The sequence below is a fragment of the Hemiscyllium ocellatum genome, chromosome 40 (genome assembly GCF_020745735.1).
Source record: "Hemiscyllium ocellatum isolate sHemOce1 chromosome 40, sHemOce1.pat.X.cur, whole genome shotgun sequence".
NCBI lineage: Eukaryota > Metazoa > Chordata > Chondrichthyes > Orectolobiformes > Hemiscylliidae > Hemiscyllium > Hemiscyllium ocellatum.
Window position 1 is genome coordinate 11,190,446 of NC_083440.1, and position 144,179 is coordinate 11,334,624.

Here is a 144,179-nt window from a genome sequence, read left to right on the forward strand (position 1 = left end):
TAACATAATGAGATGTGGGAGGCAGATGTATTTCCACAGAGGGTGCTCAATGCCAGGGGAAGTGGCAGAAACAGACACAATAGAAATGTTGAAGAGGCATTTAGACAGACACAGGTCGGAATAGAGGGATCACGTGCAAGTCGAAGAGATTAGTTTAGAATGGCTCCATATTTTGCACAGACCTGACAGGTCGAAGGGATTGTTTCTGTGCTGGACTGTTTTAAGTTAAACCAAGGTCAGTTTTCTCTAAAATTTGGAATATCTGGCAGCATTTGTGCAGAGAGAGAACTATGTTACTTAGTTTTAATACATTTCAGTGACCACGAAACATTCACTCTGATTTCTCTCACCAGATGCTGCTGAGTTTCTCGAGTGATTTCTGTTTTTTGTTTGTTTCAGATCTCCAGCATCCGCACTTCTTTTCTTTTATTTGGAAATGCACAGTGCCAAGAGAGGTAGGAAATGAAGCCCAGGAATTCATGAGATTGCAAACAGATGTTAGAAACAAACTTAACAAGATTAGCCAAGACCACTAGAACTAGAGACAAGACAATTTATTTTAAGATCCTGCATAAAAGGGCCTCAAATGCTAAAGCCAATGAGCAATGAGCATTGAAACAAGTACACAGCTATACCTTTGAGCTGCGTGAGGTCACCTCTCCTGATTCCTACATTACCCAATCACCCTAGTTCTCTGCCTAACTTGTGACCTGACTGCTCCTACGTGACTTCTCCTTATCTTGATTAGATTCTACTTCTATCTCCTTGGGCCTGCAACCGTTTTGTAACTATATTAACACTTGCTGTGCTAGTGTTTTCTATTGTTCTGCTTTTCTGCCTGCACAAACTTGTTTTTCCCAGAAGTTTGCTCATCTGATCTTTGCCTGCAGCTGCCCTCTTTACTTGTTTGTCAGCGCTATGCTTAAGCTTATTATCACGACTCTTTTTGCTACATCTGCGAAAACAACACCCTTCCTCATTTCTCACACAGGTTAAAGACAATTATGCTCCAGTCCAGATGAGTAATTGAACCAAAACTGAGATCCAATATTTCAAACAGAGACTACTTTGCACTTGTTTTGGCTTTAAATGATCCATAAAATCAGTAACCACTGAGATTTCAGCACCATCTTCAGCTCCTCTCTGAACTTACCCTGTGTTGCAGCAGAAATAAATGTTTTTTGGCAGGAGCTCAACAAAATCAGTGTCATTCCAGTTTCGATGGCGATATTCCCATGTATTTTGAAATAATTTAGATGATCGTTTCTGGCATGTTTTGGGAACATTTTCAAGGAGTTCCATATTCTAGAACTAACGAGAGAGCAGGCAATACCGGCAATTATACAAAAACGCTGGATTGTTCGTGACATCGTCTTGTAGTCAGCCTGAGGTAACAGTGATCATAACAAGGTTTCACATTAGGATTGATGGGGAGTTGGGTGGATCTAAAGATGGTGATTCCAGCTTTATTGGGGCGATTGTGAGGGCATAAGAACAAAGAGAATTGGGAAATCAGGTTTTCTGTCAAGTTAGTAGAGGCAGTGTCTGATTTTGAAAAAGATATTTCGGAATACTCAGCAGAAATACAGTTTATCGAGATCAAAAGGTTGCAAGGGAACTACGTTAAAGTTAACTGAAGAAGTGAAACTTTGAAAACGTGGATTAAAGAAATGGGAAGAATGAAAAAAGGGTAGGCATAATGGAAGAATAGATCGTAGATAAAAATTGATTAGTCAAAATTATGTAGAAGGAAGGGGAACTTGAGCACAGAGAAACATATCCCTGAACATATAACAACAGATAGCAAGCATTTCTACAGACACTTTTGAACAAAAAAGAACAAATGGCCAATATCTGATTTTCAGCAGTGTAGTTGGGGGATATATCTTGGAAAATAATGAAATGACTGATGTTAAAATCCAAATTAGAAGCTGAAGTAGATCATGCTCCATTATTCAATAAAATCATGTTTGAACTGTTTATGTTCCACGTTACTGTCTACACCTGATGACCTTCAATGCCTTATCAAATTGGCATCTACCTCCTGCAACCAACAGCATTATTCAATGAACCTGTGTTAACCGTTGTCTGATGCACGAAGTTCCAATATCAAATAACCTTCTACAAATTTTTTTAATCTTGTCTCAAAGCAGCACTTGCCATCACACAGAGCTCAGAAGGATAGTGCTTTGAGAACAGGGTGCTTTACTTAACTGAGTGCCAAGTCAGGAATATAGTGTAAGGGAGATCTCTCCAGACTATAGATCTCACATCAAGACTTAAGATCTATTTTAGCATTTTAAAAGGTTAAAGCAATGGCAGGTTGGTTCAGATTCTGAGATCTCACAATGAATATAGAATAATCACTTAGATAAATCTAACTAACTGCGTGAGGAAGCTAATCAGCAGGTGTAAATTCTATCAAGCAGGAAGTATTAATCACTGCACAGGGAACTGAAGTACAAAGTGCTTTCAGCTCACAGATTCTGAAGTAAATCTTATGTCAGTGCAATTAGATATTCAGTACAAGGTAGAAATGCAATTTTTTCTATGTTATAGTTTTTCTCAATAAGGGGATAGACAGATCCCAGTTAGTAGTTTATCACCCCTCCCCACCCGTTCAGTTCCTTCCCACAACACGGATGGGTCCCCCTGGTTCTCGCTTCCTGTCCTACCAGCCTCAGCATCTATAGGATCATTAGCTGCTACGTCCACCACTTCCACTTGAATGCCACCCCAGATATATTTTCTCTTCCCCGCCCCTCCCATGTCAGCTTTCCACAGTGTCCATTCCCTTCGGGACACCTTGGTCCACTCCCCCATTCCCATCCACACGGCACCTTCCCTTGCAATCACAAAAGGTGTAACACCCGCCTGTTTCCTTCCTCTCTCCTCACTATCCAAGGCTCCAGACACACATTTCTCAGGTGAAACAGTGATTTATCTGCACTTCAGTCAATGTGATCTATTGTGCTGGCTGCTCACAATGAAGTCTCTCCACTGTCTGCAGTGTCACCTAGACAAGCAGAACTAGGAATTATACCCTACTGAAAGAATCTGAGATTTCAAAGTTCAAATTAAAGCAAAAACAACGATAAACACTAACGGATTGTAACCTGAGGAATAGAAAGATGGGTGAAAATTCAGTTGTGTGAAAATGTAGACATCTAAAGTGTATAATGATGCAATGCAATAGTGCCAGGATTTGCATGAAGGTAAAATGTTGCATAGTCTACTGGTAATAATGAGTCAGCAAGCAAGGTATTTATGAATAAGAATAGAGAGAAAAAGACTATTTAAGTGAAGTTGTGAGACTTTTAAAAAAAAGATATATTAACAAGTGACAAAAGTAGAGACAAGTCCATCACAGAAGAAATTTCGGATATAAATATTCCAGGATGCAGAATTTTCTAAATGTTGGATAGAATGGAAATGACGGCATATCTTCAAGACAGTAAAAGATTGCAGCACTGAAGCAGTGAGAATCCTTGATAATTTTGAAAAGAATAGGAAGGGAGATCACTATGTGGTTGGAGCTTACTGATATTGAAGATCGGAAAATGGTGGTGGCTAATGCCAAATTGTAGTTATACTGTTGTACAGAGCAGCAAACAAGTAATAATTAGTCATTAATTCAATTCAACATGCATTGGAATCATCTAACAGATTAGACTAGTGCATTTATATAAAGTGGCCAAATATTTTTTGTTTGGATTAGATTGAATTTCCTGCAGGCCCTTTGGCCCAGCAAGTCCACACTGACCCTGCAAAGAATAACCCACACAAACCCATTCCCCTCTGACCAATGCACCTAACACTACGGACAATTTAGCATGGTCAATTCAACTAACCTGCACATCTTTAGACTGTGGGAGGAAACCAGAGCGGCCGGGGGAAACCCACGCAGACACAGGGCGAATGTGGAAACTCCACGCAGACGTTCGCCCGAGGTAGGAATTGAACCCGGGTACCGTGAGGCAGCAGTGCTGACCACTAAGCCACCGTGCCACCTTGTGGGATGCTTTGCGCTCGTATGCTGGGTGAAATGGTATGTCACTGAAAACGAACCACGTAATATATTACAACTGTCTGTGGAGTGGCACACTCCAGTTACCAGTACAAACTTGTAACTGAATCAAAAGTAAATACATTAGCATGACAGGAAAATTAGCTAAGGCTGATTGATTAAATGAATCAAACGTTCAAGCAACCAATGGACAAGTGCTAAATATTTGAATCAGTGATTCAAAATGCCCAAGACTATATTCCATTTACAAATAAATTTTCAAAAAACAATAATCAGTGAATGAAGTTGAGGATGGTATTACACTCAAAGATGCAGTTAATCATGTTGATAGACATATCGGCTTTAGAAACCATTAAAGGGAAACCAAAAATTTGATATAACACAGGGGATTAAGAACACAAGACTTAACTGGCTATAGATAGAGAAGGGACAACAGTTGAATTAAACATAGTTCCTCAGATATCACAGGAGGAGTTATCATGGGGTATGAGAAGTATCTTCAAAATACAAGTGTCAACAATAAGCAGTAGCGATCTCAAGGTAGCATGTTTCCTGGATGCGTGCAACCTCTTCAACACTGAGGAGGTTTAACACCATCCAGGACAAAACAGTCCATTTGATTGGCACCAGATCCACAAATGTGCAGTCCCTCTCCAACTTAAATGCGCAGGAAAATCTATAATACATGAAATAGATAACTGAGGCCATCCAGGGTAGAATGAAACTGCAGGATATTGTAAAAATTAAAACTATCGACTTTCTGTGGTTCAGGAGCTCAGGATGTTTGTCATTCTTGCGGTAATTCTGATCCCAGAGTTCTCCTCCGAGCCTGGCTATTAACTGAAATACATTTTCCAGTGAGAATATTCTGAAATAAAACCAGGAGAAATGGAATCACTGGAGTCATCAGTTGTTCAGCAAAGAAAATGCTTTCCATGCGCCTGCGACATTAAGGTTTGATAGTACATGACACCCGCATTGTGTATTGTGAATGACAGGATAGATCTGTACACAAAGGGCCGTGGGATTTTCTTTCAGCCGAAAGCATGGTCAAGGTCATGATAACGACACCAGCTGTCTTCTCAGTGCAACGTCTTGTTTTCAGATTCTGGCAGCAAATAACTACAAAGCAATTAGTTGAAAGTGACAGTGAACCAGATAGAGCAACCAACACTTATGGGAGAAATGGAGAACAAATTTGCACACTGAAGTGTGCAGGGAGATGGCCTGCCAATAAAATGCATACACACAATAAAATATTGCATTGCAGATCATCACCATGAGATCTGCTGTAGTCATAGGCACGAGATAGGGAATGATACCTTTGGAGAGACTACACCTTTCCCAAGACTAGACGCCAATTGTCAGTAGGTACACTGTGAGGAAGGAAAAATAGCCAAACAATCAGAATCACGATTTGTCTTTTTAATTAATACGTGGGATGCAGGAGTCACTGGGCAAGCCAGTATTTATTACAGAATCCCTACAGTGTGTAAGCAGGCCATTTGGCCCTTCGGGTCTACACTGATTCTCTGAAGAGTATCCCATCCCTGAGGTTCTCCCTGCATTTTCCATGGTTAATCCACCTATCCTGCACATCACTGGACACTTTAACTGCAGGATATTGTAAAAATTAAAACTATCGACTTTCTGTGGTTCAGGAGCTCAGGATGTTTGTCATTCTTGCGGTAATTCTGATCCCAGAGTTCTCCTCCGAGCCTGGCTATTAACTGAAATACATTTCAGAGTGCGAATATTCTGAAATAAAACCAGGAGAAATGGAATCACTGGAGTCATCAGTTGTTCAGCAAAGAAAATGCTTTCCATGCAAAATTTAGTTTGGTTAATGCTGTGAACCTGCACATCTTTGGTCTGTGGGAGGAAGGTGGAGCACCCAGAGTAAACCATGGAGGGGATACACAAACTTCACATAGACAATTGTGTGAGGGTGGAATCGAGCCTTGGTCCCTGGCACTGTAAGGCAGCAGGGCTAACAAATGAGCCACTATGCCTCCCTTGACCATCTCTTATTGCCCAGAGGGAAGTAAAATTTCAAGGACATTGCTGTGGGCCTAGAAACTCATGTATGAAACCAAACAAACATACAAAATAGGAACAGAAGTAGATTGTTTGATTCCTTGATCGTGCTCCACCCATTCAATGGGATCTTGGCTGATCCACCATTCCTCATGCCCACTTTCCTTATCCTCCCCAATAAGCCTTAGTTTCCCAACCATTCAAGAGTCTATCCCACCCTTACATATACACAAGGACTCTTTCCCAACAAATCTCTGTAGCAAGAAGGTCTGAAGACTCACAACACTGAGAGAAGTAATTGCCCTCCACTTCAGTCTTAAATTGTCCCTCCTTCATTCTGAGTTAATATCGTCCCATTTTCGACTCTCCCATAAGGCAAAGCGTCCCCTCAGCATTTATCCTGCCAAGTCCCTGATGAATCCTTGATAGTTCAATGAGATCACCTCTCATGCTTCTAAACTCCAGAGAGTAGAGGTCCCAATCTGTTTAGCCTTTGCTCAATATGCACACATCCCATACATGGAGAAAGTGAGGACTGCAGATGCTGGAGATCAGAGTCAAAAAGTGTGATGCTGGAAAGGCACAGCCTGATGAAGAGCTCATGTTCGAAACATTGACTCTCCTGCCCCACGGATGCTGCCTGACCAGCTGTGCTTTTCGAGCATTACACTATTCAATCCCTCCCGTACTGGGGATCATACTGAACAAAGCTTCTCTGAACTGCCTCCAGTGAAGATACTGGGAACAGAATTGCTCGTCGTGGCGCAGATGTGCTGTTAATATCATTTTGTCCAGCTGCAGTTAGATTCTTCTGCACCATGTGTCGGCTAAACGAGGTAAAGACAATAAATATCCTTCCCATTAGCAAACCAGGTGAGTTTTTCAGCCATTGGTGATGGATGTGTTGTCCCTGTTAAACTTGCTTCTCATTGAATTTAACTTTCACCACGTGCCATGGTGGAATTTGAAGCCCTGTCCACAGAACATTATCCTGGGATTCTGGACTATTCATTCACTCACATCATCGCCACCAGTTTGACTGATCGCTATCTAATAGACAGTAGGTGCAGTAATAGTCCATTCGGCCCTTCGAGCTAGCACCACCATTCGTTATGATCATGGCTGATCATCCACTGTCAGTATACTGTTCCGTCCTTATCACCATAACATTTGCTTCCACTATCTTTAAGAGTTCTATCCATCCCTTTCTTAAAAGTATCCAGAGGCTTGGTCTCTACTGCCTCATGTGGCAGAGCATTCCATATATCCATTACTCTCTGGGTGAAGAAGTTTCTCCTCAACTCTGTTCTAAACGAGGAAACGTGCTTCCTGCCTCCAGAGTGTCCAATCTTTTAATAATCTTATACGTCTCAATCAGATCCCCGCTCATCCATCTAAACTCAAGCGTATACAAGCCCGGTCGCTCCAATCTTTCAACATATGCTATTCCTGCCATTCCGGGAATAGACCTCATGAACCTACATTGCATTTCCTCAATAGCCAGAATGTCCTTCCTCAAATTTGGAGACCAAAACAGCACACGCTACACCAGGTGCTATCTCACCAGGCCCCTGTACAGCTGCAGAAGGACCTCTTTGCTCCTATACACAATTCCTCTTGTTATGAAGGTCAGTGTGCCATTAGCTTTCTTCACTGCCTGCTGTAACTGCTTGCTTTCATTAACTGATGTACAAAAACACCTAGATCTCATTGTACTTCCCCTTTACCTAACTTGAATCCATTTAGATAATGATCTGACTTCCTGTTCTTGCCACCAAAATGGATAACCACACATTTATCCACATTAAACTGCATCTGTCATGCATCTATCCACTCACCTAGCCTGTCCAAGTCACCCTGTATTCTCACAACATCCACCTCACATTTCACCCTGCCATCCAGCTTTGTGCCATCAGCAAATTTGCTTATGTTACTTTTAATGCCTTCCTCTATATCATTAATGTATATTGTAAACTGCTGCTATCCCAGCACCAAACCTTGTGGTACCCCACTGGTCACTACCTGCCATTTCTGTCAGCCAGCCGATTTTCAATCCAAGTCAGTATTTTCCCCCAGTACTATGTGCCCTAATTTTGCTCAGTAATATGTGGGACTTTGTCAAAGGCTTTCTGAAAGTCCAGATACATTACATCCACTGACTCGCCCTTGTCCATCTTCATAGTTACATCCTCAAAAGCTTCCAGCAGATTAGTCAAATATGATTTCCCTTTCGTAAATCCATGATGACTCTAACCTATCATGTTATTGCTATCCAAATGAGGCGTAATTTTATCTTTTATTATTGACTCCAGCATCTTTCCCACTACTGAGTCAGGCTAACCAGTCTATAATTCCCTGTTTTTTCTCTCCCTCCTTTCTTGAAAAGTGGGACAACATTAGCCACCCTCCAATCCACCGGAACTGATTGTGAATCTGTAGAACTTTGGAAAATGATTACCAGTGTGCCCACAATTTCTAGAGCCACTTCCTTAAATACACTGGGATGCAGGCCATCATGTACCGGGGACTTATCAGCCTTCAGACCTAACAGTATATCAAAACCATTTCCTGTCTAATATAAATTCCCTTCAGTTCATCCATTACCTTCAGTCCTTGAGCCACTATTACGTCTGGGAGATTGCTTGTGCCTTCCCCAATGATGATTCAAAGTACCTATTCAACTCTTCTGCCATTCCCTTGTTCCCCCATAATAAACATTCACACATTTCTGCCTTCAAGGGCCCAATTTTAGTTTTATACAGTTTTTTTTCTTTTCGTTTCACGAAATTAAAAATGCTTTTTATTATTTTCCTTCATATTTTTGGCCAGTTTGCCTTTGTACCTAATTTTCTGTCTCCGTGTATTGCCTTTTTCGTTATCCTCTGTTGCTGTTTAAAAGTTTCCCAGTCCTCTGGCTTCCCACTCATTTTTGCTATGTTATACTTCTCTTTTATCTTTATACAGTCCTTAACTTCCTTCGTCAGCCACAGCTGTCCCTGCCTTCCGTTAGGCTCTTTCTTCCTTTTTGGATTGAACTGATCTTGAATCTTCTGCATTATACCCAGAAATACCTCCATTGTTGTCCCACTGCCATCCCTGCTTGGATATTGAAGCATTGAACTTTGGCCAGCTCCTCCCTCATAGCTCCGTAGTTCCCTTTTCTCAACTGCAATATTGACACATCTGATTCTTCCTTCTCCATCTCAAATTGCCGATTAAAACTTATCATATTATGGTCACTACCTCCCAATGGCTCCTTTACTTCGAGGTCCCTGATCAAATCCGGTCCGTAACCCAACACCAGATCCAGGATTGCTTTCTCCCTGGTAGGCTCCAGTATAAGCTCCATTTCAGAGGCGCTCCACAAACTCTCTTTCTTAGTGTCCAGTACCATCCTGATTCTTCCAGTCTATCTGCACGTTGAAATCCCCCATAACAATTGTAGTAATACCTTTGTGACAGGCCAATTTCAACTCCTTATTAATCTTACGCCCAACATACTGTTTGGGGGCCTGTAGGTAACTCCCATTTGGGTCTTTCTACCCTAAGAATTTCTAAGCTCTATCCATACTGACTCTACATCCCCTGATTCTAGGTCCCACATGCAAGGGGCTGAATATAATTCCTCACCAACAGGACAACCCCACCCCCTCTGCCCGTCAGTGTGTCCTTTTGATAGCACGAATAGCCTTGAATATTCATTTCCCAAGCCCTGTCCACTTGAAGCCATATCTCAGTTATCCCCACAACATCGTACCTGCCAGTTTCCAACTGAGCCTCAAGCTCATCCACCTTGTTTTGTATGCTTCATGCATTCATACATAATATTCTTTATTTGTTACTCCCCTCACCTTTCCAATCAATCCATATTTCACTTGACCCTTCTTGTAAGATCCCTTCTTTGAGTTTTCTGCTCCAATGATTTTGTTGTCTTTCTTAACTTCTCTTACTCTCATTTTCCTTTTAACTTCCTTCTAAAGTTTGTTCCCTCTCCCCCACTGCTTAGTTTTAATGCACCTGTTGCAGTGGCAAACCTCCCTGCGAGAATGCTGGGCCCCCACCTAATGCTGGCAACCCGTCCCTCTTGTATAATTTATCATTACCGCAAAACGCACCCCCCGGATCCAAGAATTTAAATCCTTGCTTCCTGCACCAGTTCCTTAGCCACACATTCAAGTCCATTATCGTCCTGTTCCTGCCTTCTCCAGCCTGAGGAGCTGGAAGAAAACCGGAGATAACCACACTGTAAGTCTTGGCTTTCATCCTTCTTCGGAGTTCTCTGAAGTCCCTCCTCTTCTTCCCGACATCATTTGAGCCGACATGCACCGCCACCTCTGGCTCTTCACCTTCGCCCTTGAGGATCCCTGTACACTGTCGATGATGTCCTGGATCATGGCACCATTTCAGGCTATTCTCCCCACATTCTGCTTTGCTGAGGTATCAGGTCACAGAGATGTGGAGGGTTGCAATCAAAGTGAGGAACAGCTGAACCTTTATCTGTGGGTTCTGCAACTGAAATAAATGTGGCAGTCCTGACTGAGAAATGCATGGCTGTGTCCAGGTCACATTTTAACCTCAGAACACTGAAAGAATAACAAAAGGAATGCATGAGTTGGAGATGGCGGTGTTGGACTGGGGTGTACAAAGTTAAAAATCACACAACACAAGGTCCAACAGGTTTGATTGGAAGCGCACTAGCTTTCAGAGTGATGCTCCTTCATCAGGTGATTGTGGAGGGCTTGATCGCAACAGAATTTACTGCAAACATTTACAGTGTGATGTAACTGAAATTATACATCGAAAATTGATTGTGTGTTAAGTCTTTCATCTGTTAGAATACAGTGATAGTTTCACTTCTTTCATGTGTAAATCACAAAAACTTTTTTTTAAAAAAGTTGCATTCTTGGATTAGCTGTTAACAATGGTGATAGCTAGACAATATGTTGAAGATGTTAGCCCCCTGTATTCTCTGTCTATGACTTGATGTTTAGATTGATTCTAATCGAAAAAGTGAGATAACAGAGTTTTACATAGATTATTGTAGTTTTTAAGTTCAGAGTTCTACATGAATGCATACAGTTTTTCAGCAAAGTACAATGTAACACTGCAAGTACAAATTCATCCCACAAAATATATGTGTGCATGTGGGTCTTTGTCTGTGTGTGTGTGGGGGGGGGGGGGGGGGAGGGGGGGAGGGCTGTAAGTGTAAGAAATTGTGTGTGTGTGTGTGTGTTGTGGGTGCAGAGTGTCTTAAGTCTGTGAGGGGGTGCATGTGTAAGCGTGGGAGTTTGTGTGTGTGTGTGGGTGTCTGTGTGCGCGTCTGTGTGTACCTGTGTCCGTGTGTATGTGAGGGTGTATGTGTGTAGTGCAATGGTGATCACCTGTAATGTGGTATGAACCCAAGGTCCCGGTTGAGGCCCTCCCTATAGGTACCAAACTTAGCTATCAGCCTCTGCTCGGAAACTTTCCTCTGCTAGTAAAAAGTGAGGTCTGCGGATGCTGGATATCAGAGCTGAAAATGTGTTGCTGGTTAAAGCGCAGAGGGTCAGGCAGCATCCAAGGAACAGGAAATTCGACGTTTCGGGCATAAGCCCTTCATCAGGAATGAGGAAAGTGTGCCCAGCAGGCGAAGATCAAAGATAGGGAGGAGGGACTTGGGGGAGGGGCGATGGAGATGTGATTGGTGGAAGGAGGTCAAGGTGAGGGTGATAGGCTGGAGTTGGGTGGGGGCGGAGAGGTCAGGAATAAGACTGCAGGTTAGGAGGGCGGTGCTGAGTTCGAGGGAATCGACTGAGACAAGGTTGGTGGAGGGGAACTCAGATTTCTCCAGTTTCCTCATTTACCCTGCCCCACTTGTGCTTGGGAAATCATGTTCTCACTAACTTGATTCATTATTTTCAAGAAGTAACGAAGAGTATTGATGAGGGCAGAGTGATGAATGTGATCTTTACAGACTTCAGTAAGACATTGAGGGAGAGACTCATGTGTTTGCACTGTGTTTATCCCGATTGAGGTCAAACCAGGGGCAGCTGTTTGAGTAATTGTGGAGCCAGACTTTCAAATATCTGCTCGGGACCCCAACCCTTAATTGGCTTCGGACTTCAGCCAGGCTGAGAACCTATCCCAGGGAACCTCAACAAAACAAAAGGGACATCTTCGGTTCTGGTTCCTGATGAGAAATGGCTGTTTCAGTTGCCACCAATTGATCCAAAGGCTGATAGTGGGATATTGGGAGAAAAAGACTCAACTTGATTGGCTCAACGCTATTCAATCAGAAAATGGTTGCCTGAGTGCAGTCCGAATTAATTACCCGGTTGTTTTTCAGGAAGGTCTTGGGATTCCCAAAGCATCCACGGCCACATGGCATGTCGACCGGGAAGCAATTCCCCGAATCTACAAGGCCCGCCCAGTGCCATTTTCCTTATGATGAAAAACAGAGGGAGAAAGCAGGAGACTGGAAAGGGAAAGAATCATCAACCCAGAACAGTTCGCAGAATGGGCAGCACTGGGCATACCGATTGTGAAACCTGATTGATTGCTTTGTCATTGTGGGGATTTTAAACAAACTGTAAACCAATTCTCACAGCTGGATAAATACCCAATCCCTCCTCAAGCAGGATGGAATTTTATTATGGGGAGCAAGAGGGATTGGCCCGAGCAAATATCTCCCAAAGCTATTGGCTGAATACAAGCAGGGACATCCAGGGGTTTCCAAAATGAATAGATTGGCAAGAAGTTACATCTGGTGGCAAAAAAGATTGGTTGCCAACACAGCTACATTAGTCAGACAGTGTCAATGACATAGAAGACCAATTAAAGGCGTATGGTGGCTCAGTGGTTATGACTGTTGTCTCCCAGCACCAGGGGCTAGGGTTTGATTCCAGCCTCAGGAGACTGTATCTGTGGAGCTGGCACGTCCTCCCTGTGTCTGCATGGATTTCCTCCAGGTGCTCTGGCTTTTTTTCCCCACAGTTTAAAGCTGTGCTGGTTAGTGAATTGCCCGTGCTAAATTGCCTATAGTTTTCAGTGATGTGCAGGTTAGGCGCATTCATCCTAGGTAATGTAATCAGGAATGAGTTGGCGTGGGATACTCTTTGGAAGGGTCGGTGTGGGTTTGTTGGGCTGAAGGTTTCCAAACTCTAGGGATTCTGCTCTTTTCTATAAAGGAGCACTTAGAAAATGTTGACATCGTACTTAAACATGTTTTCCAGGCGGGATTACACCTTACATGGGGAAGATGTGTTCCATGCGTCCCAGTGACCTACTCAAGCTGCAGAATCAACAATACCAGATCCCACAAGCTAGAAGATCAAGTGAGGGTGATCACAGCTACCCTGCCTCCCACATCTGTACCGGAGCTGAGATCTTTCATTGGATTGGTGATTTATATGCAAACTTCTGATCTCCATCCAGGAACCTTTACATCTGCTATTGAAAAGGGGTCAGTCTTGGAAATGTTCTTCTAACCAAGACAGAGCCTTTAAGGAGGTGAAGAAGCAGCTATTCTTGTCTATGCTGTTGGCACACTGCGATCGCAAGCAAGAGATGGTGCTGTCATGCTAAGGGGGCACTTTGTAGGCCATCAGGATAGTCTTTGCTCACTGGTGGCCTAGCGGAGAGGAGCATCCAACAGCATGTGTTTCCTAGATTTTGCCTGATGCCAATGCAAATACGCACAGCCAGAGAACTAAGGTTAGAGCTATGCCTCCCATAGCGTCTGGTCAAATTCACTGGTGAACCTTTATTCTCAGTGCTGACAATTACAAATTAGAAGACCAACCTCTAGGTCAAGAGCCACCTCCCACTGACAAATATTCCTTAAGTGGATCCTTGCCTGAAAGAGTTCATTCTGGTTTTAAACTTTCTGATCACCATTCTGGTCACCAATGACAATACCCAATGTGGGACACCGAAATATCACATCCTGGCAAAGCCGAAACCGAAACAGCTGGTGGCGATGGGGAAACTGAAGGCCCATCACAACCAGGATTGCGTCACAAAGCTCTGACCCTTTTGGTCTAAAAGCTGTTCTGTTTCTCAAGGATGCTGTGTCCTTGTGTTTTCTTCAGGGTGGTCGTGAATGGGCTAGGCTCTGAAACGGCTGGATTTGGATCAAAGATGATAGGCCTTTTTATTTATACGTAAACAGATGCGTCTTTAGGCCACAGCTTTTATGTTTTTCTAAGTAACCTGTTTCTGTCAAGGGTCGTGGCCAGCTCTCAAGCTGACCGGTTCAGTCCAGAACTAGTTAGGGAGGTCAGCTATAGATTGCGTGGAATCAGGCTGCTAGACCCTCTGTCCTTCTGCTCTTCTAACTATGACCTGTAAGCCTTTGTTTCATTTTTACTGTGTTGAAGGTGTTTGCTTATTGGGACTGTTGTGCATATTCAGAACAGCATAATTGCGTCTAGTTTAGATAGACTCAGTTCTGTATGGGTTCTTTATTCTGTTAGAGTCATAGAGTCAGAGAGATGTCCAGCATGGAAACAGACCCTTCGGTCCAATCCATCCATGCTGACCAGATATCCCAATCCAATCTACTCCCACCTGCCAGCACCCGGCTCACATCACTCCAAACCCTTCCTATTCATATACCCATCCAAATGCCTCTTAAATGTTGCAATTGTACCAGCCTCCACCAATTCCTCTGGCAGCTCATTCCATACACGTACCACCCTCTGTGTGAACAAGTTGCCCGTTAGGTCTCTATTATATCTTTCCTCTCTCATCCTAAACCTATGCCCTTTAGTTCTGGACTCCCCCAGCCCAGGAAAAAGACTTTCTCTATTTAGCCTATTCATGATTTATAAGTCTCTATAAGATCATCCCTCAGACTCCAACGGTCCAGGGAAAACAATCCTAGCCTATTCTAATCCTCCAACCCAGGCAACATTCTTGTAATTTTTTTTCTGAACTCTTTCAAGTTTCACAACATCATTCCAATAGGAAGGAGAACAGAAATGCATGCAATATTCCAACAGCGGCCTAACCAATGTCCTGTACAGCTGCAACATGTCCTCCCAAAACCTGTACTCAGTACTCTGACCAATAAAGGAAAGCATACCAAACGCCTTCTTCACTATCCTATCTACCTGCAACTCCACTTTCAAGGAGCTATGAATCTGCACTCCAAGGTCTCTTCCAAGGTCTCTTTGTTCAGCAACACTCCCTTGGACCTTATCATTAAGTGTATAAATCCTGCTAAGATTTGCTTTCTCAAAAAGAAGCACCTCACATTTATCTGAATTAAACTCCATCTGCCACTTCTCAGCCCATTGGCCCACCTGGTCCAGATCCTGTTGCAATGTGAGGTAACCCTCTTTGCTGACCACACCTCCAATTTTGGTGTCATCTGCAAACTTACTAACTGTACCTCTTATGCTCGTATCCAAATCATTTATGTAAATGACAAAAAGTAGAGGGCCCAGCACCAGTCCTCGTGGCACTCCACTGGTCACAGTCTGAAAAACAACTTTCCTCTGTCTTCTACCTTTGAGCCAGTTCTGTATCCAAATAGCTAGTTCTCCCTGTATTCCATGAGATCTAACGCACTGTATACTTTTGCAACAAAAAAGCATTAATTCATGCAAATTATCCAATTTTATTACTTAACTACTCAGTATCATCATTAAAACGTATTCTATCACAACCGTGTTTTGATACAGATTTATTTTTCCCAAATTATAAAATAAAACTCTTTAATAAATGTTGCAATCCTCATGTCCCCCTGGAGATTTCCAGAGAGTATAGATAATGGGCTTCATTAAGCCTTGTGTTTTTCATTGTGTAATTTTGTGAATAATTTTTTGTCTGTTTTAAAACCTGATAGTCAACCTAAGTGTTGGTTTGATTGGGTAGATTAAAAACTTGAGAATTTAATGGTTCTTTCAGTCGCCAAAAGTCTTCTTGAAGTGGATGAGGTGACTTTAGAATTTTTGCAAAAGGTGTATAGTACCAAGCTGCATAAATTAGCAGACAAGCTGGGATTGGAACTGTGACTCTATTTGAGGAAAGGAGAGATAATTACAGCAATAGCTCAGCATTTAAACTTGCTGTAGAAACCATCAGAATATAACCTCCATCAGAAAGTCGAAGGTAACCTTAGCGAGAAATGAATGCAATCTCATGTGGAAGAGCAGAGAGTTAAAACAGCAAGTTAGCAGCTGAAGTGACTGATTATTATGAGCTGGTCCATAAAACTCAGTTTGGTTTCCAAAATCAATTTCAGTCCATGAGGGATAGAAATTGGGACAAAGAGAAATCCTCACGTGGAAAGGGAAAGATAGATCTCAATGAAGATAATAAGGATAACTTACCACAGGGTAAAAAAAAAGCCCTTGAGGGGGACGAAGAAAAGGCTCTGGACTTTTTATTGTAATGAAGTGGGCCACACACAGTATTGATGGGCTAGGAGAAAATCAGATGTAGAAAAACCTGACAAGCCTGGAGGTTTTTTTGGACAGTAACAGAAAGCACAAGGGAAGTTAGACAACTCCCTCCGAGTGTACAAGATGGTCAGAGGTTGGTTAAGGAGGAAGTGCCAGATCTGCTTTAAATATATACATGCAAGGGTAAAGTTTATTCACATAAGCCATGTAATAGGTAAGGATAAGGAGGTTACAATATTAAGGGACACAGGATCCTCACAGTGTATAATACTGAAGGATGAGGAGATGGCTACTCCTGAGGGACTATTGCCAGAAAAGGTACCAGTAACTGGGATTCATGGTGAGACAAAAAAGTGCTCAATTATGTAAAGTGAGGCGAAAGAGTCCAGAAAAAAAAAAGTGGAGAACTTGTGGTTGGTGTACTGGACAAACTCTCGGCTCCAGGAATACAATTTATCCTTGCAGCTGATTCACTGGTAGGTGTGCTGCCTATTCTAGTTGAAAGGCCAGTGGAGACTGAAGACTGAAGAAATGCCGAGCATTTATCCGGGGATCTTCCCTGATAGTGTGATCACAAGAACACAGAGCACAAGTTGAAGCAGGAGGGATCAAAAGGCACAGATAAGGAAGCTGACATAGCTTTATCAGAGACTTTCTTTGACCAGATAAGTGGGACTGAACAGGAGCAATGAGGTAAACATGCAAGTTTCTTTAGCTGTGATAAACTTGTTGACTTACAGCAGAAAGATGAAGAGTTAAAACAGTTGTATCAAAAGGCAGATTCAGAGAAGGAAATTGAATGCATCACTGTGTGGTATTACTAAACAAATGATGTCTCAATGACGAAATGGAGACCATCACACATTCAAGCAGATTAGAAATGCGCAGAAGTTTATCAGATTATTTTGTGAGTAGGGTATAGAAAGGAGATGCTGCGAATGGTACATGAGCTACCATTTGGAGGGTCATTTAGGGGTGAGGAAAACACAGGCGAAAATACACAGACAGTTTTACTGGGCTGGACTGCACAAAGATGTAGTTGAATTTTGCCAGATGTGTCATACATTTCAGCTAATTGAAAAACATTAGTAAAACGCGAACATTTAATACCTATTCCAGTATTTAAGGAACCTTTCACAGGAATCTTGATTGATTGCATCAGTCCCCTACCTCAAGCAAAAAGTGGGAATGTATCGACTAGATTTCCAGAGGCATTTCAAAGTATCACAGCATACAATGAAACAGGAATCAGATCAGAAATCACAAATTCACAGTTTTGCAATTGGGGGTAAGATATTAGTTTTGTTTCCAGTAACAAGTGAGCCTTTAAAACAAGGTTTAGTGGAACATATCAAATTGAGAGGAAATTGAGTGAGGTGAACCACTTGGTAAGAACTCCAGACAGAAAGAAATCTCACAGAGTGTGTCATGTGAATATACTCAGAAGTTTTATTTTGATAGGGAAGGAAAGCAAGAGACGAAGGTGTTAATGATTACAACACAGAAGGAAGAACCAAATTCAGAGGATTCTGAATTGCACATTTCTCCAGTCAAATTGAACAATGAGGAAGTTGTCAAAATTGGGATAAATTATCCACAAGAAAATTATCAAGCATGGTGATATGCCAAAGCAAACTGGGAAGTACGAACCTAATTGTGCATGATATAGCTATAGGAGATGTTGTCCAATTAAGCAAAATCATTAGAGGTTACGTGTAGACTATTGCAAAGTCAACCCCATTGCAAAAACTGTTGCATATCCAATTTCACAGTCGGACACTGTGTAAAAAAGGTGGGAAAAGCAACTTAGTTTTCCAAGTTGCACTTGCTCAGAATCTCCTGGTAAGTACCGCTGTCAGAAACAGTAAGGCGATTTCAGCTGTTGTAATGCAAAATGGATGATATCAGTTTAAAGACATGCCATTTGATGTGATAAACGCACTGGCCTCATTTCAGAGCCTGACTAATAAGGTCATTGCCGAATTACTCAACTGTGTGGTGTATTTCGATGACCTGGTGATAGTTAGTCATCATGGAAGGAACATTTACAGCATTTATTGGACTTGTTTGAGTGACTTCGGAAGGCAGGCTTGTTGGTAAACCGAGCTAAAAGTGAATTTGCCAAAGCCCAACTCACCTTCCTGGGCCATGTTATTGGACACGATTAAATGGCCCCATGGGGTGTGAAAACGAAAGTAATTGGGGAATTTCTCACACCATTGACGAAAACAGCAGTAGTACGGTTCTTGAGATTGAGTGAACTTGACCAAATGTTTGTGCTGAAGTTTAACAATGTGGTTACTCCACTCAAAGGATTGTTAAGAAAGGGCAAGACGTTTCAGTGGACAGTGGTCTGTCAAAAGACATTTGACAGCCTAAAAACTGTGTTAACCACTGCCCCAGTATTAGCCCCACAAAGCCTTTCATGGTTGCTATCGATGCCAGTGATGTGGGGATCAGTGCGGTGCTCCTGCAGGAAGATGATGAAGGAATAGTGAGACCCATCGGGTATTCTTCATCAAGTTGAAAGTTCATCAGCCAGAATATTCAATGGTGGAGAAAGAGGCTTTGAGCCTGGTGCTGGCATTACAACATTTCATTGTTTATATCACCAGCAATGCATCTCAGCCAAATGGATGCACTAATCATAACCCATTGACATTTGTGGAAAAAATTAAGGACAAAAATACCAGACTGTTTTGATGGAGCTGCCATTCAATTTGACAACTGTGCATGTAGCTGGTCATGAAAACATCTTTGCCAATGCGTTATTGAGACTCGAATGTGGAGATACAGAGGCATTCGGTGGGGACTGAGCCATGGCACAAATTCACATGTGCTTGTGCATGTTTTTATGTGTATAGTTAGTATCATGTATATGTGTGTTTTAGATGATGAACCAGTTTGTTTTTGAAGGGTTTTAAAAATGAAGCCATCTTTTGATATTGATGGCTCATTTTTCTAAGGTGTCATTGCTGTGGACTTACAGGAAGACGATGCGTAGATAGAAAGACCTACGGGCATTTCTCCAGGGAATTGAACATTCATCAGCAGAAATATTCGACAGTTTAGAAGGAGTCTTTGTGCTTGGTGTTGGCGCTACAACATTTCATTATGTTACCAGTAAGTATCTGAGGCAAGCATATACACTGACCAAAACCCATTGACGTTTGTGGGAAAAAAAATTAAGAACAAAAATACCAGACTGTTTAGTTGGTGCTTGTTATTACAGTGATTCACTTGACAAATGTGTATGAGGCAGGAAGGGAAAACATGACTTTCAACGTATTGTCGAGACTTGAATGTGAAACAGAGGCATTCGATGGCAGGAGTAAAACGGACTGGAATAAAATGTAGTAGTGCGTGTTTGCATGATTATAGTCAATTTAATGTGTATGTGGGGTATTGTGAGCTACAATTTAGGATTAAGCAGTTTTAAAATGAAGTCATCTTTGGACATTGATGCTTCATTTTTTTAAGAAGCTTCGTGTGACAATGCTGCTCCTTTAACAAGGTTATGGTGTGCTTGGCCTTTTTTTTGTCAAAGAGGTCATAAAGGACACAGACTCCAAAAAGTCTGAAGTTGAAGGGTTTTATGGGCAATTTGATTATAGTTAACGGATACGCCATCAGGTAAAAGGCTTGTACAATGAAAGGGGAGTGGCCAGTTCTCCCAGCTCAGCTTATCTCCGGTTTGGTTTTTTTCCTATTATTAGCAGTAGTGTTGTAAAAGTTGCAGGACCCAAAAACAAAAACAGCTCCAGGCTGATTCTCCTCTCTCTCTAACCCCTCTCTTGTTAGACCCTGGATTTGATTTTACCTTTTCTGCGAAGGGATGTTTCTGGGGATTGACGCAAGTGCTAGGAACAGCATCATGATGTTGGGATAATCTTTTGGCCTTTCAGATAGTTCATGGTATTCGATACTCTGTTCTCTTTTGTTTGTGTTTCATTCAGTAATCTTGTAAAAAAATTGTTTTGATTAAAAGTAAGCGGTTTGACCAGTTGCATCACTCCTGGCATATCCACTGTACAACTGCTTAAGGCAACTATCAAAAGTTAGTTTAACTTTTAGCTTAAGTTAGCTTAAGCAGGGGGTCTGGCCTGGTCCAAAACAGACGGGGAACTGATGTTGTTCCCTTAATCTGTCAAGGTTCCTCAGGATAGGGTCTCCATTCAGTCAAGGTCTTCTAAAAACATAAGAGTTAGAGTCGCGAGTGAATATGTCTTGAGGCGATGCGATTGCATTCTCTCAAGTGCTGTCTTCCAAGCCCAGTTGGCCTGGCGAAAGTGCCCACTTCCATTGGCATACCTGTAACTGAGAAAATCATTCAAAATGCCTAGTTGAAGTCCAGTTGGCATTCAACCGGTAGATTACTTTGCATGGAAACACCATTGATGACATTCCCGTTGACGATGAAATACCTCCACAGAGGTTGGTATCCTGTCTCCAAATCACCCTTTATTTAAATATGTTAAGTACTTGACACTGGTCTGTTTTCCTCAGAGGAAGCTCTCAGAGTGATCAGAACCCCTGACCCTCCTATTCTCACTGTCAGCAAAGGCTCGCTGATTGGAACAGGTTAACAGCACCAGTCAGGGATCTCAATCACTACACTATCTACATCCTAGTTGGCATTAAAACACCTAAAGACTTGGCACCTTGGCACCCTCACCACCTTGCACCCTATTCACCTGTTGCCCTACATCATTAACCACCTGGCACCTTACTCTTAATGCACTGTCACACCACACATACTTTATGCATCATAAGACAGTTCTAGCCAGGAACGATCTGTCAGGACAGAAGTATGGTTGCACATTCCTGAATCTCCTCTCAGAAACAAAAGGGCCCAATCAACAATCTGTGTGAGATTTCCAATCACTGGAAAACCTGTTCCAGTACTTTGTTGATTTAGAAGGTGATAATGAAATAAAAGCTACATCTGGTGCAGAATAGCTTTACTGCACACTGCAGTGCATTCCTCTGTCTTTCAAAACTATTTCACAACTAATCATTGAAGTCTTACCTTTATTTATCAATGATGTATGTAAGATTTTGTACCGAAGTACCTTTGTATCAAAAATGGCATTGGGATTGGGGCCATTGAACACTTTTCACTGTACTCATGTACTTCTGTACTTTAGTACACATGGCAATAAAATCTAATTCAAATTCTCAAGAAGTTAATGCCATTTTATTTTCAAAACAGGTTCGATTGCGTAATAATACTTAGAAGAAAGTGGCTAATTTGCTCCTTGGTCAGATTGTTGCAACTCATGTAATCTGTGATGCAACTAGATTTCTTGTCTCACTGGACATTTAGCATCCAAATAAAATGACTCTGTGGTGACAATATTATTGTATTTTGGCGGACAGAATCATTGACTACACAGGAACAGACAGCCTTGACTGGGACATTATGAAATACTCAGCAATCTTGCAGATAACATAGATTTGTGACCCGATACTTGCAGCTGTTGGCATTATTGGTAAGTCCTTAAAGCCAGTTATGTTTCTGTAAACAAAAACAGAAGTTTCTGGAAAAGCTCAGCAGTTCTATACCATCTGGCAAGAGAAATCAGAGTTAACATTTTGGGTCCAGTGACCCTGACTCAGAATGTTTCCAACAACTTCTGTTTTTGTTTCTGATTTACACCATCCACAGTTCTTTCAGTTTTTATATTTGAGTAAAACCTACTCAATCTTTATCAAAATTTGACATACTTTCCCTGGCTTTGGTTATTTCTAATCAATGTTATCCGAGTGGTTTCACCAGTAGTTCAGTTTCATTGTTGTTTCTCTCTGTCTGCTGAAGTACATTTATTTAATAATGTTTTAAAGAGAATTTAGTTCCAATGCCGAGCAGGCTGAGTCAGCATTTATTCCCCATCCAGAGTTCCAAGACAGAAGGTGGTGGTGAGCTGCCATCTCAAACCACTGCAGACCATTTGCTGTCAGAGCACCCACATCGAGTCACAGAGCATGGAAACAGACCCTTTGGCCCACTCATCCATGCTGACCAGATTTCCTAAACAGAACTCCCTGTATTTGACCTATAACCCCCAAACCTTTCCTATCCATGGAGCTGCCCAAATGTCTTTAAACTGATCCAACAACACTGGAGGAATGGTGATATATTTCCAAGCCAGAGAGGTGTGTCCTGAAGGGAACTTGCAAGTGGTGTCATTCCCATCCATCTGCTGCTTCTGGACAGTAGCGGCTGACAGGGTGAGAGGGAGCTGTCTCAGGGACCTTGGTGAGCTGCTGCAATGTGTCCTGTAGATGGTACACCCTGCTGTTACTGAGCAGCAGTGGGGGAGGGGAACAGATTGAAGGTTTGTGGGTGTGGTGACAATCAAGTGGGCTGATAATTCTGTAATAAAAGCAAACTATTGAAGATGCTGGATATCTGCAATAAACAAAGAAAATATTGGATAAACTCAATAGATGTCAGTTTCTGTGGAGCAAGTAACAGAAGTTACATTTTAGATTCAGGAATGTCTCTTTTTCAGAATTTTCCATGGTACTTGATGGTGTTCAACTTCTTCAGTGTAGTTTGAGCCGCACCCATCCAGGAAAGTGGGGAGTATGCTCTCACACTCTTGACTTATGCCTTGGAGATGGTGGACAGTCTTTGGGGAGTAAGGAGGTGGCACTTTTGCAGCAGAATTCCTAGTCTCTGACCTACACTTGTACCAACAAAACTTGTCCTGCTGTACTTTTCCAGCAGCACTCTGATCTCTACATAAGTGAGAAGGTGTACGTCCCCAGTGACCAGTCAGTTCAACAACCAAAAGCTCATAGTTAACCAGCTCAGTTCCCCTTCAGAAAGTAGATATTGTCGTGGTTGCTCATGTATTACACCTCTGATTGGGTCCATTGCTGTAAAATATCTTTTCCTTATTACCACTCTAATTTGTGGTTTTTTTTTTCCCTAGGGGAAGGTGAGGACTGCAGGTGCTGGAGACCAGAGTTGAAAAATGTGATGCTGGAAAAACACAGCAGGCCAGGCAGCATCCGAGGAGCAGAAGAATCAACGTTTCGGGCATCAGCCCTTCTTTTTCCCCTTAACAGTTTAATCAACATGAAAAATCTACTGAACATTTCGGTGAATCTGTCAGCATGACATACTGACGTCAAAATATTTCATTAATTGGAATTTTTATTCCTCATTGACTTGTTCATTTATTCTGTTTGCTCAAAGCATGCATTTATGTCATTCTAGTTTGCTTCATTCATTAATTCCAAATTTTCACCATGTATGGTGTAATTATTACTCTATTAATCTAAGGCAATTGGTGTGATTTAGCAGATATATTAAGCTGATTATTTTGCTGTGACTCTAATCATAAAGGAGTGTACCTTTCTTTATTTTGCTTGCAGTTAATATAATGGGAATTGTGATCTTAAATTGACGCAATTGTGGGCTCTCCAAATCCATCACTTGCTATTTGTTGGCAATTCCTTTAGCAGATCTACTTCTTGTCATCCTTATTGTCTTACTGGTCCAAATCAACAATCTTTATTTCCAGTTACTTTCCTCTCCATCACTCCTGGGTGTGCCTTGAGAGCTATTTTGTATATTGCAGCCCTGACCTGATCGGTTGGTTCACATTTGCTTTCACATTTGATCGGTTTGTAACAGTTTGTTGCCAGAACTGTGTTTGTAGTTATACTGAGTGCGGTCAGCGGTTTGTGGTAAGTTATTTGGCATTTTGTCAATAACAGTTGGATGAATAAATACAATGTACCATGGTTTTGCATCACAAAATCAGAGTATCATACATCATTATTTTGGAAAGTGTATGCCTGGATTAATGTTATAATGATGCCATTCCTTCCAATTGCACTGATTTTGGAATTCAACATTCTGAATGACAGAAATATTATCAGAGACAACCACATCCATTGTCCTCCAGATCCATGAACCTAGACAGTGTAATACTCAGCGGGTTGTGATCTTTACTCAGCGGGTTGTGAGTTCATGGAATGCCCTGCCAGTACCAGTGGTGAACTCTCCCTCTTTATGGTCATTTAAGCGGGCATTGGATAAGCATATGGAGGTTATTGGGCTAGTGTAGGTTAGGTAGACTTTGGTCGGTGCAACATCGAGGGCCGAAGGGCCTGTACTGCGCTGTATTTTTCTATGTTCTATAATACTGATCTAGAGGTGATTAACTGGAGAGAATCCATCATCTTGCTTGTCACACTGTCTGCTAATGCTATATTGTTGTGGACACTATTATATGAGGTTTAATCCAGCGAGACACAAACCATAATTATAAGGACAAGACGTTGAATGATCCAATATTTGTCTTTCAAGAAATTGGTTTCATGCTCCGGCTTGTGAGTTCAGACACAAGCTAAATTGAGAAACGAGTAAATCAACAAAGTAAAATATCCATTTACCCAAACTGTTAAACTGTGTAATAGGTCTGACCGCTAGTTGAAGATGTATTTCCAGTCTTACAACAGGATTTCCAGGTTGAAAGAGCTTGTGGAATGAAGGGATGAACTCAGATTTCTCCAGTTTCCTCATTTCCCCTCCCCCCACCTTGTCTCAGTCGAATCTCTCGAACTCAGCACCGCCTTCCTAACCTGCAATCTTCTTCCTGACCTCTCCGCCCTCACCCCACTCCGGCCTGTCACCCTCACCTTGACCTCCTTCCACCTATCACATCTCCATCGCCCCTCCCCAAGTCCCTCCTCCCTACCTTTTATCTTAGCCTGCTGGACACACTTTCCTCATTCCTGATGAAGGGCTTATGCCCAAAACGTTGAATTTCCTGTTCCTTGGATGCTGCCTGACCTGCTGCGCTTTTCCAGCAACACATTTTCAGCTCTGTGACTAGTATTATTCTCAGCTGGGACCCCTAACATACAAGATTTAAATGTGTTCCACAATTCACATTCAGTCTCTGGCACTGTTACCTTAAAAACACTTGTCCAGTTGTACCCATTGTCGTATGCCATCTCCCACCCTCCACCATTGAAACTACCCCATTGTCAACATTACCGAACCTCCTTTGCATCTGCCTTGCATTTTGTTTCGTTTAATCTGCGATAAAATGCCAGTTGAGGTTTCAGTTCTTCCCTACAATTGTGACTCTTTATTATTACTTTCTCCCTTTTATGTCCAGGCACATTATTTACAATGTAGAATGGATTGTCACTTACCACACCATATCTAGGCAGCTCCCTGAACATTGGGACTTAGCACCCAAGACTTACTGTGACAGAAATACTGAGCACTAACACTAATTAGGAAGAAAATTCTTAACCACTGAGACTCAACATGTAGGAAATCCTGAAGCAGCCAGGATGTGCTGAAGGAAAAGTAAGCAAAGGGCATGATCTCCTTTGCTGAGCAGACAAGAACATGGTAAACTCAGTGACATACACCTTGCTGGCTATAAAATAAACTGTTTGATGATTGGAATGGAACTGGGTTTTAAGTGATTGTCTTCAGTCATTCCTCTCTAACACGGAGTGTGTGACATTTGGTGGCTCAATGGGACATTGTGGTCTAATAGAGCATCTACCCAATGCCATAATAAATAAGAGCAGGAGGAGGCTGTTCGCCCCTTGAGCCTGCTCCACTAGGCTATAGGATCATGGTTGGTCCTACAGTCTTCATATCCACTTTCCTGTATTTTCCCTGAGAACCAGTCATTGCCCAACCGATCAGGAAGGTGTCTCTCTCAGCTTTAAATATGGACAAGGACACTTTCCCAATATCTCTCCGAGTCAAGGAGCTCCCAAGTCTCACAAGCCTCTGAGGGCACAAATTCCTCCTCATCTCAGTCCCCTTAATCTACGTATCTGCAGGAGTACAGACCGAACAACACTGAAGCAGCTTGACACCATCCAGGTCAAAGCAAATCACATGATTGTAACCACATCCAGCCTCTCCACCACAAACATTCAGTAATAGCTGTGTGTACCAACTACAAAGAACACAGCAGATATTCATCGAAGATCCTGAGACAGCAACATCCAAACTCAGGACAATTTCCATCTTGAAGAAGGGAAGGAGAAACATGGCAACACCACACTCCACTCTAAGTCACTGATTCATTTAACACTGAAATAACTGCACAGAGGCCTGTATCAATTCACCCAAGTCAGCCTTTATTCACAAGCTCACAGTAGGTGGGCTCTAACCAGCCAGCTCAAAGCCAGTGCCTAGAGTGAGGAGACCCTCCTGTTTTCTTTTTTTATTTTCCTCTTTGCTATTTGTTGATTTATTCCCGACAAGACAGCAGTATCACTTGCATTTCTCCCACATCACCCGTGTACCTGCGGCTGTGTGCATAAACACACTCAGTAAAAAAAGCACCATTGTGCCTGAACTTTATACTGTAATTCCACCACCTGGGAAAAAGAAACACTAATGTGGTCAGGGAACCATGAACAAGCAAAGCCCAATAGGGGCAAGGCCTACGTGAGAAAACAACAGGAATGGTAAAAATGAAATGAAAACTCTTATCGCCCGGAGTGATAACCTCTCCCTAAATGCATCGAGGATATTGGTGGACACCGCATGCTCCCCTCTCCAAGGACCCTCAGCCTCCAACATCACCACAGAAGAGAGACAGGCATTTGGCAGAGACAATCTCCATTTGAACAGTGAGCCAGGGCACCCTGATTGGCTCTGGTTAACATCAAGGACAGTCAAGGATGTCATAGTCAATGTGATCCACCTGGCCCTCATCCAGTGATGACCTTACTCCCCCACCAAATCCAAGGACGTGTGCCTGCTCTTTTGTCTTGCAGCTTCTTCCGGGACGTTTTTACCACAGGTCTGGTTCCTCCAACTCTGACTCGGACACAGGTGATGTTTACTGAACCATAAACAGTCTCTTGTCCCTGGAGCATCTCGGGCGAGATTCCTCCTCTTCTTCAGGCGTAACAGCAGCAAGGCTGCAGCCATCTCAGATTCAAGAGGTTTCTTCGGCATGCCACAGAGGGGGAGAACACAGTTTCTGACAACCTTTCTCGCTGCTCTGAGGGGGGGCAGGGATGTTTTGCTCCCTCCCCGTTTGCAAGGGAGCTGCTCTCATGTGATCGCTACGTTTGTTCAGGACTGCCTCACTCACCCAAGAATTGCATGTCATGAGATCTGACCTCGCATTGACCTCGCCTCCATTCAGGGCCATTTCTGTGGTTTTGACATCAAACTTCACCCCCTGAAGTAAACTGTCTTGTCTTGCTGCGAGGAAGCATGTGGCTGGTATTGGTGTTTCTGATGCTGTTTCAGCCTCCCAACCTCCTATGTCTGGGAATATCAGGTTTAACCTGGTGCATCATCTCCTTCCCATCAGCAACTCTGTTGGAGCTATCCATATGATTGAGTGAGTATTGGACCAATAATGAAACAGGAACTGGGACAGTTTGGTATCAAGTGAAGCCATATGACGTTTCTCTAAGCCTGCCTTCAATGTTTGGATTGCTCTTTCTGCCAAAACCATTGATTGATGGATGGTACCAAGACAGCGGAACATGCTGAATGCCATTCGACATCTGGAAATATTCAAAATCCCTGCTGGAATATGCCATCTCATTGTCAGTGACCAATATGTCTGGAAGCCCATGTATCAAGAATGCTGCTCACAACTTGCCAATCGCTATCATGGAGATCGCCGAATGAGCTCTAACCACGTTGAATGGGCATCCAAAATAAGCAAGAGCATTGAGCTCACATGTAACTGAGTCCATGGTTTACCCAGCTGGTTCCATGGGTACCTGCTGGGAGGCAATTTTTGTCCTTGTTGGTACTCTGGGAACTGCCCCACTAAGGTCGCTATCTTGACATCCAATCCTAGCCAGCAGACATAATGTCACACCAACATCTTTATTTTGGAAACCCATGGATGAGCCTGCTGGTGTTCAGCCAGTAGCTGGGGAGATTTTGCTCAGGACAATTCCCCCAGGCTCCTGATAATAAAATGGCATCCTCTACCATGGAGGGATTTTTTAAAAAAATCTAATTGAGAGAATTGCTTCAGTTTGTTTAACGTCCCCACAATTGGTACGCCTGGTCCTGCCTATTCTGCAAACTGTACTGGGTTGACGATTCCTTCCCTTTCCAGCCTCCTGAATTTCTGCCTCTGCTTTTCCCCGTAAGGAAAATGGGCGGGCCTTGCAGAATCAGGTGATTGCTTCCTGGGCAACATGCAAGGTGGCCTTTGCTCCTTTGGTAATCCGGAGACTTTCCTGAAAAAGCTCTGGGTACTTCATTAGGACATTACCCAAACAGTCATTTCCTATCAAAAAAATGCTGAGCCAAAAAGTGAATCTTTCTCAGCCAATTTCAAAGCCCCACCCTCCTCAGACTTGGGGCCCGAGCCTTTTGCTACAATCAGTAGAAACTGAACCAGCTGCTTCACTGATTAACTTGCTATATTTTCATCATCTTTGCCTCTACTGATATTTTGTGCAGCCAGGTATCACACTGCAACATTCTCTCCTGATTTCCACAACCCTACTGATAACCCCTCACACAGGCAGAACAAGTCCCAGGAATCTGAAGCACTACTTCCTACATCATCTTTTCAGCTAAGCCTCATAGTCTTATTTCTAAACTTGCTTTGGCGTGGAGTAATCCTCAGTTTACCTTAGAGATCCTGTTTGCTAACCATCTACCTATCTTCCTAAATTCCAATTGCAACACCCTACCTCTGCTGCTGCCTATGCTGTTGGCTCCAATGGAGACCGCGACCTCTGCTACTCACCCTTCCTCTCAGAACATCCTGCAGCCACTCTGTGACACCCAAGACCCTAGCAGCAGAGATGCAATACACCATCTTAAGAGTCACACTGACAGCCACAGAAATGCTTCTTTGCTCCTTTAAAGGGCTCCTAACACTACTGCTGTTTTTGAGATGGGTATTAGGGGTTAGTTGGTAGGTCGAGTAATTTTTAAATTGTTAAATTTAAAAATTAAACATTGTGGGCGGCACGGTGGCACAGTGGTTAGCACTGCTGCCTCACAGTGCCTGAGACCCAGGTTCAATTCCTGACTCAGGCGACTGACTGTGTGGAGTTTGCACGTTCTCCTCGTGTCTGCGTGGGTTTCCTCTAGGTGCTCCGGTTTCCTCCCACGGTCCAAAAGATGTGCGGGTCAGGTGAATTGACCATGCTAAATTGCCCGTAGTGTTAGGTAAGGGGTAAAATGTGGGGGTATGGGTGGGTTGCGCTTTGGCGGGTCGGTGTGGACTTGTTGGGCCGAAGGGCCTGGTTCCACACTAAGTAATCTAATCTAATCTAAAATCCCTGACCCTGCCCTTGGTTAAGGTAACATATCATTTAATTCAAAAACAAGCAACAACTTGTCTCAGTTCTTTACTTATTTAATCCAGGCAGCGTGATGCAGAGGTGAAGTTTAACAAAGTAGGAAACATTTCCAAGTTGTGCATCATTATACAAAGCCACGCAAATACAGGTTTATACAAGTCCGTTCATTAGTACCTCCATTTTGCAGTATGTTCCATGGGATCATCAGCTCTTTTGAAACATCTCACGATCCACAACGAATCCATTTTAAAATTCAGTCTGCAGTAATTCTAAATTTCCTTGGGTAACACCGGTTCCCATGACGACGCCAGAATTACAGGAAGATCGGGGGCCTGAAAACTGCAAATGCCCACTAAACAACCCCACAAGGGCAGATTCCCACGTAGCCGTTTGCTGCTTTCTCCTCTCGGCTTGTTGACCCAGCATGGGGTAAGCCGACATGAGATGCTCACCGCCTCTGGATGATGGAATCAATCCCAGCTGAATATACCGTATTTCCATCCTGAATTCACTCACGCTCGTTTGCCAGGAGGATTGACGGGAACTGACACTGAGTGTGGGCACTGAGAGTGTATCTAATAACCCAGAAATACTGAGTGTTCGTACTACTGGCCAGACTGAGCCCCAGGACGGCCCCTTCCTGAGCACGCATTTCCTCAGAGCTTGAAGCAGGGAACATTCAGGCCAAGATACCCCTGCAAAAGCAGAGCCCTGGGGCCAGGCGACCGAGTCTCATGACCCTGTGCCCCCTGGCATCACGAACGGGGTGGTGGGGGTGGCACTAGGGCTCGGCTCGAGCTTGGAACGAGCAAACAGCCAAGAGGATCTCAACCCGGAGGGTGGCCGATTAAAGGGAAGGAATTGAAAATCGGCCCAAACTGTTCACGTAACAAGACCAGCAACAACAACAAACTGAAACGTTCATACTTCGACGCTCAGCCCGGGTCTGGAGTTCTGCAGCAATTTGAGGTGTCTCTTTTTGCTTGGACTGAACCGATTTCGCCCTAGCCTGAAACAGATTAATGATGACACAGAAAAGTAAACAGATTCAACAACAACGCGACAGGAAGATAGGGCTTGGTATTCAGACACGCTTAGAAATTACAAACCGAACTTGTCATTCACTTATTCCCTAGAATAATCACCATGAGCACTCACCAAATCCACTTTAGACTCCTGCACGTCTGTATGAGGTGGGAGAAAGCAGGGACCGATCGATCCGTGAAGGCGTTTGACCCCAGGTTTAGATCCGTCAGAATCCGGTTTGTACTGAGAGCAGAAATTAGATCCTCAGTACAAGAATCGGTGATCCCAACATCCCACAGTCTGGGGGCAAGACAAGAGAAGCAACAGAGGTTAATGTAAATTCCCAGTGTTTGCGAATACACTATTCCCGATAAGTTAAACTCTCAGACGTCCAGTTCCAAGCACACAATCTCTCACAGCCTGGAACTCACAGCAGTTTCTGGATCTTGCAGTCGGGGCTCCTCAGAGCTGTGGACAGTAGTTTCACTCCTGAATCACCCAGTTTATTCCCACCTAGAATCAGGTCCGTTAGCGACCGGTTTGTGCTAAGAGTGGAGGCTAGATCTTCAGTGCAACAATTTGTGAGAGAGTTATTCTTCAGCCTGAGAATCAGAGAAAGAAAGAGGAGGAATTTCAGTGTTCACTAATAACACCATAATTGACACCACAATTTATCATAATACTCCCAACCAGCATCCTTTTAAGTCACAGTACCACAATTTGAGCTTACACTAATGTCTGTATTTTACAGTCAGGGTTCCTCAAAGCCACGGACAGCAGTTTGACTCCTGAATCGCCCAGTTTGTTATTACTCAGGGACAGAATCACCAATGTCTGATTTGTTCCAAGAGCAGCGGCAAGATCCTCAGCACAACAATCTGTGAGAGCGTTACTCTTCAGTCTGGGAGGATCAAAAAGAGAGAAGGAACAGAAATCAGAGCAAACCCACAGTATGGATCATTTCTTTTACTAACACCACGATGTGTGAGAAAAACAAAACTCTCAGTGTGACACTTACTCCAGTTTCTGTATTTTGCAGTCTTGGTTCATCAGAGCTGCAGCTAATAGTTTAACTCCAGGATCTCCCAGCTTATTTCTTCCCAGTCTAACCATAAATAGACAGACAGTGAGAAACAAACAAACAAATCCATCAACAGATACAGTATTTCTTTGTCTGCTATCAGTGGGGGGTGGGGGGGAAAAAGAAGAGAGAGACAGAGAACTAAAGAATGAACAAATGAGTGAAAGAATGAACAAAAGAAAATCACTGGCAATGATTCTCACTCTGCACAACTCAGAGAATCACTGTGTGGAAGTGGGACATTCGGCCCACTGAGTCCACACTGACCCTCTGAACAGCATCCCACCCAAACCCACCTCCCGCCCCCGACCCGACCCTGTAACCCTGCATTTTCCACCTAACCTGCACTTGTTGTACTGTGGGAGGAAATCAGAGCACCTGAAGGAAACGCACAGAGAGGTGGGGAGAACGTGCAAACTCTACACAGACAGTCGCCTGAGGCTGGATTCAAACCCAGTCCTTGGCGATGTGAGGCAGCAGTGTGTGCTGCCCTCACAACATTCACAGGAATGTCATTAAACATTACACAATGGGGGTAACAGAAAATCAGAGACAATTAATTGGTCTTCTTTAAAACTAGAAATGGTCCGACTGCCATAGAAGGGAAGTAGTGGATGGCAGACTATTTCAGACTCCAACATTAGGAAAGATCTGCCTTGTGTCTCAATGGTAGAAACATTCTAAAACAGAACTGGGGGTATGGAGAGAAACTTCTGAACTGTTTCATTTGAAACACAATTACACTTGAGAGGAGATCACAGCAATGAGATGCAGAGCATGAGTGTGCTGGGTACAACATGGTAGACACCTGGGATATGTTCTGGCAACAGTTCCCCAGGCACTTGTCCATCCAACAGGTACAATGCTTTGGGTACAGGGACTGTAGTGGCACTTCACTTTGAAGGTTTCTGTTGTAATAAAGCAGTAATACAGGATTCTATCAAAAAGAAGACAGATAGCGTCCACTGTGGTGACACATAAGAACCCTATAAGACGAATTAGCTACCAGGTGCCAGGCTAAGGGATCTCTCATCTGGAAAGGGTGAGGGATGTTCAATATCTGGTGGTTCATGTTGGAACTGAGGGCACAGGTAGGAACAGGATGGAAATTCTGCTGGGCAAACATAACACATGTAGATCAAAGTTAAAAGCTGAACGCAGGGAGTAATAATTTCTCAATTATCGCTGTGGCCAATGAAATGTGACAAACAGGCTGTCAGATCTGAAGAATTAAAATGTAGCTAATGAGATGATCAGGTGCAGATATGGTCAGTTTTATGAGACATGAAAAGAATTGTACTAAAGGAATTGATTTCACTTAAAATGGGACGGGATCCCATGTGCCAGTACAGACGATTAATAGGGAAGTTGCAACAGCCCTCCACACTATCCACCACTCCATCAACCTTTGTGTCATCAGCAAACTTACAAACCCACCCTTCCACTTCCTCATCCAAGTGATTTATAAAAATCACAAACAGCATAGGTCTCAGAACCGATTGGTCACCGAACTCCAGGCTGAATACTTTCCATCTACTACCACCCTGTGTCTGCTATGGGCCAGCCAATTCTGTATCCAGATTGCCAAATGTCTCTGTATCCTATGCCTCTTTACTTTCTGAATGAGCCTAGTATGGGGAACCTTATCAAACACCTTGCTAAAATACATGCACGCCATATTCACTGCTCTACCTGAATCAATGTGTTCGTCACATCCTCAAAGGATTTAATAAGACTTGTGAGGCATGACCTGCCCCTCACAAAGCCATGCTGACATGACATCAAACTATGATTTCCCAAGTAGCCATAAATTCTGTCTTTAAGAATTCTCTTCAATAACTTGCCCACGACAGACGTAAGAGTGACTAGCCTGTAATTCCCAGGATTATCCCTATTCCCTTTCTTGAACAAGGACATAACATTCGCCAACCTCCAATCATCTGGCAGCACTCCAGTGGACAGTCTGTGCTGCGACTGGGACATAGGTAACCCAGGAATGGTGGGGGCGATAGTATCTGTGTGGTATAATTCTGAGAGCGCGGTTACGTTGCTTGACTAGTTTGTGAACAAGTTTCCATAACTTTGGCACAAGCCTCCAATTGCTAATCAGAAGCGATTTACACAATTGAGGGGGCTGGGTCTCCATGCTCATATCGTGTTGTTTAGGTGGGTGTTGGGTGGTCCAGTCATTTGCTTGTTTAGGCATTTTAGAAGTTTGATACAATCGAGTCATTACTTGGCTTTCAGAGGGCAGTTACGGACCACTACTTGCTGAGGTGGGAATCAAATCCCTTGTCACCTGAATGTTAGCCTGGAGCTGAAGATTATTCTTACATTGACATTATCACCTACCACCAGTGTCCTCATAGAAATAGTACATGACAGTAATTCAATGATTAAATTACTTGCTTTTAAGAAAAGTCAAAGAGTCACACGGCATGGAAACTGATCCTTCAGCCCAACCGGTCCATGCCGAACATAATCCCAAAATAAACTAGTCCCACCTGCCTGCTCCTGGCTCATATCCCTCCAAACCTTTCCTATACATGTACCTGTCCAAATACATTTCAGACATTGCAATTGTAGCCACATCCACCACTTAATACAACACAAACTAACGAAGGTCAGAGAAAGTGGAGTCAAAAAGCAGAATAATCAGCTTGATGCCTTCAAGAAAGTAAGTGGAGAATGAGAATAAATGGTAGTTATAGGGCAGTTATGGCGCAGTGGTAGTGTCCTTGCTCTATGCCAGAAGGTGTGGGTTGAAGTCACAACATGTTAAGTCATGTGTCATAACATGTCTGAACAGATCGACTGAAAATACCTAAAGGGAGGTTAGTTCAAGCCACTAAGTTACAGAGTGATGCTCCACAAGCAAAATTGCTGACAGCATTGTTGTTCACAATTTGTATTCATAATTCCGATAATTGTTTTTGATTCCAAACAAACATCATTTTGCAAACGGAAGGAGGTGGGAGGAGGGGAATATTCACTTCTGTAGTAAATGCAACAAACTATTAGACCTTTAAAGGAGTCTGCACATCACTCAGAAAATACATGTTGTATTAGTGTAGAGGCTTATGGGAGGTGGGGAAAGCACAGAGACGCTGGTGAATCAGTCCGTAAAATAAGCAAACCCTGTGCAGGCTTTATTTTCAATTCAGTCTGTCAACAAATAAAGGCAAACAGGAATGCAGCCCTGACCTCTGGCCTAGAGCTAGGGACACTACCACTGCGCCGTACCAGCCTGATGTTGAGGTTTGCTTTAGACCACACATGGAGTGCGTAGTATAATTCTGGTCACCACCTCATTCTTTGAAAATGGGCTGATTTTCTGAGAATGAAATGATAAAGCGTCGATTCTCTTTACGTTATATATTGCAAGCATTAGATTATACTCAATATTATTGAAATTTCTATAATAAGACTGAGACAGTAATATCATTGCCCCATGGGGCAGCTCAGTGGTCAGCACTCTTGCCTCACAGTACCAGGGACCCAGGCTTGATTCCAGCCTCGGGGGACTGTCTGTGTATAGTTTGCGCATTCTCCCAGTGTCTGTATGGGTTTCCTCCCACAGTCCAAAGATATGTAGATCAGGTGGATTGGCCTTGATAAATTGCTCATTGTGTGCAGGGACGCACTGCCAACATAGATGGGCCATCGGAAATGCAGTGTCACAGGGAAAGGGTTAGATCTAGATGGGACGCTTTTCGGAGGGTCGGTGTGGATTTGATAGGCTGAATGGCCTGTTTCCACACAGAAGGGAGTCTATGTAGCCTGACAGGACAATCCCACTGTATTGCCTTAAAAATTAGCTCACGATTTCTTGCAGGTATACCTGGCCCAGGGGTTTTTGGCAATACTGTGAAAATAATCCTATCCCTGACAGGCGCCCATATATAACAGCAGATAACAGTTCATTATCTGCTGTGTGTACAGCCTCATTATAAACCGCTGTGCACTCTGGGAACTCAGCTCCATAAATCATTAATCGGGAGCCTTTTCAATTGGCATGTTTCAGATGCTAGATATTGCAACTTACCTAATGATCAGATTGCAAACGCTTCCAAATAATTACAGCAGGGAAAAAAAATATCATTTTCGTTACAGGCGATGCCCAGGAAAACTAAGCACCTGACAAAATGCATTTAATTTAAACTAATCATGGCTTTTTTTTCCAAAACTTGGGGTTTCTGTCCAGTGACAAGTTAAAATGGTAGACAGAAAAGGAAAAAATATTTTGTGTTAATTTCCTGACCAGCCTCACTACAATTGGTCAGACCCTGTACTTACTGATCTAACAGACACGGCAAAGCCCGAATGTGTCACAAGAATGCAATTTAGATTCCCCAGTCTTAAGGACGCTATGAACCGATGCTCTAATCATTGATAACTTCTCTGCTACATCTTGTTTGTTTCCCTTCATTATGGAGGACATGTATAATCATCACTGATAAGACAAAAATACAAAGTTAAAAATCACACAACACCTGGTTATAGTCCCAACAGGTTTACTTGGAAGCACTAACTCTCGAAGTGCTGCTCCTTCATCAGGTGGTTGTGGAGGACACAATTGTAGGATTGAATTTATAGCAAAAGTTTACAGTGTGATGTAACTGAAATTATACATTGAAAAATACCTTGATTGTTTGTTCAGTCTCTCATCTGTTAGAATGACCATGTCAGTTTTGTTTCTTTCATATGTAAATCACAAAACTTTTAAAAGTTACAGTCACTTGAGAATGTAACTTTGAAAAAATGCTCTGCGATTCACATATGAAAGAAGTGAAACTTTTAGATTAGGACTCCCTACAGGATGGAAACAGGCCCTTCAGCCCAACAGGTCCACACCAACCCTCCAAAGAGGGATCCACCCAGACCCAGACCCATTCCCATTCCCCTACCCCACGTTTACCTCTGACTGATGCACCTGACAGTATGGGCAAATTAGTATGGCCAATTCACCTAACCTGCACATCTTTGGACTGTGGGAGGAAACTGGAGCATCTAGAGAAAACCCACGCAGACACAGGGAGGATGTGCAAACTCCAAACAGTCACCTGAGGCTGGAATCAAATCCGGGCCCTTGGTGCTGTGAGGCAGCAGTGCTAACCACTAAGCCACCATGCTGCCTCACATGGTCATTCTAACAGATGAGAGACTTAAACAATCAACTGTATAATTTCAGTGACATCACATTGTAAACTTCTGTTAAAAATTCTGTGTCTTACAATTGTGTACTCCACAACCACCTGATGAAGAAACAGTGCTCCGAAAGTTAGTGCTTCCAAGTAAACCTGTTGGGACTCTAACCTGGTGTTGTGTGATTTTGAACCTTGTCCACCCCAGTCCAACACTGGCATCTCTAAATCAAGAAAAAAGTACAGTTACCTCAACTCGCGGCATTTGTGCAGGACAGGGCCCAGTCGCTGTAGTCCTTCGTACTGAATGAAGCAGTTCTCTAGATTGAGGTGTTTTATTGTATTGCAGAGTCCAATCACGTGAAACAGAACCACACAGTCAACCGGGGTCAGTCGTAACCCACAAAACTTAAATGTCTCTACAGACCCGACTGTGGACTGCGCCAGTGTTTTATTCTGAGACTCTGCCAAATAGTGCAACGTGTTCATGTGGTTCCTTTTCCCAATTTTGTTCTTTGTGTTTACAAGCTGTCCATTCACTTTCTCCTTCACCCAGTCAGTCACTCGAGAGGTTGTCTGCTTCAGAAACGGACCCAGAAACTCCTCCAGGGGCTGAGCCGACTGCGGGGAGGAGAGACCAGCAACGAAGCGGAGGAAGATCTCGAATCGCCCACCTTCCTTGCTTTGGGCTTCGTTCAGGAGCTTCCCGATGTCCTTTGGTTCGGGAGTCAGGAACTGTGCGAGCGCAGCCACAAACTCCTGGATGGTGAGATGTGGGAATGCATGCATCGCACTCTGTGGGGAATCGTCTCTTCTCAAAAGATCCATCAGGAACCCAGACAGGAACCGGGAAGGTTGTAGATTGTATTTGATCAAATCTTGGTTTGTGAAGACAACTTTCTTCTCGGAGAGTCCTGCGAAGGCCATCTCACCGAGCCTCAGAAACACATCACGGAGATCTTCCATCTCCTGGCTATGGCTTTTCAGCAAGTTGCAAATATAGTGAGAATACAACTGGGTGATGGTCTTGGGAGCTTCCTGCTGCTTCCCATCTCCTGGCGTAAAGAAGGGACCCAGTGACAGACCTAGGATCCAGCAGTAGGAAGGGTTATAGCTCATGGGATACAGGATCTCATTCTCCTCCAAGTGTTTGAAAACAGCTGCTGCCACTGCCTGATCTTCGAAAATCTTGTTGAAGTATTCCTTACGCTCATCACAAACCATTCCCAGGATTTCAGCCCAGACACCGATCGCCGCCTTTTCCAACAAATGCAATGCTGTGGGACGGCTAGTCACTAGCACCGAACATCCCGGGAGCAGCCTGTGTTGTATTAAACTGCACACGATGTCCGACACCTCACACTGGAACTCTGGATCTGTGCACGTGGATTGTGATCCAATAAGTTTTGGATTGTCAAAGTTGAGACTCCCGTTAAACTCGTCTAGACCGTCAAATATAAACAGCAATTCTTCCGGACTCTTCCACAGCTCTGCCAGGACATTCCCAAAATAAGGATAGAAAGTAAGAATAAGATTACTCAAGTTTATCTTACAGTTAACAGAGTTCAAGTCCGTGAATTTAAAACTGAAAATAAATTGAAATTGCTGGTACATTTTCTCTGTGGCCCAGTCATAAACAATTTTTTGGACCATTGTTGTCTTTCCAATGCCATGGACTCCACTGAGTGCTGACGAGATCCCGGATTTGTTTTCTGATTCCGAAGGACTGGCCTGGAACAGTTGATCAGGTTGAATTTTGGTCATTTCTCTGCGGAGATGCTTCTCTCTCCACACGTCATGTTCTCGGCTCCTTGCCAGCAGCTCATGTTCCACGAGCTGAGTGTCCCGAGGAGTACAAATGATCGATAGCTCAGCGTAATGATCAACCAGCTCGAATATCTTAACCACCTCCTTCTTTAAGATGGAATTCACTCGCAGCGACTCAGTCTGCTCCCGCAGTGTTTCTCTGTGCTTCACTTGAGCATCTTCAATAAGAACAGACAGGAAAGTAATTCTCAATGAAAGATAAGTGGTCATTAAAAAAACTCTTAATTATATTACCATAGAATCCATACCGTATGGAAACAGGCCCTTTGGCCCAACAAGTCCACCCAAATCCATTCCCTTATCTTATTACTCTATAAATACCGCTAAATAATGCATCTAACTTATGCATTCCTGAACCATATGGGCAATTTAGCATGGCTAATTCACCTAACCTGCACATCTTTGGATTGCGGACCACCCGGAGAAAACCCACACAGACACTGGGAGACTGTGCAAACTCCACACAGACAGACAGTCGCCCAAGGCTGGAAACAAACACGGTTCAATGGTGCTGTGAGGCAGCAGTGCTAACCACTGAGCCACCAAGCCATCCCCTAAGTCAAGGTTCAAATCCCAGCTGCAAATGGAGGTTTGTGCAGCAGTTAAAACTTCTGTCATTGGAAACTTCATTTGAAAAAGAAACAGTTTAAAATTTTTTTAAAAATTGATTCTCACATGTAGAGAAACTAAGGCGTTTCCCAGTGAGGTGGAGCAGCGGAGGCTGAGGAGAGACTTGAAAGAAATTATGAGATGCACAGATAGTGCTGATGGTCAGAATCTTTTCCCCCAAAGTTGAAATGTCTAAAACTGACGGGGGGGGGGGGGGGAAGGGGGGAAGACGTGCATTAAAAGGTGAGAGGGGCCAAGTTCAAAGGAGATGGGACGGGCAAGTTTTTATTTTAGAGTGGTAGGAGTCTGGAACACACTGCCAGGATGGTGTTGGAGGCAGACACATTAGCCACATTTGAAGGGCTTTTAGCTAAGTGCATGAATATGCGAGGGATGGAGGGATATCGACCAAAGGCGGGCAGGAGGGGTGAGGTTGAATAGGTGTCACGTTCGGCACAACATCGTGGACCGAAGGGCCTATCCTGTGCTGCACAGTTCAAGCGTGGTCGGTCTGACTATTGAGGAGTTTCACTGCGTTAGAGTTTTGGTCAGCATGCAGACACTGTGAGCGAGTGGGTGAATGTGACGCAAGTTCAATTCAAAAATCAAACTACTTTAATTACCATAAATCACTAATCCCACAGCCAATCAATCCCCTGAATCCACCATCTCAGTATCACCAATTTCTGCCACTGCCACGGCTAATCTGCTGCTGGAGTACAGCCCCTGCTTTTTTTTTTAAAAGATTTCATTGCCTCCGGGTGATCCAATTCCAACGCTCTCCTAGTAAAAAATGAGGTCTGCAGATGCTGGAGATCACAGCTGCAAATGTGTTGCTGGTCAATGCACAGCAGGTTAGGCAGCATCTCAGGAATAGAGAATTCGACGTTTCGAGCATAAGCCCGACATTAAGGATTTAGACAGGATAACTGGAGAATTGTGCACATAGAGGACAGACTGTGAATGGACAAGGATGTAAACCGATGGTGTAAGAGGTCTCATGCAGACTATCTGAGCGCTCACGGTATTTCTAACGTCAAGATTTTCGTGAATTGAGATCCTAACAGGTGTGTCCAGAGTTTCACACTGCATCATGATCTTACTAAGTGTGTATCGGGTGTTAGCATCCTGTCAGGTATGTACGGGCTTTTGTGTTGTATCTGGATCCTCCTAGTTCTTGTATGATGCTTAATGAGTGAAAGCAATCAGCCACTGAACATGCTGAAATAACACCCCCTCTAGATGGTGACAGAACATCAGAAATCACATTAACTTGAAGTTGATTGCGCACTAAAAAGCTTGAATTCCTGATGAAGGGCTTATGCTCGAAACGTCGAATTCTCTATTCCTGAGATGCTGCCTAACCTGCTGTGCTTTGACCAGCAACACATTTGCAGCAACGCTCTCCTACCCAACTGTACAGCTTCCCATAAGCCGGAGCGCATACCTGCTGCCCATATCCAAAATCAGACAAATCTTGTTCACCACGAAAGGAAACGGGAAGGGAAGGGGACTTGGAGAAGTAAACTTGCAGGCCACAGGATCTGAGGAAGTGGGTGACACTTTCTGGACTGCTCTATGGGGCCAGACATGGGCTTCTTCCGTGCAATAAATGACTGTAATCAACACTGGCTCTTTATTTAAAGACACGCACTATTCTTTTCAAATCCCTTCATGGCCTCACCACCTTCATTTATGCTAATATGTATCAATATCTCTGCACAATACCAATTCTGACCGCTTTATTGGGAACAGCCAGCTCTCTACGTTCCTTTTAGACATCACCTCTAAACCCTTCATTCCCTCAACAGAAGTTCTACACAATTGACATTAAGGATTTAGACAGGATAACTGGAGAATTGTGCACATAGAGGACAGACTGTGAATGGACAAGGATGTAAACCGATGGTGTAAGAGGTCTCATGCAGACTATCTGAGCGCTCACGGTATTTCTAACGTCAAGATTTTCGTGAATTGAGATCCTAACAGGTGTGTCCAGAGTTTCACACTGCATCATGATCTTACTAAGTGTGTATCGGGTGTTAGCATCCTGTCAGGTATGTACGGGCTTTTGCGTTGTATCTGGATCCTCCTAGTTCTTGTATGATGCTTAATGAGTGAAAGCAATCAGCTACTGAACATGCTGAAATAACACCCCCTCTAGATGGTGACAGAACATCAGAAATCACATTAACTTGAAGTTGATTGCGCACTAAAAAGCTTGAATATGAAACCAATCCTCTTTTGTTCGTGTTCCAACAGCCTCTACACGTGATTCACAAAATCAGACAATTTTTCTAGACAAATGGAAATGTCAATAGACGTTCTAATTGTCACAAGTGAAACCAACAATGTGCAGTCTCTATTTCATCCATTACCTTTCAGTTGATTGGGAATTTCAGATAAATCCTGCCCAATGTACATACAGTCGAACGAACCAGATCCTGTTGAAAGCAATTACATTTCATGAAGTCAGACTGGTTCACAGTCAGCAGCACCTGAATCTGAAATTCAATTACTTGTGAGATTTCACTGTACCCAGTTCTTCTATTTCTTTCAATATTTTATCTAACTTTGGACGCCCATCGCATTGTTTTGCAAAGAACTCCCACATCATCCTTCGTGCCTGAGAGCCCTTCTCCATCACCAGATTTAGGAGAAGTTTGGAACTGTCTGCCCGGTTTCCCTTCTCCGTGAGCTCAGTGACTTTCTGTGTGGAATGATAAAGAATACATTTAGGAGCAGAGAGAAAAAAATATAAACAAATTTAGAGGAGAAAGAACGGCTCGGTTACGGAATTTCCCAGCATTTTTCAGCAGGGGCTCATTCAAAATTGAGAATGAATCCTGTGTTCACAGCATTTTTTTTGCAATAGCAAATAAATGTGAACAAACCAAATTCAGATTTGTCCTTTGTCCTTCAACGTCTGACATTAAATGAGATTATTGACTGATAATACAATCCATGTGTCTCTTGTGCTTTATTTTTGCTGCTGTTACACTTGGTAGTTTCCTCAAATAAAACTGCTGCAAGTCAAAACTTGAGTGGAGGGCTTTGAACTGAGCATAATAATGGCAGTAAAATAATATGATTTGGAGATGCTGGTGTTGGATTGGGGTGCACAAAGTTAAAAATCACACAACACCAGGTTATAGTCCAACAGGTTTAATTGGAAGCACACTAGCTTTCGGAGCGCCGCTCCTTCATCAGGTGATTGACAATCACCTGATGAAGGAGCGTCGCTCCAAAACCTAGTGCTTCCAATTAAACCTGTTGGACTATAAGCTGGTGTTGTGTGATTTTTAACTTATTAAAATAACATTTAGAGTAGATTTGGAAAAGGAATTATTAAAAGTGAGAATACCAAATTCATTGGTGCATTGACGGATCTGGCACAGCTATGCTAATTTTAGACTTACACAATGTTCTTGGTCAGTGAAATATCCCTCTTCTTTGAGCATGAGGCTGAGTCTGTCCGTCCCTTCTTCAATCGCCCGTTCCAGTCTGTCCCGGTAGAATTTTAACAACTGGAACAGCTGGTAGTCGTCGCACATTTTCAATCGCTCAGTGATGGCAGAACCAGAATCTGTGAAAACAATTAGCTACATTATCAAATACTGTCCAACAACCCACTTACGTTGACTATTTTAGATCTGAATGGCAAATTCGCTTGGCCAGAAAACACATTTCAAATTACAGAGGAACCTCGATTATCCGAATATCAATTGTCTGAATATCGGATTATCCAAAGAAAATTTCAAGATCCCGCAAGACCGTTACATCAAAGAGGTAAATGTATTTGATTTGCCTGCACTGAAGAATATGTGAAAACGCTGGCAAAAACAAAGAAACACAAACACCTCAAGCATCAGCGACTGGATGTTTTTTAGCTAAGCCCTTTGCAAAAGTAAGTGTTTTACAGTATTCCTGTCACTTCACAGGGCCATTCATGACAAAAAAGGGTCAAAAATGTAATCACACGCACGAGGCGGTGCTTCTGTCTTTAGAGTCATAGAGATGTACAGTACAGAAACAGACCCTTCGGTCCAACCCGTCCATGCCGACCAGATATCCCCACCCAATCTAGTCCCACCTGCCAGCACCCGGCCCATATCCCTCCAAACCCTTCCTGTTCATATACCCATCCAAATGCCTCTTAAATGTTGCAATTGTACCAGCCTCCACCACTTCCTCTGGCAGCTCATTCCATACACGTACCACCTTCTGTGTGAAAAGGTTGCCCCTTAGGTATCATTTATATCTTTCCCCCCTCACCCTAAACCTACGCCCTCTGGTTCTGGACTCCCCCATGCCAGGGAAAGGACTTTTCCTATTTACCCTATCCATGTGCCCCTCAATTTTGTAAACCTCTATAAGGTCACCCCTCAGCCTCCGACACTCCAGGGGAAAAAAGCCTATCGCGACACTGAGTTCCTAGAAACTGACAACTGCAATCGTAGAAGCTTTTTGGGACGTTGTTTAAAGTCTTTCATCATTTAAGATAAAATTGATTATCCAAATAATCAATCATCCAAATGAAATAGCGCCTGCCCACCTCATTCGGATAGTCGAGGTTCCTCTGTATATTTTTGATTGCAGGTAATATCACCAAATGTATTACGACTTGGTAAGGGACGAGTAATTTTTGTTTCTAAAGTAAATGAAACAATCAAGATTGATCCTCTATCTCAATGATATATTCACGCTCTCTCTCCAAAACCTTGATGCCTTTAATATCTAAACGCTTATCAATTACTTTCTGGTATATCCTCAGTGACATAGACCTAACAACCTTCTGAGATCCAGTGAACTTACAAAGACAATAAAGCCGTAGGTTTGCACAGATTTGAACAAACTTACCAGTTAGAACATCATTATAATGTTTAAAATCCGTTTCTAACACTCAGGATTAACACGTGGCAAACATGGGAAATATACTGCAATCGAACTCTCATTTATCAAATAACAAATGTGGCCCACAAAGGCTCCAAATGTTTCTCAGCAACAACCCTCAGATGTTAATAACAAGCATATCTCCTTCAGCTGCACTAGGGGTTACAATTCTTCCATTGATCTAGTGTTGAATCACCCTCTGAAGAGCCACTGCACTGCCTTAACAAATGCTCCTATTTCTAGTTTATCGCTCTCCTGTCGTGGGTTCACCCTTCAGTGGACTCCAACTGCACTCTAGTGTTAACTCACTAACGAAACTGCAGCTCTTCACCAAGCTACAAACTGCCATTGGGTTTTTCCAGCCTCCACTTACTCAGCTGTCCTGAAGTATTAATGATGGCAGGGCTCTGTCCAAGGCCCTCACACACACAGCCAGTGGCCCTCCCACTTTCACAACACCCCAGGATTTCCTCAGAATCTTGATCCCATCTCGGCCGCTCCCAGAGATCATTCTAACAGCACCAGGCCCATACAGTGGCAATGCAAGCGAATAAGGCTTGCTTGCCTTTATCGGTCAGGACATACAATATAAAAATTAACAAGTCAGGCCACTACTGCATAGAACTTGTTAGGTCGCGTTTGGAATATTGTGTACAGTCTAGTTGCCACACTAACGGAAGAATGTGCAGGCTTTGGAGAGAGTGCAGATAACGTCTAACTGAACGTTGTCTGGTTTGGAACATATTAGCTACGAGGAGAGAGTGGAAAGTTTTGAGTTTGTTTCACTTGAATGTTGGAGGCTGAGGGGCGACCTGGTAGAGACTTACGAGAGTCATGGACAGACTAAATAGTTGGGAGTATTTTTTTCCACCCAAGGATAAGAAGGTCAATTACTAGGGGATGTAGGTTTCGGGTCAATGGGAGAAAGTTCAAAAAGGATCTTTGAGAGGCAAGTCTTTCATTCACAGAGGGTTATAAGTGCCCGGATGTGCTGCCAGAGGTGTGGTGAAAGCTGACACAATTGCCACATTTAAGAGGCATCTTGACAGACACATGAATAGGCAGGGAATAGAGGGATACTGACTGCATAGAGGCAAATGGAGTTTAGTTTAGCAAGGCATGTGTTTGTTGGGCTGAATAGCTGGGCAGAACTGGGTACTGCAGATGCTAGAGATTAGAGTCAATATTAAGGTGGTGCTAGAAAAGCACAACAGGTCAGGCAGCATCCGAGGGGCAGGAGAAGGAGCAATTACATGGCCTATATCATTCCTGAAGAAGGGCTTTTGCCCAAAATGTCGATTTTTCTTGCTCTTCGGATGCTGCCTGACCTGCTGTGCTTCTCCAGAACCACACTAATCTTGTTTCTATGCTGTACTGCTCTTTGTTCTCGTTCTAACTGCTCTGCTGTTTCAGGTACATATAAACAATTTAGACTTGAATATACTAACGAAAATATATGCAGGGTATAAGCAGATAGGAAAAAAGTTAAGTTCTGGGTTTTGTGAAACATCAGGTTCAGCTGAGCATGACTCAGATCAGAAAAGAACTTGGCAGTGAACAAAGGGGTGCTGGAGGCAAGGGTAATGGGTAAACAAGGTGGAAAAGTATTCATCATGTACAGCCATTTAACAATATTGGAAGCATTCAGTATGTAAGGTCAGTTAGCAAGGTGAAAAGTATTCACTGTGTGAAGCCAATTAAGGTTAAGAATGTTCATGGTGGAACAGATGGCTTAATTTTTACTGTTGATGCTCGCTGATTATAACTGTCATCCAATCGATATGTATGTTGCCTGATCTGGATGTTCCTCCCTGTAAAATGATTATAACTGCTGTTCCAGAGAGAAGACCAAGAACTCATGTCTCTGTGCACATGGGCAATCCTTCTCTCTCCCTCCAGGGCCCGAAATAAAAATGAAGGAGGTAAAACCACACTGCATCTCAGTGTCTCGCTTCGACTGAGGGGGGAATGGCGCAACAGTAAGTCTGCAGATGATATGAAAATTGGCGGGGTGGTAAATAGTGAGGGGGATAGCCTTAGATTACAGGAAGTTACAGATAGGCTAGTCAGCTGGGCTGATCACTTGCAAATGGAATTCAATCTGGAATGAGTATAGGCAATGCACTTGGGCAGAATAAACAAAGCAAGGGAATACATGATGAACTGAAGGACCCTGGGAGGCACTGAGGATCATAGGGATCTTGGCATTCACATACACCAGTTCCTTCAGGTAGAAGGTCAGGTAAATAAAGTGGTTAGGGCAGCATATGGGATACTTGCCTTTGTAGCTGAGGCAGAGTGTTTAAGAGCTGGGAGTTGCACTGGAACAGTATAAAATGTTGGTTAGGCCACAGGAATGTAGCTGGCTGGCGGGCGGAGGTGGGGGGGGTGGGGGGGGGTTTGGAGAGGGGGGGTGGGTTGAGATGAGGAGGTTTAGTGGGGATGTGAGGAGAAACGTTTTTAACACCGCACGGTGAAAGGAATCTGGACCTCATTGCCTGAAAGGGTGGAGAAGCAGGCCACCTAAGAGGCAGTTTGAAGTGAACTTGTGGCACCTAAGCATTCAAGGCAAGGGCTGGAAAATGGGATCAGAATAGTTGGCGATGCTTTTTTAGCCAGAGCAGACTCAATGGGCCAAAGGGTCTTTTTTTGTGCGACAGATTGTTATGACTTCAGCTGCCTTCCTGTATGTGCAGGTCACTAGCCCACTGCTTTCTCAGTGTCCCCTGAACTGATCTGGCTGACCGACTGGAGACTACACAATAAGCCCCAGCTCTATCACAGCACAGAACTGGATGTCGCCACCTAACACACTCCAGGATGGTCTGGACATTACATTCTATCAAAATCCCAGAAATGGAGTCTATTGTAATGACATGCTGCGTACTACATTATGAATCCACGGGTTGTTCTGTTATAATGCGCGTTTTGTCAACACAATTGACAAATTCTAAATGGCGAACTTTAAAAATGTGTGCTGGTTGGAATGCGATTACACGGCCAACACGTTAAGCGCTGTTTCTGAAGTCCGATTTTTTCTATAATGCGGGGTTACACAAGAAAACAACCCTCACATTATAGAAGAACTGACCAAAACCAATTCTTTAACACGAAGTACACCAATTTGTCAAACTTATCATACCTTTAGTTTGTTTCCTTTAAATCTGTAAAAGTTCACTAACTCAACATTAAATTACGGATCAATTATCTGCAAAACTGCCAAAAAAAACTGAAAAACATCCAGTCCTTTTTCTGAACTACACTGATCGAGTCCATACGAACTCAAGGCAATAACCTGAAGTTCAAGTGCTGTCTCAAAATGCATTAACCCAAGAATCTTCAAGGAGCTTTTCACTCTCCTCAAAATGATTAGTATCAATGTCACCTTACCAAATCCCATGTACGTGCAATACCATATTCTACAGAAATACAAGCAAAGAGATGTGTAAAGATTTGCAGCTCAGGTGCCGGTTACCGTGTTTGTCGAGCTGGGAGGTTTAGTGGGAATGTGAGGAAAAACTTTTTAATTCCCCCCCCCAGGGTGATAGAAATCTGGACCGCAGACGTTTCATCCCTGTCTTGGTGACACTTTCAGTGCTCTGGAACTTCCTGTGAAGTGATACGGTACTGTCTTTTGGAATTTATTTGGTTCCGTTCCTGCTGCTTACAGTTGTTCATTGCAATGGCTGGTATATTGGGTCTTGGTCTATGTGCTTGCTAACGGAGTCGGTCAATGGGTGCCTGGCCTCTGTTTAGCTTGTCCTATGATCGTTGCGGTGTCCCAGTTAAATCTGCGTGTATGGCTGCTAGGGACAGATGCCTAACAGACAGACAACATGACGAGAACATGTTATGACGCAACCCACTAACCACGCTACCTTTCATAAAAAACATCTCGGAACTGGCAGCCAGACTTCCCTGACCGTTCAGATTCATGACAGCCATGCTAAGACAACAACTCACCAGGATACAAGACTCTTCACCCAACATACGCAAAGTTAACGTAATTTACAAGATTTCATGCAAAGACTGCACAAAACACTATATAGGACAATCAGGCAGATAGCTAGCAATCCGTATCCACAAACACCAACTAACCACTAAATGCCACGACCAGCTGTCCATCTCCCTATACACAATATGAGCACCTCTTCAGCAGATCTAGCGCTGAGCGCCTTATTTTAACTTGTGACTGCAAGATCCCTCAACTTGGTCAATGGTTTCTTGTCCTCATCCGTCCCCTCTTTCCTGTTCATACGGGTTCCAGGTTGAGATTGAACATTTCGTCACAAAATGAGATCATATTCTGTTCTACTTTATGACCTCACCTGGATCCATTTTCATTTTTTTTGGTGGTGATGGATCCTCTTCACTGTTTGAACCTTCTTGTACTTCAGGTACGACATCGACGGGTGTTTCCAGGTCCTGAAGAGGGTTAAACGAAAAACAATGAAGTGAGAAGTAGAAACTTTGCCTGGTTAAATTTGAAATCTGTAACACAGCAATTTAAGTCTCGGATTAAACATTTCCTACGTTTATAATTAACCTTTGGTGCAGATACATTGGGCCGAAGGGCCTGTTCCGGTGCTGCTCTACATCCTCCATATCAGCTGTGAACAACTGCTCCACGAGACCCTGACAATTCGAGTGATCTCCACACGTTAGCTGCCTTCAGGAAAGCCTCAACACCGGGCACACTCATGCATGGTAGAACCAACCTTAATCCCACGGTGAAGACCAAATTTAATTAATCAACCCATTCAGAGATGTCATTACACTCCAGCAGGGCAGTTGGGACTTGAACACTGGCCTCCTGGCTCAGAGGTAGGGACATTACCACTGTGCCACAAGAACCTCTGCATGCTGTAGAATATTCTGCAGGGAAACATGGACCAAGTGACGATAGATTCAAAAAGTGTGGTGCTGAAAAAGCACCGCGGGTCACACATCATCCGAGGAACAGGAAAGTCAATCTTTCGAGCATAACCTCTTCACGTTCCCAATGAAGGACTTATGCTCGGACCTTTGACTCTCCTGCTCCTCAGATGCTGCCTGACAGGCTGCGCTTTTCCAGCACCACACTTTCTGTCTCTGATCTCCAGCATCTGCATTCCAGATAGATCAATCCAATGAGCCTGTGTTTGGATTGTCAGAGTCTCATGATGCTCTAATCATTGATCAAATTTGAAAATAATCATAATATTCCATGCATGGTTTACTACCATCATATTCTAAAACTGCTGTCTTCATTTAGCTGGCTAACTCATTACATCTCCAGTGGAAATGACATGACCTGCATGTTTTACATATGACCTGGCTATCAATTAGATTATATTTATTGCAGCTCTCATAACTGAATAATTGCGATGGTTAAGATGGTAGTGAGGGGAGGGGTAGGGAAGGTGGTGGATAATGGTGGTTATAGGGGGGATGGTGGTTAGAGAGGTCAGAGAGGGGGGTGGGGGTCAGAGAGGGGGGATGGGGAAGTTGGGGGTCAGAGAGGGGGCACGGGGGAAGGTGGGGGTCAGAGAGGGGGATGGGGGAAGGTGGGGGTCAGAGAGGGGGGAAGGTGGGGGTCAGAGAGGAGGGGATGGGGGAATTTGAGGGTCAGAGAGGAGGGGATGGGGGAAGGTGGGGGTCAGAGATGAGAGGATGGGGGAAGGTGGGGGTCAGGGGGAAGGTGGCGATGTGTGTGGGGGGATGGATGGTGGAGGTCAGAGGATGTGTGTGTATGTGGAGGGTTATGGGGGTAGTGAATGGTAGGGGTCAGAGGCTGTGTGTGTGTGGGGGTTATGAGGATGGTGGGGGTAGTCGAAGGTGAATGTCAGAGGCTGTGTGTGTGTGTGTGGGGGGGGTATGAGGGTGGTGGACGGTGGGGGCCAGAGACTGGGTGTGTGGGGGGGGTTAGGGGGTGGTGGATTGTGGGGGGTCAGAGGCTGTGTGCGTGTGGGTGGGGTTTTGGGGGTGGTGGATGGTGGGGGTCAGAGGGAGAATGTATGTGTGTGTGTGGGGGGGGTTATGGGGGCGGTGGATGGTGGAAGTCAGAGGGTGTGTGTGGGGGGGGTTATGGGGGAAGGAGGGCGTGTGTGGGGCGCGGATATGGGGGTGGTGGATGGTGAGGGTCAGGGAGAGGGATGGGTGGGTGTGTGTCGGGGGGTGTATGGGGGTGGTGGATGGTGGGGGTAGGAGTGTGTGTGTGTGGGGAGGGACGATTATGGGGGTGGTGAGGGTCAGAGGGTAGGAGTGTGGTGGGGGTATGGGGGAGGTGGGTGTAGGAGGGTGTGTGTATCGGGGGAGGTTATGGGGGTGGTGGGTGGTGGGGGTAGCAGGGTGTGTGTGTGCATGTTGGGGGGTATGGGGTGGTGGGGGTCAGAGGGTGTGTGTATGTGGGAGGGGTAGGGGGTGGTGGAGGTCAGAGGGAGAGTATGTGCACGTGTGTGTGTGGCGGGGGGGTTATGGGGGTGGTGGAGGGTGTGTGGGGAGGTGGATGGATGTTGGGGGTGTTTGTGTGTGTGTGGGGGGGCTGGATGGGGGTGGTGGGAGGAGGAGGTTGGGTAGGAGGGTGGGTGGGTGTGGTGTGTGGGGGGGTAAGAGGTTGGATAGGAGGGTGGGGGTGGTTGATGTGGGGGGGTTATGGGGGTGGTGGATGTTACAGATGGGGGTGATGGTGGGGGTGTGTGTGTGTTGGGGGGGTTATGGGGGTGGTGGATGTTACAGATGGGGGTGATGGTGGGGGTGTGTGTGTATTGGGGGGGTTATGGGGGTGGTGGATGTTACAGATGGGGGTGATGGTGGGGGTGTGTGTGTATTGGGGGGGTTATGGGGGTGGTGGATGTTACAGATGGGGGTGATGGATGGTGGATGTTACAGATAGGGGTGATGGTGGGTGTGTGTGTGGGGGGGTGGTGGAGGGTGTGTGTGTTGGGGGGGTTATGGGGGTGGTGGATGTTACAGATGGGGGTGATGGTGGGGGTGTGTGTGTGTTGGGGGGGTTATGGGGGTGGTGGATGTTACAGATGGGGGTGATGGTGGGTGTGTGTGTGGGGGGGTTATGGGGGTGGTGGATGTTACAGATGGGGGTGATGGTGGGTGTGTGTGTGGGGGGGATTATGGGGGTGGTGGATGTTACAGATGGGGGTGATGGTGGGTGTGTGTGTGTGTTGGGGGGGTTATGGGGGTGGTGGATGTTACAGATGGGGGTGATGGTGGGTGTGTGTGTGGGGGAGGTTATGGGGGTGGTGGATGTTACAGATGGGGGTGATGGTGGGTGTGTGTGTGGGGGGGTTATGGGGGTGGTGGATGTTACAGATGGGGGTGATGGTGGGGGTGTGTGTGGGGGGGGTTATGGGGTGGTGGATGTTACAGATGGGGGTGATGGTGGGTGTGTGTGTGGGCGGGGTTATGGGGGTGGTGGATGTTACAGATGGGGGTGATGGTGGGTGTGTGTGTGGGGGGGGTTATGGGGGTGGTGGATGTTACAGATGGGGGTGATGGTGGGTGTGTGTGTGGGGGGGGTTATGGGGGTGGTGGATGTTACAGATGGGGGTGATGGTGGGTGTGTGTGTGGGGGGGGTTATGGGGGTGGTGGATGTTACAGATGGGGGTGATGGTGGGTGTGTGTGTGTGGGGGGGTTATGGGGGTGGTGGATGTTACAGATGGGGGTGATGGTGGGGGTGTGTGTGTGGGGGGGGTTATGGGGGTGGTGGATGTTACAGATGGGGGTGATGGTGGGTGTGTGTGTGGGGGGGGTTATGGGGGTGGTGGATGTTACAGATGGGGGTGATGGTGGGGTGTGTGTGGGGGGGGTTATGGGGGTGGTGGATGTTACAGATGGGGGTGATGGTGGGGGTGTGTGTGTATTGGGGGGGTTATGGGGGTGGTGGATGTTACAGATGGGGGTGATGGTGGGTGTGTGTGTGGGGGGGGTTATGGTGGGTGTGTGTGGGGGGGGTTATGGGGGTGGTGGATGTTACAGATGGGGGTGATGGTGTGTGTGTGTGTGGGGGGGGTTATGGGGGTGGTGGATGTTACAGATGGGGGTGATGGTGTGTGTGTGTGTGGGGGGGGTTATGGGGGTGGTGGATGTTACAGATGGGGGTGATGGTGGGTGTGTGTGTGGGGGGGGTTATGGGGGTGGTGGATGTTACAGATGGGGGTGATGGTGGGTGTGTGTGTGGGGGGGGTTATGGGGGTGGTGGATGTTACAGATGGGGGTGATGGTGTGTGTGTGTGGGGGGGGGGGGTTATGGGGGTGGTGGATGTTACAGATGGGGGTGATGGTGTGTGTGTGTGGGGGGGGGGTTATGGGGGTGGTGGATGTTACAGATGGGGGTGATGGTGTGTGTGTGTTTGTGGGGGGGGGTTATGGGGGTGGTGGATGTTACAGATGGGGGTGATGGTGTGTGTGTGTGTGTGGGGGGGGGTTATGGGGGTGGTGGATGTTACAGATGGGGGTGATGGTGTGTGTGTGTGTGTGGGGGGGGGGTTATGGGGGTGGTGGATGTTACAGATGGGGGTGATGGTGTGTGTGTGTGTGTGGGGGGGGGTTATGGGGGTGGTGGATGTTACAGATGGGGGTGATGGTGGGTGTGTGTGTGGGGGGGGTTATGGGGGTGGTGGATGTTACAGATGGGGGTGATGGTGGGTGTGTGTGTGGGGGGGGTTATGGGGGTGGTGGATGTTACAGATGGGGGTGATGGTGGGTGTGTGTGTGGGGGGGGTTATGGGGGTGGTGGATGTTACAGATGGGGGTGATGGTGGGTGTGTGTGGGGGGGGGTGATGGTGGGTGTGTGTGGGGGGGGGGGTTATGGGGGTGGTGGATGGTGGATGTTCCGGGGGCGGCCAATGGGGAGGAGGCTGAGCCGCCTATTGTCCCCGCCCCCCTGTATGACGCCTTCCCTCACTGGTTGGCCGGAACATTACTTGACAGCTCGGGTTCACCAATCGGCGCACGCCCCGCAATGACGTAGTACAGGTTACCTCTTTCCGGTCGGGCCTACGGGTTGGATTTGCCCTCCTCCCCCGTGTTCAGAAATCCCGCGCGAGCACACACACACACACTATCAAGGTAATCATGTCGCTTAAATCGCAGCACAGACCTGAACCTTAGAGGTTGTTAGTTGTTCCTCCGGTGGTGCCGGGATTGACTCTGTTGAAACCTCCATCTTTATTCTCTCTCTTGTTTTCTTTCAAAGGACCGCGCGCGTTCCGCACCGGCCGGGAATCACTTCAGGGAAGGCGCTTCTTCTCCCGCGCAGGATCCCGGATCCAACGCAAGCGCGTTGATTTGCTGTCGGCGCCCGGCCCTTACGCAGGCGCGTTGATTTGCTGTCGGCGCCCGGCCCTTACGCAGGCGCGTTGATTTGCTGTCGGCGCCCGGCTTTCACGCAGGCGAGTTGGTGTGCTGCCGGCGCCCGGCCCTGACGCAGGCGCATTGAGACTTTACTCAACTTGGTGACATTTGTATTTTACTTTAGATTTCAGTTAAACTATTTGTGCTAAAATGGCATTCTATTATCCGGCCTGTTTAAATAATGGTGACTCACATTTATGCTCCTTAATTTGTTTTGAAGAGTGTGGTGCTGGAAACGCACAGCAGGAGAGTCGTTCAGTCCTTTATCAGGAATGAGGCTTGTGGTCCAGGGAGCTGAGAGATAAATGGGAGCAGGGAGGGGGTGTGGGGCAGCTGAGAATGCAACAGGGAGATATAGGTGGGGGTAAAGGTGATAGGTTGGGGCGGATGGAAGATGGAATCGCCCTTCCGACCTGTCCAAGTTAGACGGTTGGAACTAGGTTAAGTTCTACACAGAGAGTCGTCTGAGGTGGGAATTGAACCCGGGTCTCTAGCACTGTGAGGCAGCAGTGCTAACCACTGTGCCACCGTACAGATAGATGAAAGAGCTATAGATTAGATTCCCTACAGTGTGGAAAATAGGCCTTTTGGCCCAACAAGTCCACATCGACCCTCCAAAGGCTAATCCATCCAGACCCATTTACCTCTGACTAATGCACCTAACACTGTGGGACAATTTAGCACGGCCAGTTCACCTAACCTACACATTTATTAGACTGTGGGAGGAAACCAGAGTACCTGGAGGAAACCCACACAGGCAGTCATCTGAGGTGGGAATTGAACCCGGGTCTCTGGCACTGTGAGGCAGCAGTGCTGACTACTGTGCTGCCTATTGATCCCATGTGGTGGCAGGCTCTAAGGCTCCTCAGCCCATTGGCCCATCTGGTCCAGATCCTGTTGTAATCTGAGGTTACCTTCTTCGTTGTCCACTACACCCCAATTTTGGCGTCAGCTGCAAACTTACTAACCTCAAAGAGTCACATCCAAATCATTTATGTAAATGACAAAAAGTACAGGACCCAGCACCGGTCCTTGTGGCACTCCACTGGTCACAGGCCTCCAGTCTGAAAAACCACCCTCTGTCTTCTACCTTTAAGCCAGTTCTGTATCCAACTGGCTGGTTCCCCCTTTTATTTCGTGAGATCGAAGTCTGTACAGATCACATCTACCGCTCTGCCCTCATCAATCCTCTTTGTTCCTTCCTCAATAAACTCAATCAAGTTTGTGAGACATGACTTCCCATGCACGAAGCCATGTTGACTATCCTAAAAGAATCACCTGTGGAGATGCTGAGGATTGAACCCGGGGCTTCATACACGCAAAGCATACACTCTACCACTGAGCTAGTTGCCGGAAATGGGAATGGCGATGTAGAGGTCCAGGAAAGGGAGGGAGATGTCAGAGAACATCCAGGTGACTTTGAGGTCGGGGTTAAAGGTGTTGGTGAAGTTGATGAACTGTTCAACCTCCTCGTGGGAGCACGAGGTAGCACCGATATGGTCGTCGGTTTAGCCGAGCAAAAGGGGGAGATTGGTGTCCCCTGCGGAGGATGGACTGTTCAAAATACTTGCCCATTGAAACTTCAAACACGTGACTGGCTTCGGTTGCTGGGATTGGTTGAACACTGCCCTATCTCTCGTGCGATTATCTACCTACTAGCACACAAGCTCTGCTGGATGTACTTTACAGAGTTACCCCCATCTGCCTCTTTCTCACTGAAGGCACTCTCAGTTTGTGTTAGCAAGGTTAAAATCTACTACAAGTATAACTCTGTTTCTGTAGTACCTTTCTGTGTTTGCCCACGTATCTGCTCCTCCAGCTCCCTCTGACTAATGGGAAAGAGAGTGGAAGCTCTCCAGATCAATGTACAATTAAAGACAGCTTATTTAAACATGGTCTATGAAGTCCGGAAGTGGGTGTCCTTGATGAGCATGAGCTGTAGGAAGTTGAGATAGAAATAGACTGAACATTCCAGATTCTCATGTTCTCTGCTGCCATCAGGATTGGCTTTGGCTTTCTGCAGCATTACAGGGAAAGGGACTGACTCTCATAATGAAGGGGTTCAGTTGTATATTGTCGACTCTGCCTTTCCTTGGAACTGTTTAGCGTGTAAGTTAATGATTTCCTCATTCCCACCCAAAGGGATGTACAAGTTAGATCAGAGCACAAATCTAATTTATGTGGTCACCTTATCCTTGGAAAGGTTGCGTCAGCGTACAAACCTCATCCTTCAGATTACAATCTCAATGTGTAGTTGGTAGAGTTTAATTCAAAGGAGTTAAGGACAGGATCTAATTCCATCAGTTCAAACAGATGATGAGTCAAATTCCCCATCTGCTGGAGATAAACAGAAATTATAAAGTCCCTGAGCTTTCAGTTGGTTTTTCTCTGGCTGGCATCTCAGGTTTTGAATCCGAGGAACTGCATTAGACAAACCATAGGCAAAACTGAGGTTTGCACATGGTGGAAATCAGAGTCTAGATTAGAGTGGTGCTGGAAAAGCATAGCAGGTCAGGCAGCAGCCGAGGAGCAGGAAAATCAATAATGTTTCGGGAAAAAAACCCTTCATCCGGAATGAAGGCAGGGAGCCTCTGGGGTGAAGAGATAAATGGGGGTGGGGTGGGGTGGGGTTGGGCAAGGGAAAAAAGAATACAGTAGATGGATGGGGGTGGGGATGAAGGTGATAGGTCAGAGGGGAGGGTGGGGGAAGGTAGCCAAGAGTACAATAGGTGGATGGGGGTGGGGATGGAGGTGATAGGTCAGAGAAGAGGGTGGAGTGGGTAGGTGGGAAAGAAGATCGGCAGGTAGGACAGGTCATGAGGATGGTGCTGTGCTGGCAGGTTTGAACTAAGGTGAGGTGGGGGAAGGGGAAATGAGGAAATTGGTGAGGTCCACAAACCATGTTGTATTACTTAGCTTCAGTAGTTCCAAACGTTCTCTCAGAACTGACTCTCCAACAATGCAGTGCTTCCTCTCCACACAAACACACAGAGCCATGGATACAAGGGTGACATGGGGGAAATATAAACTCTACGACTTTGCAGTGATCATGGAGGAGATAAATTTAACAAAGAGAGAAAAGGCAAGTCAAAAAAGGAAACAGGAGGGTCTCCTCACTCTCAGCACTGGCTTTGAGCTGGCTGGTTGGAGCCCGTGTACTGTGCACTTGTAAACAAAGTGTGTCTCGGTGCAGGGATACCGGCCCAGGGCAGTTATTTCAATGTTAAATGAATGCATTCCATCGTTATGAATGAGAGTTGATTGGAAATCTGAACTGGAGTTTCACACAGAGGGTGGTACGTGTATGGAATGAGCTGCCAGAGGATGTGGTGGAGGCTGGTACAATTGCAACATTTAAGAGGCATTTGGATGGGGATATGAATAGGCAGAGTTTGGAGGGATCTGGGCCGGGTGCTGGCAAGTGGGACTCGATTGGGTTGAGATATCTGGTCGGCATGGATGGGTTGGACCGAAGGGTCTGTTTCCGTGCTCTCCATCCCTATGACTCTATGGAGTAAAATAGATCAGGCATTTGTGCGTTGGCAGAGTGAGTCTGCCGGGTGCCACAAGGGACGAATCTCAATCCACAACTGTTCTCAATTGGTTACACGAGCACCAATTACCAGGTCAGCTTTATTTCCTCCATGCATTGATGCAGGCATTGGGGCTGGGCCAGCATTGATAACCCGTCCCTAGTTGCCCCTTGAAGGTGGAGGAGTTGTGCTGGCAGGTGGGACTCGATTGGGTTGGGATATCTGGTCGGCATGGACGAGTTGGACCGAAGGGTCTGTTTCCATGCTCTTCATCCCTATGACTCTATGGAGTAAAATAGATCAGGAGTTGTCCATGTGCTGGCAGGCTGACCCACAATGCCCTTGGAGAGGGAATTCCAAGATTCTGGCACAACGACAGTGAAGGAACAGGGATGAATTTCCCAGTCTAGATGGTGACTGACTTGGAGGGGAACGTGTAGGGTGTGGTGTTCCCATGTATCTGCTGCCCTTGTCTGGATGGAACTGGTCACGTGTTTGGAAGGTGCTGTATGAAGATCTTCAGTGAATTTCTGCAGTGTATCTTGCAGAATGCTGTTCCTGAGTGTCAGTGTTGGAGGGGCTGGATACATGTAGATGTGTTCGCAATCAAGCGGGCTGCTTTATCCTGGATGGTGGGAGACAAAAAGTGTGGTGCTGGAAAAGCACAGCAGGTCAGGCAGCACCTGAGGAGCAGGAGAATCGAAGTTTCAGGCATAAGCCCTTCATCAGGAATGTTGGGGGTGGGGCCCAAGGGGTCTGCGAGATAAATAGGAGGGCGGGTGGGGCTGCAGGGGGGAATGGTCACGTTCTGCTTGTCCTGGATGGTGTTAAGCTTCAAGAGTGTTGTTACGGCTGTACCCATGCAAGTAAGTGGATTAACGGGCATCAATTTAAGACTGAGATGAGGAGGAATTTACTTTCATAGAGTCCCTGCAGTGTAGAAACAGGCCCTTCGGCCCAGCAAGTCCACACTGACCCTCTGAAGCATATCCCACCCAGACCCCAGTCCCCCATTACTCTACATTTACCCCTGCCTAATGCACCTAACCTTCACATCCCTGAACGCTGTGGGAAATTTAGCATTCCCCTGACCTGCACGTCTTTGGATGGTGGGAGGAAACCGGAGAACCCGGAGGAAACTCGGGGAGAATGCGCAAACTCCACACTGATGTCACCCAAGGCTGGAGTTTAACCTGGGTCCCTGCTGCTGTGAGGCCGCAACACAAAACACTGAGCCATTGTGGCACCCTCGAAAAATGTTGGGACTTTGGAACTCCTTGACACAGAGAGCTATTGTGTAATAGTCCTGTATTTAAGACAGAGAGAGACAGATTACTGATCAGTCAGGGATTGACGAATTCTGGGGAAAGGGTAGAAAGTGGACATGAGGACTGTAGGACCAGCCATGATCCTGTTGAATAGTGGAGCAGCCTCAAGGGACCGAACGGCCTCCTCCTGTTCTTATTTATTATGGCATTGACGTCTTATAGACCATCTACTCAATGTCCCACTGAGCCACCAAATGTGTCACACCCCTTGTTTGAGAGGAATGACTGAAGGCAACCATTTGACACTCCGTTTGATTCCAGCCATCAAATGGTTTATTTTACAGCTAGCGGGGAGTAAGTCACTGGGTTTACCAAGTCCTTATCCACTCAGCAAAGGAAATCATGCACTTTCTTTACTTTTCCTTCAGCACATCCTGGCTGGTTCAGGATCTCCTGCACAATGAGTGTCGGTGGTCAAGGATTTTTGTTACTATTAGTGTCAGTGCTCAGTGTTTCTCTCACAGTGAATCTTGGTGCTGAGTCTCAATGTTCAAAGACTCTGCTCGGATACAGGGAGGTAAGTGACGATCCACTGTGAGTTGTATTTAACGTACCCGGGACACAGGCAGGAGAAAGTAACAATAAGGAGTCAGAATTGTAGGCAGGGACTGAAACCTCAACGGGCATTTTATAACAACTTAAACAAAACAGAATGCAAGGCAGTACCAAAAGAAGTAGGATTCTGGATAATCCAAGATGGAGGATGGAAAAAGCTTGTGGCTGTAAGAGGTGCTTTGTTTTTGAGGTATTTTGGGTTGGAAGACATTTCCTCGAATTCCAGGAGCAGTAATTACTATTTTATAAGCTGTTGCTTTGGTTTGGAACTTTAGGGAAAAGAGATCAAAACAACATCACTTTTAAAAGGAGGAAGACAGGCAAATCTGGGACCACGTGGTCAGAGACAGAAAGCTACACTGATGTCTGACACAGCAGTAAATCTGTTGAGTGAATCCTTTTCTGTTTGAGTATTCAAGTATCTCTGGACATCGGAATGCGTCGAACAAAAATTAACAAACAGCGAAATTGACAGCTGACCTTGGAGGGACTTGTTTGGGAGAGCTGACAGCATGGGAGAAGCAAAAGTGCACAGTACTTCAGTGTAACCTTGCTGAAAATCTACAGTGGTGAGTAGAGTGGGTTCTTTTGTGATTATATAGAGTCATAGAGATGTAGAGCATGGAAACAGACCTTTCGGTCCAACCCGTCCATGCCGACCAGATATTCCGACCCACCAGCATCTGGCCCCTCTCCCTCCAAACCCTTCCTATTCATATACCCATCCAAATGCCTCTTAAATGTTGCAATTGTACCAGCCTCCACCACATCCTCTGGCAGCTCATTCCATACACGTACCACCCTCTGTGTGAAAACGTTGCCCCTCAGGTCTCTTTTATATCTTTCCCCTCTCACCCTAAACCTATGCCCTCTAATTCTGCACTCCCCGACCCCAGGGAAAAGACTTAGTCTATTTATCCTATCCATGTCCCTCATAATTTTGTAAACCTCTAAGGTCACCCCTCCACCTCTGGCGCTCCAGGGAAAACAGTCTCAGCCTGTTCAGCCTCTCCCTGTAGCTCAAATCCTCCAACCCTGGCAACATCCTTGTAAATCTTTTCTGAACCCTTTCAAGTTTCACAACATCTTTCCGATAGGAAGGAGACCAGAATTGCACGCAATATTCCGACAGTGGCCTAACCAATGTCCTGTACAGCCGCAACATGACCTCCCAACTCCTGTACTCAATACTCTGACCAAGAAAAGAAAACATACCAACTGCCTTCTTCACTCTCCTATCTACCTGCGACTCCACTTTCAAGGAGCTATGAACCTGCACTCCAAAGTCTCTTTGTTCAGCAACACTCCCTCGGACCTTACCATTAAGTGTATAAGTCCTGCTAAGATTTGTTTTCCCAAAATGCAGCACCTCGCATTTATCTGAATTAAACTCCATCTGCCACTTCTCAGCCCATTGGCCCATCAGGTCCAGATCCTGTTGTAATCTGAGGTAACCCTCTTCACTGTCCACTACACCTCCAATTTTGGTGTCATCTGCAAACTTACTGACTGTACCTTTTATGCTCACATCCAAATCATTTATGTAAATGATGAAAAGTAGAGGACCCAGCACCAATCCTTGTGGCACTCCACTGGTCACAGGCCTCCAGTCTGAAAAACAACCCTCCACCACCACCCTCTGTCTTCTACCTTTAAGCCAGTTCTGTATCCAAATGGCTAGTTCTCCCTGTATTCCATGAGATCTAACCTTGCTTATCGGTCTCCCATGGGGAATCTTGTCGAACGCCTTACTGAAATCCATATAGATCACATCTACTGCTCTGCCCTCATTAATCCTCTTTGAGTTTTTTGAAAAAGTAACAATCAAGTTTGTGAGACATGATTTGCCATACTCAAAGCCATGTTGGCTCACCCTAATCAGTGCATGCCTTTCCAAATACATATACATCCTGTCCCTCAGGATTCCTTCCAACAACAAACCCATCTCGACGTCAGGCTCCCCGATCTATAGTTCCCTGGCTTGTCTTTACCGCCCTTCTTAAACAGTGGCACCACATTAGCCAACCTCCAGTCTTCTGGCACCTTACCTGTGACTATTGATGATCCAAGTACCTCAGCAAGAGGCCCAGCAATCACTTCCCTAGCTTTCCAGAGTTCTCGGGTACACCTGATCAGGTCCTGGGGATTTATCCACCTTTAACCGTTTCAAGACATCCAGCACTTCCTCCTCTGTAATATGGACATTGTGTAAGATGTCACCATCTATTTCCCTACAGTCTATATCTTCCATGCCCTTTTCCACTGTAGATTCTGATGCAAAATACTCATTTAGTATCTTCCCCATTTTCTGCAGCTGCACACAAAGGCCGCCTTGCTAATTTTTTAGGGACCTTATTCTCTCCCTAGTTACCTTTTTGTCCTTAATGTATTTGTAAAAACTCTTTGAATTCTGTACATTTTATTGAGATTCGTCGCTTAATTAAATTTTAAAATATGAAACATAGTTACTAAGTTAGCCTGGAGCAGTGTTTTTTAGAGAAATAAGATGGTGTTGTTTTCTGGGTCTGTAGATTGTTAAGGATAAAGATGGCCTTAGTAAAGCAATGTGCTCTTCCTGTCAGATATGGGACACTAGGGAGAGTTTCTATGTTCCTGATGATTATTTCTGCAGGAAGTGTCTTTCGTTGCGAATTCTATCAGATCGCCGGGATTGGTTGGAGCGGCAGTTAGAGGTACTGAGGAATTTATGGGATCTAGGGGGTGTGATGGATGGCAGTTATAGGAAGGCAGAAAAAAAACACAGATACAGTCAGGTAGATGGGTTACCTCCAGGAAAGGTAGGAGAAGGAGGCAGGCAATGCGGGAGTCTCCTGTAGCATTCCCCATCTCAAACAATTTTGCTGTTTTGGAAAATGTAGGGGTTGATGGACTCTCAGGAGAATGTAGCCAAGTTTCTGGTGCCAAGACTGGCTCTAATTAATGAGGGGTATGTCAGGTTCCAAGTGATCAATTGTGATAGAGGTCTCTCTAGCCAGAGGCACGGACAGATGTTTCTGCTGCTGACGGTGAGAAATCAGAATGGTGTGTTGCCTCCCTGGTGCCAGGATCAAGGATATCTCACAAAGGGTGCAGAATGTTCTCAAAGGGGAGAGGGACCAGCAGGAAGTTGTTGTACACATTAGATCTAATGATGTAGGAAGGGAAAAGCACGAGATTCTGAAGGAAGAATAAAGAAAGTTAGGCAGGAATTTAAATAGGAGACCCTTGAGGGCAGTAATATCAGGATTACTCCTGGTGCTACAAGCTAGTGAGGGCAGGAATGGGAGGATAGAGCAGATGAATGCATGGCTGAGGAGCTGGTGGATGGGAGATTTTTTGAATCATTGGAATCTCTACTGGGGTAGAAGTGACCTGGGCAAGAAGGATGGATTGCACCTCAATTGGAAGGCTAAAAATATATTGGCAGGGAGATATCATAGCAATTACAGAGACATGACTCCGGGATAGACAGGACTGGCAGCTTAATGTTCCAGGATACAAATGCTATTGGAAGGATAGAAAGGTGTGGTGATGTTGGGGGGGGGGGGGGAAGCAATAGAGGAGGAAGAATACAGTCTTAATGCTATCCCTTATCAAGAGTTTTTGATAAGGGATAGCATCAGGGCTATACTTAGGTTCAATATTCCTGGGAATACATTCAGATAGATATTCGAATGGAACAATGAAATAAGTAAGGGATAATTAGATTAAATTACTTGCAGTGTAGAAACAGACCCTTCAGCCCAACAAGTCCACACCGACCTTCCAAAGAGCAACCCACCCAGGCCCATTCCCCTACATTTACCCCTTTGCCTAATACTACGGGCAATTTAGCGTGGCCAATCCACCTAACCTGCACATTTTTGGACTGTGGGAGGAAACCCACGCAGACGTGGGGAGAATGTGGAAACTCCACACACAGTCGTCTGAGGTGGGAATTGAATCCGGGTCTCTAGCACTGTGAGGTAACAGTGCTAACCACTGTGCCACCGTACAGGTAGACCAGAGAGCTATAGATTAGATTCCCTACAGTGTGGAAATCGGCCTTTTGGCCCAACAAGTCCACATCGACCCTCTGAAGGCTAATCCACCCAGACCCATTTCTCTCTGACTAATGCACCTAACACTGTGGGACAATTTAGCATGGCCAATTCACCTAACCTGCACATCTTTGGATTGTGGGAGGAAATCGGAGCACCCGGAGGAAACCCACGCAGCACGGGGAGAATGTGCAAACTCCACACAGTCAGTCGCCTGAGTTGGGAATTGAACCCGGGTCCCTGTGAGGCAGCAGTGCTAACCACTGTGCCACCGTGCCGCCCACTAATGTTGTCACTTATCTCAAGAGGGTTGGAATATAAAAGCAGAGATATGCTACAGAGACTTTATAAAGCTCTGGTTAGGCCCCATTTAGAGTACTGTGTCCAGTCAGTTGCCCAAGGCTGGAATCGAACCTGGGACCCTGGTGCTGTGAGGCAGCAGTGCTAACCACTGAGCCACCGTGCCACCTCCACTATTGGGATGTAGTATAGGCCCCCCCACCCCAATAATCAGTGGGATATTGGGAAACAAATCTTTGAGAAAATTTCAGTTACTTGTAATAATAATAGGGTGGTTATGGTAGGGGATTTTAACTTTACAAACACAGAGTGGGGCTGATATAGTGTTAAGGGTTCAGATGAAGAGGAATTTGTCAAATGTATACAAGAAAATGTTCTGATTCAGTATGTGAATGTACCTACTGGAGAAGGTGCAAAACTTGACCAACTCTTGGCAAATAAGTCATGGCAGGTGACTGAGGTGTCAGTGGGGGAGCATTTTGATGCTGTTGACCATAAATCTATTAGTTTTAAAATAGCGATAGAAAGGATAGGCCAGTTCTAAAAAGATGAAGTTCTACATTGGAGGAAGACTAATTTTGACACTATTAGGCAAGAACTCGCTGCACGGTGGCTCAGTGGTTAGCACTGCTGCCTCACAGCACCAGGGTCCCAGGTTCGATTCCAGCCTTGGGTGACTGTCTGTGTGGAGTTTGCACATTCTCCTTGTGTCTGCGTGGGTTTGCTCCGGTTTCCTCCCACAGTCCAAAGATGCGCAGGACAGGTAAATTGGCCATGCTAAACTGCCCATAGTGTCAGGCGCTTTAGTCAGAGGGAAATGGGTCTGGGTGGGTTATTCTTTGGAGGGTCATTGTGGACTGGTTGGGCCAAAGAGCCTGTTTCCACACTGTAGGTAATCTAATCTAAAACCTTTCAAAGTTGATTGGGGGCAGACGTTTGCAGGTCAAGGGACAGCTGGGAAATGGGAAGCCTTCAAAAATGAGAAAAGACAGTCCAGAGACAGGATATTCCTGTTATGGTGAAAGGCTAGGCTGGTAGGTGTAGGGAATGCTGGTTGACTTGGAGAAATTGAGGTTCTTGTTGAGAAATAGAAGGAAGCATATGCCAGGAACAGACAGCAGGGAACGAGTGAATCCTTAGAAGTGTACAATTGCGGTAGGAGTATGCTTAAGAGGGAAATAAGAAGGGAAAAAAGGGGATACGAGATAGCTTTGGCAAATAGGAGAATCCAAAGGGATTCCATAAATACATTTAAAGATAAAAGGGTACTTAGGGTGAGAATCTTGTGTGGGTGAGGGGTGTGTGTGTGTGGGAGTGAGTGCGTGGGTGAGGGAGCCAATGTGTGGAACCGCAAGAGATGAGAGAGATACTAAATGAGTATTTTGCATCAGTGTTTACTGTAGAGGACAGTAAAATGTGGGGAAATAGTTGGTGCCATCTTGAAAAATGTCCATGTTACAGAGGAGGAGGTGCTGGATGTCTTGAAATGCATAACGGTGGATAATCTCTGGGACCTGATCAGGTGTACCCTGCAACGCTGTGGCACGCAAGAGAGGTGATTGCTGGGCCACTAGCTGAGATTTTTTTTTATCAGCAATAGTCACAGGCGAGGTCCTGCAAGACTGGAGATTGCCTGACAATTGAAGGAAAGCCAGGATAATATAGACCAGTGATCCTGACATTAGTGGTGGGCAAGTTGTGAGAGGGAAACATGAGGGACAGGATTTATATGTACTTTGAAAAGCAAGAACTGATAATGGATAGTCAACATGGCTTTGTGTGGGAAATCGTGTCTCACAAACTTGATTGAGTTTTTCAAGAATGAACAAAGAGGATGAGGGCAGAGAGGTGGATGTGACGCATGTGGAATTCAGTAAGGTGTTCAACTAGGTTCCTCATGGTAGACTGGTTAGATCGCATGGAATTCAGGGAGAACAAGCCAGTTGGATGCAGAATTGTCATGATCGTAGAAGACAGAGGGTGATGGAGGGTTGATTTTCAAACTGGAGGCCTGTGACCAGTGATGTGCCACAAGGATCGGTGCTGGATCTACTGCTTTTTGTCAGTTATGTAAATGATTTGGGATGTGAACACAAGAAGTACAGTTATTAAGTTTGCAGATGACCCCAAAATTGGGGGTTTAGTGGACAGTGAAGAAGGTTACCTCAGTGTACAACAGAATCTTGATCAGATGGGCCAATGGCCCGAGGAGTGGCAGATGGAGTTTAATTCAGATAAATGTGTGGTGCTGCAGTTTGGAAAGATGAATCAGGGCAGAATTTACACACTTCCTCGTCAGATTCTGGGGGTGTTGATGAACACAGAGACCTTGGAGTGCAAGTTCATGGATCCTTGAATGTGGAGTTGCAGGTAGATGGGACAGTGACGGTGGCACAGTGGTTAGCACTGCTGCCTCACAGCGCCAGAGACCCGGGTTCAATTCCAGCCTCGGGCGACTGTCTGTGTGGAGTTTGCACATTCTCCCCGTGTCTGCGTGGGTTTCCTCCCGGTGCTCTGGTTTCCTCCCACAGTCCAAAGATGTGTGGGTCAGGTGAATTGGCCATGCTAAATTACCCGTAGTGTTAGGCAAGGGGTAAATGTAGGGGTATGGGTGGGTTGCACTTCGGTGGGTCGGTGTGGACTTGTTGGGCCGAAGGGCCTGTTTCCACACTGTAAGTAATCTAATCTAAACTGAAGAAGGCATTGGTGTAGTTTCCTTTATTGGTCAGAACATCGAGTACAGGACATTGGTTAAGCAATTTTTGGAATACTATTTGCAATTCTGATCTCCCACATACAGGAAGGATGTTGTGAAACTTGAAAGGGTTCAGAAAAGATTTATAATGATGCTGTCAGGTTTGGAGGGTTTGCAACACAGGGAGAGACAATAGGCTGGGGCTGTTTTCCCTGGAGCATCAGAGGCTGAGGGGGCGACCTTACAGACGTTTATTAAATCATGAGGGGCATGAATAGAGTAAATCGATAAGGTCTTCCCTCGGGTGGGGGAATCAAGAAGTGGAGGGTAGAGGTTTAATGTGAAAGAAAAAATCAAAAGGACCTAAGGGGCAACTGTTTCACACAGAACATTGTGCATGTATGAAATGAACTGCCAGAGGAAGTGGCGGAGGCTGATACAATTACAGTATTTAAAAGGCTTCCGGATGGGTGTACGAATAGGAAGGGTTTAGAAGGGTACGGGCCAAGTGCGAGAAACTAGGACTGGATTGATTCTGGATATCTGTATAGCGTACAGGAGTTGGATGGTGGGTCTGTTTCTGTCTCAATGACTCTAAGAAGGCAGGCAGGCAGGTTGACAAAGTGGTAGTTTCAGTTATGGATGGTGGAAAATGGTACGCAACAATGGAACAAATGGTCAAGTTGGTTTTAGGAAATAGACTGAGTGTGGAAGACAGTTTTAAATATTGTATGTTATGGTCCCAGCTGCTAAGGGTACCAGTCAAATCCAATTCCAGCTTGACAACAGTTTCAAATATTTTAAATTTTTTTTTGTACTTGGCTGCCATAGAACATCTTCATGTGAGGTTGCCACTGTCCTTTTAGCACAAGAACATAACCTTATTAATGAGATACAGCAAATTTTATAAAGGTATTAGCAACCAGAAGAGCAAAGAGTCTACCATTGACCAGCAATGTCCGTTACAGATACTCGATCACTGTGAAATATTATTCTGCGTTCAGTTCGTTAATTTTTTGCACAATTGATTATTTCCGATCTGCATAGCTGAGAGTCATTTTTTTTCCAATTCTGAGGAAGTGGACTCCCTTTCAGTTAATGCAGCCAGGAAAATTCCACAAGCTCTTTCGAACTGGAGATTCTGTTGCAAGACTAGAAATACATCTTTATATGGAGGTCAGACCAGTATGCTTATTTGCACAATTTAACAATTCGAGTAAATGGATATTTTACTGCATTGATTAACTCAGTGAATTTAGCTTGCCTTAGAGTGTATATGCAGGTGTTGGTGCACAAACTCAGAAGCTGGAGCATGAATTCAATTTCTTGAAAGACAAATATTGGACGATTGAGAGTCTTGTCTTTATAATTACGGTTAACTTCTCGTCAGATTACAGCACATACGGCAAATGGTGTCCATCACAGTACAAAACTGGCAGACAAGGCAAAGAGGAATATCATCAATTTTCTCCGGTTTACCACCTCTAGATTAGTATTATTCTGTTCATTTCTGTGGAGCTGGAGGTGACAGTAGATGCAGTTGGCTCTTATAATATGCTTGACAATCAGCGCATTGAATATCAAAATCAATACAATTGGAAGGAATGGTATCATTACAACATTAATCCAGAGATACATTATTTTGGAAAGTGTGCCAGAGTCTGATGTTGTGATGCAAAACCATGGTACAATGTCAATAACAACTAAAGGAGTAATAGCAAAATACCAAACAATTGACCGCAAACAGCAGACCACACTCACAGTTACTGTAGCAACTAATGCAGTCCTTGTATTACAATATCTTGCTGTTAGCTTGTGGCAGCAAACTGCTACAAACCAATCAAATATGTAATCAACTGTGAACCAAACTGAACAGTCCAGGGCTACAGCATAGAAAATGACTCTCGAGGGACACGCAGGAGTGATGGATAAGAAAGTAACTGGGAGAGAAAGGTTGCTAATTCAGTCCAGTAGGACATTAATGATGATGAGAAGCAGATCTGCTGTGGACATTGCCAACAAATAGCAAGTGACACATTTGGAGAGCCCACAATTGCCTCGATTCAGGATGACAATTCCCACTAAATTAACTGTAAGCAAAATAAAGAAATGTATACTTCATGACTGGAGTCACAGCAAAAACATCAGATTAACATGTTTGCGAAATCAGACCAATTGCCTCATGTTAATACAGTAACTCAAATAAACAATACCTGGTGAAAATTTACAATAGAATTGTTGACTCAAGCAAACCAGAATGAAATAAGCATATGTTGTGAACCAGTGGACAAACAGAATAAATGATGAGTAAAAACTGTTACAAATGAAATATTTTAATGCAAATATATTATGGTGACAGACAGATTCTGTAGAATTTTCATGCTCATTAAACTGACAATAGAAAAACAAAAGTTGAAGTGGTAATAAGGACACAGTAATTCAGAGCAATGGACCCAATCAGGAACGTTACTCATGAGCGGCCATGACAATATCTGATGGTTGACTATGATGTTTAGATTGTTGGACTGGTCTGTCTCTGAATGGGGGTGCACAAGTTCTCACTTATGCTCATCTACAGGGACTGACAATCAGGGAAGGGAGAGGCAGGAGATGAGGAAGCATAGAAGTATATGAAAATCATTCTGGAATTTGGTAAATGTGGTACTTTGAAAGAATAATGTTATGGAGTAGACCAAACCTTCCTCAAAATATATGATGAAGCAAGCCTAGATCCTAACTTTTTTATTTTAAAGGCAGATGGAAGATACATGTATTGCACTTCAGATGTAATTTGATTGACCAAACTAACAGATTTGAAGCAAAACATTTCATTCATGCACAATAGTTAAATCAAAACAGAAGAATGAAGAAGTTAGAATGACTTCACTCAATCAGAAAACTTAACAGAATAATAGAATATTTAACTACATAGTAAACAGTAGCTGTTCTGATATTGCAACCTGCCATGAACACGCCCATGGGAAAAGGCAAATTCAGTAAAACAGTCTCGATGCAATCCTAGCAGCAGGAAGAGAACCCCTCGTTTTTAGCTGTAATCGAGAAAGGGGAAAGATACAGCTTCTACATAACTGATCCTACTGAAAAACTTAAAGTAGAACCCCTGGCACTTTAGGGAAGTGAAGAAAACCCAGCTATTGTCATCTAGGCTGTTGGCCCACTACGATCCAAAGCAAGGGGTGATGCTGACATGTGATGCCTCTCCGTATGGTATCCAGGTAAAGTTAATGTGGGCTCACTGCTGGCCTAACGAAGAGGAGAGCCTGGTAATGTACCCTTCCCAGATATCGGCTGATGCTGAACGCAGTTACTCTGAGGTAGAGAGGGGAGGTTTGAAGGTCATCTTTGGCATGGGAAAGTTCCACCAGTTCAGCCACAGGCAAAAATTTGATATCGTAACAGATGACAACAGACCCATCCTAGGGCTCCTTAAAGAAGGTAAGACTGTGTCCCTCAATAGCTTCTGGTCGAATTCAGCGGCCAGCTGTTATTCTCAGTGCGTGCAATTACAAGTTGGAACACCGCCCAATAGGTAAATGTGGATGTTTTGAGCCACCTTTCACCCCATTGGTGGTGCCTTCCCTGGAAGCATCCATTCTGGTTTTAATCTTTCTGATCACCATTCCACTCATTCCAGCCATATCTGACTGTGAGTACAAAAAAGAACCCATCCTGGCAAAACTAAAACAGCTGGTGGTAATAGGGGGCAACAGCCTCTGTGCTGTTACATTACCCTACACATCACTTGCCATCCTGATTACCCAGCCTATCCTTATAACTCAAACCTTTCAGTCTTAGCAACATCCTGGTATATCTTTTCAGAACCATCTCCAATTTAATAATGGAAGCCTTCTATGCAAGGGTGACTAGAACTGTACAGTGTACTCCAAAAGTGGCCTTATCGATGACCTATACAAGCACAGTGTTGAGTCCCAAATCCTGGACTCCATGGTCTGAGCTATTAAGGCAAGCATGCCAAATGGCTTCTTTATCTCCCTGTGTACCTGTGGCACAACTTGCAAAAAGCTATATATTTGAACTTTGAGGTCTCTCTGATTGACAACACTATGGCATGGTGGCTCTGTGGTTAGTACTGCTGCCTCACAGTGCCAGGGCCCTGGGTTCAATTTCTGCCTCAGGCAACTGTCTGTGTGGAGTTTGCACATTCTCCCCATGTCTGCATGGATGTCCTCTGGGTGCTCTGGTTTCCTCCCACATCCAAAGATGCGCAGGTCAGGTGAATTGGCCGTGCTAAATTGTCCGTAGTGGTAGGTGCATTAGTCAGGGTAAATGTAGGGAAACAGGGCTGGGTGGGCTAATCTTAGGAGGGTCACTGTGGACTGGTTGGGCTGAAGAGTCTGTTTCCATACTGTAGGAAATCTAATCTAATCTACCCAGGGTCAAAAAGTGTGGTGCTGGAAAAGCGCAGCATCCGAGGAGCAGGAGAGTCGAAGTTTTAAGCGTGAGCCCTTCGTCCGGAATGAGAGCCACACTGCCAAGGGCCCTTCCATTAACTGTATAAGTCCTGCCATTGTTCATCCCAGCAAAATGCAACCCATGTATCCAAATTAAATTCTGTCTGCCATTCCTTGGTCCATTGGCCCAATTGATCAAGAGCCCTCCGAAATCTTCGGTAGCTTTCTTCACCGTCTGCTCCACCACCAATGTTTGTTGGTTGATGAGAAAGCTTTTCAAGGATTATAGGGAGGAACCAGGAGAATGGGGTCTGTGTTATGATACAGGGTAAACCCCTCTGTTAATTTAAACCTGACACACAGAAAAGCTCACCTCACACTGTAATCTGTTACGTTTTGAGTGACAAAGAACTTTCCCAAATGTCACTATTGAAAGAAAAATCTAACAATTTTATTCTTTATGTCCAAAACAGAACATTAACCAACATCTATTTATAATTCCTTTCTCTTAATCCTATTTCTCGCTCCCACTCATGGTGGCACAGTGGTTAGCACTGCTGCCTCACCGCGCCAGAGACCCGGGTTCAATTCCTGCCTCAGGCGACTCTCTGTGTGGAGTTTGCACATTCTCCCCGTGTCTGTGTGGGTTGCCTCCGGATGCTCCGGTTTCCTCCCACAATCGAAAAATGTGCAGGTTAGGTGAATTGGCCATGCTAAATTGCCCGTAGTGTTAGGTGAAGGGGTAAATGTAGGAGTATAGTCTGGGTGGTATACACTTCTGCAGGTCGGTGTGGACTGTTGGGCTGAAGGGTCTGTTTCCACACTGTAAATAATCTAATCTAATCTAAATTTATGGCAAATCAATTTCAAACCCAGTTGTCGTCTTTGGATGGCGAACTTTCTGTGTACATTTCTCTGCGTCAGCGTTGGTGTTCTGCTACACAAATTTCTTATGGACAGGTACCTTTCCAAAAGCTGTTACATTAATGCTTGGCAGCTCTTTGCTGTTCTCCCTCGAACTGTTCAAAATTTCCCATTTTATACCCAAAACATTGGATCATTTAATTGGTTTGATATCATCCAAAACAGTAAAATTCCAATTCTGGGGGCATAATTTAAACTGATTGGCCAAATTTGAATTTGTTTTGAACTATGGTAATGCAGCTCCAGTTCTGTGTTTTAACCAAATGTTACATTTTTAATATTTTTCAGCACACTCTATGTCTCTTTCTTGAAGGTACAACATACACCTACACCTTCATAACACCTTCCCCCCCTTCAGAAAAAAATGAACCATCACAATGGAAAGATGACTTCCTGTATTTCCAGTTACTTAACCACATTACCATGACATAGATATAATTTTAATATAAGTTCATCTTAACTTCTCCCACATATATGTAACATTGAATAAATACCAATGTCATCTGCATGTAAGTTTGCTTTGAGATGGAAGGTTTGTTTCAGACATTTCACCACCATACTATGTAACACCATCAGTGAGCCTCTGGTAAAGCACTGGTGGTATGGCCCACTGTTTATTTATATGTTTAGGTTTCCTTAGGTTGATGATGTAATTTCCTGTGGTGATGTCATTTCCTGTTCTTTTTTTCTCAGTGGATGGTAAACTGGATCCAAGTCAATTTGTTTGTTGATAAAGTTCCGATTGGAGTGCCATGCTTCTAGGAATGCTCACACGTGTCCCTGTTTGGCTTGTCCTAGGATGGAAGTGTTGTACCTGTCGAAGTGGTGTCCTATCTCATCTGTACGTAATGATATTAGTGAGAGAGGGTCATTTCTTTTTGTGGCTAGTTGATGTTCATGTATCCTGGTGGCTAGTTTTCTGCTAGTTCACGTGATTATCATCTTCCTGTAACTGTATAGTTCTATAATCCTATGTCATTAGCATTGATGACAACTTTCAAGGGTCTTAAAAAGTTTGGTGTAGCTAAACTTGGGGTGGAGGTTAATATTGCTTTTAAATGGTAAATGCCTCCTAGCATTGTATTGTCCACCGAAATTTTATGTTCTTCTTCAGCAAATCTGTAGTGGTGCCACTACACTGCTGAAGTTTGGAACAAACTTCAGATAACATCTCCTTAGTCCCCAAATCGAAGCACCTCTTTACTTGAGGTTGGTCATGGAAATCCCTCAATGGCCTTCGTCTTTGTGTTTCAGGGAGTCAATCTTCCATGACTGATATTATGTCCCAAGAACGTCACTTCTGCTTTAGCAAATGCAGTTTTGTATAGGTTTATCACCAGTTTTGCCTCTCTTAGTCATTTAAAGAGCTCTGCTAACTGTGATCTTCCCAGGACTTACCAAAGATCACTACATCATCCAAATAGACTGCACAGTTTGTTAATCCAACCACAACTCTATTCATGAGTTTTTGGAGTGTGGTGGGTGTGTTCTTCATTCCAAAGAACATCATTTTGAATTGATATAGCCCATTTTAGGGTTACAAATGCAGAAATTTATTTTGCCGGCTCTGGTAAAGGTAACTGCCAATAACCACAGTAAGTCCAAGTTAGCGATGGAACTGACTTGTCCCACTTTCGCGATACAGTCCTCCAATCTCAGTTTTCAATATGAGTCTGATTTTGTTATGGCATTGGCCTTCGGATAATCCACACAAAATCGTTGAGTCCCATCAGGTTTTGGGAACTGAGATCATTAGTGAACTCCACTCGCTGTGGCTCAATTCAATGATATCCTCATTGATCATGGCCTCCTCCTACCTCTGGACCTGTCTGGCTTTAGCCAATGAGGGTGTTATTTTATTGGAGCAATATTCTCTACGTCTACTTCATGTACAATAGCATTAGTCCTCCCCATCTGATTCCTTCATATGTCTTCATACTGCAGTAGCAAACCTCTCAATGGTATTCTTTGCTCCTGAGATGGATTGTTTGCTAACCTTTCACACCCTTCAAGGAATTCTTCATTGTTTAACATTTTTTGGCCATAACAAAATCATTGTTTAACACTTTGAGGCACTTCAAAATCCACAACATCTGGATTTGATTCCTCGTTCTGTGGGGCAGTAACTAACATCTGTTTCTTCAGTGCTTTCTCTCCATGATAATAACCCTCAGGAATAACATCTGCCTCCTTTTTGGGGTACAGCACAACATGTATATCTTTTATTGTCTCGTCTTTCTGTTGCAGGTCCATTAGCCTTCCAGGACCATACACTATCAGAGCAAGGGGATGTGATGGATAGCAGTTATAAGAAGGGGGGAAAAGTCGCAGATACAGTCCCACAGATGGGTTAACTCCAGGAAAGGTAACAGAGGTAGGCAATTAGTGCAACAGTCTTCTGTGGCTATCTGCATTTCAAACAAGTATGCTGTTTTGGAAAATGTAGGGGGTGATGGATTCTCAGGGGAACGTAGCACGAACAGCCAGGTTTCTGGTATTGAGACTGGCTCTAATGCGAGGAGGGGTATGTCGGAGTCCAAGAGATCAATTGTATTAGGGAACTCTCTAGTCCGAGGTACAGACAGATGTTTTTTGTGGCCAGCAGTGAAAAATCAGAATGGTTTGTTGCTTCCCTAGTGCCAAGATCAAGGATGTCTCAGAGAGGGTGCAGAATGTTCTCAAGGAGGAGAGGGGCCAGCAAGAGATTATTGTACACATTGGAACCAACGACATAGTAAGGGAAAAAGTTGAGATTCTGAAGGGAGATTACAGAGAGTATACTGAGAGAGCTACTAGGGAGGATTTAAACTAGTGGGGGGGGCGGGCACTCAGGGAGATAGCGGGGGAAGAGATCAATCTGAGACTGGTATAATTGAGAACAAATGCGAGTCAAACAGTCAGGGCTGGCAGGGACAAAGCAGAGAACAAGGTAGGACTGGTAAATTAAACTGCATTTATTTCAATGCAAGAGGCCTAACAGGGAAGGCAGATGTACTCAGGGCGTGGTTAGGGACATGGGACTGGGATATCATAGCAATTACAGAAACGTGGCTCAGGGATGGGCAGGACTGGTGGCTTACTGTTCAAGGATGCTAATACTATAGGAAGGGGGGCAAGAGAGGAGAAGGTATGGCATTTTTGATTAGGGGTAGCATTACAGCTGGACTGAGGGAGGATATTCCCGGAAATACATCCAGGGAAGTTATTTGGGTGGAACTGAGAAATAAGAAAGGGATTGTATTATAGACCCCCAAATCTTAGTAGGACGTATACACTTAACGGTAAGACACTAGGGAGTGTTGCTGAACAGAGACCTTGGAGTGTAGGTTCATTGCTCCTTGAAAGTAGAGTCGCAGGGAGATAGGTTAGTATAGAAGGTGTTTGGTATGCTTTCTTTTATTGGTCAGAGTATTGAGTATAGCAGTTGGGAGGTCATGTTGCAGCTGTATAGGATATTGGTTAGGCCACCGTTGAAATATTATGTGCAATTCTGGTCTCCTTCCTATTTGGAAAGATGTTGTGAAACTTGAAAGGGTTCAGAAAAGATTTACAAGGATGTTGCCAGAGTTGGAGAATTTGAACTATAGGGAGAGGCTGAACAGGCTGGAGATGTTTTCCCTGGAGCATCAGAGGCTGAGGGTGACCTTCTAGAGATTTACAAAATTATGAGGGACATGGATAGGATAAATAGACAAAGTCTTTTCCCTGGGGTCGGGGAGTACAGAACTAGAGGGCATAGGTTTAGGGTGAAAGGGGAAAGATATAAAAGAGACCTAAGGGGCGATGTTTTCACACAGAGGGTGGTACGTGTATGGAATGAACTGCCAGAGGAAGTGGTGGAGGCTGGTACAGTTGCAACATTTAAAAGGCATCTGGATGGGTCCATGATTAGGAAGGGTTTGGAGGGATATGGGCCGGGTGCTGGCAGGTGGGACTAGATTGGGTTGGGATGACTGGTCGGCATGGAGAAGTTGGACTGAATGGTCTGTTTCCATTCTGTACATCTCTATGACTCACAGACTGTATGGCAGAGATTTGACATATTTGTATCTATCACTACCTTCTCTTTTAATCTCTATCCTGTTAACTTTGATGACAAAGTTGCAACTTCTCAAGTTCAAATTATGTCTCTTTTTTGCTCAGCTAAGAACATTCTCTCTTTTTGTTTTTTTTCTCTCTTCTCTCTTTCACTCTCCCTTTTTTCTCTCTCTCTCTTTGCTCAGCTAAGAACCTTTTTTGTGTTGTATCTCTCTCTTCTCTCCTCTCTATCTCTCTCTCTGTGTTTATCTTCTCACTCAATTTTCCTTAATTGTAGTTTAAGTTTTTCTAAGTTTACTGCACTTGTCTGTTTATCTGACGTGCCTAAGTGTTTGAGTGCTTACCTGAATATTCCCATTTTACTTTCCTCGTTGGTTAAACCAAATTCCAGAGTTTGGTCTTTTTTTCTATACTTTCTTGGCAAAGTTGGGAATCCTCTTCAAACCCCAGAACCTCTTTTACAAGTTGAGGAGCCAATTCTCTTACTTTTAATTTTCCCAACCAGAAGTCACTGATATTAAACAAATTGTCTCACCTACATTTTGTTTAATGGTCTAGGACAGTAACCTGCAAGTGTTTCAATCTGCTGGGCTTTTATTGGAAACAAATCTACTCAGATCTGTCCAAACCTCAGACTGGATCTGCCTTACCCTGTCCAAATCGCAAATGCCGGAAGAAACATCAAAGCAGCGCTTCACAGGAGGCTCCAATAGCACTGATGATGTTCCCTAGCCAGGGAACGAAACGTTTGCAGCAAAAACTTCCAGCTCGGCGAACAGAACCACAACAACGGACACCCGAGCTACAAATCTTCAACCAGACTTTAAGCAAATGCAAGACTCAAACTGTTAAATATCCAGCGAGGAGCCCCCAAAATGTTATGACATGGGGTAAAACTCTCTGCTAATTTAAACCGGCACACAGAAAAGCTCACCTCATACTGTAATCTGCTAAATTTCGAAGGGCAAAGAACTATCACAAATATCACTATTTTTACAAATTAACAATTTTATTCTTCAGGTACAAAACAGAACTTTAAATAATAAATATTTATAGCGGCTTTCTCTGAAACTTATTTCTACCTTACACTCTACAATGCAATAAATTCCCTCGTAAATTTATGGCAAATTAATTTCAAAGCCAGTTGTTGTCTTCAGATGTTGAACTTTCTCTGCAGGTTTCTCTAGGTCGGCTTTGGTGTTCTGCTGCACAAATTTCTTATGGAAAGGTCCCTTTCAGAGAGCTATTCTGCTGGTTATGTTGGTGCTTGGCAGCTCTTTGCTGTTCTCCCCTGAACTATTCAAAATGTCCAGTTTTTTACCCAAAATATTGGATCATTTCATTGCTTTGATGTCATCTCATACAGTACAATTCAAACTCGATTGGACTTTGGTATCTGGGGCATAATTTATACTGATTGGCTGAATTTGAATTTGTTTTGTACCATAGTAACACAGCTGCAGATATTTGTTTCAACCAAATGTTACATTTTTAAAATTTCAGCATACTATGTGCCTCTCTAAGTCCGTACCAGCTTCCAGTATCTCTTAATGGTATAGTGCAAACCTACATATTCATAATATTTGGACACTGATCAGTAATGATCAAATTTCGGAACTGAATCATTGCTGTGAATGGCTTAATTCTGCTGCTATCTCGTACGTTCTTATGATTTTTTTGACAAGGAGTGAATAACACTTGATCCACACGAATCAGGCACTTACCATCATCAGCAAAAGAGATTCTAAACAACACCATTTGATATCCAATGACAATGTCAGAACAGAACCACCACTATCCACATGATGGTGAATACCAATGACCCAAACCAGCCCTAGCTCAGTCATAAAAGTATTGTTGCTGCAATAACAAGGCAGAGGCTAGGAATCCTGCTGCAAAAAACACACCTCTTGATTCCTGTCCCATCATCTCTAAGGCCCAAGTCAGAAGTGTGTGGGAATACTCCCAACTTGCCTCCAACAACATTCAAGAAGCTCAACATAATCCAGAGTCATGGAAAGTTTTGAAGAAAAGTTACATCAGGCTCAAAACCTTAAATTTATTTTCTTTCTCCACAGAAACTACCAGATTTGCTGAGTTAATACAACATTTACTTTGTTTATTGCAGATATCCAGCATTTGCAGTGGTTTACCTTCATTCCAAGATTTATCAGCCCACTTGATTGTCACCACATCTACAATCCTTCAGTCTGTTCTGCTCCCCCGCTGTCACTCAGTAACAGCAGGGTGTACCATAGTACAAGACATATTTCAGCAGCTCACCAAGGTTCCCTCTCACCCTCACAGCCGCTACTGACTAGAAGCAGCTGATGGATGGGAATGACACCACTTGCAAGTTCCCGTCAAGACACTCACCTTCCTGCCTGTGAAACATTTCACCGTTCCTTCAGTATTGCTGGATCAGATAAAAGACATTGGGACCAGCTCCAGGGAGAGGAAAGGTTCAGGGGCATACGGGTCAAATAGAGGGAAACGGGACTAGTTCAGTTTATGAAACCTGGTCAGCATGGATGAGTGGGCCAAAGGATCTGTTTCCGTGCTCTATGACTCTATGTGGGTGTTCTGACACCAAATAGTCTGCAGTGGTCTGAGAAGGCAGCTCACCACCACCTTCTGTAATGTGACTCTGGATGGGGAATAAATGCTGACGCAGCCTGCTCTGTATTGGAACTAAATTCTCTGTAAAACATTTATAAATCAACCTGCTTCAGCAGATGGAAGGAGGCAACTATAAAATTGAACTACTTGTGAAACCAGTGCGAACACGTAGATTGGACATAACCAAAGCCAGAGAAAGTTTGTCAGATTTCAAGCAAGAATGAGGGAGTTGAGTTAAATTGCATTTACTTAAACATAACTGGATTTGACAACTTATCAACAATGCCAACAGCTGCAAGTATTAGGTAGTAAATACGTGCTATCTGTAAGATTGCTAAGTATTTCATCCTATCCCAGTCAGGGCTGTCTGTTCCTACAGAGTCAATGACCACCGAAATACATTAACATTGTCAACACAGTCTCATTTTATTTGGAACTTAAATGTCCAATGAGACAATAAATCTGGTTGAATCACTAGTTATATTAGTTGCAGTAATCTGAATAAGCAGTAAAATAACCACTTTCCTCTGAGGGTTCTTATGCAGTGGAATCTATTTTTAAGAATAAAATGTCACTAATTTCTTGATAATTGGAATTGAATTTTATTTTCATGTGTACTCAAGTACAGAAGTACATGAGTACAGTGAAAACTGTGCAATGGCACCATCCTACCTACAAAGGTACCTTGGTATAAAATATCATAGGTTCAAAGTGGAAAAATTAAGCAACAAATTTAAAAGATAAATATTACCGTCCATCTTAGCATTAAAAAAAGGAAAAAAAGTTAAAAGAATAATTTTGAAGTATTTTCAAAAGACAGAACAGTGCACTACACTTTTTAATAAAGTTATTCTGTGAGATGTGGTTTTTCCTTCTTTAACACCTTTTACCAACATAACACTGAGACAGGTTTTCCAATGAGTAGGATTGCTCTCGAGCCCTTTTCCTTCTCAGGAAAGAAGAGAACTCTGCATTTCTTAGAGGAGGCTCCGTTCCATGTTACCCTCAGGAGTGTGGAACCATACTTCCATCCTGACAGATCTTTCCTGGCTGGAACTGTTCTTATAATGCATAAAACAAGTGTGATTTGACAGTGCTATAACAGCAAGGTGCCATGTGGGTCATGATGTAGGGCAGCAGGTTAATCAGGTGCCAGGTGGTTAGGGTACCAACGTCCCAGATAAGTAGAGTGCCAACTGGTGAGGGATTAGAATACCAACTGGGATGTGAGTAGTGTCATGATTGAGTTCCCTGATTGGGACTGTTAACCTGTTCCAATCAGGGAAACCTGGCTGACAGATATAAACAAGAGTGTTCTCCTTCTTTGATTTTCTGAAAAACCTTCTCCTCTGTTTTTGGTTGCACTTCAGTCCCACACTCCTGATCTTCGGGCACCCGGTGCGGAGGAGGGAGGGCAGGTCTGAAGACCTCCTCGTGGGTCTGCTCCTGGGCCTGGCCAAACTGGCCATAAACAGGTCCAGGCAGCGGGCCGTGGAGGGGGTTGTTAGGGCTGACTGCTTGCCCCTCTTCCGCGGTTACGTTAGGGCCCGGGTGTCCTTGGAGAAGGAGCACGCGGTGTCCACCAACACCCTGGAGTTGTTCAGGGAGAGGTGGGCGCCGCAGGGAGTGGAGTGCATCATTTCCCCCTCCAACGCTATTTTGATTTAGTCCTTGCCCTCCCCTTCACTGTTTGATCACACAGCATTGCCCTTTGATGTGAAGGGCACTGCTTGTCACAGGCCACTCGGGTGTTTCCTTTCTTCCTGGTGGTGGAAATTAAATAAAGATTTGTGCACTTTGTGTCTCTCACTGTGTCTCACACCTGCACACACACACCATGGGTGCTGGGGAAGAAATAAGCACTACCGCAGTTAGGCGGTAGTGTGGGAAAAGAAAAAAAATAAACAAGAGTGTTTCCCCCTCCAACTCTATTTTGATTTAGTCCCTGCCCTCCCCTTCACTGTTTGATCACACAGCATTGCCTTTTGATGTGAAGGGCACTGCTTGTCACTGGCCACTCGGGTGTTTTTCCAATCTTCCTGGTGATGTAAATTAAATAAAGATTTGTGCACTTTGTGTCTCTCACTGTGTCACCTGCACACACACACCATGGGTGCTGGGGAAAAAATAAGCACTACCGCAGCTAGGCAGTAGTGTAAACAAAAGAAAAAAAAGGGAAGTGTTAAGGGCACTGCTTTGTCACTGGACCACTTGGGTGTTTTCCCTAGAAAAAAAGAATAAACAAGAGTGTTGGGGGTTCTGCTCACTCCCAGTATTGGCTCTGATCTAACTGGGTCAATGTCACGTACTATGTCCGTGTAAAGAAAGGGGTAGTTGGTGACAGGGTACCAGCCTTCAAGGAGTTAACCCATGGGTGGCAAGAATGAGATTAATGATGTAACCAGGCAAAAGCACATGTGAACTGAAGCGCAAACTAGATGTCAATCAGGCTTTGTTATCAGGAAATGTAGCAAGTGGATTTTGAGTTAAGGGTAGGAAGGTGGAAGTGAAGAATCTCAGCAGGCTGCCAAGCTTGGAGGATACTACTTGAGTGAAGACAATTGCACAGCCTCACTCTGGACACTGAACATAGAACTGTACAGCACAGGAAAGATTAGATAACTTACAGTGTGGAAACATGCCCTTCAGCCCAACAAGTCCACACTGACCCTCTGCAGACCAACCCACCCAGACCCATTCCTCCACATTTACCTCTTCACATAACATTACGGGTAATTTAGCATGGCCAATTCACATAACCTACACATTTTTGGTCTGTGGGAGGAAACTGGAGCACCCGAACGAAAACCATGCAGATACTGGGAGAAATGTGCAAACTCCACATAGACAGTTGACTGAGGCGGGAATTGAACCTGGGTCCCTGGTGCTGTGAGGCAGCAATGCTAACCACTGAGCCACAATACCGCCCATGGGCCCTTCAGCCCACAATGTGGCACCAAACATGATGACAGACCTAATTAATTCCTTCTACCTGCCCTTGGTCAATATTCCTCTCTTCCTTACATATCCAAAAAAAAACAACTCGAGTTTTTCTAAACTCTCCTTATAGCTCATACCCTTTAATCCAGGCAGCATCCTGGTAAACCTCTTCTGCATCCTTCCAAAGCCTCCACGTGTTTCATTTAAAGTGGCGGTCAGAAGTGAACACAATACTCTTTAGCGTGACCTAAGAAAAGATTTGTAAAGCTGTAACATATAAAATTTCAGCGAAGTGAACAAGATCATGAGACACATGGACAGGGTGAATGCACACAGTATTTTTCCCAGAGTTGGGGAATCGAGGACTAGAAGGCACCAGTTTAAGTTTAGAGGGGAAATAATAAGAGATCTTGAGGGGAGACTTTGGTTACACAGTGGTTCGTATGTATATGAAATGAGCGGCCAGTGGAAGGGGTGAGGCGGGTGCACTAACAGCATTTAAAAGGCGTTTGGTCAAATATATGGATCTGAAAATTTTAGAAGGATGCGGGCCAAGTTCAGGGAAATGAGATTAACGTGAATGGACATTTTTATTGGCATGGAACAGTTTGGGCTGAAGGGCCTGCCTCGCTGCTGTATGACTCAATGATTTGAGAACTCTATATCAAAACATTCTGACTCTTGTGCTCAATTCCCTGACCAATAAAGGCAAGCACGCCGTGTGCCTGCATTACAAACATATCTACTACAAACAGATTGGCAAGGTAACAAGTTTATTTTTTATTCCTTATTTTTTCAACAGTCTCTTTGCGAATTTAGAATAGTGAGAATGGAGGTTAGGACAGTTGAATGTTCCTCCTGCAGAATGTGGGAGGTAAGGGTCACCATTAGTGTCCCTGCTGACTACGTCTGCGGGAAGTGCACCCAACTCCAGCCACTCGAAAACCGCGTTAGGGAACTGGAGCTGGTTGAACTTCGGATCATTCGGGAGGCAGAGGGAGTTATTGGGGAGTTACAGGGAGGTAGTCACTCCTCAGATCCAAGAAAAGGCAAATGGGTTACAGTCAGGGGACAGGAAGGGAACTGGCAGGCAGTGCAGGGATCCCCTGTAGTCCCCTCAACAATATGTATACCATTTTGGATATTGGGGGGGAGGAATTTACCCAGGAAAAGCATTGGGGCACAGGGCTCGGGCACATAGTCTGTCACTGCTGCTCAGAAGGGAAAGGGGAAGAGGAGCAGAGCAGTAGTCATTGGGGACTCTAGTTAGGGGGACAGATAGGAGGTTCTGTGGGACGAGAGAGAGACTCACGGTTGGTGTGTTGCCTCCCAGGTGCCAGGGTTCATGATGTCTCTGATCGTGTTTTTAGGATCCTTGAGGATGAGGGAGAGCAACCCCAAGAGATGGGGATTTAAGGCAGAAATTCCGGGAGCTGGGATGGAAGCTTAGAGCTAGGATGAGCAGAGTTGTTGTCTCTGGTTTGTTGCCCGTGCCACGTACTAGTAAGGCGAGGAATAGGGAGAGAGAGGAGTTGAACACGTGGCTACAGAGATGGTGCAGGAGGGAGGGTTTTGGATTCTTAGACAATTGGGGCTTTTTCTGGGGTAGGTGGGACCTCTATAAGCAGGATGGTCTTCTCTGAACCAGAGGGGGACCAAGATCCTGGGGGGAAATTCGCTAAGGCTATTGGGGTGGGTTTAAACTAATCCAGCCGGGGGATGGGGACACCCTGTCGTTTGTAGTTCGAGTATGGAAAAGGTTGAGAGTAGGGAGGTCCGAAATCAAGTTTCAAGGACGCAAGATGGCACCGGCAAGCAAGAAGTTGGTTTGAAGTGTGTCTACTTCAACGCCAGGAGCATCGGGAATAAGATGGGTGAACTTGCAGCATGGGTTGGTACCTGGGACTTCAATGTTGTGGCCATTTCTGAGACATGGATACAGCAGGGAGAAGAATGGGTATTGCAGGTTCCAGGATTTACATGTTTCAGTAAGAACAGAGAAGATGGTAAGGGGGGTGGTGGGGGGAGGGGTGCATTGTTGGCCAAGGACAGTATTACAGTGGCAGAAAGGATGATTGGGGACTCATCAATTGAGGAAGTATGGGCTGAGGTTAGAAACAGGAAAGGAGAGGTCACCCTGTTGGGAGTTTTCCACAGGTCTCTAGATAGTTAGAGATGTAGAGGAAAGGATAGCAAAGATGATTCTCGGTAGGATTGAGAAAGACAGGGTAGTTGTCATGGGGGACTCCAACTTTCCAAATATTGACTAGGATCACTACAGTACGAGTACTACAGATGGGTCAGTTTTGTCCAGTGTGTGCAGGAGGACTTTCTGGCACAGTATGCAGACAGGCCAACAAGGGGCGAAGCCACATTAGATTTGGTACTGGGTAATGAGCCCAGCAAGGAGTTAGACTTGGAAGTAGGTGAGCACTCTGGTGATAGCGATCACAATTCTGTTACATTTACTTTAGTGATAGAAAGGGATAGGTGTGTACCACTGGGCAAGAGTTACAGCTGGGGGAAAGGCAATTATGATGCAATTAGGTAGGATTTAGGAAGCATGGGATGGGGAAGGAAACTGCAGGAGATGGGCACATTAGAAATGAGGAGCTTATTCAAGGAAAAGCTCCTGTGTGTCCTAGATAAGTATGTACCTGTCAGGCAGGGAGGAAGCTGTAGAGCGCGAGAGCCGTGGTTTACGAAGGAAGTGGAATCTCTGGTCAAGAAGAAGAAGAAGGCTTATGTTAAGATGAGATGTGAAGGCTCAGTTAGGGCACTTGAGGGTTACAAGGTAGCCAGGAAAGACCTAAAGAGAGAGCTCAGAAGAGCCAGGAGGAGACATGAGAAGTTGTTGGTGGATATGATCAGGGTAAACCCTAAGGTTTTCTATAGGTGTTTAAGGAATAAAAAAATGATGAGAGTAAGATTAGAGACGATCAAGGATAGCAGTGAGAAGTTGTGTGTGGAGTCAGAGGAGATAGGGGAAGAACTTAATGAATATTTTTCGACAGTAATCACTCTAGAAAATGACAATGTTGTCGAGGAGAATGCTGAGACACAGGCTACTAGACTAGGTGGCAATGAGGTTCTCAAGGAAGAGGTATAGAAATCCTGCAAAGTGTGAAAATAGGTAAGTCCCCTGGGTCGGATGGAATTTATCCTAGGATCCTCTGGGAAGTCAGGGAGGAAATTGCCGAGTCTTTGGCATTGATCTTTAAATCATCATTGTCTACAGGAATAGTGGCAATAGACTGGAGGATTGCAAATGTGGTTCCCCTGTTCAAGAAGGGGAGCAGAGACAACTCAGGTAATTATTGACGAGTGAGCCTTACTTCAGTTATTGGTAAAGTGTTGGAAAAGTTTATAAGAGATAGGATTTGTAATCATCTAGAAAATAATAATTTGATTAGCGATAGTCAGCACAGTTTTGTGAAGGGTAAGTCGTGCTTCACAAACCTCATTGAGTTCTTTGAGAAGGTGACCAAACAGGTAGATGAGAGTAAACTGGTTGATGTGGTGTATATGGATTTCAGGAAGGCATTCAATAAGGTTCCCCACAGTAGGCTATTGTACAAAATGAGGAAGAATGGGATTATGGTTGATATAGCAGTTTGGATCAGTAATTGGCTAGCTGAAAGAAGACAGAGGGTGGTGGTTGATGGGAAATGTTCATCCTGGAGTCCAGTTACCAGTGGTGTACCGCAAGGGTCGGTGTTGGGTCCACTGCTGTTCATCATTTTTATAGATGAACTGGATTAGGGCATAGAAGGGTGGGTTAGTAATTTTGCAGATGACACTAAGGTTGGTGGATTTGTGGGTAGTGATGAAGGATGTTGTAGGTTACAGAGAGACATAGATAAGCTGCAGAGCTGGGCTGAGAGGTGGCAATTGGAGTTTAATTCGGATTAGTGTGAGGTGATTCACTTTGGTTGGAGTAACCGGAATGCAAAGTAATGGGCTAATGGTAAGATTCTTGGCAGTGTAGATGGGCAGAGAGATCTCTGTGTCCAGATACACAGATCCTTGAAAGTTGCCACCCAGGTTGACAGGGTTGTTAAGAAGGCATACAGTGTTTTAGATTTTATTAATAGAGGGATTGAGTTTCCGGAACCATGAGGTTATGCTACAGCTGTACAAAACTCTGGTGCGGCCGCACTTGGAGTATTGTGTACAGTTCTGGTCACTGCATTATAAGAAGAATGTGGAAGCTTTGGAAAGGATGCAGAGGAGATTTACTAGGATGTTACCTGGTATGGAGGGAAGGTCTTATGAGGAAAGGCTGAGGGACTTGAGGCTGTTTTTGTTAGAGAGAAGAAGGTTGAGAGGAAACTTAATAGAGACATATAATATAATCAAAGGGTTAGATAGGGTGGACAGAGAGCCTTTTTCCAAGTATGGTGACGGTGATCACCTTTAAATTGAGAGGTGATAAATATAGGACAGATGTCAGAGGTAGTTTCTTTACTCAGAGAGGAGTAAGGGGATGGAATGCTTTGCCTGCAACGGTAGTAGATTTGCTAACTTTAAGTACATTTAAGTCGTCATTGGACAAGCATATGGACGTACATGGAATCGTGTAGGTTCGATGGGCTTCAGATTGGTATGACAGATCAGCACAACATCGAGGGTTGAAGGGCCTGTACTGCACTGTAATGTTCTATGTATTTGCATTGCCACTTTCCAGGAGATATGGATGTGAACCCCAAAATCCCTCTGTATATAAATGCTGTTCAGGTACCTGCCATTAACTTTACACTTTTCCTTATAATGTCATCTTCCAAAGTGCAGAATTTCACACTTACCTGGATTAATCTCCACATGCAATTTCTCTGCCCATATTGGTAACTGATCTATAGCCTGCTGTATCTTTCTACACGATCTACAACTCCACTGATCTTTGTATTATCTGCAAACTTACTAACCCACTCATCTACATTTTCATTCTTGTCATTGATATCTATTACAAATAGCAGAGGTCCCACCATGGATCCCTGCAAAACACAGCTAGTCACAGACTTCCAACTTGAAAAACACCCTTCCCACACGACACTCTGCCTTCCATGGGAAAGAGTTAAAAATAAGCCCAGTCCAACATCTTAGCAATCTTCTTGGTCTTCTGAATTCCATCCACCTCCACTCTGCCTTCTCCTCCTACCCAAAGGGCCTGTCTGTGGAGGAGGCAGTGACAAGTTTCTGCCAGTACTCACTGAAATGTAGAAAGAAGAAAGGAGACCTTATTGAAACATACAATATTCTTAGGGGACTTGAGAGAGTAGATGTGTAAGATTGTTTCCCCTTTTGGGAGAGTCTAGAAATGGAGGGTGTAATCACAGAACGAAGAGTCGTACCTATAAGACAGAGTTGAGCAGTAATTTCTTCTTTCAGAGGGCAGTGAATCTCTAGGATTCCAAACTGCAGCGGGCTGTCAAGGCTGGCTCATTAAGTATACTCAAGGCTGAGAGAGACAGATTTTAATCAGGAAGGGAATGAAGAGTCCTGGAGAAAAGACAGAAAAGTGGAGCTGAGGCTTGTCAGATCAGACATGATCTCATTGAGTGATGGAGATTACATGAAAGGGCAAGTTACCTACTTCTGTATCTAATTTGGATTTTAATAACTGTCATTTCCTTATTTTTCAAAATATATTCCCCAAATATATTCTCCAGAAAACCAGGTCATGAAAATATTGCTTTTATGTTGAATAATGCCGATTGATACACTTACGATCTGTTGTTACATTTCTCACTATTTTGTTTGTCTCCTTAACAAGTTTCCCTTCTTTATGAGCCATTTTAAAAATAAAATCCTTGCAATGTTCCTACTCTTTTACATTCTTCTTACTTTGGCAATGAATGTGTTTTCAATGTTTGAATTCTTCAGTTCACTTCATGCCTTATTCCATTGCAAACTTTTGTTCTTGTTAAATTGTACTTGTGCTGAGTATTCTGAAATATCTTCTCAACTGTCTGACATGGTGTCTGGACTAACCTCGTGCATGACTTAATTCTCAAATTCACATTATCCTGGAGTCCTCGCAGTTGCTCCATTTAAGATGAAATCTCCACCTTTAGATCCACTCATTTCCCTCTCAAACCTGTAATGATACCTAATTATGTTAAGATCACTGTTACCTAGGGGTGCTTTCACCTTTGGTCATGAATAACTCTTTGTTATTGCGGCATTAGCAGATTTAACATTGTCTGCTGTCTGGTTAGCTGTAGAATGTGTTGCTCTGTGAAAGTGACCCACAACCATAGCTTTAATAGCTTTAAATTAAGGGGTGGTAGGTATAGGACAGATGTTAGGGGCAGATTCTTCACACAGCGGGTTGTGAGTTCATGGAATGCCCTGCCCGTATCAGTGGTGAACTCTCCTTCTTTATGTTCATTTAAGCGGGCATTGGATAGGCATTTGGAAGTTATTGGGCTAGTATAGGTTAGGTAGGACTCGGTCGGCGCAACATCGAGGGCCGAAGGGCCTGTACTGCGCTGTATCCTTCTATGTTCTATGTTCTATGTAACCAGGCAATGGACTATTATTTAACCTCCTTTATTATAAAACAAAGAACTGAAGATGATAGGCACCTGACACAAACAATGACAGAAATTACAGAGGAAACTGACCTGGTATGACAGCATCTGTTGTGAGAGAAATGGAGTTGAACTCTGTATTTTCTCCAGCAATGTTGCCAGATCTAAACTACCTTGGGTCTGCGTGCATACACCTGGTGTATAAGTAGATTAAAGTCACACTAACATATCGTCTCTTTCACATAGTCATCATTATTTCTTCCGAATTATTTCCAAGAGGGTAGTGCGTGCATGGAATGAGCTGCCAAAACAGACGATGGAGGGTGGTATAATTATAACATTTAAGAGGCATTTTTGTGGATATATGAGTAGAAATGGATAAGAGCAATATGGACCAAATGCTGGGAAATGGGATGAGATTTGTTTAGGAAATCTGGTCGTCATAGAGTAGTTGGACAGAAGGCTTGATTTCTGTGCTGTGCTGTGCTGATTGGTAAGTTTGCAGATGACACTAAAATATGTGGTATTGTGGATAATGAGGAAGTTTATCAGGAATTGCAGCAGGACCTTGATCAGCTGGGGAAGTGGGCTGAGAAATGGTAATTAGAATTGCATATGGATAAGTGTGAGGTTTGGAAAGTCAAATCAAGGTAGGAGTTTCATGGTGAATGATAGGGTCTAAAGGAATGTAGTGGAACAGAGGCATCGTGGAGTTCAGGCGCACAGTTCCCTGAAAATGGAGTCACAGTTAGACAGAGCAGTGAAGAAGGCTGTTGGCTAACTGGCCTCCATCAGTCAACCCTCTGACCCTTGATACTCAGCACAAACTCTGAACAATATCTTCCATTCACTGTCTCATCTCGAACCAAATGATTCGACATCTTGATCTGAATACTAAAGTTTTCACTCTCATTGTATCAATAACATATTTAGCGAATAGTGACACACACCCGACTTTTGCTCACCTTTGTGTCATTCACAGACGGCTTGTAGCCCTGGCTATTCTGGTTTTCCTTTTGTCTGAGTGCTCGGAGTTCAGGATCCCACTTCTTGTAGATTCCTTGTTTGTACTTTATGTTCTCGGATTGTGAGAAACTAAACACTAAACAAAGCCTGATGTCTGATTGTCACACTTGCTGGAGGAAAATGTTTCAGCGCAGCACAGTGAGATAACTTCCACATTGAACATTTTATTTCTTTTTACTGTCTAATAGCAACGCTATTTTTCTTTAACCTGATACATACAAAACAGCAGAGCTGACTCTGTTTATTGAATGCTTGTTACAAACCCTAATTATGATTTCATCGCTGGCTGTCTGAAGAATCAAAGCTTCTATAAATAAAAGGTTATATTCATTGCTTCAGTTGTGCACCAACTGGATGCTTCAACTCTGAGAGCATACTTTAACCACCAGAAGATGGGCCAACCAGTTATTCTGCTGATGAGAGCCATTTATTACCCAACACTGGTGGCCATTGCTATTCCTGGTAAGCATTCCAAATAATTTGTTCGTTGATATTTTTTGTATAATGTCAAATGATGCATTTCTTTCCTGGCAATGATTTGAGACATGATCACCCTTCTCTGTTTTTTTTTCCCTTCCAGCAAACACCCTGACAATTGTAATTTTTTGCAGGGGAAACTGTAGCCTTTCCAGGTGTATCTACATCTATATGTTGGCCATGGCAGTAGCAGATCTACTGCTCATGATCAACAATATGCTGCTGTACCATGTCATCAGTTATAACTTTCCCTTTTCATTCCTGTCACTCACTTCAATATATACGTTACTTCTCTATATAGCACCTCTCACAATTGATGAGTCCATTTGGTTCACTATTTCCTTCACATTTGACCGATTTGTAATGATCTGCTGGCAAAGGTTTAAGGCGAGGTATTGCACCAAGAGAACTGTGCGTTTGGTTATAACAACCCTCTTTGTTGTGATTATGTTGAGGAATATCCCCTTCTTATTTGCCTATGAACATCAGCGAGTAATTCACAAGCTGCAGTGGGGGTGTCAGACACATGTAGCATTTTTCTCCTCACCCCCAGGGTCTGGTTTCACACTGTGTGGGTCATCTGGCTTCCCTTCATATTAATGGCCTTTTTCAATTCTATGACAATCAAACAAGTCTTGCTCAGCAGCAGAGCACGGAGCAGTCTGCGAGGTACCCACAGTGAGAATCATCGAGATCCAGAGATGGAGAACCGAAAGAAATCCATCATGTTCCTCTTTGCTGTATCAGGCTCTTTCTTACTGCTGTGGATGACAGCGGTGATTAGTTTTGCAACGACTAGAATGGTCAACAGCATTTACTACCGAGGGGACCGCACAAACCCTGGATATATCGCCACCGAAACGGGAATGATGCTGAAATTTTTGAACTCCTGCCCAAACACATTTATTTATGCTGCAACACAAAGGAAATTCAGGGACGAGCTGAAGCAGGTGCTGAACTCTCCATGGCGACTGGTTTTTAGAATCATTCAAAGCCAAACAAATGCAAAGTCGTTTCTGTTTGGAAATTGTCTCTCAGTTTTAGTTGCCCTGCTGATCTGGACCGGATTATGAGTGTCTTTTATCTGTTAGTAACCTCAATAATTCCTGGTCTGCTCTGAGTGCCAACTATGAGTGTGCATTTGCAAATAAAAGGAAACAAAGTGTGGATGCAGGAGATCCGAAATAAACATAAAAACGGCAATTACTGAAGAAACCCAGCAACGACTGGTGAGAGAAAGCCGAGTTAATGTTACGAGTCCAGTGACCGGTGTTTAGAACTGGACAATAAGGTTCTCTTCCCACAGCTGCTGCCAGACCTGCTGAGGGTTTTCTGAGCAATTTTTGATGTTAAGTTATTCAAAAGTTTGTTCCTGTTTTGTTTGCCACTGGAGCTCTTTGGGATAAAGGGCATGGGTGGGGGGGGGGGGGGGGGGGGGGTGAGGTGGCAGGCTGGTGGGTGTCATTGCTGTTACATTTTCTTACGTTGCTGTTGTCTAGTGAGTTTATGCCCCCAAGAACGTAATTTGTTCTTTTTGTGGTTAATGGCAAGATATTATTGTTACATTCTGAGAAAACAATTTATCTGACCACTCTATTGAGTAGGCATTCCTGAAATAAAACCAGTGAACAAACGGAAACAGAATTATCCACTGTATCCATTCCTCCTGAAGTGGTCTCCTCTGTGTTGGGGAGACAGAACGCCTACTTGTAGAATGCTTCAGCGAATATCTCTGGGACACACGCACAAAACAAACCCCACTGCCCCATGGCCAAACACTTTAACTCCCTCTCCAACTCTGCCAAGGACATGCAGGTCCTGGGCCACCTCTACCACCAAACCTTTGACAGCCGATGCCTGGAGGAAAAGGGTTCATCTTCTGCCTTGGGAAACTCCAACCACATGGATCAATGCAGATTTCACCAGTTTCCTCATTTCCCCTCCCCCCACCTTATCCCAGATCCAAACTTCAGCACCACCCTCTTGTCCTGTCCCACCTGCCCATCTTCCTTCCTATCTATCTGCTCCATCATCCTCACTGACCTATCAGCTTCCACCTCCATCTCAATTGACCTATCGCATTTTTGTCTACCTTTCCCCCTCACATTTATCTCTCTGCCCCCTTGGGCTACCCCCACATTCCAGATGAAGAGAAAGTGCTTGAAACTCCGATTCTCCTGCTCCTCGGATGCTGCCTGACCGGCTGTGCTTTTCCAGCACCATACTCTTCGACTCTGATCTCCAGCATCTGCCGTGCTCACTTCTTCCCAGAAAACAAAATTGCTCCAAGTCAGTCAAGTGCTCATGGATTTACAAGAAAGAAATCAAACAGATTGAGGCATGACTTCCCTCTGACAAAGCCATGCTGAGTATCCTTAAATAACCCGTGCCTTTCCAGTTGGGTATTAATTCTCTCCTTCAGAATTGTCTCCAATAACATCTCTACCAATGATGCAAGACTCCGGTGTGTAATTTCCTGGTTTCATCTCCAACTTCTTCAAAAGTGGAACCACAGCAGCCATCCTCCAGTTCTCTGGCACATTCCCCGTGGCCAGAGAGGAGGTAACAATTTGTGAGGGATACCCTGCAGTTTTCAGGCTCCCTTCTCACAGTGGCCTGAAAGGGAAATCACCCGGCCTAGGGGACTTGTCTGTTTCAAGTCCAATAAATACTTTTCCATTCTCTCAGTCAACTATGGCAGTTCCTCTCAGTCCTTTTTTTTTCCTGAATTCCATACCTATGTTCTTCTTTACCAATGTGATGTTGGGGAGAAACATGCATTTCACACCTTTGCTTTATGCTGCTGCTCTCACACAGGCTGTCCCTGAGTCACTAAAGGACACTACTCTTTCCCTCGTAAACCTCTTCCCTTTAATGTATTTATAAAGCATGATAGGACCCTCCCTAAATCTGTTTGCAAGTCCTTTCTCATGCCCCCTTGTTGTTCTTCTAACAGCTTTCTTAAGTTCCCTCCTGCACATCCTGTCTTCCTGTGGGGCTACAGCTGAATTGTTCACTTTGGATTTGCCAAGAGCCTTACTCTTCTCTCTCAGTCATTGTCCTGGACATCCAGGATTCTCTGAACTTATTGCTGTTACATGTCCCTCTGCAGGTACAACTTGGAGCAGTCCCCTCCCCAGCTCCTGTTTGAATGCCCACCACTGCTCTGCTGTAGAGTTACCCACAAGGAGATGTATTGAGTCAAGCTAGGCTAGAAGCTGCTTTATTTTAATAGCATTTGCCTTTCCCCAATCCAAAGCCATTTCTTTCTGAGTGTCTTTTCCTTCGTCCATAACAAATTTGAACCGCGTTGTGGATGCCATTGCTGAAATGTTCTCCTTACACTGTGCTATTTCGGACACTTGTCAGGTTTTATTCCCCAGAATTAGATACAGCACTGCACCATCCCTTTTATGTATTGTTAGAAAAACACTCTCATGCATGCATTTCAAGAAATCCACTGCCCCTAACCCTTGACTCTCTGACTATCACCCTTTATGTTGGGAAAGGTGAAATTCCCCCGTGTAATTCCCCGATTCTTACTTTGCACACACGTCTGTGAGCTGTCCATATATTTGCTCCTCTATTTCCTGCTAGTTCTTCAGGGGTCTATAATACATTCCCAGTAAACTGGCTGCTCCCTTGACATTCTCAAGTTTGACCCACAAAGCCTCGTTTGAGGATCCTTCGAAGAGATCATCGCTCCTTATTGTAGTAATTGATACCTTCGTTAATTGTGGTACACCACCAACTATCTTTGCACCCTCCTCTGTCTCACCTGAAGATCCAGAACCCCAGAATGTTGAGTTGTCAGTTCAGCCCTTCCCACAGCCATGTTTCTGTCAGGGTAACATCAGCACACTTCCATGTGTCAATGTCACTCTTCACATTCAAGTAACGACGACCCAGCATTGCCTCAGTCTCTTGACACACAACATCGCTGAATTCACGTTGAACTGTGACCTTTACTGTAGCATGATGTGGCTCTATTTCATCAATATTGTGGGACCCCTCCCCCTGCCAGATTAGTTTTACAATGTGCACATATTAGTTCTTTTGTAGCTAAAAGACTGACTGTCCATTCTTTCCATCTCTCCCCCAATGTTGTAAACTTCTATCATGTCGCCTTATCTTCCTTTGATACCCAAATGAAAAAAAAACAAAGTGGGGGATTTTTTTTACTGAAATACGAACACGTGATATGGCAGGTTTGGTTGAAAAACTAAAATGGTAGCTAATTGCAAGCAATGTGAACATTCTCACAAACCATGAACATAACAGTTTATAACCTTCAAAATCCATGGCAGAACAAAATCCAATCTATTCCCTAACACCATCATTTTGCTACTGGGCAAAATAAAGATACACTGTCTTTCCCTGTCCATGAGCTAAGTTTGAATTAACAGCTTCTTCTCCTTTTCTGTCCATTGAGCTGAGAATTCCTTTCCCCTGAATACATGCAAAGTTGAAAACATGGATTTTTCAGTCAATTGTGACCAAACATTTGGGGTCTGCAATTGTCAAAAAACACCCTTTTCCTCCTGTGTATTTTATTACTCTATCTGCTCTGAACAGCTGATGGGTTCTCACAGAGACTAGGCTTGCTTCTGATTTCAAATAGGTGTCTTTCAAACTTACACTGAAAGAATTCAAACCTAATAAATAACTGAACATCGGGTCATACAGAACGGAAGCAGACCCTTCAGTCAAACCACTCCATGCCGATCATGTTCCTAAACTAAACTCATCCTACCCTGTCTGCGGTTGGCCCATATCCTTCCAAACATTTCTTATTCATGTACTTATCCAAATGTCTTACAAACATTCTAACCGAACCTGTGTTCATTAATTCCTCTGGAAGTTCATTTAACACATGACCACTCGGTTATAGTTCGATGTTGAGTGACTCTGTGAGGTACTGGTAATGGTCGTTCCCCAGAATAGACACTGAGACAAACATAGACTGCACCTGGAGGAGTGTCGACTCGGTGAAAGACGCTCTCTGGCCTTTCTGAAATTTGTTGGTCTTTCAGAGCTTTGAGTTGACCCTGTCCGAGTGTTGCAGACTGGCACAGTCCAAGGTGCAGGCAATGTGCTGAGGGGATGTACTAAAGATTGGGGCAGCTATCACGAAGGCACAGTGGGCAAAGACCACTGTATGAGGTCGGTCAGCTGAAGGGAAATGGGGGTCAGTTCAGTTAGCAGTCCCTCTGGGTGCTTATATAATGTAAAAGTAGTCTTAAATAAATAAGATATGTCTTTGGTTTGTTGACTGGATATAGTCAAACTCCAATGTTTATTTCACAGTCCACATATGCCATTGTACAGAACCGAAATGCTTGAGTAAATGTGTATGTGTATGTGGAATAAAGTATATTTCTGAAATAACACGATTTGAAACAGTGATTATCGCAGAGATGGTGACGAAAATACAGCTGTGACTAACTTTGTTTGCCAAGCAGAAGCATGTCCTTCCTGGAGAATATAAACCAGCAGAACTTACCATTCCGCTTCTAAACAAAACAATTGCTTTAACACAAGAAGCATATGTATACAAACACCAGAAGGCAAAGTAAAATTACGGATTGATCAAGAGGAGTTTGTTTCGAGAGTCTTGGTCTCACACAAAGTTCGCTCCAGTGCTCATGTTCCAATGTGTAACATAGTCAATGTTGAAAGCTAATACAAAGAGATAGAATTATCTAAAAGGAAACTTAGTCTCATTAACTAACATTTTAGCTTCAGTAGTTCCTGCATATTTTTCTCTTGCACGCTGATCAGTTAAACTGCAAAGTGTATTTTGTCTCTTGCTATCTGTGACCTTTGACACTCAGTTAGTTAATACACAAACAATGATCAGTAGCTGAAAGTTAAGGATTCAAGATTAATGCCACCAACAGACACAGAACAAATTGCTTCAGGCTCAATGGCAAGTTTTAATATAAAATGGTGGAACATTTTCACTGGTGTTTTGGGTAAGAGACCAACATTTGATGAAAAGGTTTTGATTGAGAAGAATATGCATGTTAAAACCGAGCTCTTAGTCAGACCGTTATAGCAGGGAGCACTTGGGCTGATCTGGCTGAAGATAATCTTTATCATCGCGTTAATGATTTTTGTTTTTAGAAACATAATAACGTGCCTTTATGCAGGGTGTGTTTAGCAAACAGCTGAACCTCATTGTTCCTGATAATGAGGAATATAAGGCATTGAAAAGATTGGAATACATGAATTAAGAATCTCCTTGCAGCGATAACATTTATCAGACAAAACAAAACTCCAACCATAAGGTCAGGTTTTGGAGTGAAACCTTTGCACTGGGGTTTGGAATGAATTGGTTAAGTATCACATGTTTCGTGTTTCGAGGTTCTGTACAATCAGCATATTTTGCTGCAGTGGCTCCTATTAATTCGCAAGTGGTGTTTATAACATGCAAGTGAAAAAGGACCCTCTTGTGGTGAAATGGTAATGCTCCTATCCTAAAGCCAAGTGGCCTGGCTTCAAGTCTCACCCTACCCCAGGTGGTGTGTAATTAAATCCCTACAGTGTGGAAGCAGGCCATTTAGCCCATACCAAATCTCCAACACCCTGCTATATCTACGTAACCCTGTGTTTCCCACAGGTAACCCACATAACTTGCACATCTCTCGACACTACGGGGTAATTACAGATGATCAATCCACCGGACCAGCACACCTTTGAACTCTGGAAGGAAACTGGAGCATCCAGAGGAAACCCAGACTCCACACAGACAGCCGTCCAAGTGTGGGATTAGTTTCAGGTCACTGGCGCTGTGAGGCTGCATTGCTAACCACTGAGTCACTGTGCTACCCATCTCTAAACCAGTTGGTCAGAAAAATAAGTTCAATGAGAAGAATGATAAGTTGCAAACATCCAGTAAATAGCCAAGCTCTGAAACTGCGACACAAAATAGGGTTCAATAATATTTTTGTATTAATACTATGCAAACAGAAAGTCATTTATATCCAACTCTATTTCACAGAGTGCAAGTGGCCTTTAGTTTGCAGTAAATAATACTGGTCACTGATAATCACGTTTACAGAAATCCTAATCATTGATCAATTTGTTACATATTAACTAAAGTGTATGGGTTAGGGAGAGCAATGTTATGCCCATGTTCCATGTGTACGTTCAGTCAGTCTGACAGATTTGTGACGGGGGGTGGGGAGGGGTAACATTCCAGATCTCCAGCCTAATTTTCCAGCGGCACGGTTCCACATTCCTGGATGAGGAAAATTTGAAATCAACAAACCCTCATTACTTTTTTTTTAAAAAATACGTCAGCATAATGATGAGCATTGTCAATTGTTGTTAAACTATCCCAATAATGTCCTTCAATCTGAGTAAGATAAGGGCCTATAGTTTTCGAGGCAAGGTAACAGCCTGGATAGACGATTGGCAGTCTGGCAGAAAGCAGAGAGTGGGCATAAAAAGGTCTTTCTCAGGATGGCAGCTGGTGACACGTGGTGTTCCACAGGCGTCAGTGTTGGGATCACAACGTCTCACTTTCTCCATTAACAGTCTAGACGGAGGAACTGTGGCTTAGTTTGTAGATGATACAGAGATAGGCAGAGAGACTGGTTAGGAGAGTGGGCAAAGAATATAACGTGGGAATGTGTGATGTCATGCACTTTGGTAGGAAGAATCGAGACATCAGCAATTTTCGAAATGGTGAGAAAATTCTGAAATCTGAAGTGCAAAAGGATTTGAGAGTTCTAGACCAGGTTTCGCTTATGCTAAATAAGCAGGTGTGTCGGTAGTAAGGAATGCAAATACAATGTTGTCATTTACCTGGAGAGAACGAGAATATAAAAACAAGGATGTACTTCTGAGGCTTTCTGAGGCTCTGGACAGAGCACAGTTACAGTGTTGTGAGGAAGTTTGGCCTCCATAACTCAGGAAGAATGTATTGACTGTGGAGCGGTCACGAGAATGATCCCAGGAATTAAAGGTTTACGTATGAGGAACGTTTGACGATTCTGGGTCTATACTCAGGCCGGAGGTGGGGGTTGGATTAGAAGGACAAGGGGGGCTCTAATTGAAACTTCCAGGATACTGAAAGGCCTGGAGAAAGTGGATGTTTGGAAGATGATTCCCTTGGCAAGAGAAACGAGACCGGAGGGCACAGCCTTCGAGTAAAGGGAAGACCCTTTAGAACTGAGAGAGGGAGAAACATCTTTAGCCAGAGAGTGGTGAATCAGTGGAATTCATTGGCATAGAAAGCCGTGGAGGCCAGGTCACTGAGTATGTTTTGAACAGAGCTAGGTATGTTCTTGGTTGTCAAAAAGATCAAAGGTTACAGAGAAAAAGCAGGAAAATGAATTTGAAATATCTATCAGCCATTATTGAATGGCTAAGCAGTATTGATGGGCTGAATGGCCTAAATTCTGCTCCTATGTAATATGGTCTTAGTGAAGGACATCTGCAAGTCTTATATGGTCTGGCCTTCGTATATCTCCAGACACAAAGCAATGTGGTTGAATCTAATTTGTCAACTGACTACAACGTTAAAATGTAGTTAATTATAATAAACTCGTTGAATTAACTGGTATCAAATGAGACTCCGAGGTTGATCCTGAAAATCCCTCATAAAGAAAGACCAGGACCTTTGCCAATGTTGGGAGAGCTGTCCCACAGACACAACACAGGATAGCCTGCCATATCCAGGAACACTGAATCTTATGTGACAGGCCTGTTAGCAGACACCATCATTCCTGGGTATGTTCCCATCCACTGCCAGGACTGACCCTTCAAAGGCGAAGCCACCACACTGTGGAATCGGGATTGAACTGCCCAGCGATTCATCTTTGTGGACACGGAGTCCCGTAAAATGTCATGGGCAAGGAAATCTTGTGCTTCATCTCCGGTGACATCTGGGAGTTTTCTGTTCAGATATAATCTTCCTTTTACGATATTTTACTCCAAGTCTTGATTGCAGCAGTTGGGTCACCCCAGGCTACGGCACTGGATGAAGGCCAGCCTGCAGCAGTGTGGTAAGGGCCAGGCTGCAGCAGTGGTGTCAGGTCCAGGCATCTGCAGTTGCATCAGGTGCATTCTGCTGCAGTGGTGTCAGGCCCAGGCTGCAGCAGTGGAGTCAGGCCCAGGCTGCAGCAGTGGAGTCAGGCCCAGGCTGCAGCAGTGGGGTCAGACCCAGATGCAGCAGTGGAGTCAGAGCCAGACTACATCAGTGAAGTCAGGCCCAGGCAGCAGCAGTGTACTCAGGCCCAGGATACAGAAGTGGAGTCAGGCCCAGTCAGCAGCAATGGAGTCAGGCCAAGGAAGCAGCAGTGGTGATGATCACTGCTTTGCGCAGCTGAATACTGCCCAATAAAAGAAAAGACACCCAGAAACACAAAAACATAATACAACTGATTTCTTCTCCACAGTACACTGGCTGTGGCTAGCCAGCTGGGAGTCAGTCCACAGCTGACGAGATTGCATGATTATAAACAAGACATTTTATTTTCTTCATTTTTTTTTGTAAATCTCCCACAAACAGCGGTAGAGTTTATTTATTCCCAGCACCCATGTTGTGTGTATGCAGGTGAAGGACACAGTGAATAACAATGAGCGCATCAATCTTTATTCATGACCCATCACCAGGAAGTAAGTGGCCAGTGACAAGCAGTGCCCTTCACATCAAAGTGCAATGCTGGGGGACCAAGGAAGGGAAGAGGACGGCAGGGACTGAATCAAAATAGGGTTGGAAGGGAAAATACTACATTCCACACCCTGTGTAGCCCACCACTCCCTGAGCAGTGCAAGGGTGTTCGTAGATACCCTCTGCTCTATTTACAGGGAAACCCACCAGTCAACACCACACTCTAAGCAACCTCCCCTGCCAATGCAGGAAGTGCAAACCTGCACACACACCATTCCCCTCACCTCCGTCCATGGCCTCAGAGGATCCTTTCACATCTGACAGAAATTCACCTGTATCTCCATCGATGTCATCTACTGTATCCTTTGAATCTAACTTGGTCTCCTCTACATCAGGGAGACAGGATTCCTACTTGTGAATCATTTCAGAGAACATTTCTGGGATGCCTGCACCACCCAACTCTACTGCCCTGTGGTTGAACACTTCTCCACCCCATCCTACTCCATCAAGGACTTGCAGAACCTGGGTCTCTTCCACCACCAAACCATTACTACCCGATGCCTCATATTCCCCCTCGGGACCCTGCAACCACATGGGGTCAATGTGGATTTCAACAGTATCGTCATTTCCCCTACCCCCACATTTTCCGAGTTGCAAGCCTGCCTCCTGCCTGTCCAACACCTTTCCCATCTATTCCCTTCACCCTCCTCTCTGACCTCTCCCCTTTTCCCTCACCTTCATCTACCTATTCCATTTTCAGCTGCCTTCCCCCCAAACCCACCACCCTCCCATTTATCTCTCAGCTCCCCTGGCCCACAAGCCTCATTCCTGATGAGGGGCCTATGCCCGAAACATCAATTCTCTTGACCCTCAGATGCTGCTTGTCCTGTTGTGCTTTTCCAGCATCACAATCTCAAAGCTGTCTTTATGTGCTGAATGCCATTTGACTTTAGGAAATTTTCAAAATTCCTGCTAGTCAATGACATTCCATTGTCAGTGACTAATACACGAGGATCCGTGTATCACGAACAATGCTTCCACCTTGCCAATCATTACCCCTGCGTTTGATGAACGAATCTTACACACGTCCAACATTTTTGAATGACAATTTACAATGACTAGGAACATTGAGCCAGTGAAAGGATCAGCATAGCCAATGTGTCCAGGGTGTTCCTGGACATTCCCATGAATGTAGGGGTCCTGTTGGTGACAATTCATGTCCTTGTTGGCACTCGGGGCACTATCCCAGCAACGCAGCTCCATTGGAATCCAATCCTGGCCATCATAGCTCCTCACCAGCATCTCCACCTTGGAAATCCCTGGATAATCCTGGCAGAGATCGGCCAGTATCTGGTGGTGACTATTACAGCCCCTCAGCTGTTTCTGTCCACAGGGCAGGATCTTCTTGTGTCCACAGTCAGATAATGTTCACAGTGGGTGGACGTGCATCCAGAAAGATTGTGCTAAAACAGATTCTTCAAAGAAAGTCACCAACGGGGTGAATATCTGTCACTGGGAGGGAGGCCCAAAGCCTCTGCATTAGCCACTTGTCTTCCAGGATGGGGTTCGAACTTGTCCTTGTCGGCGCTGAGAATAAGGATCCAACGTTGAATTTGACTGGAAGCTGCATCATCTTGTCTTCCTTCAGTAGCCCGAGCAGAGATTTGTGATTGATACAGCGACAAATTCTCATCCATAAAGATACTGGTGATTTTTTCTCGCGCTTGCCTTTGTACTGTAATAACTAAATATCAAGAGGCAGGTAATTCTCCCAATGGAAATCCGACTCACGTAGGTAACGTACTGTGGGTAATATATGATGGGAGGTTTTGCACAGTGTTAAATCTTTGGGAATAATTACACTACCTAGGACATTAAACAAAGGAACTAGCAAACGGGAGGCAAAAGCATCTAATAGAAAACTCGAGTAATCACAACTTCTGCAGAATATTCCAAGGGAGGCTGTGATAGAGCAGGCAACTTTGTCTTGGGAGGTGTTTAAAATTGATGAGGAAGGAGTGTTGAATGAACTGTTGATAGTTAACATGAACAAGGCATCATGACCTGGTGAAGTCCATCCAGTCATACTGAAGGTAGTGAGAGTGAGAACTGTAGGGGGCACTGACTAATCTTTCAGCCTTGCTGGAGGCAGGGCAAGGGTCATAGGGCTGGAGAATAACAAACTTTACAGCCTTGCTCAAGAAAGGGTTTAAGGATAAAGGCAGCAATTACAGGCTGGGATTCTGGATCACTAGCCCAGTAAGACTACTATGACTCCACTACCTGCGTCTGTGAAATAATTAGATTAAATCAGTTGATCATGGTAACACAAGTTTCACACTTACAAAGATCGGCACAAAAGCAATTGCAACGTGTTTCTTTGCGAATGATATTTCTGTAATTTATTGGTTAGCATTTTCTTGATGCTATCATTCTGATAAACATTGTCAATATGAATGGTGATGGTAAACTTGTTGAATATTTTAATTTAGATCCAAAACGGCAGCACAAAGATTACCTTCGCAAAAAGAACGAGAATCTAAAAATCACAGGAGAAAACAGAAGAATTCGGAGATTTCCACTGAGTGAAAGATATACCAAAGTGACTATTGTTCCTTCACTGGGTGAGCAAGAACTAACAGACAATACACTGAAGACCAGGAGTACGGCAGGTGGAGAATTCTGGAGGAGAGCTGAGCAAAATCATTGGGAAGAAATATCGTTACATAGGTTACTGAGAAAACATCGTAATCAGACAGGAGGCACTGGGACCACTCTCATCATTGGACCGTCAGGTTTTGGAAAAAGTACCACAATACAGAAAATAATACATGGCTGGGCGGCAGGTGAAATGTACCGAGATATTGACGTGATCTTTCCATTTAAAGTGCAGCAATTGAATTCCATCGATGGGACAATCTGCTTAAATGAGCTGATATTAGATTTCTTCCCCAATTTCACAAACTACTTACAGTTTCTGTGGAACAAACCTGAGAAAATATTGTTCATATTCGATGACTTGGATCTGTTCCAGAAACCCATCGATTTCAGCGAGATGCCGAGTGCCAATGATGATGGATCTCAGAGTTTCGGGCCTGAACATTTGTGTGAAATATCCCACATTGTGTGCAGTCTTATAAAAGGGCAGTTGCTGAAAGGCTGCTCAGTGTTGGGAACAAGTTCTCCATGGAAAGTGCAGACTCTTGGGAAAGTCAGATTCAATCGAGTTGTCGATATCCTGGGCTTCAGTGCAGACACGATGAAACAATATTCTCATCGGTGCTCTGTAGCTGGACAGTTTGCTTCAGATTATATTGAGCAGGATGAGAAATTATACACCTTGCGCCATAATCCTCGCTTCTGCTCAGTTCTGTGTTCAATACTGGAAACCCAGGAGAAAGAAGGAGCCCAGATACCACCATTCACAGCCTGTACAAGGGTGTTCCTCACTTATGTCACTTGTCTTTTGAAGAAATGCTTTTATGATGATGTCAATGCTCACAATGTGCTTCTGAAATTGGGTAGTTTGGCCTACTGGGGAATTTGCAACAAAACCATTGTGTTTAAAAGTGACCAATTCCATCAGCACAAGCTCCTTATTTCCAATTGGATCTCGGGATTTATGATGGAAATTCAAGACAATGATGGTGTTGGCTACGTGTTCACTCACCCCATTTTGAAGGATTTTGTTGCTGCCCTGTTTAAATGTCAAAATACACCAGGTGACCAAGTGAAAAAATTACTTACTGAATGGTACAACTGCATGGACGACAGGTTTAAATTTTTTTCCCGTTTTTTCATTGGCCTCTCATCACCAAATTCATTGAAACAGTTTGGGTTTTACTGGGGAGATCTACACTCTGAAACAGCTTCAATTATATCAGATTGGCTGAAAGAAAAATTCAACAGTTATGTGCAGAAACTGCAAAGTGAGAGAAACCGAAAAGATCTCCTTGAAATATTGTATTGTCTCCTTGAATTTGGAGATGCCACACTGCTAAAAGATGTCTTAACACCAGCGAAGTCATTACGATTCACAAAGTGCACCCTCAAAACCTTTGACTTAACGGTTCTGTCAAAAGCCTTTATTATGGTTCCAGAGATTGAGGAGCTGGATCTGGACAGTTGTGGGATAGGAAATGAGGGCATCCACCAACTGAAGTCAGTGCTTCATAAGTGTGAGGTACTCAGGTAATGCAACACCATTATTTCATAACATTGTAACATCATAACGGGATGGAGCAGTCTCTGGGGCAATATCTATAAATAACTCATGTTACATTAATCAAGGACAGATCTTGTCATACCATTCATGGAATCATGATGACATGAAATCACTGAACATAGTCAAACCATCGGTATAATACCACCTCGTGCAATGATTTGTCAGTAAACAGACCTTAAGAATAGAAAATCTGAATGCACACTGAAAAGTCCTTTTGCTTCTTTGATTTAATCATTCACATAGTCTCACCTTTTGCATATTACCCATATCTGTAGAGTTATAGAGGCGGACAATAAAACAATACTGTCTTTGGAAGATGTGCATGTGTGATGCCAAAGTGTATAACGCTGTTCCCAGCGATGCTGGGTAATGGGATGAAAATAATGAGGGGGTTGTTTATGGGATAGTTTTAACCACACACTTTGTGATTAGAAAATAGCACCCGATGGCATTATTTGGTTAGACATGACAGGACTTTGATTACCTTGTTGGTCATGTTTGAACAGTCATCAGAACAGGAGAAGGCAATTCGGCCCCTTGAGCCTGTTCTGCCATTCAATGGCTGATCCTTGTCCTAACTCCACATAGCTGCCTTTGGTCCATATTCATTACTACCTCTGTTCAAGAAAAATAACTCCAATTTAAAATCAACAACTAATCCACTGCCATCTGTGGAACAATGTTATAAAACTCTCCCAACCTTTGTGTGTAGAAGTGATTCCACACCTCTTTCTTGAACAGTCTGGGTCCAAATTCTCACATTATGTCTCGCTCCAGAATACTCTATCAGCGGAAATCGTATGCTGGATTTTTTTCCCCCTGAGCACCAACCTCTCGGTCGTTAACACATCTGAAAAGAAGCGAGACTCCTAATAAAATGCCATGGTAAAAACCAACTAAATCTTCACTTCATACCATTAAAAACTCATCGGAATTGCTTGCTGTTCCCTTTTACTGGCTTTGAAGATTCTTCAGTCCTTTCAATGTGTTTAACTTTGTTCCGCCATCCATTCTGGAGCGCATTATGCAACTAATTTTTCTAAAGTGTCGCACATTCTACTTCCACACATCAGAAATACAATTGAGAGAAGGATCTGTACCCTCTGAGGCTCAGTAATATTTTCATTCCAAAACAAAACAAATTTCAAGCCTTAAAACTAAATCAACTTTCACTTCACTTTTTCCGATCCTGTATCTCCAAAACACCAGTAACCAAACAGACCTCCAATCCTAATAATTTTTCCCTATGTATTATTTCTTTTTATTTTTGTCAGACTCAACATGAATAACCTGGGTGATTTGGGAGTGACACGTCTCTCTGACGTTCTAAAGTCTTTATATTGCAAAATACAGACATTGTCGTAAGTAATTAATATATAAAGCAATACAAGTTATTTATCCACAGAAATTTGAATGTACATGTCAGTAATTATTAGCAAATGTTACACTTCCATTTCTACTATTCTGGTTCTAATTTAGACATAAGAACAGCTGATAAAACAACAATTACAATTAGTTTGGAAGTTTAATGTGATTGCTTGCAACTTCATTTTTATTTTGACATTTTCATCTCTGAATGTTACTGGGAATGTAATTTGTGTTTTTCTTTCAATCAACGCAGCTTAAAATCCAATAATCTCACAGATGGCTGTGTGGAAATCTTAATCTCTGCTCTTCGTGAAAATACTGTACTGTTAAAACTGGACATCAGCAATGATGATCTAAATGGTGACCATGCCAACAGGCTGACAGATCAATGTGTTCCTGCACTGTGCCAGTTCATTCAGAATTGCACACAAATGACTGAAATCAAGTGAGTTTGTAATTTAAATGTTCTTCTTCCATAATTTATGTGCTCTGATTTGTGGAATAAACACAGATCGAAGAGAACCACAACAGTAAGGAAACAAGCCATTCAGCCCACAAGTCCACACCAAACCTCCAAAGAGTATCCCACCCAGGCCCATTTCCCCACCATATTGCTGTGTATTTATCCCTGATTATTGAACTTAACCTACATATCCCGGAACACTATGGGTGATTTAGCATGGCCAATTCACCCAAACCTGGAATGTGGGAGGGAGCCGAAGTACCTGGAGCACAGCGACAGAGACGCAAGGAGAATGTGAAAACTCCACACAGACAGTCGCTGAGGCTGGAATCGAACCCGTGCCTCTAACGGTATGAGGTAGCAATGCTCACCACTGATCCACTGTGCTGTCCTGATGATTTGATTTTTAGTAAATGTACCGCCTCTGATAACAGTAACTGAAGGGTACCAGGTGTGTTGCAGGCCTAACATAAAGGCCGAGAAAATTTTCTCAGAAGTCTATGTCAACGCAAACATTTTTCCACAAAGACACACAGAATACTGATTTAAAATTAATTTTTGATCCTTCACGAGTGTATGATCGGTCTCACAAATAGTTACCCTGCCAAGTGTGACGAAAACAGATTGGGATATCTGGGCAGCATTAACGAGTTGGAGAGAAATGCCTGCTTCCATGTTGTATAAGTCAAGATTCTAAATCACAATCAGAAAATCTCAATAGCTGTATATTCACCAGCTGGATGACTCTCGTTGATAAATACAATAGTTCTAAAACGTGCGGTAAATAAAATCAGTTTAAAACGTTACATCTTTAAGTATCATCAATGTAAGAAGCTACTCTTTATTGATTATTGCAATTTTTTTTCAGTTTGAAGAATAATCTATTCTCTGAGGAAGGACTGAAAAGATTGAAGTGGATTCATGCATCAAATCATTTAACTGTAATAACAGAGCGAAAGAGGGTGAATAAATTATTTTCTCATGATTTTTTCCACATTGTGGGGGATGCTCACTAGAATCAGTCCAGCTATGTAAGTGCATTTCGGGACTTGTACCATAGACTGGAAGTAGCCACTGTGTGTGTCAAGGGATGAGATACACAATCAACCATCTCACTGTCTCCTTTCTAAGTCCCTGGATCCTGAACAGCCGCTACAGAAATCCATCAAAACTGTTGCTCCTTTTAAAATGTCGATACACTGTCCTCACTGTTCAATAATCCACTTCCTGCCTTTGTGGAACATAATTTCAACTTGGTGTTCACTTGACTGAGCACTTGTGTTCATTCAGGAAACATGACAATAACAGCCCAATAGTGTCACATTGTCATTCTCCATCCCACCCTCACTCTGATCTGTCTGCTCTCAGTCTTCGAAGGCTCAAACACACTTCATGTTTTATTTTCAGCTCTTTGCAATGTGTTGGGGTGACATTGGGGGTCAGCATTTTATCATGTGGTAACTCCTCCCACTGGGGCAACTGGTGCTGGTAAACTTTCCATGGTATGACAGAGGCACTGGGAGGTCTCGTGGTAGTGGTAGTGATCCTTTCTTTGAGCCAGGAGACCTGGGGTCCAGTCCCATCTGCTCCAGCTTGTGTAATAACATCTCTGATCAGTATGACTGAAAATTTGTGGATGTAAGAACCAAGAGGCACAGCCACCTGTTAGCAGAATGATATTCTGAGGAGTTAAAATGTGAGCTGACTGTGACAAAAGACCTTATTCTCCAATTTATGGTTCAGGGACAAGAATATTAAGAAAAGTGCTAACTCCAGAACTGCACTGGATGTATGTCCAAGGAGGGAGGGGCTTAATGGGTGGCAGTTCCAAAGACCAGCAATTATCATAGTGTAATAGAGATGTACAGCATGCAAACTGTCCCTTCCACCCAACTCGTCCATGCCGACCTGATATTCCAAGCTAATCAAGTGCCCTTTGCCAGCACTTGACCTGTACCACACTAAACCCTTCCTGTTCATATAGCCTTCCAGATGTCTTTTAAACAATGTAATTGAACTAGCCTCCACCACATCTTCTGGCAGCTCATTACATACACGTACCACCCTCTACGTGAAAACGTTGCTCCTTCGGTCACTTCTATATCTTTCCCCTCTCACCCTAAACTTATGTCCTGTAGTTCTGAACCACACTCTCACCCCAGGGAAAAGACTACTTTTCCTATCCATGTCCCGTTATAAAGCTCTATAAGGTCACCACTCAGCCTCCGATGCTCCAGGGAAAACAGGCCCAGCCTGTTCAGCCTCTCACTATAGCTCAAATCCTCCAACCCTGGCAACATCCTTGAAAATCTTTTCTGAACTCTTTCAAGTTTCACAACATCTTTCCGATAGGAAGGAGACCAGAATTGCACGCAATATTCCAACAATGGTCTGTACATCCTGCACAGCCACAACATGGCCTCCTAACTCCTATACTCAATCCGCTGAACAACAAAGGAAAGCATACCAAACGCCTTCTTCGCCATCCTATCCACCTGCGACTCCACTTTCAAGGAGCTACGAACCTGATAGTGACAACAGTAAGATTGTATAACCAAATAATTTTATAAACCCTGACACCAGCTGAACAGCAAAGCAGGTTCAGGATCTGATTGTAAAATGCAAATTCAGTGTGTTCAGCTAAAACAGGAATTCAATCTGCTCCGCAAGCCTTGAAACAAGAATTTGTAGTCTACATTTAGAACCCTGACTTGCACATGAGTACCATGTGGCCAGTCTGCATGCTTTCTGGTAAAGAGTTTCATAAAATGTACAGTGGTATAGTCAGTAATCTTAGTACTCAAGTGTTAAGTTCACATTAAAATACATATAATTTAAAGATCTACTTAGACTATGCTACATTTGTTAGGCTAACTATTTTTGTTTGGATTTTGCTAATGTTTTGTGGTTCACCACTAACTCTTTCCCAAAAGCCCAATTACTTATATTGCACAATTTTCTAATACACCAAGTTGCATGAGAACTGCATTATAGAACTACCTGTAAAGGAAAGCATTTATTTGTAGCACTAGCTTTCAGAGCACTGCTCCTTCATCCAGTAGCTGTGGAGCTGGACCATAAGATAAGTTATAACCAAAAAGATGCGTGTCGTGACGAATACTTCCAAATAACCCTGTTGGACTATAACCTGGCATTGCATGTTTTAACTTTTTCCACCAACCCCAGTCCAACACCAGCTCCTCCCAGTGTGTAAGTAGAGCAAACCTGCATATTTCTCCTTTGGGTGTTTTTGTCCACACCTGGACGATTTGCAACACATGCCTGTCGTTCACTCCAGTCCACATGGGGAACACACCCACAAACTCAGTCACTGCTGCTGACTCCATGGTGTTGCCTGTTTGTTTTGTTTGATTCGATTACTTGTGTTGTGTCAGATGTAATTTATACCAGTAGTGAGGCAAAAGCAGGAGGGTCACATACATCATAGGTTCAAGTGTCACTTGTACTGGAGGGACGTGCTGACCCCTATTACAAATGTAAGTGACTGAGAGGCTGACATGGTCAGCTCAAGTTTAAGTGAAGCATGTCATTAAGCAGAGGGCCTCAGTCATTACTTGTATTGTGGGATCGAGTTATTCAAAGATTTGTTCGGATTGATGTCACTGCCTGGTCTGAAACTGACTCCTCATGTAGAATATGGGCTCTCTGGGTTGTAATGATGAGTATCCAAGTGGCTATTGCCATTCGTCCTTTAGGAACAGGTTTAGCAGGTGCACAGGGGGATTTCATTTTCTCAGTAAACACTGTTGTAATATTGTCTTCTACATTCTGATGTATCAAACATAACAACCCACTTAAGTCCATGTGTTGCTCAATCATAATTATTACCACCTGTAATTATAAATGATTTACTATCGGGAGGATTGAAGCATGTATAAACACAGGTTTCTCCATTAACCAGAAGCATAGAGCTAACATAGAATTATCTCATCCTCATAAAATGGGACAGTCAGTTATTCTGTTGATAAAAACAACTTACTACTCGATTATTGCTGCTTTTGGTATTCTTGGTCAGCATTTTGAATTCACTGCTGCCAGCATCATGTCTAATGCTAATTAATAGATTTTTTTAACAATTGAGTAAATGTGCTTCTATTTCTTTATTTCTACAGCAAACCTGATGACAATTGTGATTCTTTTCAAAGGAAACTGTGGCCTTTCCAAGTGTATCTCTGTCTACATGGTAGCCATGGCAACAGCAGATCTACTGGTGATGCTCATCAATGTAACGTTTTATCACATTTTCACCTTTCATTTTCCATTTTCATTGTTGGCCTTAACTCCCATTTGCAAGCTAATTTTATATTTAACCTCCGTCACCATCGACTTGTCCGTTTGGTTCACCGTCAGCATCACATTTGGCAGGTTTGTAATTATCTGCTGCCAAAAGTTTAGAACAAGCCATTGCACCCAGAAAACTGCAGTGACCGTTACAGTAGTATTCTGTGTCATGATGGGGATAAAGAACATTCCATTTCTCTTTGCATTTTAACCTCAGCAAATTATTAGCAAGGTGCAGTGGGGTTGCAGGACAAGGGAAAGCTTCTTCTCTTCACCATCAGGAGCAGCCTACGCCTGGTTTCATGTTGCCTGGGTCATCTGGCTTCCCTTGACATTCATCATACTGTTTAACTCTTTGACAATCAGACGGATCTTGGTCGGCAGCAGAGCCCGGAGTGGACTGAGAGGGACACGTGGGAAGAATCATCAAGACCTCGAGATAGAGAACCGAAAACATTCCAACCTTTTTCTCTTCGCCGTATCAGGCAGCTTCATCCTGCTGTGGCTGATGGCAGTTAGTTTTCCAATAACTGGATTAATTAACACCTCTTATTAGCGAGGTGATCGCACCAATCCGAGATACATCGCCACTGAGGCTGGAAATATGCTGAAGTTTTTGAGTTCCTGCCCTAACACTTGCATTTATACAGTAACCCAGAGGAAATTCAGGGAGAAACTGAAGGAAGCATTTAAAGATTTATGGAGACTGTGTTTTAAGACTTTTTTCTAAACTGAAGACATGCAAACTAAGATTCCTTTTGTAAGTTTAGACTGCAGTTTCAGTTTAGTTTCTGACTGAGGCTGGGTCTCTCTCTCTGTCTTTCACATTAACATGCACATGGATAGCAGTGAGTTGGAGGGGTGCCTAGGTTACGTTATTATATTTTACATCATGATTAAACCTCGACACAACACCGTGGGCCGAAGGGTCTGTTGTTTTTTATGCTCTATTTTCTATTTAACCCTGGAATTTCACAGATACACTGAATATTTCTGTCCTTTTTAAATACTTTTTGCCGAAAATGTCAATAACTCGCCACAGTCTGTTCCACGGTCGCTCTCCAGTGATTGTATTTCTTAGCCACAACCCAGGCAGACAGCAGAGATTATTCTGTTACAGGCTATACATTGTATATTATCAGTTTGTAATAAAGGTGGGTTAGTAAGAAATACTTTTTCTTCGTTATTTAATGAACAAATAGTTCGTTGTTAATCCTGTTACCATGGTATTTGTAATCAATGAATGTCACGTGAAAATGTGGTTGAATCATAGAACTATTCAGTTTGTGAAGGTTTGTAGCTCAGGTTGAGGTTTAGAGTGTAAATTTGCTCGCTGAGCTGTAAGTTTGATATCCAGACAATTCATTACATGGCGAGGTAACATCAGCAGTGGCGACCTCCAAGTGAAGCAGCTGTTGTCTCCTGCTTTCTATTTATATCTTTCTCCTGGATTGGCTTCCTGGGGTTTGTGGTGATGTTATTTCCTGTTCGTTTTCTGAAGGGTTGATAGATGGCATCTAGGTCTATGTGCTTGTTTATGGCGTTGTGGTTGGTGTGACAGGCCTCTAGGAATTCTCTGGCATGTCTTTGCTTAGTCTGTCCCAGGGTAGACGTGTTGTCCCAGTCGAAATGGTGGGTTTTTTTTCATCTGTGTGTAGGGCTATGAGGGAGAGAGGGTCGTGTCTTTTTGTGGCTAGCTGGTGTTCATGTATCCTGGTGGCTAACTTTCTTCCTGTTTGTCCTACGTAGTGTTTATGGCAGTCCTTGCATGGAATTTTATAGATGATATTGGTTTTGTTCATGGGGTTGTACTAGGTCTTTTAAGTTTGTTAGTTTTGGTTTGAGAGTGTTGGCGGGTTTGTGTGCTACTAGGATTGTGAGGGGTCTTAGTAGTCTGGCTGTCATTTGATATATGGTAAGGTTCTTTGATATATGGTAAGGTGGTTCGGGTTTCTGGCTGTGTTTTGTCTGCTTGTTGTGGTTTGTTCTTAAGGAATCTGCGCACTGTGTTTTTTGAGTATCTGTTCTTCGTATAGGTGGTTCTGCTCTGTTTTTCGAAATTCGTCTGTGCTGCAGTGTGTGGTGGCTCGTTGGAATAGTGTTCTGATACAACTTTGTTTGTGTGTGTTTGGATGGTTGGTGGTGCAGTTGAGTATTTGGTCAGTGTTTGTCGGTTTTCTGTATATGCAGGTTTGTAATTCTCCCTTGTCCTTGCTTTCGATTGTGACGTCCAGAAATACGAGTTTGTTGTCAGTTTCTTCCTCCTTGGTGAACTTTATGCCTGTGAGTGTGTTGTTGATGATGTTAAATGTCTCTTCTATCTTGTTTCGTTTTGTGATGACAAAGGTGTCATCTACGTAGGGAACCCAGATTTTTGGTACGCGGCCTCCCAGGCAGTACATTCTAGTTCCCCTGAACCCTCTGGATGAAAAGGTTATCCGTCGAATCCCCTCTAAACCTCCTGGCTTTCATTTTGAAACTACGTCCCTTGTTATTGATCCTTCAACAAAGGGGACCAATTGGTTTCTCTCCACTGTGCCTGTGCCACTCGTTCTTATGCACTTCCATTCAGCTCTGCTCCAAACCTTCCTTGCTTCCAAAAAACAACAACTGAAGCTTCCCTCCTGGTCACTGAAATGCTCCATCCTAGGTGACGTCCTGGTGAATCTCCTCTGCACTTTTTCCGGTGCAATCACACCCCTCCAATAGTATTGTGACTGGAGATCCACAAAGTACTTCAACTGTGCACGAACCAACGCTTTGTGCAGCTCCAACATGACCTCCTTGTTCTTATAATCTATGTGCCCTGCCTGATGAAAGCAAGTGTCCTGGATGTGCCTCAGGGCACGTACTTCAGGGCGAAAGGAGAGACAGAATCACAAGAGATCATTAAGGTAGGATTTCCATGGAAATGCTGTTACAATAGGAATGTTGGTGAAGTGAACTAAAGCCATCCAGATGTTCAAGTGAAGTTTACGTATTAGCCCAAATGTAGCAGATCATCAGCATGGTGTCAATCATTGAGGGTCACGTACTCAAAAACAATTTTGTCCTGTTTGAACATTTTTCTTTCTGTGTTATTTTAGTGAGGGAAAAACAAACTGACACAGATCCTATTTGTACATCACTTGGTCAGGTTAAGAGGTTAGCTCATGAGATGCTAGCCAAGTGAATTGACCATGCTGAATTGCCAATCTTGTTATGTACATCAGTCAGAGGGAAGTTGGACTGGGGTGGGTTACTCTTCAGAGGGTCGTTGTGGACTGGATAGGCCGAAGGGACTTTTCCACACTGCAGGGAATCTAATCTAGTCTAATCTCATAATCCGACTATTAAGGAAGGGAGGGAGGCAGAGACAAAACAGCAAATTATAGACTGGTTAGTTGGACATTGGTGTTGAGGAAATTAGTGCTAACCCATTATAAAAGATGCAATAGCAGAGCACTTGGAAGATGTGCTAGGATCAGACAGAGCCAACATGGACTTACAAAGGGGATGTCGCGTTTGACAAATCTCCTGGTTTATTCAGGCTGTCATAAGTCGATTGGATAAAGAGAGCCAACGGATTTTCAAAGGCTCTTGATACGCTCCTGTATCAGAATGCAATATGCAATATTAATGCCGGATCATTTGGGGGTAATGCATTGAGATGGATAGAGGACGAGTTGACAGATGGGAAATGAAGAGTGGGATTACCCGAAATGTGGATTGTCCTGCTCCTCAGATGCTGCCTGCCCTGCTGTGTTTGTCCAGCACTACTCAAATCTTGACTCTAATCTCCAGCATCTGCAGTGTTCCTTTTCAACGAAGAAATGTTTTCTCAGTGGGGTACTGCAGGGCTCAGTGCTTGGACTCCAGGTAATCACAATATATAAAGGAACAACTTAGGTGAGAAAACTGCGTATTTTGTCTCCAAGTTTACAGCTGACACAAAAATGTGTGTGACGGTGAGCTATAATCCCTTCAGTATGGAAACAGGCCCTTCGGCTCAACAAGTCCACACCAATCCTCTGAAGAATGATTCACCCAGACCTATTCCCCTGTTACTCTACATTTACCCCAGACTAAAACACCTGACCAACATATCCCTGAACATTATAGGGAATTTAGCATTGGGACAATTCACCGAACATGCACATCTTTGGATTGTGGGTGGAAACCAGAGCACCAAGATTAAACCCACGCAGACACGGGGAGAATGTGCAAACTTCACACAGACAGTCTCTGAGGCGGGAAGCGAACCTGGGTCCCTGGTGCTGTGAGACAGCAGTGCGAACCACTGAGCAGCTGTGAGGAGGATCCAGAGATGTTTCAGTGTAATTTGGATAGGCTGAGTGAGTGGGCAAATGGATGCAGTATAACACAAAGGCAGGTGAGATTTCCCATTTCCTGAGTAAAAACATGCAGGCGGATCATTATCTGAATGCCATAGAGCGAAGGTGATAACGAGACCTGGCTATCGTTGTATACCAGCCAATGAAATGTAACGATGCAGCAAAACCAAGCAGTGAAGAGCGCAGCAGTAGACATCTGGTACGTGGCCACCAACATCTGACGCCTAAAAACGGCGGTGCTCAGACGTGACATAGTGCACTAGTTGGAGGATGCTCAGGTGTGCAGTAGGATCCCGTCCATGCTCACCCCTGCGCGTATGGAATTTCACATTGGCCGCATGGTCCCATACTTCCCGCAGGAGCTTGTGCCCCACAACCTGAGCCACCTCCGGAATTTTAGTTTTGTCCCTTTTAAGGACGTAAAAGGCGGGCCCTACTGCACACCGTCCACCTCTTCTCCCACATTCACCACCTGGACACGCCTTGGCGTGCCCATTTGCCACTGGGCGGTGGGGATCCCCATTGGATGGCTCTCTACGCGGGAGTCCTCCCCCTTTCTCTCGGGGATCTGGGGTGGAATGTGCTGCATGCAGATCGCAGTGGTTCACGGACTCCCAGCCCAACTGCTTGTTCTGTGGCGCTGTGGAGTCCGTGGACCAAGTGTATATTGGGTGTGGGCGTTTGCACTCCCTTTTTAATTTTCTTAAAAACCTCTTATTCTGCTTTTGGCTGCACTTCAGTTCCACGCTCCTGGTCTTTGGACACCTGGTGCGGAGGAGGGAGGGCAGGACTGAAAACCTCCATGTGGGTCTGCTCCTGGGCCTAAACAAATGGGCCATAAACAGGTCAAGGCAGCGGGCCGTGGAGGGGATCGTTAGGGCCGACTGCCTGCCCCTCTTCCGCGGTTATGTTAGAGCCAGGGTGTCCTTGGAGAAGGAGCAAGCAATCTCCACCAACACCTGGAGTTGTTCAGGGAGAGGTGGGCACCACAGGGAGTGGAGTGCATTATTTCCCCCTCCAACTCTATTTTGATTTATTCCCTGCCCTCCCCTTCACTGTTTGATCACACAGCGTTTCCCTTTGATGTGAAGGTCACTGCTTGTCACTCGCCACTTGGGAGTTTTCTTTCTTCCCGGTGGTGGAAATTTGACTAAAGATTCGTGCACCTTGTGTCTCTCACTCTGTCTCACACTTACGCACACAATATGGGTGTTGTGGAAAAAATAAGCACTACCACAGTTAGGTGGTAGTATGGAGGGTTAAGAAAAAGGAAGGTTCTGTTCACTATAAAAAAATTCAAACAGTGAAGAAGGTACATGGTACATTGCCTTCATAGACAGAGAACGTTTTGAAGATTTGAGGCGATGAGGTTTTGGAGGGGAGTGAAGGTGATGGGTGGAGAGATGAATGAGGACTATGATTGGTGATGGGAGTGAAGGTGATGGGTGGTGATGGGAGTGAGGGCTGTGGGTGGTGATGGGAGTGAGGCCTGTGGGTGGTGATGGGAGTGAGGGCTATGGGTGGTGATGGGAGTTAGAGTTATGGGTAGTGATGGGAGTGAGAGCGATGGGTGGTGATGGGATGAGGGTAATGGGTGGTGATGGGAGTGAGAGTTATGTGTAGTGCTTGGAGTGAGGGTTATGGGTGGTGACAGGAGTGAGGGTTATGTGTGGTGCTTGGAATGAGGGTTATGGGTGGTGATGGGAGTGAGGGTTATGAGTGGTGATTGGAGTAAGGGTTATGCGTGATGATGGGAGTGAGGGTTATGTGTGTTGATGGGAGGGAGGGTTATGGATGGTAATGGGAGTGAGGATTATGTGTAGTAATGGAAGCGAGCATTAACGGTGGTGAAGGGAGTGAGATATTTGTAGAGTAGAGCAAAGGTTATGGGATGAGAGGGAGAGAATTGTTGAAGGGAGAGATGTTTACGGATGTGGATATGAGAGTTGGTTAGTCCACTGTTGGAATATTGCATGCAATTCTAGGCTCCTTCCTATCGTAAAGTACTGACTTCTATTCAAAATTGGTTGGCTGACAGGAAACAATGAGTAGTGATAAACGGCTCCCTTTTGGAATGACAGGCCGTGACCAGTGGGGTACCACAGGGACCACAGCGTTTTACAGTATATATTAATGATATAGAAAGTGGTATGAGTAGTAACATTAGCAAATTTGCTGATGATACAAAGCTGGGTGGCAGGGTGAAATGTGAGGAGGATGTTAGGAGATTACAGGGCAACCTGGACGGTTCAGGTGAGTAGTGTTGGACTTTGGTTCAATCTACAAACTCACTTTCTTCTATGTGTGAGCCCAGTCCTGTGTGTTCGTTAAATGAAGCAATAGGAGAAGATATTCAATCTCACATTCTTAGTTTTATTTTAGCAGTAAATAGATAAAGTATACAGAGCTCTTGGTCTAAATCTTTCTGTCCCTGACAAATTATAAAATGTATCAGTTCAAAAAGAAAGACGTATTCCTGCCCCTGACCCAGTATTTTATACAATAAAAAAAGTCATGCAATCACTGAGGTGGGTTGTCTTCTGATTGGCTGTTGATCTGACTTCATTCTCCGCCTCCTCGCGTTCCCAGATGTCCGACCCCACGTGACCTCCTTTTGCCCGCGAAACGGAGCACCACATGACCTCCTTCAGACCGCGAAAAGGTGCATCATGTGACCTCCTTGCCCGCGAAACGGAAGACCATGTGACCTCCTTGCCCTCAAAACGGAACACCACGTGACCTCCTCACACTCTTACGTGGCGCGCAACAGAGCGTCATGTGACCTCCGAACGCACATCCACACTCGCAGCCAGCCATGTATTCTACACGTAAGCCATATATTTACAAGTCCCCCTTTTGGTCTCATGAAAATGAGACCAACAAACCAGTTTTATGCATCACATTCGCTCTCCGACACATAGTCTTCCCTTCTTGCTAGAGCCACTGTTTCCTCCTCCTTCTGTGACATCTGGTAGGGCGGGGGAACCTTCCCTTCAATTGCTGTAATGATTACCCTATTCAACAAAGGGTTGAATAGGGTAATCATTACAGGGGATACAACAACATCCACCCAACACTAACACAATGGTCATACCAACGAGGGACATAAACAGAGACACAATCAATCCTTTCCATTTCCCAAACCATGAGTCGAAAATGCCTCCTAGAGGGTTGTCAATACCTGAATGTTCACGCATTTCTTCAGACAAGGTTCTTAGTCCTTCCAGGGCTCTGGTTACCGAGCCATCAGGTGCTATATTGTTGGGGATGAATGTACAATATTGATCTCCGAACATATAACACACTCCCCCATTTTCTGCTAACAACACATCTGAGGCCATTCTATTTTGTACTGTCATCAATGAGGTCGCTGCCAGTTGTTCAGAGAGTCCCGCCACCGCGTCTCTAGTTCTATTGGCTAGCCTGAGTACATTGTAATGTACATAATTAATTCAGTCGACATTTTTATTCAGCGTGACTGGGAATAGAGCACTGATAATTGGGAGATTCTCAAATCCTGCTGCTACCTGGTCTGCCAACTTATATTCATCAGCTACGCCGCGGGGAATACCTATTGCATCTATGTAAGTGGTTGAGCCAGATGTGACATCAAACAAATCCCTGCGTGTTCATGCATGCGGATCTATTCCCTGTTGTCATTCTCCTAAGAGGATTAAGGGTACCTCTAGCCTGACCATTGCACAGGTTCCAGACCAATCTGGGGTAGACTAATCTGTAGTGTTCTATCTCCACAGTACGAAAAAAGATCAGCTCTGGTCCAAACCATTGTGCTAGCATTCTGCCAGCCGGTTACATTAATCGTATCCTGACACCAGTCAGCGGGTATGTTTCCCAAAATTGTATAGATCTTCGAGCGAAACAAATGTAATTGTTGACCCTTGGGGTAAACACTGGAGGTAACGTGGAATTTTTTTACAGGTGGGAAAATAGCAGTTAAGGTGGTACAATTTGGAGGGTCTGCCTGCATGGTGAGGACCATCATGCAGTGAAATCCTACTGGGTCGACTTTAGGGAACAATGGGGCTGGGGTGGCAAATAGGGTTGGCTTGGCTGAGGAACACGTGACTCATATTCATTGAGATTGTGGTCGCTGTCATCCAGTCCAGCCATGCGTTCTTATCGCCTTACCCAGTGGCTAATTTAATAATGTCCCTTCTCGTGAGATTGTTGTAGTCTACTCTCACAACTCCTGAACTTGGTTCTACCACCATGCTTGCTGTGTTTTCGGTTTGTGGCTGGTTCGTAGGAGGATCCACTAAGGTTACCTTCACTAGTCCCATGGTATCCACCCCTGATGGATCTACAGCTATTACAAAATAAAAGCTGTCATCAATTCCACAGTAAATCTGTACCTCTTTGGGACCTGGGTTAGTGTCGAATCTTGTCAGGGTTAACAAGAATGGATTTTTTTAGCTCTGAGGAATGATCGAGTTGCCCCTTAGTCAGGATCACATGGTCCCGAACTTCCCATGTATTATCCGAGGGTGATGACTTCTTGGGTGTCCATTGTACCCCAGTCCATGTTACTACATGATCCCACGATGGGCATGGGTCAAAGTCAATGGTGTAGATGCAAAGGTATACATCATACCCCCTCCAGCTCCCTGTATCTTGGCCACAGTCAATTGCTTGACATAAGTCAAACTGATATGTTGTACCACGCTTTTTATCATGTCTGGTGTGTACCTGGCTCCCCGCCTCCCTTAAACATTTGTCCGCCTCTTGTCCTGTTGATCATTTGTTCCTGGAACTTTCTCCCTAGCCTGTGTGTTTGTCCCTCACGGTTGATGCCCTTATTAACAATGGCATAACACTTATACATAAAATAATAGCAAAAACTCCCAACCCCGACAACCTAGGATAATGTGGGCTAGTTACAAAGATAGACATGATACCCTTTACACAAAAGTTAGAAGTTTAAGACCCTTCTACTCTTTTTCTGTTCTTATTTGTTCTAGAGTTCTCGTTGGCGGTTCTGTGGCTGCACATTGGCTCCAATGGTACCAGCTGTCTCCTTTCCCCTGTAATCTGACCGCATGAGATGTCCTCTCCACCATCTCATAAGGTCCTTCCCACCGTGGCTCCGACCACTTCCATTTGAGCACTTTTAGCAGGACCCAATCTGTGGTGGATGGCGCCTGGCTCTGTGAGTCCCCCTTTTCCGATCCAACCTGTTTGGAGAAAGCTGACACCAAAGCTGTTAGCTGGTCATAATAAGGTTTGTACCTTAGAGAGGCTCCTCCTCCCTCTAACATCTGTATTCCAGCTCCTGGTCCTGGGAACTGCTGCCCTGTTGTTAACTCGTATGGGGTGAACCCTGCGATAGAGTTTACTGAACTTCTAATGGACATTAAAGCTAAATGTAGGGCATCCACCCAGCTTAACTTTGTTTGTGCACTCACTTTTCCTATTTTTCCTTTTATGGACTGATTCATTCTTTCCACTTTCCCCTGTGACTGAGGATGGTACACTGTTCCAAACGCATGTTGCATTCCTAAAGCTGCTTCACCTTCTTGCAGGTCTTTGTGCTTAAAATATGTGCCATTATCTGACCTGACTCTTTTTGGAATTCCATGCATTGGAATGTATTGGTTTATCAAAAATTTGATCACTGTTTTTGCGTCTTCCTTTTTCGCAGGTATCGCTTCTGGCCAACCAGTGTATGTATCCACTGCTACCAAAAGGTACTGGTATCTGTTTACTCTCTCTATCAAGTCAGTGTAGTCAATCACTATTTCCTGACCTGGCATTCTTGGGAGAGGAAATTTTCCCTCGTGTGGTTTCACCGTTGCTTTTACATTGTATTCTGTACATGTTTTACATTCTCTGATATAATTTTCAATCATTGCCAGCAAGTACGGATGCCACCACTGTGTCAGATACCTCTGCATCTGCGTCTTTCCACAGTCTGTCAACCCATGAGCTTCCTGGAGCATGGAAGCTATCAAGCCTGGGGGTAGCACTAGTCTACCATTTGGTGACCTCCAAATTCCTTCTGACTCTATAGCCCCTCTCTCTCTTCATGCTGTCAGTTCATGAGGAGAGGCTTTCTGCTGCTCTGTTATTAACACATTTGCATCGCAGGCGGGCAGCAGGTTCACTGTTCTCTCTGTTTGCATCATTATATACTGGGGTGCATATCCTGCTGCTTTTTTTTGCTGCTGAGTATGCATCCTGATTGCCCTTAGCTACTATTGTATCAGTTTTGACATGTCCTCTACACTCGATCACTGCCACTTCTGCAAGTTTCATTAGGGCCACCGCTAATATTCTCACCTCTTTTTCATGTTTAATTGGGGTTTTTGCTCCTGTTAAGAATCCTGCTCTGATCCATTGACTGAGTTCTACCTGTATGGCCCCTGCCACATATGCAGAGTCGGTGTAGATGTTTACTCTTTTTCCTTCTGACCATTCTAAAGCAGCTATCATTGCCTGTAGTTCAGCCAACTGGGCTGATTCTTTACCTATCACTTTTCCTGTCAACACTTCTTCAAATCCCTCACTTGATTGTCGCACCACTGCATAGGCTGCTTTAAGTCCTTCAGTTGGAGGTCTGTAACAGCAACCATCTGTGAACAGCACTTCTTCTGGGTCTACTAATGGAATTGCCTGTAAATCTGCCCTAACTTTGGCGTCTCTCTGTGCCCTTTCCTCACACATATTTGGCTCTCCTTCTCCCATGTTATCAGCCATGTTAACTCCTTAATGTGTAAAAGTTATACGTGGTGCACTCAGGATTTTCTCTAACCTGGTTTGCCGCAGTGACGTCAATGTAAAGGCTGTTGAGTTCACATAGGCCACTATACGATGTGTCGTCAGTACTGTTAGTGAATGTCCCATGACTATATGTGCTATCTTTTGGAGAATTTTTGCTACCCCTGCTGCATGTCTTGTTCATGGCGGGTGTCTGTCCTCTATTGGGTCAAGGGTAACACTTACATACATCAGCACCTGCCTGCCTCTCCATTTTTTTTCTGAAAAAGAACACCATTTTCAGAAATTTCGAGGAAAAATGGCTCTTTGTAATCCGGGACCACTAAATCAGCAGCCCGTGTTAGGGCCTATTTAAGAGATATGAAACTTTTGTCTGCCTCCATGGTCCACTGCAAATGGGCCGACAAATTTCTCATGCCTTGCTCATTTACCATGGCCCTTAGAGGGAAAGTGAGCTCCCCATATGATGCAACGAATTGTCTACTGTATCCTGCCAACCCAAGAAATGAGAGCATGTCTTTTACAGTGATTGGTTTGGTGTGATGCAGAATGGAGGATCTATGGGACAGAGACACACCTGTTCCTTTAGCAGAAATAACTCTACCCAGAAAAGACACCGTTTGTCTGCAGCATTGCAATTTAGTCCGTGAAACTTTGAAACCGACGTGATACAGGAGAAGCAGCAACGACTTTGTGGGTGCCAAATAACAAACATGGTCGGGTGCCGCCAAAAGAATGTCATCCACATACTGGATCAATACCACCCTGTCTGGGAGCATCAGATCATTCAGCTGCTGTTTCAGTACCTGATTAGACACCTCAGGCGACAAAATGAACCTTTGAGGGACCCTTGTATAACGAAGTTGTTGGCCTTTGTAGGTGAACGAAGAAACATCCCTCAAATGATCAGCTAGGGGCAAGCAGAAGAACGCATTGGCAAGATCAATGCACGAGAACCACTTATGGTCAGGGGTCAGCACAGACATCGCAGTATAGGGGTTTGGGACTGGAACTGTTGGAATAGAAACGACACTATTGATCCGTCTGAAATCATGCGCCATTCTATATTTACCTGTATTCTGCTTCTCCACAGGTAAGATAGGAGTGTTCTAGGCTGAATGGGAGGATTCCAGCACCACTGCTGCTACCAATCCTTCAACTGTGTCGGCAATGCCGGCTTCAGCCTCTGGTCTGTGTGGGTATTGTCTCTGCCAAATCGGAGTGTGGTCTATAAAATCAAATGTGATTGGTGTGATGTGTTTGCAGTAACCAACGTCCGTCGACACTGCTGACCACAAGGTATCCGGTAGAGTATCAAGCATTGCTGCAGCCTGTAGATGGTCTGTCTTTTTCCTGCCATGAAATCTTTCAATCTGCCTGTGTTCCAGCAGCACCTTGTCAGTTGTCCTGTACATAATTCTATAAGCTTCAACCGATGGTGAATATTGTAAGCCGGGTAACTGAGTCCAATTCTAATCAGTTAGCGCCATCAAGCGTTTGGACATAGGTCCCAGATCTTTGGTCTGCTATTCAGCATGCACTGCCAATGTGACATGCGGTATAGCTTCTTCAGACATCTCATACCATTCCAACAGTTCTGCAGTTAGTTCCACAACACCCACACACCTTCTATCCCTAGAAGAATGCAACTGGAGTAGATATCCCATTGAGTCCCTTCTAGGTGTTTATAGAATGCATGCTGATAGATTTCATTATCATCTCTATCATAATATTGGGTAACATGAAGTGGATCTGCAGGAGGAGCATAGGGATGCAGCATCTCAGCCCAGGATCGCCATTGGTTGTATAAAGACTGTATGCCGTTGTTCCTCCTGTTTTCGGGTTCAAGGAGTCCCCAGTATATATCTGCCCACTGCCCTTCTGCCATTGGTGATGTGTCCGGTGATAACATCATTTGGGATCCAGAGTGAATCATCGCCATAGAACAATTGATGGAATAGCCATTCGGAAAGGTCACTACCAGTCCGTCTGGTCCGCATAGAACCGAAACCCCGCATCTCACCAGCAAGTCATGTCCCATCAGATTCAGAGGGCATGCAGGTGATGAAATATATCAATGATGAAAGGTCTGTCCGGCCACTGATGCGATCAGTGGCGATGTCAAAGGCAGATTTTCTGGTTTACCCGAGAACCCTACTAACTGGACGCTGGAGGATGAAAAATTTGACCGATGTAGATCACAAGTGATGGTAGAAAATCTGGCACCCGTGACAACCAAAAAAGACAGATTCCTGTCCATTAGCCTCATTTACATATAGGGGTCTGCCAACCCCATATGTCCCTGAGTTCTCAGGCCCCGTCAATATTCATACCCCTTCCCTTCCAGGATAGTTTGGGGAAGCTGTCCTTGTACCGGGGCTGCAGCTGCTTTTGGGACTTGGTCAGGCTGAACAGCCTGTTGAAAAGGAGGCTGATTTGAGTGGACATACTGTCCTCGGATCAATCCCTGACCTCTCTGGGGTCCCCACAGCATGGGACAAGTTCTCCTCCAATGCCCGGATTGGCAACATTTAAAACATGCGTAGGGTGGCTGACCTCTGACTCCTCCGTGGCCCCTTCCTCTACCACACATTGCTCCTGAAACAGCTATTGGCCTGCCCCCATAATGGGGGTAGTGTGGCATCCAATCAGGTGTTGGGTCTAGACTCGGCAGGTTGTTTTGTGGCGACGGCCGCTGAACCATCTGATTAGTCGTCTTTTGGGAGGCCTTCTTTGTTTCATTCGCCTTCCTTCTAGCCTCATCGAGCTGTAACTTCAGCAACTGCACTGGAGCTTACTCATTGCTCTGTTTATCTTCATCCTGTTTTGTACTGTAACGCTTCATGTGATGCATCAAGTGCTTTTCCCACTGCTCTGTAGAACAACCTGGGATATCAGGATTACTCTCCATTGCCTCTTTTACTTCGTTAGGCATCCCTGCCATAACAGCATTCCTAAATAACGTGGTCTGTGGCTGACCCGACCCTGGATGGCTCCCCACAGTATCTGTCCACGTGCCCTCACACCTAGCCAAAAAGGTAGGCATCTCCTCGCCCTCGTTCATTGTGAAGGTGAGCGAGTTTATCGCCCCCAGTGGAATCGAGAATCTATCCCTCATAGCCCTTTCCATACAGGTGGCATGCTACACAAACGGGTCCGAGTCAGGTGCTAAGGTGGTCCCCACAGAGGCTTCAATCTGCTGTATCTCCCACATGCTCAATTGTTTGCCCAATAATGCTCTCCAGTCGCCCATAGCTAACTTGTGGCCTAGTGTGTATTGGCAAAATGTAGTCATCCAGGGTCCACCTCCCTCCATGGGTGGGGGCATTTTATCGACGATGTAGTTCATGCCCGTATAGGTAAAGGGCTGGTACACCGCCCCCCCCCCCCCTTCCCATAGCAGCCTTTATAAACTAAAGGCATTTCGTGATGCTGATATTTTATGTGCTGCTGCAATGTATCCCATCGTCACAGATCATAACTGTTTTCAAACGGGGGCTATACCCCTGATGGGCCACGTTCGGTGTGCATGGTAAGCGAGCCTTTAAAGTGACGGGGTATGTGATTGGACCGTCCCCTGGTCGGGACCCGTCGTCTTCACTATCTGTGCTATTCCTTGACTCCTCCTAATCCTAGTTTTCCCTACTTCTTTCATCCCTTAAATCTCCCCTTCTCCTGTCTGAGAATCCGTCATCTGGTAACTGACCTGAACTATGTAATCTTCCCCTCATTTCATTCTCAGCACTATACGGTGTCGAGTGAGCATCTGGCTCTTGCACTGCTCAATATCTCTCCTGTCCTGGCTTTTCTTTGTTTCTGCTGTAAGTGATTGTCATCCTGCTTGCTTCCTTCACATCCTTAATCCTCTGTTCAACTTCTAATGTTAACTTTTCTACTTTTTTGATGCTTTCTTCTAGTGCTTCCACCAGTCTTTCTTTTACTACATTGTACTCTCTTGTTCCTACTTCTTGCACATCTAACACCCCTTCCTGAACATGCATAAGTAGCATTTTTGTTTCAGGATATGGGGGCGGTGATTGTGCCTCAGGCAATTTAGGATACAATGGCGTGGATGGTCCTGCCTTTTCTGTATTAGAGGTACCACCTTTTCCCCTTTGTAATGTTTCTACCACTACAAGGCTAACGCCAAGTTGTGCAGATTAATCCTCCTCTCTTCTTTCTCCTCGCCTTCTTTTGTCCACTTTCTTCAAACCAATATTGACCCTTTCTTTCCCTTCATGTGCTCTTCTACTTCTAATTTAGCTTGCTCTTCTGCTTTTCCTAAAAACGGTGACAATTTCTTCCTCTCCTCATCTTTAGGGACCTTGCCCTGTTTTTGTAATTCTTCCGAAATCTTATCATATTTCTCCATCATTGTTTTTAGTTTGTTCTTTGCAAGCGCAGTAACTAACTGACTTCTGGCTTTACCCCACTGCTGTTTTACGGGCAACATTAAGTCGGAAGAACATCCTCCGTATTCTTCACACTCTTTATCACATTCCCCTACCATTTTGTGTATTTTTGTTTTTAATCCTCCCGTCCAGTAGGCAGTTGGTTTGGATATAATATAACCGAGCAACCAACCCAATCAGAGACAAATCCGGTGGCCAGTCAGTTTGTATGGAGTACACCCGAGCAACTGACCCTTTCAGTGAGAATTATCAGCAGTTTCATTTTCACCGTTAGGTTTCCACTGCCCACTCTCTCTCGCTGAGAGACCACCATCTTTATCTCCGAGACACCACTGGCTTTTCTGCCACCCTCCATACATTCCCCAATATAATTTTAAAATTTACAACACATCATTCATATTCCAAAATTGCTTTTATGAGATCCTGCTCAATGTACTTTAAATCTGCTCACACTTACGTACCTTGGTGCTTTTATGAGGACTCTCACCCCATGGGACTTTAAACCCATACGTATTATATCAATACTATATCCACTTACTATTACTAGGACACTTGCAATATAATGACAACAATCAATTTGGTATCTCCAGTTGCAGAACTTCGATATAAACAGGTGTCTGCTCACCTTTTTATGTGGCGCCGCTTGTTATTGTCATCAGACATCACTTGTCCGTTGTTTGTATTTTTCTCTCTTTTCCGTCACTTCTCCGACTTCATCACGTCGGGGTCACCAAATTGTTGGACTTAGGCTCAATCTACAAACTTACTTTCTTCTATGTGTGAGCCCAGTCCTGCGTGTTCTTTAAACGAAGCAATAGGAGAAGATATTCGGTCGTACACTCTTAGTTTTATTTTAGCAGGAAGTGGATAAAGTATCCAGAGCTCTGGGTCTAAACCTTTCTGTCCCTGACAATCTACAAAATGTGTCAGTTCAAAAAAGTAAGACGTATTCCTGCCACTGACCCAGTCTTTTGTGTACAATAAAAAAACGTCATGCAATAACTGAGTTAGGATTGTCTTCTGATTGGCTGTTGATCTGACTCCATTCTCCGCCTTCTCGCGTTCCCGGATGTCCGACCCCACGTGACCTTCTTTTGCTGCGAAACGGAGCACCACGTGACCACCTTTGGCCCGCGAAACGGAGCATCACGTGACATCCTCACCCGCGAGACGAACCACGTGACCTCCTCGCACTCTTCAGGGGCGCGAAACAGAGCATCACGTGATCTCCTGCAGCGCGCACCACACAGCACCACCACAGGCCTCCGAACGCGGAGCAGAACCACACTCGCAGTCAGCATATATTTACAAAGTACAACTCTCTCTCTCGGATCATTTTAATGCCTTCACTCACAATTACTCGAAGAATTTCTTCCGATTTTCCACAAGCTTCTGAAATCACGTTGTTGTCTTCGTCGATCAGAAACTGACTGGCCCTGGAACATTGCTGCAAACTCAGTGCCTCCTCTTTCACTTCTGCCCCCTCTCTTAGAATCTTTATTAATTTGGATCGAATAGTTCGCAGGAAGTGTGCTTCGTTTTTTCGGTGTTTTGTTAATATATGATCTTCTGCAATTCATTTAGCTTCACCAACCTTTCTAAGTGGAAATATATTTGTGCCACCTGGGAATTAATAATTAAAAACAGTTTCTGTTGAATCTGAGAATTGGAAAACAGAAATGTTTCGGCTTGTTCGTTCAAATGCCCAATGAAAACAAACAGAGCGGTGGCAACTTTATTCAGGAACTGGACGTGTTTCGGAAAGCTTTGGGCATCACCTCGGAGATTCATGACTGCCACAGCCTCTGGAATGATGTCAATATCCTTACTGCCAGATGGCAAATCCCAGTTCATTTCTATCATTCCATCTGAAACCTTCCTGCTTATATCGCCACATGGCATATCACAATTGACAAAATAATCCAGACTGGTTTGTGAGTTGCTGAAAATCTGATGTAACAGTTTAGATTTTGATGATGAGCCGTCGCCAAATCGCACAAAAGCGAACGTTGGAAGACTAGATGTGGCCATACATTCCTCAATGAATCCCGCCCTGTCTCTCAGTGACTGAGGTCGGTATCTATTCATGTAGTAGCGCATGGGATGCAGAAGAAAAGTTGGGCTCCCTTCCGGACTGAGCATGACTATTGGAAATGCAAATTGGCACAAGGACATTCCAGTGTAGCACAACATTACCATTCCTAATTGGGTAAAATCTTCATTAATCCTTTTCAGTCATGTTGGTGCAGATTGAAAATATTCAACATTGAGCCCACACTAGCGTCCAAGAGCCTGACTGTAGACACTCAGAGATACACGGAGGGCTGGGAAAAGAGGGGATATTTGCTGAGGATCCCTTGGGATATTCCTGCTGCACGTGTGGTTCCCAGAATCAAACTCTCTGTTTCTGTCCCTATCTCTCTCTCTCTCTCTCTCTCTCTCTCTCTCTCCATCTCTGTCTCTCCCTGTGTCACTGCGGCTCTCTGCCTCTGTCTGTCTCTCTCTGCAAATTCTCTACATGCAGCCAATTCTCACAACTTTTAATCTTTTATTTCCTTTACCTTTCTCAAAAATATATGCTGAGTTCAAGAAGTTAAAACACAGAGCACACTCCTGCCCTCAACCCAAACATTTCCCCCTCTCTGCTCCTGCCACACACATACTCCACACCACACCCCACCCCACCCCGCTGCACAGGACTGGGGAGATCATGACCACTGTACACAGGTTTTGGTACGGAGTAGTGGAGAGTCATTGAGTTTCTGAGCTCAAGTATCATCACAGAGGTGTCTATGTGTGAGAGAGTTGCGTGTGAGTGAGTGTGTGAGAGAGAACTAATAATTCACTGTGTGTGAGAGAGAGAGAGAGTGCGAGAGAGAACTAGTAAGTGAGTGTGAGAGAGGGAGAGTGTGCGAGAGAGAATTAGTAAGTGAGTGTGTGTCTGTGAGTGTCCACCTAGGTGCACAGTTTCAGTGGCAATGCAGTCGCTCCATAATGTGACTGTGTGTAATCCATGTGCTTATATCCCTGTTTCAGTACAGATCCAAAAACCATACAGTGTCCCTCACCCTCATTCACTAGCTCTCTCACATGCTTAAACAATTTGCACGCCACATTCAGTCCTTCACACACACCCTCACTCTCATACATATCCATGCAGACAGCAACATGGATGTGCACACATTTACACACAGTCACTCACAATCCAAGACTCTCACTCTTATAGCCAAATGTACACTAGAACAATTTCACATACACTCACACACACACACACACTCACCCAGTCACTTATTCATTCTCTCTTACACACACTGTCTCGCACACACGCTCCCACACACTCTCTCACTCACACATTCTCTCATACTGTCTCTTTCACACTCACACACTTTTTCTCTGTCTCTCTCTGTCCAAAACTCCTTCCTTCACATATATACTCTCGCAAACTCTCTCTCCCACTCTAACACAGATACACGCTCACAAACACACTCTTTGTCACAGCATTGCACGCACACACTCATGCAGTCTTCAACACCACATACTCAACAAGAGTTCTACAAGATGTCGACGGATATGGTCGACTCCTTACGGACCCCTGGTGCAGATCGAAGTTTTCTATTTCTGCCAATCGTACTCAAGTCTTTAAACTTACTCACATGCTTTTAAAAGTTACTAATAACTTTGTTTTCCCTAAACTCACAGGTTTGAAGCTCCTTGAAAGTGGAGTCGCAGGTAGATAGGAGAGTGAAGAAGGCATTTGGTATGCTTCCCTTTATTAGTCAGAGTATTGAGTACAGGAGTTCGGAGGTCACGTTGCGGCTGTACAGGACATTGGTTAGGCCATTGTTGGAATATTGCGTGTGATTCAAGTCTCCTTCTTATAGGAAAGATGTTGTGCAACTTGAAAGGGTTCAGAAAAGATTTACAAGGATGTTGCCAGGGTTGGAGGATCTTAGCGACAGGGAGAGGTTGAACAGGCTGGGGCTGTTTCCCCTGGAGCGTCGGAGGCTGAGAGGTGACCTTATAGAGGTTTACAAAATTATGAGAGGCATGGATAGGATAAATAGACAAAGTCTTTTCCCTGGGATCAGGGAGTCCAGAACGAGAGGGCATAGGTTTAGGGTGAGAGGGGAAAGATATAAAAGAGACCTAGGGGGCAAATGTTTCACGCAGTGGGTGGTACGTGTACGGAATGAGCTGCCAGAGGATGTGGTGGAGGCTGGTACAATTGCAACATTTAAGAGGCATTTGGATGGGTATATGACTAGGAAGAGTGTGTAGGGATATGGGCTGGGCCCTTGCATGGTCGGGTTGGCCCGAAGGGTCCGTTTCCATGCTTTACATCTCTATGACTCTGTGCCTCTAAATGTGTCTTTTGCACAGTACTGCATCCAAAGTAGCCCCATCCCTGTATTTGTATGATGGAAGTAATTTCCTCTGTACTGTTGACTGTTTTGGAAATTGAGGAGATTATTGCAGTGTTGCCATTAACGGTCACAATGCGCTTCTGTTACACAGATGGAATGCTTTCATCTTGTGTTTTATTAAGTTGTATAAGATCCAGGCGTTGTGAACCAAGTAAGGATTGAATCAGCTTTCAGTGATTCGACGATATCCATGGGGATTATTCTGAAAGGGAAGTATGCAGACAAAAAATACTGAATACCTTCCCAACTTTCAGTAAAATTACAGAATATGGCCTTTTTTTAAAGAAAGACAAGTGTCAGCGAAGAACAAATTTCAAAATTTTACAACGATCAGCGTGCTCGAATCGTAAGGCAAAAGGAAAAAGTAACAGGTGGACTGTTTACAAATTGAAACCAGAAGTTTGCAACAAATTGTTAAGGAGATTCATTGACATGTCGTTCTAAATTTTCAATGAATAAATACATAACTGCAGGGACATAAATAGTCTTCAAATCAATTGGTTTGTTTTTTTCTTCACTTGCCAAAGTGAGTGAATACAGGAAAATTAAATCTTTTGAACAACAGTCAATTTCAAATGTTTATACCGCATGTTTATACTTTTTCAAAGTTTTGTGTTTCACAAACAGAACACACAGTCCTGTGAGGACAAGAAGAAATACACCCGTGGTAGCCACGACCCAGACTGATGCTCCCTGACTCTGCTACATATTTTCACATCGGGACAGGAGCAAAGAGGGATGTGCTCTTCCTTTTGGATGTGGGAGTTTAGGGAGGGGCACCATGTCACTGAAGATTATATCGGCAGAATGTGTAGTAATACCTCCCAATGCGACGAGCGAGTGAGTGAGGAATTACGAGAATGGAGCAGATGAATGTGTGGCTGAGGAGCTGGTGCAGGGGAGAAGGGTTCAGATTTTTGTGTCATTGGAATCACTTCTGGGGTAGAAGTGACCTGTCTAAGAAGGTTGTTTACACCTGATATGGAAGGGGACGAATACATTGGCACAGAGATTTTCTAGAGCTATTCAAGAGGATTTAACCTAGTAAGGTGGGGGCGGGGGTGTTGAACCCAGGGAGACAGTAAGGAAAGTGATCAGTCTGAGACTGGTACAGTTAGGAAAATGAGCGATTTGAAGAGTAGGATAGACAGGGATAAAACAGAAAATGAAGTAGGAGTGGAAAATTAAACTGTATGTATTACACTGCTGGAGACCTAACAGGGAAGGAGGATGAACTCAGGGTATGGTTAGGAGCATGGTACTGGGATATTGTAACCTTTACAGAAACGTGGCTCATGGATGGACAGGATTAACAGCTTAATTTTCTAGGATACGAGTGTTTTAGGAATAATAGAAAAGTAGGGCTCTTGAGGACGGTGTGGCGTTTGTGACAAGGGATAGCGTTACAGTTTTACTGAGGAAGAATGTTCCTGGGATTACTTCCAGCGAAGTGTTTTAGTTGAACTGAGAAACAAGAAAGGGATGACCACTTTCTTGGGATTACATGACAAGACTCCCGAATAATCTGTGGGAAATTGGGAAACAAATTTGCAAAGACATCTCAGTTATCTGTAAGAATAATAGAGTGGTCATTGTAGGGGATATTAACTTTCCAAACATAGACTCGGACAGCCATAGTATTCAGAGATTAGATGGACATGAATTGTATCATGTGTACAAGAACATTTTCTGATTTGCTGTGTCGATCTTAAAGTTAAAGTTCTAAATTGGAGGAAGACCAATTTTGACCGGATTGGGCAAGAACTTTCCAAAGTTGATTGGGTGCAGAGGTTTGCAGGTGAAGCGTCGACTAGAAGTGTGATGAGAGAAAAAGAGTGGAGAGACAGTATACTTCTGTTTGAGTGCAAAGAAAGGCTGGTTGGTGTAGGGAATGCTGGATAACTGGAGAAATTGAGTGTTTCGTTTAAAACAGAAGAAAGCTTACGTCAAGTAGACAGTGGAGATCAAGATTAAGAGAGTATAAACAGATTAATGCCAAAGGCTAATCGCTGCCATCAAAGATTTGCAAGGCAGACTATATGTGGGGCCACAGGAAATGAGGAAGATAATGAACGAATATTTTAAAACAATTTTACTGTGGTGACTGCAACCCTAAAATGAGGCAGTCTGACCCCTTGCAATGAGAAACTGCCTCTGAAAGGATCCTCTATGAGGCGCTGCATCAATACTGACGGTCTGCTGATGAGTCTATTCCACAGAACTGCCCCTCTGACAGTGCAGCAAGACACAGGACTGACCTTTTGAACGGGTGGAACTCCTTCAATCTGGCACCCTCATAGAAAAGCACTTTGTCAGTATTGGCCCCCCACCACAACACATTCCCGAAGATCAGACCCTCTGACAGAGCTGCAATTCCTCAGTCCTCATCTTCTAATCATATTGCTCTCCCTCAGTTCTGACCATTATGTTGAGGTACTACCACAGAACGAATCCTCTCTCAAAATGGAACACGTTTAGAAGTGAATTTCTGACAATAATGCGCTCCCACAATAGTTTCCTTCAGATAATTAGGCCTTCCCTTAAAAGTGACCTTCTGATAGTGAGGCAGTCCTTCAGTACTGTCCCTCTGATTGAGCTGCAGGACTGAATACTGACCACCAAATTGTGATGCACACCCTCAACTCTGACTCCCTTAAATGAGGCACTCCATAAGGACTGACCCTCCAACAATGAGGCCCTGGCTCAGAACTGACTCAATGACCACAGGGCCCTGCCTCTGCACTGAGCCAATAGCTATTAGCTACTTCCCTAGTATTGACTCCGTGATGGTGCGGCATACCTCAGTACTGATCCTGAAATAATGCCGCATTCTCTCATTTCTGACCCCATTACAGTGAGGCACGACCTCAGAACAGATTCTCTGACATTGTGCCACAGACTTTCCAATGAACAGTGTTCAATAAAGTACTCCCTCAGTATTGATGGTGTGGGGTCCCGCAGTAGTGGCTCTCTCACTGTCCCCCACGATCAGTACTGATCCACAAATGTGTGACACACTCTCGTTTCTGATCCCCATGCAATGAGGCACTCCTTCAGTACCGACCCTGTCACCGATAATGTCAGTACTGACTCACGAATCATGTAGCTTGCCTTCAATTCATCTCCTGCATGATGAGGCACTGCTTTCAGATTGACACTCTGACAATTCTGAACCTCCGTCAATGAGACACATTCCCAGTTTAATCTCCCTCAGCCCTGACACTCTGAAAGAGCTATGATATCACAGTGCTGACCCTCTCATGGTGTGTCACTCTCTCAATTCTGTCCCTAATACAATGGGTCACTGCCTCAGTCCTTGAGTGCTACACTGCACCAACTCTCCCAGTATCTATTATATTGAAGAAATGTCGGATGCTCCAAACTGTGGGAACGCATCATTGTGAGAGAGGTTTAGAACTGAAGAACATCACATATGACACAAGGCTGGTCCTTTTCTCAAGGATACTCTATCCCTGTTTTCTTTTCAGAGGCGTCGTGAACAGCTCCTGGTTGCTAATGGACTGGTTTGGGACAGAGGTTAAGGGGCATTGACAGGCAATTTTTGTTTATCAGTAAACAGATGAGACTTCAGGTCAAAGCTATCATGTTTTAGAAATGACGTGCATAATGAAAGGGGAGTGGTCAGCTCTTTAGCTGAGCGGTTCAGTCCAGAAATGGTTCAAAGTTCCATTCTTTGGAAACAGTCTCTCTCTCTCTCTCTCTCTCTCTCTCTCTCTCCTTCTGCCCTTCTTCCTTCAACCTTTTTTTCATATTTGCTTTTTCTTAAAGGGGGTTTGCTTATTGAGACTGTTGTGCATATTTGGAACAGCATAATTAAGTCTAGTTTGAAAAGGCAGAGTTCTGCTGTTTTTATTTTATTTAGTTCTTGGTGTTTTATTGTGTAACTTTGTGGATAATGTTTTATCTGTTTTAGTACCTGGTATCCAACCTATCTAACTTATGCTGTTTAATTTCCCCACTAGACTGACTGTTAAAAAAATGCAGAGTTATGGTCTGGGCTACTTGCTTAAGAATGTTTTGAGTGGTGGATGCTATTAAGGAGATAGTAATGCATCTTCCAGTCACCATACATTTCCTATAAGTGGATGCGGTGATGTTGGTCATTCTGCAAAGTGTGAATGAGACCAATGTGTAGGGATTAGCACATGATTGGTATTAACTTGGAAGTTTAAGTTTGGAAGTCAGGTCTTAAGACCTGAAATAAAGGCCGAAAATAACCTTCGCGAGGAAGGAGTGTGAACTCATGTGGAAAAGCAAAGAGTTAAAATTGTAAGATTAGCTGAAGTAGCTGACGATTATGAGCTGGTTCATAAAACTCGGTTTGGCTTCCAGAATCAATTTCCGTCCAAGGGGGATAGAAATTGGGACAAAGAGAAATCCTCACATGGTAAAGGAAAGGTAGATCTCAGTGAAGATCACAAGGATAACTTACCACAGGGTAAAAAGTAATTCTTGAGGAGGACGTCCAAGATATGAAGCTCCAGTGTTTTTATTGTAATAACGTGGGCCAGACGAAGTCAGAGTGTTGGTGGGCTCGAAGAAAGCCAGGTGTAGGAAAACAGGACAAGGACAAACCTGTGAGTTTTGTTGGTCGAGTACAAAAACGCCCAGGGAAGTTAGACAACCACCTCAGAGTGGTAGTTGAGGACGACGTGTTAGGTCTAGTGGAAAGTATACATGCAATGGTAGCGTTTACTTTAATAGACCAGGAGTAACAGGTTAAGTGGTTACAATATAAATGGGCAAAGGATCCTCTCAGTCTGTAGTGCTGAAGGAAAAGGAGATATGTAATCCAGAGGGAATATTGGCAGAAAAGGCAATAGTAATTCGTGGTGATTCAAAAAGTGTTCAGTTATGTGACATAAGGCCAGAGATTCCAGAGAAGAGAAGAAAATATGTGGTAAAATTTACCGGTAGGCGTACTGCCAACTCCCGTTGAAAGGTCAGGGAAGACGCAGGCAAGTGAAGACCTGGAGAATATTTATCTAGAAATTATTCCTGATTGTGTGATCACAAGATCACAGAATGTACAACCTGAAGCAGAAGAATTCAAAAGGCAAAGATAAGAAAGCTGACATTGCTTTATCCGAGATGTGTTTTGATCAGATAAGTGGGACAGAAAAGGATAAAATCAGTAAACGTTCAAGTATCTTGAGCTCTGCTAAACTGATCGAGGTACAGCAAAAAGATGAGTACTTAAAACTGTTATATCAAAAGATATATAGAGAGATGGAAAGTGAAGTTCACAAGGAGAACACAATGATGTAGTTGAATTTTGCCAGACGTGCAATACATGTCAGAAAATCGGAAAACCACAGGCATTACCACCTGCACCTTAATACATACTGCAGCATTTGAGGAACCTTTAACAATGAGTCTTGATTGGTTGTCTAGTTACAAGATTAGAGTGGTGCTGGGAAAGCGAAGCAGGTCAGGCAGCATCCGAGGAGCAGGAAAAATCGACGTTTCAGGCAAAAGCCCGTCATCAGGATTCCTGATTGAGCCATAGAGTCACAGAGATGTACATCATGGAAACAGACCCTTCGGTCCAACCCGTCCATGCCGACAGTTATCCCAATCCAATCTAGTCCCACCTGCCGGCAACTGATCCATATCCCTCCACCCCTTCCCATTCTTGTACCCATCCAAAGGCCATTTAAATGTTGCAATTGTACTCGCCTACACCACTTCGTCTGCCTGCTGATTCCATACACATACCACCCTCTGCATGAAATAAGTTGCCCCTTAGGTCTCTTTTATATCTTTCCCCTCTCAACCTAAACTATGCCCTCTAGTTCTGGACTTCCCGACCACAGGGAAAAGACTTTGCCTATTTACCCTATCCATGCCCCATAATTTTGTAAGCCTCTATAAGGTCACCTCTCAGCCTCCGATGCTCCAGGGAAAACAGCCCCAGTCTGTTCAGCCTCTCCCGAAAGCTCAAATCCTCCAACCCTGGCAACATCATTTTTAATCTTTCCTGAACCCTTTCAAGTTTCACAACATCTTTCAGATAGGAAGTAGACCAGAATTGCACACAATATTCCAAAAGTGACCTAACCAATGTCCTGTACAGCTGCAACGTGTCCTCCCAACTCTTGTACTCAATGCTCTGGCTGATAAAGAAAAACATACGAAACGCCTTCTTCCCAATACTATCTATCTGCGATTCGACTTTCAAGGAACTCTGAACCTGTCCATTTGAATTATCTTTTGTCTTGAAGTAAGAGGCCTGTTCGAATTGATTGAGGCATATCAAATTCCAGAGTCAAGGATTGGGTCAAAAAAGTGGGACAAGCAACTTACAGCTCCAAGTTGGACTTGCTCAGAAGCCACTGGCAAGTACCGCTGTCAGGGAGAGCAAAGGCAATTTCGGCTTTCGTAAAGCCAAATGGAATATATCAGTTCAAGGTCTTGCCATTTTGGATGAAAAACATTGTGGCTACATTTTGTCGGTTTCAAAACAGTGTAAAAACTTGGAGGATCGCAAATGCTGTTCCTTGTTCAAGAAGGGGTATAGAGACAACCCTGAAAATTATAGACCTGTGAGCCTAACGTCAGTTGCGGGTAAAGTTTGGAAAGTGTGAAAAGAGATAGGATCTTCAAGCATCTAGAGTTGGATAAGTTGATAGTCAAAACGGTTTTGTGAAGGATAGGTAGTCCCTCACAAACTTGATTGAGTTCTTTGAGAAGGGGATCAAAAGGTGGATGAGCGTAAAGCAGTTGATGTAATGCGTATGGATTTCAGTAAGGCATTTGATAATGTTCCCCACAATTGCAGAGCTGGGACTAGAGGCGGAAAATAACGTTTGATGTGGAAATGAGTGACGTGATTCACTTTGTAAGTAGTAACGGAAATGCAGAGTACTGGGCTAATTTTAAGATTCTTGGTAATGTAGATGAGTGGAGAAATCGTGGTGTACAGCGACATATGTGCTTGAAAGTTGCCACGCAGTTTGATAGGTTTGTTAAGAAGGTACAGCATGTGTTAGCTTTTATTGGGAGAGGGATTTAGTTTCCAAACAATGAGACCATGCTACAGCTGTACAAATGTGTGCAGCGGCCAGATGTGGATTAATGAGTACAGTTCATGTCATCACATTACAGGAGTGATTTGGAAACTTTAGAAAGGGCTCAGAGGAGATTTACTCGGATGTTGCTGGAATGGAGGAAAGTTCTTACGAGGAAAGGCAGTGGGACTTGGCGCTGTTGCCGTAGTAAGAAGAATGTTGACATGACTTAATTGAGATATGCAAGACATTCAGGGGGCTAGATAGGTTGGACTGTGAGAGCCTTTTTCCTCAGTGGGTGATGGCTAGCACGTGGAGACATAGCTTTAAATTGAGGAGTGATAGATGCAGGACAGATGCAAGAGATAGTTTCTTTTCTGAGAAAACACTAGGGGTGTGGAACGCACTGACTTCAACAATAGTGGACTCGCCAACATTAAGGGCATTTAAGCGATCATTTCAAAGACAAACGAAAGAGAAGGATATAATGAAGGATCGATGGGTTTCAAATTGATTCCACAGGTTGACAAGACAATGAAAATCCTGGACTGCGTTCTAATGTTCTATGTTCTAATATGCAATCTTACTCCACCTAACTTTCACTGTACACTAAACCAAATGAAATTGCAAAGTTATGGTCTGGGCAGCCTGCTCACGAATGTATTGAGTGGTCTGGCCTAGTTCAAATGAAAAGAAAATCGGGATGAATAGTGAGGTATCGCAGCACTAAATGGGAGAATTAGTGCAGTGCAGCATTAAGAGGAGAAGTGGAATAGGACAGTACTGAATGGGAGAGATTGAATAGGGCACCCCCAACTGGGAGAATCTCTAATTGAAGGAATTGGTGGATGCCAACTCTGAATTGGAGAATTGGTGCAGTGTATCAGTAAATGAGAGGTTTGGTGCAAGGTGCCAACTGTTCAGAGAATTGAAACAGAGCACGATTAAATGGGAGAACATGGGAAATATATCAGCAAACAGGAAAAATGTTGCAAAGGAGTAATCAAGTGGAGGTTGGAGCATTAAATGAAAGAAATGTGACAAGGGCGCCATTATGTGGAAAGCATTTATCAGGGAGAATCGCAAGGGAGACTTATGACGAAACAATACTCAATGGGAGAGTTGTGCAGCATTGGTAATTCATAGATTTGATGCAGGGCACGCTAAAATGAGAGAATTCTGGAAACTGGCCACTAAATGGGAGAATTGCTGCATGGAAATACTGAATGGAAGAGTTGTTGCACAGTGGAACTAAATTCCAGAAATGAGATATGGCACCAGGAAATGGGAGAATTAGAGTTGGGCATCCCTAAATGGCAGATTTCGGTCGGGCATCAGTAAATGGGAGAATTCATATAGGGTTATGATTAAATGGGAGAATTGACTTCGTGGACTGAGTAAACAGGATATTTGGTATGCATCACTAACTTGGAGAATTGGTGGGCAGCAGTAAATGGGAGAATTGGTGGGCAGGAGTAAATGGGAGAATTGGTGCACATTACCATTACATTAGACATTTGGTGGGAGTGCTAACAAATTATCAAATGGGTGTGCAATAGCATTTCTGAGCTGCTTGACTCAAGCGTCATGCACATATGAACTGGTAGACACAGTGACTGGATAGCAGCATGGTATGTGAACTGGCTGCAACAAGAGACATTATTCTCCAAGTTATGTTTCAGGGACAAGAATATTAAGACAAGTTCTAACTCCAGAAATCAACTGGATGTATTTCCTGGGAAGGAGTAAGTACTTGGGTGGCATTTCCAAGGTCAGCAATTATGTGTACTCTTTGTTTTGATTCGATTAATTGTGCATGGTCTACATTTTGTCACAAAAAGAATTGATGACTTTACGTTGCAATTATCTACCACCAAGCGGCACAATATGCGAAACCAGCGTGTGAGGGCGATTCCTTCAGGTTTCGTTGAAAAATGGGGCACAAGCATTGAAACATCGTTTCCCAGAATCCAAGGCTAATCTCATAGCTGATGACGGCATCAATTTGAAAACAATTAGCAACGCCCACAATCAAGTAAACAGACGGGCTGACAGGTAAAAACAATGACTTCAGATGCTGGAAACCAGATTCTAGATTAGTGGTGCTGGAAGAGCACAGCAGTTCAGGCAGCATCCGAGGAGCAGTAGCTGACCGAATGACACTTGTCACTTCCTTCCTTTTATACATGATGCCATAATTTATAAACCCAAGGACTATTCAAGGAAAATCATCAAACCTTGTGGAAGTCAGCATGGCATCCATAGGTTCAGGATAACTTTGTGCAACAGGAGCACAGTCAGCTCCTCTGAAAGTAATTGATGTGAGTGTCTATGGATCAGCATTCAAAGCTGAAGTATAAATATCGGGAAAGTATCATATCAAATTAGCACTGTGATACCTCATGTACATGTAACTGTACCGCTCTGATCAGAATATCTTTGTTCAATCAAGTCTCACTGTCCAACCATTACTAGAGAATCACATCTATTCCTGAGATGCTGCTTGGCCTGCTGTGCTTTGACCAGCAACACATTTTCAGCTGTGATCTCCAGCATCTGCAGACCTCATTTTTTAATAGAGAATCACATCTCGATATCTGTAGCTGGGCACTAGTACCAGACCAGCACGTTTTCTCTGTTGTATCTGCAGGGCACCTCATGTTAATGGGATCGTCCTCCTCATGTCCACGGTGTATTATTTGTGGCAGATGACGTTGGTTTTGTCCATGGGTTTTACTGGGTCATTTAAGTTTGTTAGTTTTTATTTGAGAGTGTTGGTGGGTTTGTGTGCAACAAGGTTTCCGGGGGGCATTAGTAGTCCGGCTGTCATTTCTGACTACGTAGGGCAAACAGGAAGAAAGTTAGCCACCAGGATACAAGAACACCAGCTAGCCACATAAAGACACGACCCACTCTCCCTCTTAGCCCGACATGCGGATGAGAAAAACCCACCATTTCGACTGGGACAACACATTTATCCTGGGAGAGGTGATGCAAAGACATGCCAGAGAATTCATCGAGGTGTGACACTCCAACCACAATGCCATAAACAAACACAGAGATCTAGATTCCATGTGTCAACCCCTCAGAAAACGAGCAGGAAATGACATCAGCACAAACCCCAGAAACCCCATCCAGAGGAAAGATGTAAATAGAAAGCAGGAGACAACAGCTTCGCTTCACTTGGAGGTCCTCACTGATGATGTTACCTCGCCAGGTAATGAAACGTCTGGATATCAAACCTACAGCTCAGCGAGCAAACCCACACCCTAAACCTCAACCTGAGCTAACAACCTTCACAAACCTTGCTAAGCTTACTGATGTGAAATTTATAAAGGTGCATGGATTGGGATTGCTGTGTAGTCCAGGAAATTTGACATGTCAAAAACTTCCATCTGTGTTCATCGTTTGTCATGTTCAGCGAGTTGTTAGATCCAGCAATACCTGTTATAAATGAAATTTATCACTTGTACGTACGACAATGTAACAAAAGCTGCCTTGTTCTGTCCCTTCATACTTTCCAGGCTTGACTGACTATTATAATGGCTGTTTGTGAAGTATTGTCTAAGGTTTAAATCTAAAGTAAAAAGGAACATGTATTAAACAGATCAGGGTGCAGGTTGTTTATAGAAATACAACTGCGTTTTTGTGTGTGCAATATTTAAGTTTCAGAGTGCAACTGTACAGAATTGAATTAAGCTAATGTTACCGTTGGAAACTATGATGGGTTTAACATATTCGTCTTTTATTGCAGTTTACAATAAATTTATACAAGCTGTTCTGGATAAATCTCTGCTAAACGAACTGGAGAAGTCCCACATTTTAATTTTCCAGATCCCCTCGTTTCAAGATGTTTGCAAAATCGGCAAGCCATTTCAAACTCTGAATGATCATTTTATTTGTAAAATATTAACTGTGTGTCAAAACACAGAGGGTCTTATTCTTTTCTGTGTGGAAGATCAGTGCATAAGATGTGATTGGGCAAGCTTTTAAAACCCTCATTCTGAATCTCACTTGCAAAGTGGCGTGCTGTTGAAGGTGAGAAAAGTTCATCTGAACGTCTAGTTCAGTAGCGGTCATCTTTTTTATTACCATTTTTGAACTTTGTTCAATCTGTACAACTGGAAATAGTCACTTTAACTCCACTTAAGGAATTATATCTAGGACCCTTCATCCTTGTGTTTGTACATTCTGGTCGAAAAAGCTCTCGTGGACATATATAAGTAATTTTGCCACCTCTGAACAATACGATCCTGATACCATCGAATCAGAAATTCGATAATTTGGTCAATCGAATCTGCTCTGCCATTCAATCATGGATGATAGATTTTCCAAACCCATTTTACCGCTTTTACCCGTAATCGCTGATCACTTTGCAAACCAAGAACTTACCTGTCTCTCTCTTAGATATACTCAATGACCGAGTCTCAACAGCCTTCTGTGGCAATGATTTCCACAGACCACCACTCTCTGGCAAAAGACGTTTCAACTTATCTCCATTCTCCTTATCTTCCCTTTATTCTAAGGCTGTGCCATTCCCAGTATCTCCTAATTCGCTACCCATCAAACCAGCCAACGGAAACGTTTACTAATGCAAAGTTAGTTTATTAAAACAGCATCCATACGTTGTAAACTCTGGACATGCATTTGTTAATTTGTATAATTACGATGTTGCTTTATGTAGAAAGCACATTTCACTGCTTCCTTGATCTGCTGTCTAAATTTGGATTGTGTTGCCCCGTAAATAAACGCATTTGTGCAGCAACTTAAATTCACCGACATAACTCCGATTTGTCCAAATACGATTAAAGAATGATCACTATCTGTGGAATCAATTCCAGGAATAATGTTATAAATGAAGTCTATCACATATAGAGACCACAGAATTACAAAGCTGCCAGAAATGGAAAAGAGTAAAATTATAGACCTCCTCCGACTCTCCATCTCTGGATTGCTGCGATTCTCCCCCATGCTTTGTCCCCTCAGTCCCTTCCGCACTCGACTGGCCACTATAATGTGTCTGACTTTCAGAGCGTTGAGCAGCAGTATGAGAACAAATGGTAGTAATGGGTTAAAAACTGTGAGGAACCATTTAAATCCCACCCAGTTTGGATCACTGTAGTAGCTTGGCTTTGAAATACAGATCCATGGTAGATTGTAAAGTATTGCATGAGGTTTAAATCTAAAGTAGAAAGGAATATGCATTAAACAGATCAGGGTGCAGGTTGTTGATAGAATTACAACTGCATTTCTCTTTGTGCAATATTGAAGTTTCAGTCTCCGGCAGCAGATAATGACAAATCGATCAAAGCTGAATGTGACCGTGAACCAAACAGAGCAGGAGGTGGCTGCTGTTGATAAGACATAGATTATACTGCAAAATGGAGTCAAATCCAAGAAAGATAATGGGAAGTAATAACCGTTGATGTGCCTCAGTACAACTTCAGTAATAAGAACCATCAGATCCGATACTGCCATGGCCACCAGGTAGCAAGTGGTGCAGGAGGAGAGGCCACACCTTCCCTGAGACAGGATCAAGAGCGCCACTAAATTAACTGCAGGGGAGAGAAGACAACAGGTTTGAACCAAACATACTGTCTGATATTCACTTTGGTACCAAAACAAACGTGGCTTTAAATTAATTAAACATCACATTTATGATTGTGATTCTTCTCAGACATGTCCAATCCACGATCAGACAAACCGAGAGTTGATTGGACAAGACTTAGTTCACTTACTGCTGGATATCGTAATAAGTTTAAATGATATTCCCAACTTCAAATTTAACTAGTCACCAACCAACAACTTATAGTCCAGAATCTTTATTTGAATTCACCACCTTTCCAAGTGCTACCCTTTTTTCATTTAACCTTATGATCGGGCAGTGCTCCAATACCTTGTGATTTCAACAACCTGTTGTCATGTGGCTTCTGCTCTTGACGAATCCAGTCCAATCCTAGTACCACCACATCGTAAAATTTTGCTGGCTTTGTGTTTATAACAATTAGCAGCCTGATGCAGGAATGCAGGAAGGTGACAGGAGGCGAATCCCAGCATCAGTGAAAATACAAGCACATTGCTTGTTGGTTTGGACGAAGGGCAATGATTTGCTTTTGCTTTCACACCTTGCCCATTTGCAGCTTGTGAGGGGCTAAGGGCCTCACAATGTGGAGGATTGATCCTTTTTACATTCAGATCTCTCTGCAATTTGGCCAATTTACTTGTTGCCAGACCCACTTCAGTTTGAACACTACTTGGACCAGAATTGCACTACAGATTTAACCACGTTACTACATTTTCCAGTGGTTCATAAGTATGGACAATGGGCTAATTAGTCACTGGCGGGCCAGGGACAGTCCAATGGCTGTTGGGGCCAGAAAACTCGAATTACCCCTAGTCGCAGAGGAATTGTGCGATGCATAAAAGTTAAACAGATTTGGACTCTACTCACTAAAGTTGAGATGAATGAGAAGTGATCTCATTGAAACATATCTGATTCTGAAGAGTCTTGACAGGGTCAATGCTGACAGGATGTTTCCCCCTCATGGGAGAGTCTGAGACCGAAGGGCAGAGGCTCAAGGGACATCACTTTCAGACTGAGATGGGGAGGATTTTCTTCTCTCAAAGGATTGTGAGTCTTTGAAACTCTTTGCCACAGAGAGATGTGGGGCAGACTCCTTATGAGCATTTATGGCTGAGACAAATATATTTTCAATCAATCAAGGTATGGGAAAGAGAGGAATGTCAGATCATCCATGATCCTATTGAAAGGCACAGCAGGCTCGAGGAGCCGAATGGCCTTCTCCTGCTTCCAACTCTGTGTGTGGATGGTGTCAGGAGAAGAGGATGAGGTGGAGCGATGATGCAAATGAAGACAAATCTTGTGTCGAAACACCCTTCCCACTTCCTGAACTCCCCCTCACCACAGCAAAACCTGGGTGAGGGGCTGGATGAGCGATCACATCCCTGAGCAGATAGGATGAGGAGACAAACGTTTGGTCTGAAGCCATAAGGGAGACAGGCAGTATTAAATAGATATTCCAGAATCAGGTCCCTGTCTTTAACTCAAAAGAAGGGCAGTAGGAACATAGAAGCAAAACTTACTGCGAAAATGAACTTGTGCTGGCGAGTTTTCTGATTGAAATTTGTCGCAGTAGATCACCACAATACAGTACTTTGATGGGGCTGTCATTTTAATAAGCTTCCTTAGCGCTTGCGTGGTTTTTACGAGAGGTCCAGGTGCCAAGGAGACTGGAAAGGGCCTGATATAACAATGGCTGGAGAGTGGCCAGCTCCCCCAGTTCAGGTTAATACTAGCTTGGTTTACCTGTGACACTCACAAGCTGCTGGAGTTCAGGAAGATTGCAAACTTCTGCAGACGATTCCTGACTGATTTTCCCTCTGACAAATCTCTGGATTTTGTTCCCTCTGTCCTGTAGCAATCTGTGTTTCAATTAATCTTTTTGCCAAGGGGTGCGTATATGGGTTGTGACTGGATCGGAACACCTCCTTAGCTAAATTCCTGGATCACTTTGGTTAGGTTTTCCAATAGTGAAGTTGTTTTAAATTCCACTTTATTTTTCTTCGTGTGTTAGTGTAGTGTTTACATAAATTCTGGTTTGCTAAAATCTGAGACGTTTGATTGAGTGATTGCATCACTCCTGGAATATCCACCTCACAGCTGCCTTTAACATACAAAAACGTTAGGATCTACTCTCACTTCTTCAAATATGCTGTGGGGGGTTTGGTCTGGTCCATAATGAATCCAATGCTGTTATTTTGGGTATTCATTTAATTTTGAAATTTATAGATGACACGAAATGTGGAAGCATAATAAGACAAAAAGACCATTCAGAAAAGAAGATGATTTCGGCCATTCGGCTTTTTGAGTCATCTCCAAGCTCGAAGCTGACATGCATCTCAATCTCATTCTCTTGCCTTCTCCCTGGAACTTTTGATCTATTCACTAATCAAGAGCCTATCTACGTCTCCCTGGCCTACAATCAATTACTTGGTCTCCACAGCTTCCTGCGTAAAGTGTCGCACGGTGTTGCTATCCTCGGGATGAAGAAACTTCTCTTCATCATTAAACAGTCTTCCCTTCGGTCTGAAGCTGTGCACTCAGATCATCATCTCT

General features: G+C 44.0%; 1 protein-coding gene and 1 long non-coding RNA gene across 4 annotated transcripts; one reads left to right on the forward strand and one right to left on the reverse strand.

The window, feature by feature from the left end:
* Positions 1 to 29,798: 29,798 nt before the first annotated feature.
* Positions 29,799 to 53,613, reverse strand: LOC132834539 (NACHT, LRR and PYD domains-containing protein 3-like). Of its 2 annotated transcripts, XM_060853471.1 has the most exons (11): positions 53,432 to 53,613; positions 48,660 to 48,756; positions 42,858 to 43,024; positions 41,977 to 42,148; positions 41,817 to 41,882; positions 37,253 to 38,987; positions 31,796 to 31,882; positions 31,508 to 31,678; positions 31,209 to 31,379; positions 30,910 to 31,077; positions 29,799 to 30,760 (listed from the first exon to the last, which is right to left on the reverse strand). In XM_060853471.1, the coding sequence occupies exons 1-11, from the start codon at positions 53,495 to 53,497 to the stop codon at positions 30,673 to 30,675; spliced, it is 2,988 nt and encodes a 995-aa protein (XP_060709454.1). In that variant the 5' UTR covers positions 53,498 to 53,613; the 3' UTR covers positions 29,799 to 30,672. The 2 variants fall into 2 exon arrangements, with proteins under 2 accessions (XP_060709454.1, XP_060709455.1); XM_060853472.1 differs by lacking the exons at positions 48,660 to 48,756; positions 53,432 to 53,613 and adding an exon at positions 43,994 to 44,052.
* On the forward strand, positions 53,324 to 76,268 carry LOC132834540 (uncharacterized). Of its 2 annotated transcripts, none has more exons than XR_009647200.1 (4): positions 53,324 to 53,400; positions 72,187 to 72,334; positions 73,741 to 73,867; positions 76,090 to 76,268. It is a non-coding gene; the product is annotated as an uncharacterized LOC132834540 (long non-coding RNA). The 2 variants fall into 2 exon arrangements; XR_009647199.1 differs by lacking the exon at positions 53,324 to 53,400 and adding an exon at positions 59,391 to 59,670.
* The last annotated feature ends 67,911 nt before the right edge of the window (positions 76,269 to 144,179 follow it).

What these genes read in the sequence shown, in the direction of transcription:
- LOC132834539 (XM_060853471.1), bottom strand. Translation starts at nt 53,497, where the DNA reads ATGGAGGTTTCAACAGAGTCAATCCCGGCACCACCGGAGGAACAACTA. An exon ending in AAAAATGAAAATGGATCCAG is followed by an intron (nt 43,025 to 48,659) that starts GTGAGGTCATAA and finishes TTGTTTTCACAG; the next exon opens with ATTCTGGTTCTGCCATCACT. An exon ending in TGTAAAATACAGACATTAGT is followed by an intron (nt 31,380 to 31,507) that starts GTAAGCTCAAAT and finishes TCTGATTCTCAG; the next exon opens with GCTGAAGAATAACTCTCTCA.